The sequence below is a fragment of the Coregonus clupeaformis genome, chromosome 2 (assembly GCF_020615455.1).
Source record: "Coregonus clupeaformis isolate EN_2021a chromosome 2, ASM2061545v1, whole genome shotgun sequence".
NCBI lineage: Eukaryota > Metazoa > Chordata > Actinopteri > Salmoniformes > Salmonidae > Coregonus > Coregonus clupeaformis.
Window position 1 is genome coordinate 39,108,018 of NC_059193.1, and position 144,179 is coordinate 39,252,196.

Genomic DNA, 144,179 nt, shown 5'->3' on the forward strand with positions numbered 1-144,179 from the left:
CCCCTCGTCACTCTCAAAGTCACCTTCTGAGTTTCGTCAGCAACAGGTGACAACGGAGGGCCCTCCAAACAAGTTGGTAGGGGCGAGGGGCTGGTTTGGGATTCATCGCATTAGCTTTTGATCTGTGATCATTTTTGTGTAATAGAGTGGTTGCCAAAAAAAAGATGGAACGTGGGGTTGTTTTTCTTTCTCCTTGATTAGGACCAACATTTAATGCCCTGTGTCTCTACTATCCTTCTTTTAGTCGTGGCTGAGTTCTTTCTCTTGGTCGTGGTTGGTGGAGCTCCAGCTGAGATGTGACTGGAGAATGAAAGAAGAGATGTGGGATGGGAAGCGCCTGAAGTAAAGCCGGACCAACACCTCATTTGCATCCATTAGACTGAATGAGTTTGTTAATTAATAAGTAGAGAAGTGGAGAAGAAAGCACATTAGGCCTTTGATATTTATGGGACAGACACCTCCCCAAAACAATTTATGGTGCCACTGGTAGTCCACTGTTGACTGGCAGCAGCTTGGGCATTCAAGCCAGCTTGAATAGCTGATGCATTTCAATGGACTAAATGCCTCCATTGTCCAGAGCTTAAGACAAACATGAGGTCTACACCCATTTTTGTCTCTACAAAAGCCTATATACTGTATTCATGATCCCTAATTTAGTCCCTAATTCATGGGTCTGAACTGAGATCTGACGTTGCTTTAGTGGCAACTCAAGCCTTTGCTATTTGATGGTGCTGGACTCTGTGGGCAGACATTTTGGTAGCTGCCAAAATAATCCCCCTGTGAAAGTGTTGTGGGGTTCCATGGTCCCAGAGGTTACAGTGAATAGGAACAGGGGGCCACAATGAGGCCTGTCCCTCCTCTTCAGGAGAAGCAGCTGCAGTTCCTTTTGAAAGAATGAGGTCGATGCAGGAATGGAGATTGGTGGCCGTGATTGGGGAGGAGGGGAGGAGTAGGAAGGGGGAGGAGGGGGAGGCTAGCTCACTCAAAAGGACAGGCGACAAACTGTTTTGTATTGGAGACATTTTGGGCTGTCGACGTTGGTGCCCCCTCTTCAGTGCATGGCTGTGTCAGAATTAAATCATTTTAATTGTTCTCTGATTTCCCCTCTCGCAATTTCGCTAAATGATAATTGAAACATTAATAAGACGTTAATAGGACGTGTGTCCCAGTAACCTTTGATATAAATCTCTGCGCTGTAATGGGGGACAATTCACCCTGACCAACGGGAATCAGAAGTAATTAAATATGAAGAGACAAGTGCCATTTGGGGATGGCTTGAATTACAAATACGTCTAACGATTTGCAAATACAGCTAATAAACTCGGGGGACACGGTTGATAGAGAAGGGTACGGTTTTCACACAAGGCTGTGTGTGTGTGTGTCTGTGTGTGTGTCTGTGTGTGTGTGCTACTGTATTGTGCTACATACTGTAGCTGGTTTGTAATGGTAATGATATACACTGAGTGTACAAAACATTAGGAATACCTGCTCTTTCCATGACATAGCTTTCACCTGTATTCACCTGGTCAGTCTATGATCCCTTTTTGATGTCACCTGTTAAATCCACGTCAATCAGTGTAGATGAAGGGGAGGAGACACGTTAAAGAAGGATTTTTAAGCCTTGAGACAATTGAGACGGATTGTGTATGTGTGCCATTCAGAGGGTGAATGGGCAAGACAAAATATTTAAGTGCAAGTGGTATGGTAGTAGGTGCCAGACGCACTGGTTTGAGTGTGTCAAGAACTGCAACACTGCTGGGTTTTTCACACAGTTTCTCGTGTGTATCAAGAATGGTGCACCACCCAAAGGACATCCATCAGACTTGACAAACTGTGGGATGCATTGGAGTTAACATGGGCCAGCATTCCTGTGGAACACTTTCAACACCATGCCCCGATGAATTGAGGCTGTTCTGAGGTCAAAATGAGGTGCAACTGTTTTGTGCACTCAGTGTAGGTTTCTTTTGAAGTTCATTCTTTGACCTTAAAGACAATAGCTGCTAGCTCCAGGTTAAAGGGACTGTTATGGGATCCCAGGGTAGACCCTGTTATAATGTATTAGTGTATACAGTATGTTTGTGCTGGTTTGTAATGGCAATTATTATGATGATATGCGCTCTCTTTGAAGTGCAGACTTTGATTGTAGCTGTAACTTTGATTGTGGTCCTCTGTAGCTCAGCTGGTAGAGCACGGCGCTTGTAACGCCAAGGTAGTGGGTTCGATCCCCAGGACCACCCATACACAAAAAAAATAAAAATGTATGCACGCATGACTGTAAGTCGCTTTGGATAAAAGCGTCTGCTAAATGGCATATTATTATTATTATTATTATTATAGCTACAGCCCTTTCCTGCAGTCAAATGACCTAAGTGCCCTCTAGTGGCCTCAAGGGTGGAATGTTATTAAAATTCTTCATAATTTTCATAATTAATACACTTTTCTATGTCAAATGGTTTTGTTATATTTCAGTCTTCTGTGATGTATATAAAGTGTAATATTGGGATGCAAACTCAAAATTGAATACATTTCAACTCTATATCTGACATGGTAGAGGTGTCTTATTTTATTAAGCCCATAACCATGTGTGTGAGGTGTATTCTTTTGTTTCAAAGTAGATTTGTTTAAGACTACCAAGAAACACTCTGTTTGACCCTGATTTAGCCCACTACAGTAAAAGGTTATTAAAGAGCTCCAGGTTAAAGACGCACTCCAGTTATTTTTGAACTTTTCCTGTGACAAAACAATATGTACACACACTTAAGGGTACAAAAATATGTTTTGAGCAAAATAGTTGCAAACTTCATGGAGTAGGCCATTCAATCAGTTGGCCTGATGGTTCCCTCTGATGTCATCAGCCTCCCCCTTGCTTGAGGAACAATAGAGGAGCAATAGAGAACAAAGAAGAAAGCCCTTTGTCAGAGAACACCTAGACCAAAAATGTAGATGTGCCTTTTGTTAAGTAAATCAGGTGATAAATGAGCTGAAAAGGATACTGGAGTAGGACTGTAAAGGGACTGTAATGTGAAGAACCCGGGGGTCTAAACAGTATTAGAACGGCATGAGTCATCTATATGAATGGGGGCAGGGCTACTGCTAGAATGCTACTGCCTGTGACGAAGTTGAGGAAGTGTTAGCTGGAGGAAACCAGATCCTCCTAATAGATTAATGGGACTGTTAGCGAGTGCGTTTTAAACTACTTTCATGTTGGCTTGACCAGAGGGTAGAGAGGCAATGGCAAATTAATTAGAGAATATAAAAACAACCCCCCTATCCACGCTTATCTGCGAGGAAAGCTGTGTGGCATCAATTCTATCCCCATGCTTTGGGGGTTCTTCTTCTTTTTTTCCTCCTCCTCTTCCCCCCTCCTCCTCCTCCTCCTACTCCTGCCCATCCTCCTACTCCTCCTACTCCTCTAGCTGTAGTTCTAGAATGTCTCCTTGTCAACCTGCATTTTCTCATTTGGAGCATCAATCCATTATAACTCGCTCAAGGGAGTCATCTGCACCTATGGGGGAGGTGAAGAGTGGAAGCACCATTGAGTGAATATGTCAAGGATGGAGAAAGAGTAGGAGTGGTAGATGAGTGAGGTCCTGACATAGCTTTTCACTTATTTCATAGCTTCAGGCTCTTCAGTGCATCAAAGGCAACTAATCAATTAATAAGGTTCGTAAGGAGAAAATACTGTCAAAGGGATATTATGTTGCTGGGTATGAATGTGCATTACTCACTCACCTAATGCAAAAGGAATGGCAACGCAAGGCTTCACATGCCTCAATGTCTGTTTCGTGGCATCCAAAGAGGAGTTGGTGAATGTTAAATGCCTCTAAAATGGCATGTGTGACCCACTCCTGCAAAAGAAAAGGGCTCTGCCATTAGAAATGGACACTGTGTCTGGAGTATTCCCAAAAGACTGCTTTGCTTTGCCAGCTTGAGGTGTATCTATCGTCTGTCGCCCTATACAGGTGGGCCTTCTTCATTTATTTTCCTGAAATTAGTCAATCAGAAGATCTAATAATGATGTCACAGAGCACTTACAACAAGAGAGCAACACCTGTCTGGAATCCTAATTGCGACTTGTGAGTGAGCCCGAACACAAACGATTAATTTCCATGTTATCATGATAGATATAATAGGCATCACTCTATGCACTATCATGACATTTTCAAGGAAGGCTTCCAGACGATATTCAGATCACATTATAGATTTGAATGAATTATGGCAAGACAAAAGATAAATAATACATGGATAATTGCAATGTGCTGGGTTGTGGTCATGCTCATTAATTTACAACAATGCATATTCTCTTTTTCTCTATCCATCTCTCTCATATTGTTTCAACACACATATATTTCATTATGAGGTATTTGATTGTAATTTGAGGAGTGTTATCAAAGACGACTTTCTCTCTCATACTGTACATTCAGGAAAAACAAGGAAACAAAGTGGAGAACATTTAATAGTTTAATAATAAGCTGCTGTATACATTCAGTGATTATTTCCAATGTTCATGTTGCCAGAAGCCATGGGTGAGACCAGCAAAAACATTCAGCTACAAGATCTATTTCGTTGTATGCAAATGTGTCCATTTTTCATCTAAAATTGTCCATGTTGTACATAGTTTAACTGCAAAGCAACTGAAAACCACATTGCTGATTTGCAATACGGTTCTTCAAAGACCTTAATTTCCTTCAAACATACAATTCCACCAAATCTGTTTGGTCGTGATTGTAAGGTTTGACTTGGTGTTCTTAATTATATTTTCAAACTCAATTCAAATGAGATGGTACCTGATGACACAGCAGTTGAGCAAAGCTAGTCTGTATTCCTTCATCCTTACTTGCAGTGTCAACAGGGCCTATACTCTGGTTCATATCACTAAGGCCAGTTCTGAAGTGAGGAATTTACAGGGAACCTTAGTCCAAAAACAGACACACAGAAATAGGTGGAATCATCTCAATAGCTTAAAAAAACTAGCTTAAACCCTTCATCTTACTTAAATAAATTAAGCAGTCTTTAAGGTTTTGTTTGTGTCCTTTTTGGTTTATTTTGCTATCTCACTCTAAGCTCAACTGACACACTACTGTTGCTGCTGAAATAGCTTTTTTTTTGTTTGTCTTTTTACATTTTCTATTTGCCCACACAAAAACTTCATGGCACAAGAACTGACCAATAAGAAACTCTTTACAACAAGGTAGACTGCAAGTCAACAGTTGCCAGGGGTAACACAGTAAACAAAAGAATCCAAGTTATTTTTTAAAATAAAAAACTATAATAATTAATAAAAAAGCCAAAAAAAAAACTAAAAACAAAAGCCAGTTAATTTCAAGTAGAACTTACTGATAAAATAACTACACTGCATTAAATATTCTCATTATACATTTTTAAATTATTTATAAAATATATTTTGGCATATATGTTTTTTTCTTTTTGTGTTTGTGTAACAAACGCTACTGTAGCTTCAGTTGAACACCAATGTTTATTATTATTTTTTTACTCTTGAAACAAAACATTAAAGGGATTGTCACATAACAACGGTTTATTAAAAATGATAATAGTATACCCTATACAGAGTTTCACATAGCAAGACGTGAGTGACGATCCCTTCTATTCTAGCCCCATAGTCAAAACTCAGAAAAAGTACAAGACCAGAGCACAACGTTTCTAATTGTGCTCCACTGGCTACAATCAAGAATGAGCACAGGAGATTTCTAAAGCAATGTTTTTTTCCCCTCTTCCGTACAGCTCGGTCGTGACAGAAGGAATCTGTCTGTCCCACTTCCCAGTGCCTGGGCAGATAGCGAGTTCATTTAGCTCCATCAGTGATAAACCATAAATACTGTTCCCTCCCTTCCATTCCCTTCTCTGTCTTCACTACTGAGCACTGTTCAAGAAGCGCATGGAGGCAATAGTTCAGAGGAGAAGAATCCTGTGCATGTCTGTCTGTCTGTTTCCGTCTGTTGCACTGTGGTGAGCTCTCTCTACAAAGGAAACAACAAGTTGATTTGGCAGCCGAGCCAGACTGCAAACCAAAGAAGGCAATCTCAGTTAGTGATACAAAAAAGTTCAAAAGGCATAACTGTACTTTTATATTTGTCAGTGTAGGTGTCCAGTCCACATAAATCCGAACGGTGCCAGCCTCGGCTGGGAAAGAGGCCTAATCCGACCGAAGGGGCACGATTGGGCGCATCACACAGTCAACAGTAACCTGCATGTCCACTGGCTACAGATGGGGTGAGCAGAAAACGAACGGAAAAGCAAACAAGAAAAGTACTGCGACTACAACAAAGCCACATCCACGGCCTTCACTTTTCTCAAGGAACACAACACAAAGCTCAGCATATTCCAGTAACGTTCAACATCAGACCTGGTCGTTGGGTACTGTATACTACGCTCAAGATCTCTCTCTCTCTCTCTTCGGCTTGAGTTTCTCCTGTGTACACACAGCTATGGCGGAGTATATACGTGTTTGTTTATACTGTGTGTGTATGTATGTGTGTGTGTGTGTGTGTGTGTGTGTGTGTGTGTGTGTCGAATGTGTGTGTGTGTGTGAGTAGGCTGCCCCGAGGCCCGTTAGAGCACAATGTCCTTCAGGCGCTTGCTGCTGGGAGACTCCTTCTCAAGATGGCCGCTGTCATGGAGGAGCGTGTTGATCTCCCGGACGGCCGGCTCGCTGTCCTTTCCCTCAGGCTGTCGCAGCATACTGTGGTTGGCGATGCGCTCAGCATCGCAGCACTTGAGCGTGTTGTAGCCGGATGGCGCCTTGGCCAGCGGGCTTTTCAGGTGCACAGGGGAGGTGATGGGGCTGGCTGCCTCGCGCCCGTTGCCCGCCTCGCGCACGGTGCATCCGTTGGCCTTGGGGCTGCACACCTGCGACTCTATCATTGTCCGCTTGTTGCCCTTTAGCTCGCCCCGCTCTGGGTCCTCTGGGCCGTCCTTGCCGAAGGTGGCAAAAGTCCGTTTGATGGTGCCGGTGCCGCAATCCTCGTAGTGGGGCATATCCACAGTGGTGGCCTCGATGGACAGGGCAATTACATTATTACGTGGGTGGCCGTGCTCAGGCGACTTGCCACGGGCTGGGCCGGGCACACGGGGCATCCAGCAGCGGTCCGAATGGCCCAGGATGCGACACTCGTCCTGGCAGTGGAAGCCTTCGCTGGGGTCTGCAGAGAGGGGGAAGAAGGGGGAGGGAGGAAGAGAAGGGAATCATTAGGTTTGTCTGTTGAACTGACCTATTTTCCAGCGCTTTACCTCATTTACGCTTTGCTTTCATGGATTTCACCATGGTTTGTTTAGGGTCCATATTGCAAGACGTCAGAGATGTGAAAAAAATTAAGCAACGTTTGTGGCAACCCGAACAGCCCCAGTTTATATATTTTTTGTGGGTAATTTGCTTTCTCTTTCATGTATGGCGTTTCTGCCATCTACACAAGACTCCTGCTGCCTTGCCGTTACTTCCAGACGACTAGAGATCAGCAAGTTAGATGCACTTCTAATGCGGCAATTAAATGACGTATTATTAAATCAAAAGTCAATTTCCAGCTCATGCACAAATCAGGTTTTCTGTAGCAACACTTGATAAATGCCGGGGTTTAAACAGTGCAATCAGATATTCCCACTAAGAGAGACAGCAGCTGTGTTGCCGTATTGTTGCCTAGTTCATCTAGCTCAGTCTCTGTCATCTGGCACCGAGTTATAAATATGTAATGATGTTTTAATGCTGAATAAACTATTTGTCTGAGTCTGTATAACTACATATCCTTTGTGTCAGAGGGAAGGGCTTTCAAGACGATTTTTGTATCATTAGAAAAACAATAAGCTGTCGTCTTCTTTTACGTCTCGTTGTTATCTAAGTGAGAACTGTCTCTAATTTTGACATAAGCGTTCTGTTTTTAAAAAGTATTTTTTTTTTTTATCCATATGCCAGTCGAGTGAGTACTTGATGCTGAGGCGTTTTGAATCCATTCATTCATCATTGGCCGTCTGGACAGATAACCTAACAAGGGCACATTCAAGACGCCCTCGTGTTTACGAATACCATCAAAGAGTGTTAGCCTCTCACCAAATCACACAACCATCACAAAGCAGGCAAAGGGTGGCTTTATACTGACATATTGAACACAAGTGAAGAGCAAGTTCTGTCATGAGAATGAAAAGGATGTTTGTGGGATATGTAGCATCTCACTACAATCGCATTCGTGAAAAAAGACTGAATAACATCTACAGTATAGCTACCATGTTACAGCCCAAACAGACACAGTCATTTATCTTAACCATTCAGTATGCCAGTGCTGTGTCTCCGAGTTCTCTCTGTTGGCCTCGGCCTTGTAAAAGAAACTGACACGCAGATGTTCAGTGACACATTTCTAGGCCTCCCGATTGGTCCTCGTCTCCTAAGGGCAAGGGGCCCTCCTCCCACACGAGAGGCCCAAGGTGACAAGAAGGGATTGTGGGTAGGAAATGCTGCATGCCACGCATTTATATCTGGCACTCGCAGCTTGACAGATCACCTATTTAAAATCACAAATGATCTGTTTTCTTCCACTCTGCACTCTGATGAACACCTCTGCTTTGGACGATCAGATCGATATTTATAGATCACGTTCCAGGGGCAAGGCTGCCGGAGCTGTCTCCCTCTTAAACTGTGATCCGGTGAGATTGAAAGATGACTGAATGGCTGGCTGACTTGCTAACTGGCTGGCTGGGTTCTTGGGGCATTTAAACCATGCTATGGCTGATCTCAGTATAGGATTATGGGGGTTTGCTCATGGCCAGGGACACTGGCGCTCAAGAGGCCAAGCGGGCAGCCATGACCATGGGTGACCGACGTCAATTCCATCATGACTGTTTCATGGAAGGGCTGTGCTGAAGGATTACCTTGAGCTTTGCTGTGTATGTGTGTGTGTGTGTTTGTGTGTGTGTTTGTGGGTTCGTGTACCCTGACGCATATTGACTGTGTCTACGCAATCTGGCCACACACACACAGACGCACCCTCCCTCACTCGTCCATACCCACTCCCGCACACACACGCCGATGTGCACAGGGGAACATGGCCGAAATTAAAATGGAATAGGAAATAAAGGTCTGGATCGACTCTGGTGGCTCAAATTTAGTCTGTAATTACCAGGGCCTGTGAACACACACAAGTCCACATCTTGAAAGGGGCTGTTCATCACCAAAAGTCAATGTTATCACCATGGCAACGAAGGGTTGCGCTTTACCCTTATCCATACTGCTCTCTGTTGCAGAGCCTGGCTATAGCTGGCATAGTGCACAATCCCAATCTCCTCTTCAAAACGTCTGCTCTCCTATGAGGATCTTCCTCATTTTCAAGGGAAGCTAGATTTGACTGAAAGATTTCAGGACACAAAGAAGACATATATTTAAACCCTATGCTTTATACTGAGCCATCCATGCAACATGCAGTGAATATACCCTTTCTCACCCACTTCCTTTAGGGGATCTCCGGAGAGAGAGAGCAGTTCTGTTGCAAATGACATTGTTCTGAAAGCCTGAGCGCCATTAACGGAACATTCACATCCTGACTCCGCTTAGAGGCTCACAACACAAGCAGATGTCGTTCTCAAAGGTCCCCCAGAAGCCGACAGAACAACATCGAAAACAAAGAAAAAATAAGAAGAACGACGGGTCTTCGGTCGAATCTCTGGGTATGGGGGGATCTAAAGAAGCTAATCTAATGCTCACAAATGAAGCAATGAAATGCTCTTTATAGCCAGATCTGAAACGCCACAAGCTGAGATGAAGAGCAAGAAGGAGGCATCCTCCTGCTGTGAATGCATATTGAAAGTAATCAGGAAAATAAGCTTGCCAATCAGTTCCGTGAAAAAGACTTAAAGTACAGACAGAGCCATTCATTCTATATCATTTCCTATCTAGGATTTAATCCCTATTAATTACTGAGGGCACTCCGTCGGGAGTCGGAAGCTCGCCTGTATTTTTCAGTCATTCCAGATTTGATATAGAAATTGAGTTAAATGGAGAGGGGGGGGGGGGAGAATCACAAGGATCCATGTCCCTCAGCACTGCTGACAATTCGGAAATGTTGTGCCTTTAATTCCGAATTGGGGCTTCAAAAGAATACCAAAGGCTTTGGGGAGCACTTTAAATATGTATGCCCTTATGCACGCAACACACGGTGTAGGCAAAAAAGAAATATTGCCACTTCAAATAAAAAGCCGAAATCTCCTGGTAGACGTCGCCTGTGTTTTACCTATAATAACATCGGTTTACATCAGCATGAAGAATGGAGCCCACCTGTTCCCCCTCGTTCCAGCTTTCTCTGCCGTATTCATTCACTAGGAGCCCCGCATATTCAGCGACCTCACTTCCTGCCCCCTTCCTCATTCACAGGAAGGTGTCACAACCTTAGGTCACGGCAGATAGGACGTCAGCGGGTGGCTCTATGAGCCTGGCACAGTCATCCCTCAGTTTACTGTTGCTAGCAGACCTTTAACGATCCACCCTAGTCGCACACCTGGAGGTGCTATTTGTTTGTGGCTAATGTAGCAAAAGTGAGAGAATCGGCTAAATTAGCAAATGGCTAAAGATGAAATCTCCTAACAGTGAGCACAAAAGGGAAGTATTTTGCTCATATGGAAAAAAGACTCTACCCCCAAAACTCTGAGCTTTCGCCAGGAATTTGTTGTCTTGTTTGGCAGGGTAATGTGGTTTCACTTGGAAAACAAACACTGTTTTCTCTCCAAAAAGTACAACAAGAGAACCTTCAGGTTCAAAGCAGTGATGTAATCCTATCAAATGAGGGGGAAGAAGGCAGAGTAATGTCCTAACGAATGAGGAGGCTTTGACTAGAAAGCCAGGGGTGACTCGATGCAGGCCCAGATTCTGGAGACTACTCACACTGGTTTCTATTGGAGGGCTTAATTGCAGCCATAGGGCTGTGAGATCCTCTGTATGACATCATTCAGTCAGTTTGGGTTTGCTGGACTATGAGCCCTAAAAATAATTTAGAGCAGTAAGAGTCTATAAAAAGTAGTATTAGAAAAAGGTGGATGAGGATACAGTGGGGGAAAAAAGTATTTAGTCAGCCACCAATTGTGCAAGTTCTCCCACTTAAAAAGATGAGAGAGGCCTGTAATTTTCATCATAGGTACACGTCAACTATGACAGACAAATTGAGAGAAAAAAATCCAGAAAATCACATTGTAGGATTTTTAATGAATTTATTTGCAAATTATGGTTGAAAATAAGTATTTGGTCACCTACAAACAAGCAAGATTTCTGGCTCTCACAGACCTGTAACTTCTTCTTTAAGAGGCTCCTCTGTCCTCCACTCGTTACCTGTATTAATGGCACCTGTTTGAACTTGTTATCAGTATAAAAGACACCTGTCCACAACCTGAAACAGTCACACTCCAAACTCCACTATGGCCAAGACCAAAGAGCTGTCAAAGGACACCAGAAACAAAATTGTAGAACTGCACCAGGCTGGGAAGACTGAATCTGCAATAGGTAAGCAGCTTGGTTTGAAGAAATCAACTGTGGGAGCAATTATTAGGAAATGGAAGACATACAAGACCACTGATAATCTCCCTCGATCTGGGGCTCCACGCAAGATCTCACCCCGTGGGGTCAAAATGATCACAAGAACGGTGAGCAAAAATCCCAGAACCACACGGGGGGACCTAGTGAATGACCTGCAGAGAGCTGGGACCAAAGTAACAAAGCCTACCATCAGTAACACACTACGCCGCCAGGGACTCAAATCCTGCAGTGCCAGACGTGTCCCCCTGCTTAAGCCAGTACATGTCCAGGCCCGTCTGAAGTTTGCTAGAGTGCATTTGGATGATCCAGAAGAGGATTGGGAGAATGTCATATGGTCAGATGAAACCAAATATAACTTTTTGGTAAAAACTCAACTCGTCGTGTTTGGAGGACAAAGAATGCTGAGTTGCATCCAAAGAACACCATACCTACTGTGAAGCATGGGGGTGGAAACATCATGCTTTGGGGCTGTTTTTCTGCAAAGGGACCAGGACGACTGATCCGTGTAAAGGAAAGAATGAATGGGGCCATGTATTGTGAGATTTTGAGTGAAAACCTCCTTCCATCAGCAAGGGCATTGAAGATGAAACGTGGCTGGGTCTTTCAGCATGACAATGATCCCAAACACACCGCCCGGGCAACGAAGGAGTGGCTTCGTAAGAAGCATTTCAAGGTCCTGGAGTGGCCTAGCCAGTCTCCAGATCTCAACCCCATAGAAAATCTTTGGAGGGAGTTGAAAGTCCGTGTTGCCCAGCGACAGCCCCAAAACATCACTGCTCTAGAGGAGATCTGCATGGAGGAATGGGCCAAAATACCAGCAACAGTGTGTGAAAACCTTGTGAAGACTTACAGAAAACGTTTGACCTGTGTCATTGCCAACAAAGGGTATATAACAAAGTATTGAGAAACTTTTGTTATTGACCAAATACTTATTTTCCACCATAATTTGCAAATAAATTAATTACAAATCCTAAAATGTGATTTTGTCTGTCATAGTTGACGTGTACCTATGATGAAAATTACAGGCCTCTCTCATCTTTTTAAGTGGGAGAACTTGCACAATTGGTGGCTGACTAAATACTTTTTTCCCCCCACTGTATATGCTTAAAGATAATTGTATATAGTCATAAACTCCCCTATGGTTAGGACCGTGTACCACTTTATTTAGCAATTATTAGTGCTATTTATAATGATTATTATAGCCCAATAGTACGGTAGCAATACACTGTGCTGACCCAAAATATAGGAAATTGTCAGACGATACCATGTTGAGATCAATCATCAGACGCTACACTGGCAAACACATGATTTGGAAAGATTTTCAACTTTTCATTTATCTCGCCCTCAAAAAGCTTTACTTTTCTACTGTCACTCTGTTTGTTGTTTCACCCCCCCCGCCATCTTTGATATTGGTCTCTGTGTCCAATCGCTGAAACAATGCATTTAAAGCTTTTCCGTGTGAGAAGAAAAAATAAGACCTAACCGCCAAGGCTGATATTTTGTTTTGTCTCTTTCACTTTGCTGCATGAGTGGTGCTGGCTGTAGCTGACTGGTACGAACAGATCAGTTATCCAGCCACTGACCCCTTTAACCTTTTAATGCAGTGGGCTAAATCAGGGTCACACAGAGTGAATCTTTGTAGTCTTAAACAAATCTACTTTGAAACAAAGTATACACCTCACACACATGGTTATGGGCTTTAAAAAAAGAAGACACCTGCACCATTTATTTTTGTTTTATTTTACCAGGCAAGTCAGTTAACAACAAATTCTTATTTACAATGACGGCCCACACCGGCCAAACCCGGACGACGCTGGGCCAATTGTGCGCTGCCCTATGGGACTCCCAATCACGGCCGGTTGTGATACAGCCTGGAATTGAACCAGGGGGTCTGTAGTGACGCCTCAAAGCACTAAAATGCAGTGCCTTAGACCGCTGCACCACTCGGGAGCCCAGTTACGAAGTCAGATATATCGTTGAAATGTATTCAATTTTGAGTTTACATCCCAATATTACACATCACAGACGACTGAAATATAACAAAACTGCTTGACATAGAAACACCATATTTTGTCGTAAAGAATAAAAAACATTCCACTCATGAGGCCAAAGAGGGCGCTTTTGGTCATTGACTGCAAGAAAAAGCTACGGACAAGGCTGGTGGCAGGCCGCCTCTTCTCCTCCATGTCTGTCTGTCTGTCTGTCTGTCTGTCTGAGTGACATCACTCCTCATGCACCATAACAACGCCCCCGCGTTGCTGCACTTGAGGTGCCAGTCCCTATCTGTGACAGTGAAACTGCTGTTTTGTAAATGTTCTCCATATTAATTTTCCATTCTACCAGCCACAGACTAAATTACCAAGATTACATCTAAATTTTCGCTACAGTCTCTCAACGCTCAACTGCTGATGCAGAAGCTCCCTCAGCAGAAAAATCTAAGAGAGACATTTCAGAAATGGGGAACTATTAGAATTGAGTGTCTGTGTGGTTGGATGGTGCTAGAGCTAAGTTCTCAAGCAACCCTGGACTCTGCTGAAAACCTGGGTTGTGTTCATTAGGCACCAAATGGAAGAAAAGGGACTTAAACAGGGAGGCACTACCTTGGCTTGTCCAATAATATATGCACATTTTCATTTTCCATTTGCAAAATGTTTTAAAACCTGTGCCCCAATGAACACAACCCTGATTAACTTGGTATTGGCTTACCCAGACACAGTGGGTCAGGGGCTTTACAGTTGGTCATGCTTTAGCTAGCGCTAGGGCTAACGCTATTTGCCATCCACTATTACTGGGCTTGAGCGGGGCCTGCCAGTGAGGCAGCCTACTCCACTACTACCCACCAGGGAGAGTCCAAGCGCTGCTGTCATCCCAGCCAGCCAATTCAGTCGGCCGGTGCCATTAATCAGCCGTGAGACCTGGTTCCTGCGGGAGCTCAAGATGGAGTGTGATAGTCTTGTTTTTACAAACATTGGAGGGGCACCCTTACTGTGCCGCGCAAGCCCATCATTCTCCAAGCACCGCCACAGCAGCCAAGGCCTTTCCCTCCTCTCCCTCCACTGACTCCTACTCCCAACAGCATCTGTTTCACTCAACCCCCCTCCTCCTCCCATCCGTGAGTCCATCCCTCCTCCCCATCCACTGTTCCCTCTCCCTCCTCCTTCTCAACTTGTCTCTTGTCTTCTCTCTTGTCTTACATACAGGACATCGCTTTTATTAAATCTACCCTTCTTTCCAAAAATCTATTTTTTTGGTATCGTTATCCGACCCCTCCAGACTTCCTCCTTCTCTCTTCCTCTCATCCTCTTTACTGTCAGTCAGATTATTAATTATGGAGGAAATTAGAGTCGCTGGGAAGCTGTGTTAAGACTGTCGTACGGATGGGGAACTGAGAGAGCGGGGGGCCCTAAGCTGCCTGCATTTCGGAGCATTAGTACCAGTCAATTTATCAGGGAAGTGATTTGCTATCTAGTCCATCGAGTGGCCGGGTGAGTGTGTCTGACAGGCCAGTCTCTTCCGTGAAGGCCCCGGCTGTGTGATTCGTCGGCGGCTAACGCAAACTGACAGGTTAACTTATATCTCCGGTCAACACCACCAACCACTACCCTCGCCGCCTGTTTCTTTTACAAGTAGCGTTTTCATTAATTACTTTAAAAGCTAAGCAATAAATCATGCCAAATTCCAGAGAGCATTTTCCCTCCACTCTCCAACCACCCCCTCCTTCCTCCTTTCCCTCCTCCCTCCATTCTCCCCCTCGCTCTCCATTTTGCTGCCCCATCAACCCCTGGCGTGTGTGCATTCCATCGCAGGTTCCTCTTGATTTAAAGAATGAATCTCCAAACTGGTGTTGACAAACAATGCAATGGCTTCTAAATTGGTACAAACAGCATCTGTTTAACAGCTGTGTAACTGCGGCGAAGAGAAGAGAGAGAGACTGATTTTTTGTTGTTGCTGTTTTTATAAATCACTTTGTCATCGCTGCCTACTGCAGTGTTTTGTTCAAAGACAGAAGTGGCGAGCCAATGGACTGCTTTATATAGTGGTAACGAACGCGAGCTGTTTGCCATTATGCCCTGGCTGGCGACTAATTCTATTTTGCTGGGAGGCACCTTTCCGCACCCTATCAAAAAGTGGCTCTATATAGGAGATATAACCAGCAATGGCAACTAGAGGTCACAGAAGCCTGGTTAAAGGTTCTAAAAATGCCATCGTTGGCTCCAGGGGCTTAGCCTTTTCTGGGAACGTGGTGTAGGAAGATAGGGAACGCTCAGAGGGGCAGGATTCAAAGTGATCATGACTGATCTTGTGGGATCTAGTGGGATGTAGGATGTAGGCGACTTGGATCATGGCATTGTAATAATTCCTGCGATGGGGGGTGGGGGTGTGAGCGGCCAGAGGCTCTGATTCGACGACAGCCCATCTCGACTGGATCTTAACCAGGCGGACATGCATGGAGAGTTAAGCTAAGCTGAGCCAGGCTGAACCGGGCCAAACCGGGCTAAGAGGGTAGTGGAGGGCTCCCTGAAGAGGGTGCCACGTGGAGATGGCACCCGATTGCCTGGCATGGATGGCACTCCATGGGTCTGACACACACACTCCGCCAGGTCAGGCCAACATATCATACGACAACAACAATAGGATCTATGTACTGCATCCTAGGCGACCGGCACATTAGATGAAGAGGGACACAGGATGCCATTCTAGGGGTGCTGCTCACCCACTAAAGTGCCCTCCTATTGACAGACCCTCAAATTAACCTGGCTCATTGCAGGGCCACAACAACAGTGGCACGCACCCCCAGAACACTCAATCCCCATTGTCTCCACAGTCCCAATCCCTGACCTGCCATTGGTTCTCTCATTTCCTCTCTCCGTAATGGCATCGGCGGAGGAAGGAATGACATCTTTAAATACACTGTAACAAATGCCCCATTTCTGCTGTGTTTAAGCTTGACCGAGCTAGCGAGCTAATTTGCTTCGGCAAAAACCCTTGAGTCTGAGAAAGGGAGCGAGGGGGGGGACAAACGCAGACAGTAAATTACATCTGCGATGGGGGGACAGGGACGAGCTGGGCTTTTGGGGTTTAGGGATGGAGGGGGGTGGGGAGTAGGTAGAGGCAGGAAGACACAAACCCCTTCGCCGGGGTTATGGGACAGTTCTCAAGTCTATTTGTGGAATTTGTTAAACCAGAGTTGGTCTGAGAATTTTAGAAGAGTAGAGTGGGTAAAAAATGCGCTATCTCGCTTTAATAGCTGGGTGCTCTGCCATATATGACAATAACTTCAAATGAAATCCCAAGTTCAAGAAACATTGGGAAACTGCAGCACTCCAAAAAGTTTCTTTAAAAAAAGCCACCCCACTCTCACCCTAGTGCTACCATAAACCAATTTCCCTTACATTTTGTATTTTTATTTCCAATTGTGGTGTTTAATTCACTCAGGAAACCCAACACAATTGCTCAGTTCCCATCAGACCACGAACCCACCTGGACATCCGGCAGCCTGAGTTCAACAAATCAATGTGTCTTCCTCTAAACAGCTGGGCCCAGCACACTGAGACATTGAATATACTAACATCGCCAGACTCCATGGCATTCCCTATATAGTGTACTACTTTTGACCAGAGCTCTATGGCTCTGTCTATGAGCCCTGGTCAAACATAGTGCACTAAATAAGGAATAGGGTGCGATTTGGGACTCGGACCATCTCTGTCTCTTCCCAGCGAGACTCGGCACTGCTTGAACAGAGGCCCCTTACATAATTAATGTAATGTGCCTTCTCATTCAGTCGTGTTCACTCTGTGTCTACCGGGACTATGTGTTTTATATTCAGTTTTTATCTCTCAGCAGAAAGACGCCAGAGCATTCTCCTCTCTTGTTCTCTCTCTCCCCTCTTTCTTCCCTGTATCTCGCTCTCTCTCTCTCTCTCTCTTCCCTCTTTCTTCCTGTTATTATTTCTTACATAGTCCTTATTTTCCCTCCATTTCTTTCCACATCCCATTTTTTCATGCTCACTTGAACAATCTATGGAAGTAGGACAATGTGGGTGAGGTTGGTTGGGCTGTGCATGTAGAAACATAGTTAAGCAGGGGTGGCCCCCCTGGGGAGAGCATAGCGGTCCAGTAGAAAGGCTTGATAAGAGGCCTAACTGTCATAGCTCCGGCTTACTGGAGCAACCCCTAGCCAAAGTAAAGTGCAGGTGACACATAGAGGCTAATGTTGCACAGGGGCTTGTTGTGATTTTCTCCAGTCACAAAAAGCCACTTTTGTTTGGTGTCTGGAGGCCTGCTATTTCTCTCAGAGGGTCTCCATTATTCACACCTGAGATGGCCCTGACTGTGATGGCACTTAATAGCACTGAGTCCGAGCCCATCTACACACCACTCTCTTTCTCTAGCCATTGCCACTACGGCGGAGAGGGTATTGTCAGCAGTACAGCCATCCCGGAGAACAGACAGAGTGGGCGAAGAAAAGAAAACCAGTGAAGTAAGAAAGGAAGAGGGAACCAATAGTTGGGGAGGGATTATTGGATGTTTTAGGTGTCGTACATTGGGTACGGTTACATGCACACAATAATACTATTGTGAATACTCAGATTAATATACTAGTTTGGTTTACATGCTTTGCAAGAATAACAATTTCCCTAATAATCCAGTTTACATGGGCACATCTAAAATTGGCTACTTGATGGGACTTTGATAAATGCGACCATGTCATTTTTGGGAAGCCTAGTTTGATTCTGAGTTCAGACATATGAAGTTTGTATGTGAAAACAATTTCTAAGATGAATACTTTCAGTTTTCCGAACACACTTTACTCGCGCAAAAGAGGGAAGCTCCTTCGGGTTGTGCTAGCATGTGCAGATCAAATACACAGCTGGAACTCTGATGAAGGTGTTTACATGTCCTAATAATTTGAAAGACTGCTCAGAAATCCAGGTGTTTTAATCGGCGTATGCTTACTTCAATTATGACTTTACTTCCGATTAAGATAAGCAGAATAAGGTGTTTACATGACTAATGCCATACTCCTCCTACTGCCATAATCAGTTTAATATTGAATTATTAGTGTGCATGTAAACATACTCATTATGATTAAATGCCCTATATATGGCAAAGAAGCAAGCACTAAGCTTGGCACCCTGTCACCCCCTATGCCAGTTGGAATGCCCCATTTAGGGATGGGGCCAAACACACACACACACACACATAGCAAGGTTTGTAGCATGGGGGTGGGGGTAGGATAGGCCCATTCATGTCCTCAAGGAAACCCATGTCATAAGAAACTCATAATCTTGTGTGGTGGGATATTAAATTAGACGTCTACTGTGAGTGCTGAATGATATCAGTGTCATCTGAGACTTATTACGTTGTTTTAGATCTCTTTGTGATGCTAATGAGAGCCGAACTGGGAGAAGATGTGCGTCCCAAATGGCACTATATTCTCTACGTAGAGCTCTACCTTTGACCAGAGCCCTATGGGCCTTGGTCAAAAGTAGTGCTCTATATAGGCAATAGGGTGCCATTTGGGACGCATACAAAGAAACACAAGATTCCCATTATGGTCATGTGTGTTATTAAAATGGCCTGGAGAAGACTAAGGGGCTTAAGTCTCCTATATATGGCAGCTTTTGTGTGTTCATTTGTCTGGGGTATGGCGGTCAGTCTCTCTGCTGTCTATGTGCAGTCTGGCTCTGAGAGTTAATTGGGAATGCATGAGAACAGGACGGCGCATCATAAAAAAAAGCAATTTTGAGGGTTTCCTGTCTGCCATTAAACTTAACAGCCAACCTCTCCCATTACTTTTTATCCTCCTTTTTTAAAGGGGTGGAAGGGTGGAAGAGGAGTAAGGGCTGAAAAATCATAATTGGCTCACCAAGGAGAATGAAGTGATTGAATGGAATTTCTTCCTTTATGAGATAGATGGAGGGAGAGAAGAAAACCAACTCACATTCCAAGGGATAGCTATTTGATTGGCATACCCTGAATGTACTTGGGGTTCTTGTTTTCTTCGTTTTCTCGTGGAGGAATAGTGGTTGCGTAAATTCAGAGTAGACAAAGGGATCTTGGTTGGAGAGAGGGAGGCACGTGCAAATGATGGTCTGGGCTGTGTGTGTGTGGTGGAGTCGTCAGCATCAGCAGGCCACTAGTTTATCAGTAGTGGCCAGAGGCCTTCTGGCAAGGTTGGGGAGGTGAGGCGGGTTACAGGGGTCCACAGGCCCTTTTCTGATCCCCTCCCTCTGTCTGTCCCTTTAATCTTTTATCAATAGATGATAAACTGGACCCCGGCTGGCCAACAGGCATGCTATAGCTGCGTTCATTCTGTACCAAGGGAAAGTCCCTCCCTACTCCCTCTACCTACATTTTTTATCCTGTCCAAACTGGGTGAATTTAATTTCAATACCGGTCATAGGAGACAACCAAGGTGACGCAGACACTAATCAGTGAGGCTAAGAGAGAGAAAATAGGTTTCCTCAACCTGTGGCCCATACGAAGGAAATCAACAAAAACACCACCTGCCATTATGCATGTTTTATAGGTGGACTGGCTGGGCTGGTGTGCTAGTGTTTCTTCACGGAAAAAAGGGGTCTGCTTTCCAAATGATTGAACGTTTAAAGAATAAATAATTCGCCGCTGAATATACATGAAGCGGAGTGAGAGATATGGAAATGCCAGATGCCCAGGGTAGTAAACTTTTGTCACCACCTTAATTATCATAGATGGAGGAGGAAGTGGCTTTCACCACAAACTCCATATATGTTAAATACACTAAGTGTACAAAACATTAAGAACACCTTCCTAATATTTAGATGCACAGAAAAGCCTCAATTAATCGGGGCATGGACAAGTTGTCGAAAGCGTTCCACAGGGATGCTGGCCCATGTTGAGGCCAATGCTTCCCACAGTTGTGTCAAGTTCGCTGGATGTCCTTTGGGTGGTGAACCATTCTTGATACACACGGGAAGCACACAGGAAGCACAAGAGAAGGTGAGAGTGAGGGACATCTCACACAGTTAGAGGAGAAGAAAAGCTTTCTCCTATCCGTCAGGAAGTGTGAGACCCAGTTAAAAGCAGAGATGCACACATTGCAGGAGTGGAGAGATGTGCCTCTTTCTCGCTCACTCTCTCTCTCACCTCTTCTCCTCCCCTGATGCAGTGATAAATGTCTCTTTGTATTCTGGACAGAAAACTGCAATGTACTTGTCAGTAGACAGTTCATTTTCTCTCCCTTAAACAGAGCCCAGTATATGTATTTTGCCAAGGACTGGAATGCCCAGAAATTCTAACCCCATTCATTGCTTGCGTGTGGTGTGCGCTTGTCTATGTGTATGTTAGTGTGTATGTATGCGTGTGTAAGCATATCATGAGCGTGTGTATGTGTGCATGCATGTCTGTGAGAGAGAGTAGCATATTAAATCAGTGTTGCGACTGCATGGCTGTTCATATCGTTGTACCTCTATACCCTATTGACATTCTGACTATGGTACTGTAAAGTATTCCTACATGGGAGTCTGCAGTGTAGCAAATAGAGTTGATTAGAGCTGGCTCATTGCAGGCTAGCTGCCAGGCTGGGCCTGGTCTAGACGGAGCGCATACAGTCTGATACCCAGGGATCCCTGTAATACGAGGCCCAGCTTTGTTTTGGCAGCCACACACGCACGCTCATACGCAAGCACACACACACGTGCATTCACACGCACACACACAGCCTCTCCCAGCGCTATTTGTCCTGTCTGCTCAGTTATTGCCACACACAGAGGTCCCACTAGTATAGTTCCAAATCATCATCATCATCATCATCAATACAAAAATTAAGTTCCCTCAGGCAGTCATTCTAAGATTAGGATTATATGGTATTTCAATCAAGCCAATATACATTGAGTGCACTAAACATTAAGGATCTAACACACAAACACACAGATACAGACACATGCATGCACATAGAAACAGGCAAACTCTCCCTCCCTACATATTGCCCTCTCTCACACACTTCTTAATTTCTCCCCCTCTGTTCAGTACTGCCCTGATTTCCCCCTGTACCTCACGTTTTTTCCATCTGCCTCCTCCATTGGCTACTAGCTATGTGTTCGACAAACAATTGTGATTCTACTTGGTTTCTGATAAGATTATTAACACACCTAACCTAGCATGCCTAGTAGCTACAGCGGAGTCATGAATAAGCAATGGGAAGAAGTATCCAAGAGCTGTATTTTCTCTCTTTATCCCTCTCTCTCCCCCGCTCCCAATGAATCCAAGGGATTGTGTGGAAAATGAGCTGTCAGTGGAGGAGATGCATCAGGCTCATTGGCGGAGCCCTAGGAAATAATGAAGCGCTCCACCGTTTGTCCCTCATACGTTCAATATGCTCCTATCCTATCATCCCTCTCGAGCTGATTAAATACATTGGGTGTATTGAGGAGGGCTGGAATGTTAGGGTAATGTAAGCCGAAGGTTCAGGGGATGTTGATACAACGTTAGAGTGATGTCTTGTGAGTCACAGGATGGAGTGGAGGGGAGGTGGAGAGATATATTTTGTGTGTGCGTGGTATAGAGCGAGCAGCTATGTCAGGGGCGGAGAAAGAGTGGAGAGGGCCTCAAGCCCGAATGGAAGCCATTATTCTTCCCAACGGAATCTGTAAGTACCTTACATGGCACACTGACTGACTAAGGGGCCTGCTTGAGGCATATACTGATAATAACTCGAATGCTCCAGGGCCCGGTTTCCCAAAAGCATCTTAAGTCTAAGTTAATCATTAGAAACTTCGTAGCGGCATCTGTAAATATCCAAGCTGTTTCCCAAAACCATCGTTATTAACGTTGCACTTGAAAACGCTCGTAATCTAACGCCTGCTTCAGACCACTTGTAGAACAGCTACAGTGCCTTCAGAAAGTATTCACACCCCTTGACTTTTTCCACATTTTGTTGTGTTACAGCCTGAATTGTAAACGGATTAAATTGAGATTTTGTGTCACTGGCCTACACACAATACCCCATAATGCCAAAGTGGAATTATGTTTTTAGAAATTTTAACAAATTAATTTAAAATGAATAACTGAAATGTCAAGTCAATACATTATTCAACCCCTTTGTTAAGGCAAGACTGAATCAGTTCAGGAGTAAAATTTGCTTAACAAGTCACATAAGTTATGTGGACTCACTCTGTGTGCAATAATAGTTTTTAACATGATTTTTGAATGACTACCTCATCTCTGTACCCCACACATACAATTATCTGTAAGGTGCCTCAGTCGAGCAGTGAATTTGAAACACAGATTCAACCACAAAGACCAAGGAGGGGTAAAAGAAAGCCGACAATGAATATCCCTTTGAGCATGGTGAAGTTATTAATTACACTTTGGATGGTGTATCAATACACCCATTCACTACAAAGACACAGGCATCCTTCCTGAGATACAAGCGTCCAATGGTGACTTTAAAACAGTTACAGAGTTGATTGGCTGTGATAGGAGAAAACTGAGGATGGATAAACAACATTGTAGTTACTCCACAATACTAACCTAATTAACAGAGTGAAAAGAAGGAAACCTGTACAGAATAAAAATATTCCAAACCATACATCCTGTTTGCAACAAGGCTAATACAGCAAAAAATGTGGCAAAGCAATTACCTTTTTGTCCTGAATACAAAGTGTTATGTTTGGGGCAAATCCATTACAACACATTACTGAGTACCACTCTCCATATTTTCAAGCATAGTGGTGGTTACATCGTGTTATGGGTATGTTTGTAATCATTAAGGACTGGGGAGTTTTTCAGGATAAAAAAGAAACAGAATGGAGCTAAGCATTGGCAAAATCCTAGAGGAAAAACCTAGTTCAGTCTGCTTTCCACCAGACATTGGGAGATAAATGTACCTTTCAGCAGGACAATAACCTAAAACACCAGGCCAAATCTTGCTTGCCAAGACAACATCGAATGTTCCTGAGTGGCCTAGTTACAGTTTTGACTTAAATCGGCTTGAAAATCTATGGTAAGACTGTCTAGCAATGATCAACAACCAACTTGACAGAGCTTGATTTTTTTTTAAAGAATAATGTGCAAATATTGTACAATACAGGTGTGCGAAGCTCTTAGAGACGTACCCAGAAAGACTCACAGCTGTAATCGCTGCCAAAGGTGATTCTAACATGTATTGACTCCTGATGTGTAGGCTAACGTGTGCAATGATGTGCCAAATCTGTGATTTAGTGCATTTTTATTGGGTAAGCATTAGAATAAGCCACCTCAATATTTGCAGCTGTAGGTGATAATATCTCTCTATTAGCTGATCAGTTGTCAGTATTGTGAAATAATTATAATGTTAAGGAAATACTTGAATAGAGAAAGCTGATCTGAGAGCAGCGCTCCCTTTCTTTCGTTCCTTTCATTATCGATGCTCCAACGATGCACTTATCAACTGCTCTCTCTGCGTGGTGTTGTAGGAAAGATGCATTGTTAAAACACTCGTAAGCCTAAGTTCCATCGCTATCAGGAAAACGGGCCCTGGAAAATAACTTTAGAGGAGGCCAGGAAGCCTGCTCTTTTTTCTACAGTCTTCTTAAGGGAAAGGGGGAAAGGCTAATAGAATAGTCTAGCACTGCTTAGCTACACGTGCCCTGTGTATCTCAGTTGGTAGAGCATGGCGCTAGCAATGCCAGTGTTGTTGGTTCGATTCCCACGGGGGGCCAGTATGAAAAAAATAAAAAATGTATGCACGCTGGATAACAGCGTCTGCTAAATGACTAAAATGTAAATGTAAAAATGTAGTATAGTGTGATTCAGTCATGATACTGGCAGACCAAGATCCTTGTGAGTCATGCTACATTGAATTTAGATATGTAGCTATAGGAGAAAATGGAAAAAAGTTATGAGTGTAGTTCGACAAAGCAAGAAATGTAGATCTTACTACTACTACTACTTGAATATTCACTTGTATCTTCCACCATGCCAATTGTGCACTTTGGATGTTCTTCTGACTTTCTTTCCTCTGGCATTGATGGAATTGTAGTTTTTATATTAATTCAGTTGGCCTATTTTGCGGTCTACCAGTGTGCTTGTTGTCGGCCATTTTGTCTACAGTTGTTCAAATGGGTTCCACATTTGACTAGGAAAATCAAAATGGACTCTCCCACTATTCATGTCTCTATATGTTAATATAATAACAGAAGAAGACATGGACTGTTGGCGGGCATAAACAACTGCACGTGTTTGGAGTTTGATGTTTAATTCAATCAAATGTTAATATTTGTTTGAGCAGCCATCGGATCCTCTGACACACTCATGGGGGTATTTTGCCTGCTGAGTGAGAGTGAGAGTGAGATAATAATAATATGCCATTTAGCAGACGATTTTATCCAAAGCGACTTACAGTCATGCGTGCATACATTTTTGTGTATGGGTGGTCCCGGAGATCGAACCCACTACCCTGGCGTTACAAGCGCCGTGCTCTACCAGCTGAGCTACAGAGGACCACAGAGTGAGTGAGTGAGTGAGTGAGTGAGTGAGTGAGTGAGTGAGTGAGTGAGTGAGTGAGTGAGTGAGTGAGTGAGTGAGTGAGTGAGTGAGTGAGTGAGTGAGTGAGAGAGAGAGAGAGAGAGAGAGAGAGAGAGAGAAGAAAAATACTCCTACCTGTCAGAGAGATATTTCTTCTCTTCCCTTTTTATTTTCCCTCGTCGAGACTGCTTACTAGACTCTCAACTCCTCTCCCTCCCTCTCTCCCCTCTCTCAGGTTGTCAGCACAAACCCTGTTCCTGTTGCTGTCCTGATTCTGACACCTGTCAGCATTTTCATTAGTAGATCAGAGGAGTAGCAAACTCAAAATGTTCCCTGTGTTGAATTTAGGGCATGTTTTGCAGCATAAACATGCAACACTGCTTTACTCTTTCTTGAATTCAACAGGAGAAGGGAAGTGCTTGACTGGCAGGAAGTTGACTTGGGAGATGCGGGTTTTGTGTGTTGTGATATATGGAGAGAGAGAGAGATGGAGAGACTAGGAGAACAGGGAAATGAAGATGCGGGGGGGGTTGGCTCTTGAAATCAATTTGGAGCAGTGAGACCCTGGTGGATCTGTGCTCCACGGAATTCCTGGGCTTCTGCTTCGGGAACACACCCACGGGGCGTGGATGGGATTAATGAGTGGAAAAACCCCTCAGGGGTGAAGGATATGGAATATGTGAGGAATGAGAGAGACTAGTGCCCTGCGACTGCTAATTTAGCTGCCTTGAATCCCTCTGGTGCTAAAGCAAGGAAAAATAGCTTTTCTGACCAACACTTTGCCCTCTAGAGTCATAATCCGAAAACCAAAGACCCCTGGTAAACTAAAATGGCCACCTAATAAAAATACATAAAAAGGCATTGATAATTTTTGCACTTAACTAGAGAATCAGAGAATCTCGAGCCCTTAAAAAATCCATGGCTCATCCGTGTCTGCAAGCAATTAAGTAAGAGCTTCGATAATCAAAGGATATGGGGGTAAAGAAATTGCAGCTTCTGTGTGGCTGTTCGCCTGCTTCTCCCGTGAGACACTATTGGTCCTCTAGAGCCAAAGCTAGCACGTCGTACATTTTTTTGGACAAAATCCCCTTGACGTTCACAGCACGCCTATAAAGATAAAGGTTAATGTTATCAATTTTTCTCCAGCTCCTCTCCCTTCCCTCAACCGTTTATAGCTAGGAGATATCATCCATAGTCACTGCATTGAAAGATACTGTACAAGGGAAAGCATTAAAAGTTTAAGATAACCATTTGACGATATGGGGCCTATATATTTAATGTAATATGATTTTATGATATTTTATAATATTTCCCTAGTGTAATCCATTGGCGGAGTAGATTTCAGACCAAGGTATTCTTAGGAAGAACAGTCTCTTCTTACAATGTTTGGTCTTGTCTTAGTATCACAGCTAGACTCTGGTGATATGGAATAAAGACTTCTCCACTAAGTCAGACTATAGTATAGCTACTGCTGGATGCCAGAGACAAAATGCATAATCGAGTATCACAGCTCAAATCGAGGAGGATAAATAGAAACGCAGGAAATGGACAAACAAGTCGGTAATAGAATCAAAAAGTGCAAAAAGTACTGTACTCCATCTACCCCCCTCCATTCCTTCCTGTTTTCTTGTCTTCGGAAGCAAAACGTAAACACCACAATAAAATCACTTTTGTATCCAGAGCCTGTGTCCTTTGGGGCAATTGCAGTGTGTTATACTGGTTTTTTTTTCTTTTTCTGTAGTACCTGAAGGAGAGGCAAACTGCAGATCTAAGGTATTCCCACCAGAACACATCTAAATGTCGGGGTGTTTTGCGAACATGACTATTTGTTTTGTTCACACAGTTCCCTTTGCCAAATAGGGCTACTGCATGGTCAGTGCCCATTCACTGTCAATTTAGACGGATGTGTCTGAACAAACCATGTTTTCGCTTCTCTCGGAACCACTGTGGCTCTCACATCTATTATGCGTTGCTGCTGCAACTTAGCTATCCTGATCTGCTCCTACAGTGAGGGAAAAAAGTATTTGATCCCCTGCTGATTTTGTACATTTGCCCACTGACAAAGAAATGATCAGTCTATAATTTTTATGGTAGGTTTATTTGAACAGTGAGAGACAGAATAACATGTAAAAAATGTTATAAATTGATTTGCATTTGAATGAGGGAAACAAGTATTTGACTCCCTCTCAATCAGAAAGATTTCTGGCTCCCAGGTGTCTTTTATACAGGTAACGAGCTGAGATTAGGTGCACACTCTTAAAGGGAGTGCTCCTAATCTCAGCTTGTTACCTGTATAAAAGACACCTGTCCACAGAAGCAATCAATCAATCAGATTCCAAACTCTCCACCATGGCCAAGACCAAAGAGCTCTCCAAGGATGTCAGGGACAAGATTGTAGACCTGCACAAGGCTGGAATGGGCTACAAGACCATCGCTAAGCAGCTTGGTGAGAAGGTGACAACAGTTGGTGCGATTATTCGGAAATGGAAGAAACACAAAATAACTGTCAATCTCCCTCTGCCTGGGGCTCCATGCAATATCTCACCTCGTGGAGTTGCAATGATCATGAGAACGGTGAGGAATCAGCCCAGAACTACACGGGAGGATCTTGTCAATGATCTCAAGGCAGCTGGGACCATAGTCACCAAGAAAACAATTGGTAACACACTACGCCGTGAAGGACTGAAATCCTGCAGCGCCCACAAGGTCCCCCTGCTCAAGAAAGCACATATACAGGCCCGTCTGAAGTTTGCCAATGAAGATCTGAATGATTCAGAGGAGAACTGGGTGAAAGTGTTGTGGTCAGATGAGACCAAAATCGAGCTCTTTGCCATCAATCAACTCGCCGTGTTTGGAGGAGGAGGAATGCTGCCTATGACCCCAAGAACACCATCACCACCGTCAAACATGGAGGTGGAAACATTATGATTTGGGGGTGTTTTTCTGCTAAGGGGACAGGACAACTACACCGCATCAAAGGGACGATGGACGGGGCCATGTACGTCAAATGTTGGGTGAGAACCTCCTTCCCTCAGCCAGGGCATTGAAAATGGGTCGTGGATGGGTATTCCAGCATGACAATGACCCAAAACACACGGCCAAGGCAACAAAGGAGTGGTTCAAGAAGAAGCACATTAAGGTCCTGGAGTGGCCTAGCTAGTCTCCAGACCTTAATCCCATAGAAAATCTGTGGAGGGAGCTGAAGGTTTGAGTTGCCAAACGTCAGCCTCGAAACCTTAATGACTTGGAGAAGATCTGCAAAGAGGAGTGGGATAAAATCCCTCCTGATATGTGTGCAAACCTGGTGGTACATGAAAAGTCTGACCTCTGTGATTGCCAACAAGGGTTTTCCCACCAAGTACTAATTCATGTTTTGCAGAGGAGTCAAATACTTATCTCCCTCATTACAATGCAAATCAATTTATAACATTTTTGACATGCATTTTTCTGGATTTTTTTGTTTTTATTCTGTCTCTCACTGTTCAAATAAACCTACCATTAAAATTATAGACTGATCATGTCTTTGTCAGTGGGCATACGTACAAAATCAGCAGGGGATCAAATACTTTTTTCCCTCACTGTATAGGCTGCATCCAAAATGGCACCTTATTCCCCAGTGCACTACTTGGCCGGCAGGTAGCCTAGTGGTTAGAGCATTGGGACAGTAACTAAAATGTCGTTAGTTTGAATCCCCGAGCCGACAAGGAGAAAAAATGTGTTGATGTGCCCTTGGGGTTAAGCAAGGCACTCAAGCCTAATTGCTCCAGGGCCTCCATTGATAATGGCACTCTCCAAGGGCATCTGAGTAATGCAAGAAACACATTTCCATTGAAACAGAACAAATTTAATCATCCACCAAATTATTATTATATTACTTTTGACCAGGGCCCATGGGGACTCTGGTCAAAAGGAGTGCATTATATAGGGAATTGGATGCCATTTGGGACACAGGCATAGTTCAGTAAAAGTATCTTCTCTGCCTTTCGTATTTTTTTAGGGCTGTCACGTTACAAACCACAATTGTCTGACTTGTGCCTCCGTCCCTCAAGTCGATTAGCGTCAACAATTACATAACAGGGATTTCAGCTAGCTAGCTAAGTAAGGGATAATTATTATTTGTTAACGCTAGCGGAGTGGAACTAACCTTCCACAGAGTTGCATTGTTTTCCAGAGAACGCATAGAGCCACAAGTTCATTATCCCTTTCATACCATGGCTATAATTCAACACATTTGCCGCGAGAAATGTATTCAACATCCACTGAAGTAGCTAGCAAGTTTACTAGACAGCGACAGTAGTTGCCTTGGTAACCAAACAAACAGACTTGCTAGTTTAGCTAACCAAACCATCAGTCCTAGCTTTGCTATTATGAAAATATAATTCAACAATGCCAATAATGTTTTCAATTCGACTTTTGCTTTCAAAAGCAGCTCAAATGTAGAACATGTAAGAATTAACTATAGCCATGGAATTCTACCGTGCAAATATATCGTGTGTTATAAGGAAATAATGCACGCTCTAGAATGCCCTTCAAGCCAATCAGAAATGAGTATTCAGCAATAGCTAATATCCTCTTGAAAAAGGTAGGAGGATGCAACAAGGGCCTTGTCTGAGGGGTTGCGGAAGAAGTATAGTGTGGCTGTGCCAATTCTGTCGAGCTTAGCACTGGCCCCATCATACTCTTTAACTGTGTAATTAGAACGCTGAGATGGTAATGAAAGGACAATTCCATTTGGCTATGTTGTTACGTTCATGCATGTGTAAGGGTCTTTTGGTCAATTCATTTAATAATTATGAACAGGCCCTCAATACTGACGAGCCCTCATGCTGCTTTACTGCCACAGACTCCCTTTAAAGACAGGAGAGAAGACAGACATTGTCTGCATGTCAAATGGCACCCTACTTCCTACATAGTGCACTACTTTTGACCAGGGCCCATATGCCCACTATATAGGGGATAGAGTGCCATTTGGGATGCAATTTTAGCAATAAATGAAGCCATTTTGTCCAGTGCTTCTCACTGCTTCTTTTTCAACTGAGGGAGAAAATGGCCTGTAGCAAGACCATATTATAACTAGGTCTGGAGAAGGAGAGGAAGAGCGCAATAACAATAGCGACAAAGATCCAATTGCAAATCCAAATAGATATTTTGTCCTTATCTATCGCTGCTATGGTCAAAGCAAGCAGTGGACAGCTGCCGGCAGTTTTAAATAGCCTCTGTTGTTCTGTTTACCAGCATCATTTATTTGTGTATATACATTCCAGGAGTTAGCATCCATCTCGCTGAAGCAGATATAATTACGGCAAGTGTTAATGAAATAAATGCCTCTCTCTCTCTTTCTTTGTCTCCCTCTATCCCTCTCTGTCTATCCCATTTTCTCCACTAATATTCTTCATGTACATCTTTTCTAATTGTTTCAAATAATGAGTTCGCTAGACCGGTGGACCTGTCAGTATGCATCTTTTGGAGGTGCTGGCATTTTTCGGAGAGGTTTGTGAAATAATTACGGCCAGCTAACCAAATAGGCGGTGAACTCACTAATCATTGTTCATTACTGTCTGACACTGCCAGGGCAGCAGTCCAAGGCCTTTTCAGGCAGCGTTTCTAGGCAGACGCCTCACAGGTCCTCAACTGGCAGCTTAATGAAATAGTACCCGCAAAACACCAGTCTCAACGTCAACAGTGAAGAGGCGACTCCAGGATGCTGACCTTCTAGTCAGAGTTGCAAAGAAAAAGCCATATCTCAGACTGCCCATCTTAATCTTTTATTTTTATTGGCCAGTCTGAGATGTGGCTTTTTCTTTGCAACTCTGCCTAGAAGGTCAGCATCCCGGTGTCACCTCTTCACTGTTGACGTTGAGACTGGTGTTTTGCGGGTACTATTTCATTAAGCTGCCAGTTGAGGACCTGTGAGGCACTCTAATGTATTTTTTCCTCTTGCTCAGTTGTGAAACGGGACCCCCCACTCCTCTTTCTATTCTGGTTAGAGACAGTTTGTGCTGTTCTGTGAAGGGAGTAGTACACAGCGTTGTACGAGATCTTCAGTTTCTTGGCAATTTCTCGCATGGAATAGCCTTCATTTCTCAGAACAAGAATAGACTGACAAGTTTCAGAAGAAAGTTATTTGTTTCTGGCCATTTTGAGCCTGTAATCGAACCCACGATTGCTGATGCTCCAGATACTCAACTAGTCTCAAGAAGGCCAGTTTTATTGATTCTTTAATCAGCACAACAGTTTTCAGCTGTGCTAACATAACTGCAAAAGAGTTTTCTAATGATCAATTAGCCTTTTAAAATGATAAACTTGGATTAGCAAACACAACGTGCCATTGGAACACAGGACTGATGGTTGCTGATAATGGGCCTCTGTATGCCTATGTAGATATTCCATAAAAAATCTGCCGTTTCCAGCTACAATAGCCATTTACAACATTAACAATGTGTACACTGTATTTCTGATCAATTTTATGTTATTAAAAAATTGCTTTTCTTTCGAAAACAATGACATTTCTAAGTGACCCCAAACTTTTGAACGGTAGTGTAATTCAGCTGAGTTCTGTTCATTCTAGGCTTGCTAGCCAGTGAAGTTATTTGTGCATTCTGTTGATGAGCAAACTTGTTTGTTTTCTGCCTCACCCACAAAAAGGACCAAGCCTGGCCTGCTGAGGTGTGACGGACTCCATCCTAGCTGGAGGGGTGCTCTCATCTTCTCTACCAACATAGACAGGGCTCTAACTCCTCTAGCTCCACAATGAGACAGGATGCAGGCCAGGCAGCAGGCTTTTAGCCAGCCTGCCAGTTTAGTGGAGTCTGCCACTAGCACAGTCAGTGTAGTCAGCTCAGCTATCCCAATTGAGACCGTGTCTGTGCCTCGATCTAGGTTGAGCAAAACTAAACATGGTGGTGTTTGCCTTAGCAGTCATACCTATAAAAACAATAAACTAGCTCCCTGGTATACAGAAAATACCCGAGCCCTGAAGCAAGCCTCAATAAAATTGGAACGGAAATGGCGCTTGGAAAGAAAGTACAGAGCAATATCGAAGAGCCCTCACTGCTGCTCGATCATCCTATTTTTCCAACCTAATTGAGGAGAATAAGAACAATCCAAAATGTCTATTTCATACTGTCACAAAGCAAGCTAAAAAGCAGCATTCCCCAAGAGAGGATGCCTTTCACTTCAGCAGTGATGAATTCATGAACTTCTTCGACGAAAAGATAATGATCATTAGAAAGCAAATTACGGACTCCTCTTTGAATCTGCGTATTTCTCCAAAGCTCAGCTGTCCTGAGTCTGCACAAAACTGCCAGGAACTAGGATCAATGGAGACACTCAAGTCTTTTAATCCTATATCTCTTGACACATTCATGAAAATAGTAATGGCCTCTAAACCTTCAAGCTGCATACTGGACCCTATTCCAACTAAACTACTGAAAGAGCTACTTCCTGTGCTTGGCCCTCCTATGTTGAACATAATAAATGGCTCCCTATCCACTGGATGTGTACCAAACTCACTAAAAGTGGCAGTAATAAAGCCTCTCTTGAAAAAGCCAAACCTTGACCCAGAAAATGTAAAGAGTTTGAACACCTTAAATTGGTCTACACGGACAAGTTCTTGCCTGGCGTTACTCTGGACCCTGATCTCTCTTTTGACGACATATCAAGAACATTTCAAGGAAAGCTTTTTTCCATCTTCGTAACATTGTTACGAGTCAGAAACTTTTTGTCCAAAAATGATGCAGAAAAGCTAATCCATGCTTTTGTCACTTCTAGATTAGACTACTGCAATGCTCTACTCTCCGGCTACAAGGATAAAGCACTAAATAAACTTCAGTTAGTGCTAAACACGGCTGCTAGAATCTTGACTAGAACCAAAAAATTTGATCATATTACTCCAGTGCTAGCTTCCTGTTTAGGCTAGGGCTGATTTCAAGGTTTTACTGCTAACCTACAAAGCATTGCATGGGCTTGCTCCTACCTATCTCTCCGATTTGGTCATGCCATACATACCTACACGTACGCTACGGTCACAAGACACAGGCCTCCTTATTGTCCCTACAATTTCTAAGCAAACAACTGGAGGCAGGGCTTTCTCCTATAGAGCTCAATTTCTATGGAATGGTCTGCCTATCCATGTGAGAGACACAGACTCGGTCTCGACCTTTAAGTCTTTACTGAAGGCTCATCTCTTCAGTAGGTCCTATGATTGAGTGTAGTCTGGCCCAGGGGTACGAAGGTGAACGGATAGGCACTGGAGCGACAAACCGCCCTTGCTGTCTCTGCCTGGCCGGTTCCTGTCTCTCCATTGGGATTCTCTGCATCTGACTCTATTACGGGGGCTGAGTTACTGGCTTACTGGTTCTTTCCATGCCGTCCCTAGGAGGGGTGCATCACTTGAGTGTGTTGAGTCACTGACGTGATCTTCCTGTCCGGTTTGTTGCTCCCTCGGGCTTGTGCAGTGGAGGAGATCTTTGTGGGCTATACTCAGCCTTGTCTCAGGGTAGTAGGTTGGTGGTCTGTTGATATCCCTCTGGTGGTGTGGGGGCTGTGCTTTGCAAAGTGGGTGGGGTTATATCCTGCCTGGTTGGCCCTGTCTGGGGGTATCGTCGGACGGGGCCACAGTGTCTCCCGACCCACCCTGTCTCAGCCTCCAGTATCTATGCTGCAATAGTCTATGTGCCGGGAGGCTAGGGCCAGTGTATTATATCTGGTGTTATTCTCCTGTCTTATCCGGTGTCCTGTGTGAATTTAAGTATGCTCCCTCTAATTCTCTCTCTCTCCATCTCTCCCTCCCATCCTGGAGGACCTGAGCCCTAGGACCATGCCTCAGGACTATCTGGCCTGATGACTCCTTGCTGTCCCCAGTCCACCTGGTCGTGCTGCTGCTCCAGTTTCCACTATTCTGCCTGCGGTTATGGAACCCTGACCTGTTCACCGGACGTGCTACCTTGTCCCAGACCTGCTGTTTTCAACTCTCTCTCTCTACCGCACCTGCTATTTCAACCTCTAAATGCCCGGCAATGAAAAGCCAAGTGACATTTACTCCTGATGTACTGACCAGTTGCAACCTCTACAACCACTGTGATTATTATTTGAACCTGCTGGTCATCTATGAACGTTTGAACATCTTGGAGAAAAATCTGGCCTTAATGGCCATGTACTGTTATAATCTCCACCCGGCACAGCCAGAAGAGCCTGGTTCTTCTCTAGGTTTCTTCCTAGGTTTCTGCCTTTCTAGGGAGTTTTTCCTAGCCACCGTGCTTCTACATCTGCATTGCTTGCTGTTTGGGGTTTTAGGCTGGGTTTCTGTAAAGCACTTTGTGACATCTGCTGATGTAAAAAGGGCTTTATAAATACAATTTGATTGATTGATTGATTGATAGCAGTGTCTGTTTGCCTTACGTTAACGTTAGCTAACATTCTCTTGTTACTTTTTCTTCCCATATTGTGTTTGTGTTGCACGATTGGGTTTGGTGTTACTAGTTAAAATTAGAGGCTAAGTTACTCAACTCTTACTGTAAGTACAGTGAGGGAAAAAAGTATTTTATCCCCTGCTGATTTTGTACGTTTGCCCACTGACAAAGACATGATCAGTCTATAATTTTAATGGTAGGTTTATTTGCCAGTGGAGTCTGCATGTCAAAAATGTTATAAATTGATTTGCATTTTAATGAGGGAAATAAGTATTTGACCCCTCTGCAAAACATGACTTAGTACTTGCTGGCAAAACCAGCAAAACTAGACGTTTCTTGTAGTTGGCCACCAGGTTTGCACACATCTCAGGGGGGATTTTGTCCCACTCCTCTTTGCAAATCTTCTCCAAGTCATTAAGGTTTTGAGGCTGTCGTTTGGCAACTCAAACCTTCATCACCCTCCACAGATTTTCTATGGGATTAAGGTCTGGAGACTGGCTATGCCACTCCAGGACCTTAATGTGCTTCTTCTTGAGCCACTCCTTTGTTGCCTTGGCCGTGTGTTTTGGGTCATTGTCATGCTGGAATACCCATCCACGACCCATTTTCAATGCCCTGGCTGAGGGAAGGAGGTTCTCACTCAAGATTTGACGGTACATGGCCCCGTCCATCGTCCCTTTGATGCGGTAAAGTTGTCCTGTCCCCTTAGCAGAAAAACACCCCCAAAGCATCATGTTTCCACCTCCATGTTTGACGGTGGGGATGGTGTTCTTGGGGTCATAGGCAGCATTCCTCCTCCTCCAAACACGGCGAGTTGAGTTGATGCCAAAGAGCTCCATTTTTGTCTCATCTGACCACAACACTTTCACCCAGTTCTCCTCTGAATCATTCAGATGTTCATTGGCAAACTTCAGACGGGCCTGTATATGTGCTTTTTTGAGCAGGGGGACCTGGCGGGCGCTGCAGGATTTCAGGCATTCACGGCGTAGTGTGTTACCAATTGTTTTCTTGGTGACTATGGACCCAGCTGCCTTGAGATCATTGACAAGATCCTCCCGTGTAGTTCTGGGCTGATTCCTCACCGTTCTCATGATCATTGCAACTCCACGAGGTGTTGTCACCTTCTCACCAAGCTGCTTGGCGATGGTCTTGTAGCCCATTCCAGCCTTGTGTAGGTCTACAATCTTGTCCCTGACATCCTTGGAGAGCTCTTTGGTCTTGGCCATGGTGGAGAGTTTGGAATCTGATTGATTGATTGCTTCTGTGGACAGGTGTCTTTTATACAGGTAACAAGCTGAGATTAGAAGCACTCCCTTTAAGAGTGTGCTCCTAATCTCAGCTCGTTAGCTGTATAAAAGACACCTGGGAGCCAGAAATCTTTCTGATTGAGAGGGGGTCAAATACTTATTTCCCTCATTAAAATGCAAATCAATTTATAACATTTATGACATTTATATTTTTTGGTTGTTATTCTGTCTCTCACTGTTCAAATAAACCTACCATTAAAATTATAGACTGATCTTTTTTTTGTCAGTGGGCAAATGTACAAAATCAGCAGGGGATCAAATACTTTTTTCCCTCACTGTAACTGAACATGCCAAAAAAAAGCAAAACTGATAACAAAACTATTGCACATTAATAAAGGTGATTGTGGCTTCAGCGACTTGAACCAGCACTGAAATTTGAGCAGTGAGGTTAATTTCTCCCCGCTTGTCTCTGCTTGTTCCAGCTTGAGGACATGTCACCCTGACAACCTGTTGGGAACCTCCCAGCCACCAGGATAATCACCATATCCCAGGATTTTATTAAGAAGTGTGCATCACAATCTTAGATAGAACTAGATTCACCCATGTTATTGTTTATCATGCAGATTTGTCAAGACATTGTAACTTATGAAGCTCATTCTAAAATACAGATGTCATTTTCTGTCCCAGGGTACTGGGACAAGTCTCAATTTAGACCACAATTAGTTTAAATTAGGTGTTAGTAAAGGGTTGGAACAAAAACTTGTAAACTCCTGTCCTGTGTATAAAGAAACCTGTGGCGGTCATGACTAAATTTGCCCTCGTACTGAACAAGTTTACAGTATGAATGTTGGAGGTTAATCTCCTTGAGATAATATAATTATAATAATAATAATAATATGCCATTAAGCAGACGCTTTTATCCAAAGCGACTTACAGTCATGTGTGCATACATTTTTACGTATGGGTGGTCCCGGGGATCGAACCCACTGCCCTGGCGTTACAAGCGCCATGCTCTACCAATTGAGCTACAGAGGACCCTCATTTGGGAATTACTTGTTTTGTGCAATGGACTGTGTTTCAAGGACTCATGCACAGATACAGGAAAATCTATAAAAAATGTAACATTTATTCAAAATGACAAGTGTTGATGTCCCCACATGTTTCTGGTTTTGAGGCTGGTGCCTGTTTTTCAGCTGTCTAATCCCCTGCAAGGAGAGAGAAAGGCATCAATACTACCAATGCTGTATTCATTTAATTGAATATATAGTGGGGAGAACAAGTATTTGATACACTGCCGATTTTGCAGGTTTTCCTACTTACAAAGCATGTAGAGGTCTGTAATTTTTATCATAGGTACGCTTCAACTGTGAGAAACGGAATCTAAAACAAAAATCCAGAAAATCACATTGTATGATTTTTAAGTAATTCATTTGCATTTTATTGCATGACATAAGTATTTGATACATCAGAAAAGCAGAACTTAATATTTGGTACAGAAACCTTTGTTTGCAATTACAGAGATCATACGTTTCCTGTAGGTCTTGACCAGGTTTGCACACACTGCAGCAGGGATTTTGGCCCACTCCTCCATACAGACCTTTTTATTTTTTATTTTATTTCACCTTTATTTAACCAGGTAAGCCAGTTGAGAACAGGTTCTCATTTACAACTGCGACCTGGCCAAGATAAAGCAAAGCAGTGCAATAAAAACAACACAGAGTTACAAATGGGGTAAAAAACATAAAGTCAAAAATACAACAGAAAATATATATACAGTGTGTGCAAATGTAGCAAGTTATGGAGGTAAGGCAATAAATAGCCTTCTCCAGATCCTTCAGGTTTCGGGGCTGTCGCTGAGCAATACGGACTTTCAGCTCCCTCCAAAGATTTTCTATTGGGTTCAGGTCTGAAGACTGGCTAGGCCACTCCAGGACCTTGAGATGCTTCTTACGGAGCCACTCCTTAGTTGCCCTGGCTGTGTGTTTCGGGTCGTTGTCATGCTGGAAGACCCAGCCACGACCCATCTTCAATGCTCTTACTGAGGGAAGGAGGTTGTTGGCCAAGATCTCGCGATACATGGCCCCATCCATCCTCCCCCTCAATACGGTGCAGTCGTCCTGTCCCCTTTGCAGAAAAGCATCCCCAAAGAATGATGTGTCCACCTCCATGCTTCACGGTTGGGATGGTGTTCTTGGGGTTGTACTCATCCTTCTTCTTCCTCCAAACACGGCTAGTGGAGTTTAGACCAAAAATATATATTTTTGTCTCATCAGACCACATGACCTTCTCCCATTCCTCCTCTGGATCATCCAGATGGTCATTGGCAAACTTCAGACGGGCCTGGACATGCGCTGGCTTGAACAGGGGGACCTTGCGTGCGCTGCAGGATTTTAATCCATGACGGCGTAGTGTGTTACTAATGGTTTTCTTTGAGACTGTGGTCCCAGCTCTCTTCAGGTCATTGACCAGGTCCTGCTGTGTAGTTCTGGGCTGATCCCTCACCTTCCTCATAATCATTGATGCCCCACGAGGTGAGATCTTGCATGGATGATTGACCGTCATCTTGAACTTCTTCCATTTTCTAATAATTGCGCCAACAGTTGTTGCCTTCTCACCAAGCTGCTTGCCTATTGTCCTGTAGCCCATCCCAGCCTTGTACAGGTCTACAATTTTATCCCTGATGTCCTTACACAGCTCTCTGGTCTTGGCCATTGTGGAGAGGTTGGAGTCTGTTTGATTGAGTGTGTGGACAGGTGTCTTTTATACAGGTAACAAGTTCAAACAGGTGCAGTTAATACAGGTAATGAGTGGAGAACAGGAGGGCTTCTTAAAGAAAAACTAACAGGTCTGTGAGAGCCGGAATTCTTACTGGTTGGTAGGTGATCAAATACTTATGTCGTGCAATAAAATGCAAATTATTTACTTAAAAATCATACAATGTGATTTTCTGGATTTTTGTTTTAGATTCCGTCTCTCACAGTTGAAGTGTACCTATGATAAAAATTACAGACCTCTATATGCTTTGTAAGTAGGAAAACCTGCAAAATCGGCAGTGTATCAAATCCTTGTTCTCCCCACTGTATATTCCTGTTTGATATGCATTTCTATAATTATATTGGACATGTTATCCTTTATCACATGCCAGTATTTTTATCCAATGCATTTAGCTTACATTAGGATGAAGTAGCTTAGGCATTCTTATCTAGTCCGATTGCATCATATCACCTTTCAATATTAGTCATCAACAAATATCAAACCATGTTATCCTGAACATCAGTGTCATTTAATAATATTGAATAGTTGTATGAAATATCACAATCTAAGTCCACTCATTGCAAAAACAGCAGCTCTAATGCTATATTAGCTTCACAGTGAAACACCACTATTTTGGCTATTAATCATTCTTAAACAGTAAGTAAAAAAGCTTATTTAGCTATCTCGAAAAATAATGTATCCTGTATCATGCATGTAAGCTTACCTGTCATGTCCACAACGGAGCTGCAGACCAAGCAATATGTGAGAGGAGGATCCTATACTGTAGGATAATTATTCTAGTCGGTGTCAACTTCATTCATGAACAGGTACTGAGGAGATCGATTCTGTTACTTGTGTTATTCGTGTCGATATTTCCATTTTGGGATAGTTGTTCACTGAATTGCTAGCACTAGTTGCTCACACTGCTACAGTGGCTACAACGTAAACAAATGTCTTGGGCTCGGTGAAATGCGACTGCGTTGTCACGTGATGCTGCCTTCGAATCGCATCTCAAATGGCAGTTACCTACTGGAAAAGTGCTAACTTAAGGTAGGTGCCTTTGGAGGCAGGTAGGCAGCAGGCAGCTGCCTTTGGATTGGGACACAGCTAGCCTCCCCATGCAGCTAGCATGCAGATACACACATACACACGCATGCAAACATGAACTCACACACGCACACACTCCCTGCCCTGGCACATTCTGTTAACCCCCCCACCCCCAACCAACCAGTCATCACAACATCACAAGCCATATTCGATTTCAACACCAGCCACTGAGCCATATCCACTTCAATCCACATGACTTTACAGCAGTGTCCCCTCCCAGATGAAAAAGGAAGTAGAAGAGACTGAACTTGCCTATTCTCCTATCATGCTGTCTCTTTCCCCTACCCATAATGTCTTGGGGTAAAATGACTGGCTAATTAGCACAATTCAACATCCGTGCGTGAGTCCACGTGTTCCCGAGCTAACAACTTCCTAATTTGCTCCGCAGCTCATTCCCCACGATGGAGAATGTTCCCGTGGAAAAAAAGGAAGCGAGAAAAAAATCTAACTCCCTCATAAATAATATGGGTTAAATTGTGATTCTTCCTTTTTCCTCATATCTCAGTCCTTCATTCATTAGACTCTCTTTTTTGGAGCAAGGCTAAGAGGAGTGAGCAGGGAGCATTAAAATTGAAGACTCAGAAAATGTACACATTTAGCTAGAGAGGTTCACTAGGGGTGTTTTGAGAAAATGGAGGGAAAGATCACTGAGGGTTAGCATAAGGTGTGTGTGTTTGTTGGGGGTAAGGTTAGGGTTACGGCTAAGAATGTGCCTAACATTGGACACTACACAATTTTTCCTCTATAGCAGAAGCCAATGACCAAGGAGTAGGCTAATTCAAACCAAACAAAGACAGACTGTGAAGTGAAGCCTCCTGGGTAATATGCAGATGTAGTTTTCCTTATTGACCAATGGAGTTGTTTGATTGTTTCAAGTTGCTAAGATGAAAGGCCTAGTCATCGAGACTGAACAAGGCAAATCACTAGCTTCCTGTCTCTTCAGAAAATAAAATTATTTTAACTGGAGTAGGAGGCGAGCCAGTGAAATGGCTGCCGTTCATTTTGAGTTCACACACTGAATCCCCTGCTCTGTGCTCTCCCAAGTCTGAGCACCTGTGTGTGTTTCCTATGAGCTGGATAAACACCCCCAGGTGCATACAATGGTAGCACACAGGTCTGTGCCAGTTTCTATCCACCTAATTCTCTATCTCTCTCATTCTCGTTCTCTCACTCTCTCATTCTCCATAATTTTTGTGTTTTCTCTCTCTCTATCTCCGTCTACAGGCATATCTTTAATTCTCTTTCAATTCAATTCAATTTAATTCAATTTCTTCACAGGTCTGTGCCAGTTCTACCCACTAACCTTTTCTCAAACACACACCCTCTCTTTCTCTCTCCCCTCCCTCTCACACTCATTCCCTCTCCCTCCCTCACCCTCCCTTTCTTCTTCATATTAGCTCCCCCTCTCCACTACTCTAAAACCGTGGAACCAGGAAACACTAACTGGCTTGCAGTAGTGAAGAACGAACATGACCCCCTCCACTTCCCCTGCCAGGGAATCGGATGTCTTTTTAAACGTTGGAAGTCGGCAAAGAAACATCAACATTAATTCCTCCTCTAAATGATCCTGCTGAATAATGTATGAGAGCGGTTACAACGCGATATGTAGATTTCAACCCACCTTTGTCAGCCACTCAAGCGCATCAGAAGTTGGCCGCCACCGAATACTGCCAGACAGACATGGATAGGCCTACTATCAGTCAATAATGTTACCAGAGCCTCATATAAAAGGCAAGCCTTGGCTGGGAGGGATCCTTCTACATTAGCAGCCTTAGCAGAGTTAGCACCCGGACTTCAAAGGGAAAGTACTAAGGTGTTATTCACACTAAACAGATCTGAGGGGCCTTATCTGTGAGTGGTCATAATGCTACCGCTAAATGTGTTCTGCTTGGTGTAAACACATAGGAATGGAATTAATACACACACAGACACACACGCACACACACAGGTCTGAGGCCTTAAGTAGGAGTGGGTATAATGGACCGCTAAAGGTGCTCTGGTTGGAGGTGGAAACAGCAACACACAAGCTTCTTTTTACATACACAAGCTTTTACCAAGTATCTGATGGGGTAATTCAAATTCTAACACTAAGGGATGAATGATGAGTGTAACACACAGCTTTCCACACACCTTCTCTCCTACCTTGGTCAGGCAGCTGGCAGACGTTGGGGGGTATGGTCATATTGAGCACGTCGTTGACAGCCGTGTCTATGTAGTGGCCTCTCTGGACGTCGTGCTCACTGTCCGTCTGGTCGCTCTCCTCATGCCCGCTGTCCTTCAGACTATTGCCCTCCAGGTCCTTGAATGTTGATGTGCTAGAGAGGGAAATGGGATGAGAAGTGTATGTTGATTTACTGTCACATCGACTTCTATCAGATTCTCTCTCCTCTCTCCTTCATCACCTCTCTCCCTCGATCCATCTCTCTCTCCTGTATCTGTCTCTTTTTCCCTCTTTCTTTCTTAGTTATTTTTAGTCATTTAGCAGACGCTCATATCCAGAGCGACTTACAGGAGCAATTAGGGTTAAGTGCCTTGCTTAAGGGCACATCGACAGATTTTTCACCTAGTCGGCTCGGGGATTAGAACCAGCGACCTTTCGGTTACTGGCACAACGCTCTTACCCACTAAGCTACCTGCCGCCCATGACATCTATGTGTCTCTCTATATCCTTCTCTCTCACACATTTCTCACGGCCCTCAGAATCTTGAGACAAGGAGAGAGATGATGGGAATCTTCAGGAGGACTCTTCTTAACTCTGGCCTCAGCTGTCTAGAAGGACACTACTTCACAGCGTTCCACATTTTATTTCTGGAGGGAACAGAACCTTGCTACTTCTGCAGTAATCTGAGGGTTGTGGTGATGGTGGAGGCACAGATTAACTCTGTTGGGGCTTTTTGGGATTAAGAGGCCATTTTTTAACTCTGCTGAAAAAAGGGACAGTGTGGATGCCGATGCACTGACTTCAAGGGCATCACTAGTGGGAACCGTTGTGGCTTTAAAGACCCAGTCCGGATATTTACAGCCATTTTTTATAATTTAAATTGATATAATTATATACCACTGATTCATTAACAATATCACTTGTAAATGCCTCATGAGCCCAGTCCCTCAGCTTCATAGCAAACCAAGTGTCGGGCCTGCCGTTGTGTTGTTTTTCAAATAACGGAGTGGGGCTTAAAAACGGCATGCAATTACACTCTACTGTTCAACAATCAGACGATAATCAAGCATTCCAGGAAGGAAAGGGATATAGAAAATGCTATGAGCATGTACGTATGTGCACAGATTGGGGCTTAAAGTCTATACAGGCAGGCAATCAACAGCTTCATAGTGTATGCATGATTTCCGTTCATTTGATTGCCACCCCACTGGAACAAATTGTGCTATACAAACAAGACTGCTATTGAGGGAGGAGGCGAATGTATACATCAAGAACCTCACGTAGGAGAAAAGAGGAGAAGAGAAGAAATATAAGAGAAGGAAAGAGAAGGAAAGAGAAAAGACAAAAAGAAAAGAAACAGTAGCAGCAACAGTTCCCAGGTTTCCTTTGAGAGGCCTGCCTGGGAAAGGGAGAGAGAGAGGTACTGCAGTGACGGTAATGCTGGCTTTACCTCTCTCTGATGTTATCAGAGTAATTGCACCTGTCCCAGACCACAGGCCCACAGGCTCCTGGGGGATAGCTTTGTAGTGTTCTGCAGAGGCCCCTCACTTAAATGTGCTTTGTTTACATAAACATAGGGACTTTTTGGGGAGGAAAATTGCCATAATGGCTTTTCAAAAAGCCGGGGACGGCCTCAAACAAAGGGAGGTTCGAATGTTCCGTAGCTGCAGGTAAAAAGGGGGAAATTATAGCCCTGGCTGCAAAAAACTAACAAATCGCTGCAGGGCGTTATTAGGGTTGTCTACACTACCCCGCCGGAACCACGAACTCCCCTAATATCCTGCTTCGGGTGGACTCAGGAATGCCCCATTAGTCCCATACCTCACAAAGATAACCTTTGTGCTCTGCTCAATGTTCTCAAAATGGCCGACTCAAATTAACTAAATTATTGGTACTTTGGTAATAGCATTGAGCTGCGAACCTCTTGCAATATTGAAATCACGTTCCCAGCCAAAATTGTATTAGATTTTTTAAATCTTATGTATCATGATGTGTAAGTTGTTTTACGAGCAGTGTTTTAGCAGGAGTTTTTCATACTGCTCAATGTGCATGATTTCTATTATGGGAATGGATGGAATTATTGATGATAATGTTAAAATATGTGCTTTGAAGATACAGACTTGAAAAATGTACCTAATATACAGTGAGTATGTTTGCCCACTGACAAAGACATGATCAGTCTATAATTTTTATGGTAGGTTTATTTGAACAGTGAGAGACAGAATAACAACACAAAAATCCAGAAAAACGCATGTCAAAAATGTTATAAATTGATTTGCATTTTAATGAGGGAAATAAGTATTTGACCCCTCTGCAAAACATGACTTAGTACTTGGTGGCAAAACACTTGTTGGCAATCACAGAGGTCAGACGTTTCTTGTAGTTGGCCACCAGGTTTGCACACATCTCAGGAGGAATTTTGTCCCACTCCTCTTTGCAGATCTTCTCCAAGTCATTAAGGTTTCGAGGCTGACGTTTGGCAACTCAAACCTTCAGCTTCCTCCACAGATTTTCTAAGGGATTAAGGTCTGGAGACTGGCTAGGCCACTCCAGGACCTTAATGTGCTTCTTCTTGAGCCACTCCTTTGTTGCCTTGGCCGTGTGTTTTGGGTCATTGTCATGCTGGAATACCCATCCACGACCCATTTTCAATGCCCTGGCTGAGGGAAGGAGGTTCTCACCCAAGATTTGACGGTACATGGCCCCGTCCATCGTCACCTTTGATGCGGTGAAGTTGTCCTGTCCCCTTAGCAGAAAAACACCCCCAAAGCATAATGTTTCCACCTCCATGTTTCATAGGCAGCATTCCTCCTCCTCCAAACATGGCGAGTTGAGTTGATGCCAAAGACCTTGATTTTGGTCTCATCTGACCACAACACTTTCACCCAGTTCTCCTCTGAATCATTCAGATGTTCATTGGCAAACTTCAGATGGGCCTGTATATGTGCTTTCTTGAGCAGGGGGACCTTGCGGGCGCTGCAGGATTTCAGTCCTTCATGGCGTAGTGTATTACTAATTGTTTTCTTGGTGACTATGGTCCCAGCTGCCTTGAGATCATTGACAAGATCCTCCCGTGTAGTTCTGGGCTGATTCCTCACAGTTCTCATGATCATTGCAGGGAGATTGACAGTTATTTTGTGTTTCTTCCATTTGTGAATAATCGCACCAACTGTTGTCACCTTCTCACCAAGCTGCTTGGCGATGGTCTTGTAGCCCATTCCAGCCTTGTGTAGGTCTACAATCTTGTCCCTGACATCCTTGGAGAGCTCTTTGGTCTTGGCCATGGTGGAGAGTTTGGAATCTGATTGATTGATTACTTCTGTGGACAGGTGTCTTTTATACAGGTAACAAGCTGAGATTAGGAGCACTCCCTTTAAGAGTATGCTCCTAATCTCAGCTCGTTCCCTGTATAAAAGACACCTGGGAGCCAGAAATCTTTCTGATTGAGAGGGGGTCAAATACTTATTTCCCTCATTAAAATGCAAATCAATTTCTAACATTTGTGACCCATGGGGCGGCGCACAATTGGCCCAGCGTCGTCCAGGGTAGGGGAGGGAATGGCCGGCAGGGGATGTAGCTCAGTTGGTAGAGCATGGCGTTTGCAACGCCAGGGTTGTGGGTTCGATAAAATAATGTATGTGCTAACTGTAAGTCGCTCTGGATAAGAGCGTCTGCTAAATGACTAAAATGTAAATGTAAATGTGTCATGCGTTTTCCTGGATTTTTTTGTTGTTATTCTGTCTCTCACTGTTCAAGTAAACCTACCATAAAAATTATAGACTAATCATTTCTTTGTCAGTGGGCAAACGTACAAAATCAGCAGGGGATCAAATACTTTTTTCCCCTCACTGTAGTAGTGAGGGATCATTTTAGAGTCGAATTCCAAATTAGATTCTTGATTGTATGAATTTGTATCGAATACACAGAACAAACACTGACTTTCACAACATGCGCACACATGCATTTGCAGCCCATAGCATCAGACAATTACGGATCACAATGGGTGATAGCGGAAACAATCAAATTGCCTAATCAAGACATACCTTTTGATAAGGTGTGCTCGGCTGTTCACATAGCTGGAGTCGATATAATTATCCGTCTGTGACAGAAGATTGGGGGGGGAGGAAAGGAGAGAAAAAAAACAGAAGAGATGCATTTAATTTCGTAGGGAACCAGTTAATGTGACACCAGTAATTGCATTTCAATAGAAAGGTTATTTTACACAAAGTGAGCGAGCCTCAGCTTTCAAATGTGGTAGTCATTCTCTTTCATATCACCTACACGGAGAGAGAGAGAAAGAGAGAGAGGGCCGGCTAGGAGCTGAGAGAACTGAGGAGAGTGCTGCAGTGAGCAGAGACTCTCCTCCTCCATCCCTCCCTCCATCAGACCCCAGTCATCAAAATGGGATCATTAGGGACGACAGTGCATCATGCAGAGAGAAGGAAAAAAAGTTTCCCTTTTTCTCCTCTCCAAATCTCTCTCTTTTCTCCTCAACCTTTTGAGTAGATCGGAATCTATAAATATTAAATAAATACAAGTGAAGAAGGAGAAGAAGGAGAAGAAGAAATTAAGAGCGTACCAGGGGGAATCTTAATTTTTTGCAATTGCAGATGAAAAGCACAGAGGAATCTGCATACGATGGATCTCTGACCCACATAGTTCAAAGGCATTGTGCACCAATCTGGGAGAGGGGAGTTATGACAGGGGAGAGAGGGGACATTGAGACGTCCCCTTGTGTCTGGTGAGCATCTACTCAGTCAAAGGCATAATGTATTCAACGTAAAAAATAACATCCCCCAACATTTATAGAAAGACTGTTATAGTAAGTTAGAGAGGAGTGTGAGAGGGGAGAGAGGGGACATTGAACAGGTAGTCCCTTGTGCCTGGCCAACATCCACTCACGTCCAGATAACATGTCAAGAGGGTATAAAAGGCACTCTCAAAGGACTTCCCCTGCCTGCCCATGAAAAACTCTGTGATCCGACCCTTTCAACATACTTTGATGCAGGTGTTTTCCTGTGGGAAGAGGGAGAAAAGGACATCACTCCTCTTAAATTCCACTCTCATAAACTCATGATATGCTAGCCCGGATAAGGGATAGAGGGACGGTCAATGGCTCACATCCGGTGAGGAAGTGTTACCTCTCAAACTTCCTGACAAAAGAGTCACCCCTATGATAAGAGAGGTTAATGCAGGCGGCGGCACAAACTCACTGATTATCAAATGAGGGACAATTTTTTCAGTCCTGCTGTTCAGGGGAGTGGGGAGCCGTGTGCGACGGTGAGGCGTTTGGATAAAACATTTCACTCGTGCTACGCTTTCACCTTGTTAGCTGGTAATAGGGTTGGCTTTTCTGTTAAGTGAAACCTTTCCCGAATCCTCACCCTACTTAGTCCAACCTGTGTAGGTTGAGGCAGAAACCACAATGCAAAAGGGAGAGAGAGAGAGAGAGAGAGAGAGAGAGGGGGGGGGACATCCCCCCACCCCTTATTAAAAAGGCAAGAGAGTGTGAGAGAGAGAGGGGAAAGAGAGAAGGGGGAGTGAGAGAGAGGCAGAAGACAGGAATGTAGATGCAACACTAGCCCTGTGTTCTTGGATGTTGGATGTGGCCTTAAATGGCACTACACAACAGCAAGGCTGACAGCCTGGTCTCAGAACAAAATGCATTATATTTTACACAGATCCGTGCCAGTCAAATTAGCATGATATGTTACTTTACATTAAGTTACATTATTTGACCCGTTTAGTATGATATACAGTATTACATTTTACTGCTTTAGTATGATATGTTACATTTGGTATGTTTACATAACACAGTAGGTTACTTAGAGCAAAAATGAAAGGAGGGTGGTTGGTCGCGAACGTCTAGCAACCGAAAGGTTGTGTGTTTGAATCTCATCACAGACAACTTTAGCATTGTAGCTAATTAGCAACTTTCCAACAACTTACTACTTTTTAGCTACTTTGCAACTACTTAGCATGTTAGCTAACCTTTCCCCTAATCTTAATCCTTTGATATAACTCCTAACCTTAACCCCTGACCTACTAAAGCAGTCGAACGCAGCATTTCATACTAAAGTAGTCGTACGTAGCATATCATACTAAATGGGTGACCGGGCTACCTAAAGCAGTCAAAAGTAAAAGGGCTACTTATTACATCGGTAGGGCTATATAATGTAACCTAATGTAAAGTAACATATCATACTAAATGGAGTGGCATGGATTTTGGTAAAATATTATAAGTTCTGCGCTGAGATCAGGTTGATGTGGATCACAGCGGCCTTCCAGAGTCGTGTTTACCTCTGGCAAATAGCATCCGTGACTGCAAATAGCACCCTGTGGTCTTTGAAACAATGGAACAAATAAAATAACATTTTAAAACAGTGAAATGCTTACTTACGGGTACTTTTTCAACAATGCAGAGTTAAAGGCAGGTTTAAAGTGACTGGGCAACAGTATAGATAATAGACAGTAGCAGCAGAGGGTAGCCATTTGATTAGCTATTTAGCAGTCTTGTTTAGCTCTCTTATGGCTTTGGGGTAGAAGCTGTTCAGGGTCCTGTTGGTTCCAGAATTGGTGCACTGGTACCGCTTGCTGTGCAGTAGCAGAGAGAACAGTCAATGGCTTGGGTGGCTGGAGACTTTGATAATTTATTGGGCCTTCCTTGCCTGGTATAGAGTCCTGGATGACAAGGAACTCGGGCCCAGCGATGTACTGGGCCGTACTCACCACCCTCTGTAGCGCCTTGCGGTCGGGTGCCTTCCAGTTGCTGTACCAAGCGGTGATGCAGCCAGTCAAGGTTCTCAATGGTGTAGCTGTAGAACATTTTGAGGATCTGAGAGCCCATGCCAAATCTTTTCAGCCTCCTGAGGGAGAAGAGGCTCTGTCGTGCCCTCTTCACAACTGTGTGGGTGTGTGTGGACCATGTTGTTAATTCCTTGGTGATGTGGACACCAAGTAACTTGAAGCTCTCGACCTACTCCACTACAGCCCCATGGATGTGGATTGGGGCGTGCTCGCCACTCCGTTTCTTGTAGTCCATGATCAGCTCCTTTGTCTTGCTGACATTGAGGGAGATGTTGTTGTCCTGGCACCACACTGCCAGGTCTCTGACCTCCTCCCTATAGGCTGCCTCAACTTCGTCGGTGATCAGTCCTACCACTGTTGTGTCATCAAGCAAACTTGATGATGGTGTTGGAGTCTTGCACACACGCAGTCATGGGTGAACAGGGAGTACAGGAGGGGTCTAAGCACACACCCCTGAGGGGCCACTGCGTTGATGGACAGCGGATGTGTTGTTGCCTACGCTCACCGCCTGGAGGCGGCCCATCAGGAAGTCCAGGATTCAGGACTTCCTGATGGGTCCAGGCCTTCCTGATGGGCTGCCCCCAGGCGGTGAGAGTAGGCAACAACATATTCGCTATGCTGACCATCAACACGGGGGGCCCTCAGGGGTGTGTGCTTGCAGCTTATTAATGCTAGGGAAATGCATGTCTGTGTTTGTTTTATTCTTTAGTAGCCCTGCCAACGACAAACACAATGTGATAAAAAAATAATCATAATGGCATCGGCGCTAACATTGTTCTCGGAGGAACTCGCAAGCCGAAACGCACATGCTTTGGCAATGTACTGTACTGTAGATTACAGAAGTAGTAATTATTGTTGAAATGCAGTATCTCGTTTCCCCACCGCTGTAAGTCACATACGAAATTGTTGTTGAAATATCATGTTCCCCCCAAAAACCTACACACTAGCTATGCTACAATGGTTAAATGTACATTTTTTTGACATATCACAATGAGACCAATGTAAATCAGAGAGAGTGGTTGAAATATCTGTCTCTGTCCAGTAGACTAGGCCTGCCAAAATACCTCATTCACCGACCAAATAAGGCCATTGTTTGTCTTCTCACCTCCACACTGGCTAATTACATCCGCGACAAGATAATATTGTAATTAGCGACGACGGCGGGGCAGGCGGCCTCCTGATTGGAATTTGTGAGATGACGATGCAATCTGGACGCACTGAAGGTTAGCGGTTAGCAGTGGCGGGCCGCTTTTTCCCCCTCCGTCTAATTAAACCTTAACTCGTTGTTATCAAGGAGATCATTTGTAAAAAGCTATTGTAATTTACATTTTATTAGACACTCTTAACTCATTTGCAATTATTGTTGATAGTCATATTTGGTTGGATATGTATGCAATGTACGTAGACATGTAAATATACAGTTGATGTCGGAAGTTTACATACACCTTAGCCATATTCATTTAAACTCAGTTTTTCACAATTCCAGACATTTAATCCTAGTAACAATTACCTGTCATAGGTCAGTTAGGATCACCACTTTATTTTAAGAATGCTGAAATGAATGATTTATTTCAGCTTTTATTTATTTCATCACATTCCCAGTGGGTCAGAAGTTTACATACACTCAATTAGTATTTGGTAGCATTGCCTTTAAATTGATTCACTTGGGTCAAACGTTTCGGGTAGCCTTCACAAGCTTCCCACAATAAATGGGTGAATTTTGGCCCATTCCTCCTGACAGAGCTGGTGTAACTGAGTCAGGTTTGTAGGCCTCCTTGCTCGCACACGCTTTTTCAGTTCTGCCCACAAATGTTCTATAGGATTGAGGTCAGGGCTTTGTGATGGCCACTCTGACTTTGTTGTCCTTAAGCCATTTTGCCACAACTTTGGAAGTATGCTTGGGGTCAATGTCCATTTGGAAGACCCATTTACAACCAAGCTTTAACTTCCTGACTGATGTCTTGAGATGTTGCTTCAATATATCTACATAATATTCCTTCCTCATGATGCCATCTATTTTGTGAAGTGCACCAGTCCCTCCTGCAGCAAAGCACCCCCACAGCATGATGCTGCCACCCCCGTGCTTCACGGTTGGCATGGTGTTCTTCGGCTTGCAAGCATACCCCCTTTTTCTTCCAAACATAACGATGGTCATTATGGCCAAACAGTTCTATTTTTGTTTCATCAGACCAGAGGACATTTCTCCCAAAATTACGATCTTTGTGCAGTTGCAAACCATAGTCTGACTTTTTTATGGCGGTTTTGGAGCAGTGGCTTCGTCCTTGCTGAGCGGCCTTTCAGATTATGTCGATTTAGGACTCGTTTTAATGTGGATATAGATACTTTTGTACCTGTTTCCTCCAGTATCTTCACAAGGTCCTTTGCTGTTGTTCTGGGATTGATTTGCACTTTTCGCACCAAAGTACGTTCATCTCTAGGAGACAGAACGCGGCCCCTTCCTGAACGGTATGACGGCTGCGTGGTCCCATGGTGTTTATACTTGCATACTATTGTTTGTACAGATGAACGTGGTACCTTCAGGCGTTTGGAAATTGCTCCTAAGGATGAACCAGACTTATGCAGGTCTACACATTTTTTTCTGAGGTCTTGGCTGATTTCTTTTGATTTTCCCATGATGTCAAGCAAAGAGGCACTGAGTTTGAAGGTAGGCCTTGAAATACATCCACAGGTACACATCCAATTGACTCAAATTATGTAAATTAGCCTATCAGAAGCTTCTAAAGCCATTACATTATTTCCTGGAATTTTCCAAGCTGTTTAAAGGCACAGTCAAGTTAGTGTATGTAATCTTCTGACCCACTGGTATTGTGATACAGTGAATTATAAGTGAAATAATCTGTGTCATGCACATAATTAATTGTGTCATGCACAAAGTAGATGTCCTAACCGACTTGCCAAAACTATAGTTTGTTAACAAGACATTTGTGGAGTGGTTGAAAAACGAGTTTTAATGACTCCAACCTAAGTGTATGTAAACTTCCGACTTCAACTGTATATTATCTTTTTTTTGGTTGAGCGTGACACCTGTGATCCACTTTAGTCCCAGTGAGCACTCATTATAATGCCTGGATCAGAGAAATATAATTCATTATATTTCTATGGCCTGGATCTCTATCTTGCCCGGGCATTCAGTGAGAGGCTAATGAAAGTATATGGCGGGAGTAACAAGGGGAAAACTTAATACAAATTTCCTGATGAATCTCACTCTGGCTCGAGCCCTGTAATTGGTTTGGAATAGTAAGCTCAGCATTGAGTGTAGTCCCCCCCGAGAGTGGCGGTAGAGGGAAGGATGATGCTTAGGCTCTATAGGGGTTTAGCAGTCTACACACTTCTAACGTGTACGCTAAGGAGTTGGGAAGCAAGTACAGGGAGTGAATTTAATCATAAATTAAACAAAACAAGAAACACCAGTAGCGTACAGACATGAAACATAGGAGCAGAATCAATAACTCCTGGGGAAAGAACCAAAAGGAGTGACAGATATTGGGGAGGTAATCAGGGAGGTGATGGAGTCCAGGTGAGTCTCATGAAGCGCAGGTGCGCGTAACGATGGTGGCAGGTGTGCATAATGGTGAGTGAACTGGCGACAACGAGCGCCAGAGAGGAGGAGTGGGAGTAGACGTGACAGTACTTCCCTTCCTGACATACGACTCCAGCCGCAGGACGACGCAGCCGACCAGAGGGACGATCCCGAGGACCAGGAGCGGGCTGGTTGCTTCTGCTGAGGCGCGGGAACAGGTCGAGCCAGCTGAGGTATGGGAACCTGTCGAACCGGCTGAGGCATGGGAACCTGTCGAACCGGCTGAGGCATGGGAACCTGTCGAACCGGCTGAGGCATGGGAACCTGTCGAACCGGCTGAGGCATGAGAACCTGTCGAACCGGCTGAGGCATGGGAACCTGTCGAGCCGGCTGAGGCATGGGAGCCTGATGAGCCGGCTGAGTCATGGTAGCCTGACAAGCCGGTTGAGGCATGGAAGCCTGACGAGCCGGCTGAGGCATGGGAGCCTGACGAGCCGGCTGAGGCATGGGAGCCTGACGAGCCGGCTGAGGCATGGGAGCCTGACGAGCCGGCTGAGGCATGAGAACCTGTCGAGCCGGCTGAGGCATGGGAGCCTGACGAGCCGGCTGAGGCATGGGAGCCTGACGAGCCGGCTGAGGCATGGGAACCTGTCGAGCCGGCTGAGGCATGGGAGCCTGACGAGCCGGCTGAGGCATCCCTGGTTGCTCCGGTAGCGGCACCCAGACCCGACTTCACCAACAAAAACAAAAACTCCCTGATGCTTCCCTTTGGGGAGGCGTTATTCTGTAACATGTACACTAAGGAGTGGGGAAGCAAGTACAGGGAGTGAATTTAATAATAAATGAAACATGGAACAAAACAAGAAACACGAGTAGCGTACAGACATGAAACACAGGAACATAATCAATAACTCCTGGGGAAAGAACCAAAGGGAGTGACAGATATAGAGGAGGTATTCAGGGAGGTGATGGAGTCCAGGTGAGTCTCATGAAGTGCAGGTGCGTGTAGCGATGGTGGCAGGTGTGCATAATGGTGAGTGAACTGGCGACAACGAGCGCCAGAGAGGAGAAGAAGGAGTAGACGTGACAACACGGGGCTACGTCATCAGGACTGCATTTCCCAAAATGTACTGCTCCGTGTTCACCACAGGTCATACCATTCTAACCCCTTAAAGACACCCTAATGCCCCCCCCCCCCCCTTATGTTCTTCTAGGTTTGCTGTCCTTATAATGATTTGACCTACAGTAGAATAGCTTCAATGGACCTGTGCTCCGCCAAGGGACTCTAGTCATCAGTAAAATCAGAGCAGCGATAAAGCGAGCACATCTTCTCTATTATCACATAGTCAATGGCAATGAGCAAAAACAAAACAGAAAAGGGCACAAACTTGCCTAGTGCGTTCATGAGGAGGCACTCTGGAGAGGGCTGTTCTGAGAGAGAATACGGCCAGATAAATTAGCAGGTTGGCTTCCTGTAAAGAAATGCCCTCCGCCCCCTGCCCGCCTTTATCTATCTGACCAACTTTCAAAAAGCGGAGGAGGACATGTCGATATTTCTCGCTCTCAGATCGAGTTTCAGGCTGATAGAGGACAAGGAGAGGCTTTCTTAACTATCGCGAGGCCACCGCAAATGGCTACTTAATCAAGTTGGACAATGTGTTGTTGTGATCTGAGTGGCCCCAGTTTGACAGCCAGAGTCACTCTATCCCTGTAATTATTGTTCCGTTTCATCTGGAGAAGAGGAGGAGAGGAGGGTTAGAGCGTTTGGGGGAGAAAAAAGAAGGTGGGTCGAATGAAAATGGGGAATGAGGGAGGGTACGAGGGAGGAGGGAGATAGGTGAGTCTTCTCTTTCTCCTCGCCCCAAGGCCTCCCCTTTCCCCTTCTCTCTTCCTCCCTCGTTTCCTCCCATGAAAGGGGCACTAGTGGGATCCTCCTCGGTGACACTCTTACTGCCGCAGCAGAGAGAGGAAAAGCAATCTCCCTGCTTAGTCTCTGCCATGAGATTTGATTTGCCTTCCTACCCAGCGTGACAATTGGTATTCATTGTATATGGGAGTGGAGGGGGGCACCCAGTTTGTGCGTGTGTGCGCGCACGCGCGTGTGTGTGTGTGAAGGAGCGGACGGGTTGGGAGCAGACGCAAGCACCAGGCAAGTTCTGGAGTTCTCAGGAAAATATAATAAAAAAAGAGGAAAAAATCTTGTCACACTGCCACCGCCGCAATTTATTTTTTTATCTCCGCCAAGGCCCGATATATCAACCAATACAATTTAACTTGCATTTACAGAGGAGGGATGCAAAAAAAGTAATTGACTAATTGAAGCGGCACGCTTTCAACTGAAATTATAAATGATCGTGCCGTGTCCTTGTTTTCAGCGCCATAGATAAAACGCCTATTAGTTTGCCGTTTAAATCATTTCACATGAGTGGAACACTTCATTCAAATGACTAAAACCTTGCACAAATGTAGTTGGAACGGAAGAAGTGAGTGAGTGGTGGTAGATAAAAACGTGTTTGGAAAAATAAGCACTGGAAAAAATAAGGTCTGGAAAGAGGAACGCTCAATGCCTGTCCTGGATGCAGGCCTCTAATCATGTCAAGTTGTTCTGCAGAAACACTCAGCTGAGGCTGTATCAATTAAGTGAGCCACACAGCCTCTGGCTACACCATTCCTTCTGTACGCTACTACATCTATAAATATGAAAATAGTCCACAATATCATCACCGCAGAAAAAAACACAAAGTCCCACAATTAAAACTGAATTTTCACGCCTGATTTGATCCTTCACATTCTTGGTCTGCAGTCTTGAGTCATCTTATAGCGGGGCTTACTCATACGGTCCCTTGAGTCCTGGGAAGGAAATAATACCCATAATGAGCCATGTTGGAGGGCAGAAGGAAAGGTCAGTGTCTGAAGAAGCATCTGTTTACAGATGTATGTATTCCTCCTGTATGTGTGTGTGTGTATGTGTGTGTGTGTATGTAGCCTATCACCCCACACCCCGCTCTCGCACATTCCGATCGCGAAAAGAAACACTCACCCATAAGCCTTTCACACTCTCTCTGTCACACACATCTTTCTCTCTTCCCTTTTCCAAAACATGCTGCTCTGACAAACTCTGATTTGCACGCCAGTGCTGGTGCCCCCGCCACAACTGCTACTGTATAACCCACTTCTGTAACCAGCTCGGCTTCGCGCTGTGTGGCACTACCCATGACAAGAAAACACACCAGATCAGCACAGCACCTGCTAGGAGTGGGATTTATGCAGCATTTACAAACGGGAGAGGGTGGAAATGCTCATCTAGTCTGTATAGGGTTGACAATATCCCCCCCTTCACCACTCTCCTCTCCTCCTATTTACACACACACACACACACACACACACACACACACACACACACACCTATAGAATGTCCTATAGATACTCTACATCTGCTAGATTATAGATGTCCCTTTTCCCAGCCAGGAGGCTCAACCAGTAAATAGGGGTGAAAGAGCACCACATCCACAGAACTAGTGGATGAGATTACACATTCTGTTTCTGGAGCCCATTTGGGACGCAATCACAGAAACATTAATAACAGACAGAGTGAATCAAACACTATCACACGACTGCCCTTGACCACATGTGTTGGTGTCATCGGCATTGTTTGAACCCTACTATACTACCCGTCCGCCGAGGGAGGACACACAATGAAACAGATACGTCAACACAATACTCCTAGTTCCTGATTCCAGTCTTTCTCTCTTTCAGTCTCTTTCTCTCTGCCTTCCCGTGTGAAACGGAACAAATATTTCCCATTCTGTTCGTAAACAATCGCCAACTGCTTGTTTGAATAAACTGAGGAAAATAAAAGACAAGGGGTGTGGATACTTTTTGAGTACTTTTTTCCTGCCTTGGCATCTGTGGTTACAGAGAGAGAGAGGAGGAGGCTCTCATGCCCTTGAGTTTTGATCCAGCAACAGTGTAATAGCCCCAATAGCCAAGCCTATAACATCCCAGTCAGGCCCTTATAGGCTTCATCTCCTTCGGCTCCATTTGTGTGCGAGTGAGTGGAGATGTGATTAATTATACATACATTAATAGCAACAGCATTCATAATTCATGAGGTCGTCAAACGTCAAAGCTGCTTTCCCTCCTTTTCAGTGTGATTAAAATGTTTTAAATAATAGGCCCCCGTCGAGATGTCTGTTGCTGCATTCTGGAGGACGGGGCTGAGAGCATTGGTTTTAGCCTGGTCTTGTTGTTGTTGTCTTACTAGAGAGAAGCATTGTTCTAGCCCACCACACCCCTGTTGATAAGTCTCAGTCAGAGAGAGTCGGAGAGGAGCGGAATAGCACCTGTGTTGTGCTTTGTCCGTGTATCTGCCTTTGTGCTAAAATGCAAATGAGACGGAGACAATGTATCCACTGAGAGTAGCAGGCTATCAGTGTAACATCACGCTCAGTATATTCACACCATTGACATAGAGAGAAGGGAGTATGGGGAACTGTGGTTACATTTCACAACTGTGTGTCGTGTGTGTCATGACAATATGTGTGTGAATGTGTGTGTTTGTGGGTATGTGTGTGTGTTCGTGTCTCAGCGTGTGCGTTTTTTAAAGCTATCTGCCCGTCTGTCTTGAGCGAAATCCTGAAGGAATGCGTCGAGATTAAGATTTGGGGTTTTACATACTAAAAAGGGGAGGGAAAAACTCTTGGCTATCACATACTAGCTTTTTCAAAGGGATAAATCGGCTTACTTTTCTCTTAAGCCTGCGAAACCTAATCAAACTCAAATAGCAGGAACTTCCCCTGAGGCAGTCCCAGGGGATTTTCCTTAATTTGGATGTCAGGAGATAAAAGAAGAAGAAAATAAATAACTTTTCACACCCTCATCCCAAACTGGGAAAATCTGCTTGGATGTGACCTGGACAGGTGCATCGACATTTCCTGAACAGGCTCTGGAATTCCAGAATGATCAGTCTAAGGAAGTCGGTACGTCTAATCAGAATGTCTAATCCACACAGATTTCCTCCGTTTTCCGTTTTCCGGCGATAGGCGTGAAACCGGTGTGGTTACTAGCCATTTTAGCTTTCCAAGTTAATTAACATAGTGAGGATTTCAGAGGGCTTCGTCTCAATTGTGGCTTTTATCTGTTCACCAATGTAATAGGGGAAAGGGTACACTGTAATTTAATGTACATATAATTCCCACCGCTTTTGGTGAACGTTCCTTCCCTGTCACTAATCCCAAATCTCAAATAGGAGCCCCTTTGCAGTATCTCTCCCACATTCGTAGGTCTAATAATCCTACATACTTAAGAGTGGCGCTGGAAGTAGGCTGAGCTTTCATGATTAACACTCAGTCAGAAGACATTCAAACTGTGCTCCTTTACACTCTAATACAAATATACAGTATATATAAAAATACCTATTGTACGATACAGTATTACTAATACAGAATACTACCGTAAAACTTCAATTAAATGGCAAGTCTCAAATGGCATATATAATTATAAAAAAATATATAAAAATAGCCTCCTGTCCCTTTTATTAGCTGGGCAACGGCACACATTTCAGCAAATAAATGCCTGTTTCAAATAAACACTGGGACTAATTTCATTGTTTATTAGGTTGCCATGAATTACCATAAGTTATATATTAATTTTATTCTTTGATTTGTTAAATTAAATAATTCAGTAATGACAAAAAATATATATTTCAATCATCAGTTTTTATCGCCAGTAAGAAACTGCTAGCCATTGTCTGCTAACAGCTGAGAACTGCTAGCTAACTGGCAAGCATGAAAACAGCCAACAACTTCGGAATTACAGACCCCTATAAATCGTCAGATTGCCCTCTAGGAGTGGAAGTAAGAACTGCCACAAATGCACAGTCAAAGAGGATAATAATTATTCTGCCAAGGAAAACTTTCTTCCATTATTTTTGATAGAGGCATAATAAGACAAAATAAATGTGAGAGAGTGTGTAAATTAAATGAAGAAATTGATTAAAATGCTGGAAGTGAATGCTGGAATTAAAAAATTAAACAAATGAGCAAAAGCTGCGTGCATTAAGGAAATAGTTGCCTGGCTCAAATAGAAGCCTCTCTAATAAGCACCTGTTGTGTTCAGTGATTTAAGGAAATAAATGCCAGAGGCTATTAATTGAGGTTTTACGGTAAGTACAGTATAGTAATATGATTCACAGTAAAGCTGTGTGCAACAGATTGCAAATGACCCAAAGATTGAATGTGTACATTATTGAATTATTGGAGAAACACTTTCCAATGGCATAACGTTCGACGTCTCTGGGTCCTATCGGGCGTAGGGAGAGCTATCAATCCAGTACAGTGAACGTTGTTGTGATCGCTTGACACGACAAAGTGAAGTAATGATATGGTACCTCAGAGGGCTATATTTCCCCCCCGCAAATATCTATCAGGCAGGCGGCTGCCATGTTGGGTTGTCTTTTCAGGTTCCACCCCCCCTCTATCTCTCTCACTCTCTATCCCGTCCTCGTCAGAATGACAAGGTATCTTTCCAGTCATTTTTGTTGGATTAAAAGCCAATTTGTGCTTGATCCGAAAATGCAGATGCCAAATTGAGGTCCGTACCGCATCGTTGTGCGCGTCTCAAATGTTTTAACAATGCAGAGGAGGACTCCGTATTGACATGATTGGTTGACGTGGGAGGTTCTGTATAAACACAAACTCACTTCCTTGACAACTTCCTTCACAACAGCTCTGCGCTGCTCCGCGAAGCGCAAAAAGTATCCTTGCTCTGACTTCTGCAGAGGCCACATCGCAGTAAATGATGTGTGGCAGATGTCGGATTGACCATGCAGCGCCTTTAAGATTTGCTGCAGCTCATTACAGACTGAGGCTCGGCGAGCGGATGCACTCACTCTGAGATAGATTGAGTTGGTCTCGTTATTGACATGCCTTAATCTGACACTGGCTGAAGGATGAGTCACACACACACACTGGCTAAGGGAGTAACAGTCCTCATACACACACACTACACTCTCTCTTTCGCTCTGCCTCCAGAGGTTGCGGCTGATTGGGATACATGTGGAACTTCATCAGGGTTTATTAATCCTTCTAGCCCCGAATACTCACTTAAACAAACCATGTTTACACAAAGGGCTTGGGCTGGCCACTGTGACCAGAGGGGTGGTGGAGGTGGACGCTAGCTAAGGCATGTGTGCAGGTGCTAAGAGCCTCATACACACATACACACACACACATGCACACACGTCTACACCTACACACACAAATTCCCATTCACTCATTCCCATCCCATTCCAACGAACACACACACGCACAGTTCCTGCAAACAGTGCCGCACCACTACGGATGCTCTCTCGTGTCACAGAAATTAAAGCCACCTATATATGTGCTCAAAGCGCTGGGTGAATTGTGGATATAATAGGGGCGGCTCACTAACCAGTGAATCATAGAGAGGGGGGGGTTTAATAGACAGATGGGCATGTATCGGTGGCTTCTAACCACAGCAAGGTTGCTCCAATCACGGCTCCCATCCAGTAATGGAAGGCCCTAGTTAGCTTTGATCCCCCCTGTTGCCGATGGGGCACATCTGGTCCTAATTTTTCGGATTGGTCTTTCTAGGCAGCTTTCAGCTAGCGGCGGGATTGATAGGAGCCGCATTATCTCCTCAAGCACGTCACTCACACATCTGTACAGCCAGGAGTAGCAGCTTGGTAAACAGGGGCCATGACAGGCTGCCATCAGGCCATCATAGTCATAACAACAACATTTATTCTCTTACAACTCTAGGGTGAATGTAATTCACACTGTCATGTTGTTTTAGTTCAACCACCTTATTTCAATAAGCAAATGTAATTTTTTCACCGGGCAGCTAATGAATGTGATAGGATAGAGGAGTCTGCCAATGTTGCCTATTAACATGGCTATAGGAGTGCAAATATTGTAAATATATACATAGGAACATGCATGCACTTAGAGAGAAACACACACACACACACAAGCAAATGCATGCACTTACATAGAAACACACACATACACAACCAACCACCCACACACACACATCCCCACACACACACTCTCAGTGGTGGGGTGGGGGTTGAGCAGGGGCCTGCTGTCAACTCCAGTCAGGGAGCGAACGGGGAGCAGTGTAGCAGCTTGAGAGCATGGCCAGGGCCGAGAGGGGGCCAGATGCAGTGGGCTTGACCCGCTCGTTGTTGGGGGGATTTCAAACCGCTGATACACACAGGGATTAGCCTAGCCTACACTGACTTCATTTAATTTAATTTGTATTAGGCCTTGTCTTTGAGGGCAAACAGGTTTTTACAGAGAGAAAGAGGAAAGCCAGGGTCACTGAAAACAACAACAACAGAAGGCCCGTCTCTCCGAAGCTCCCAGACCCCTTGTCTCCATACTGCAGTCCTGGAGCCGCATGAATCTGCTCCATACTGCAGTCCTGGAGCCGCGTGGATCTGCTCCATACTGCAGTCCTGGAGCCGCGTGGATCTGCTCCATACTGCAGGGAGGCAGGAGTCACCAGGACACGGTGATAGCATCTTGTTTACGGCTTGAATATGTCTGCTGCCTGTGCTTTACCTCCTTGACATAATTAAATCGCTCGCCTGCCTTTAATACACACCTCGATTTCCTTGAAATAGAAAGCTGAAATCCTTTTGTTCTGCCATTGTAAACAACTTGTCGTAATTGTTGTTGCCTTATCAGCTGAGCTGTCTGTGTGTGAGAGTGAAATTGCGCATGTGTGTAATTGTGCGTGTGTGCGTGCACTTACATTGCACACAAACATTCTCAGTGGTTATCTGATGAAAACATATCTTGGGGGTTGATGTTTATCCATTCTGATGCAGATTGGGTGAAGTTAGTCTTTGTCTCAACGCGGCAGCCGAGGCAGGATAATGTAATTCATCTTATCCTTATTCATGGCTTCTGATTAACAGGCAACTTTATTCCCTGCAGGCTGATGTAGTTTGAAATCCTATTGCGGATAGAGGAATCATTTTGTTTACCCCGTAGATATCTAATGTGCTTTTACTTGTAATCTTGGGAATTAATTAAATGAAAAGGGGTAGAAATCTGCACACAATAGAATCATTTTACATTCCACTTTGTCGACAGAAGACGACTTACAATGTTAAGCAGAAGAGAGAGAAAAAAGGAAACTGCGGAGCTGAACTGCTGGCCTAGGAAAATGAAAAATGAAAACCGAGCAGCCGGAGACTAACAACAGTAAGTAGTCGGAGTATGTGGGCTATTCCAGTGAATAAATAGACCTCTTAGAACCTGGCCATCTACAATAGTGTGCCGTAAAAAATATGCCAATGCTCTGTAGCCATCAAGTCTGTTATAACCCTAAGGCTGTGATCATCTAAAAGCCTCCTTTATGTCTTCTCTCTCAGGTGACAGGCTCCATGAGAGCGAGCTAATGTACCGTGCACTGGGGAAAGTTGTTTTATTACAAGGCAGATCTAAACAACATTAAAAAGGAAAGAGAGAAAAACCTTGAGAGAGCAACAAATGCTTTTGGAGGGTCCTTCTGACAGAAAAAGAAAACACTGTCGGAGTTCCTTCTTTCGAGACTATCAAGCAGCACTCAGAAATTAGATACTTTTTTCTTCCTTCCCAGCTCCTATCAGAAGATATTACGGTGGGAAATGTCAAAGAAAGAAAAATAAAAAAGGAGAAGAGAAGTATTCTGGTTAAATTTTTTTGATCGCAAGTAGAATAATTGGGCCTCAGACTGTTTACATGAGTAGCACGCCAGCCAAAAGAGTACTCCGACTGTCCCCGTTCATTCATGTGGGACGCTTTGAAAATATTGCTTCCTGTACTAACCCGCTCGCCGTGAGATGCAACAGATCTGACACCTGCGGGTGGTGCTACTCTGACCCTACGTTGATGGGCAGTTTCGCAAATCTTTGAAAATGCTTCTTTCACACCATCCCATTGTTAAAACATCTATGGCGTGGTGGTGAGGTAGTAGAGATGAACAAGACAACGATCTGACTCGGTAATAAGGTAATTAGAATGAGCATTACACAACAACGTTTTCACATTCCCTCTCTGTGTCTCTCTGTCTCTCTCTCTCTCTCTCTCTCTCTCTCTCTCTCTCTCTCTCTCGTTATTTGGCAGTACATTTCCCCCTCATTTGCATCTAGTATTGTAATGCATGTACCCAGGCTAATTTGGGCCCTATTACTAATAGCTAATAGCATGATCCTTATTGTTGTTCTAACTACCCATGTTAATGATTGTAACTCTAATTACTATTGCTGTATTACCCAAATTAACCTATTTCGGGGTGTAGATCACCCGCATTGACGGCATTCGAAGGCTGCGTCCCAAAAGGCATCCTATTCCCTTTATAGTGCACTACTTAAGACCAGGGCCCATAGGGCTCTGTAGGGAATAGGGTGCCATTTGGGACGTAGACCATGACAGGGCCTGTGAGGAATGGCAGAATTGTCCCTTCAAACCAACCTAATTAGCAGTGTGGTTTACAGGGACACAGTGATGGCAATAATTAGTGCTACTATAGCAAAGGTCAGGCTAAACAATTTAGTGAGGTTGCACACTGCATGGGGAAAGGGTAAGCTAGAGAGAGTGTGGGAGAGGATTGAAAAAGAGGAAGGGAAAGAGAGTGGGGAAAGACAAGGAGGAGAGGAGAGAGGATGGGTAAGGAGAAAGAGGGGGAGAAGGGAGAGGGGGAGGGGTGGGAGGGTTTATCTTTCCTTCCTATGGGAATTGAATATCTATATAATAGGACCAAGTAGCTTCCGTTTTAGCTCTCAAATTTGGTCAATCAACCGAAATTGATTCTTAGCCTACCTTTGGGATGCAACCACACCTCTCGGATCACACTATGCTTTACGTTTATTAGTTCAAGTCTGATGTTTGTTTGCATCTTTTCAGCATTAATTAATACTGGAAAGGAGGGGGGAGAGAGAGAGTGGTAGAGAGAGAGAGTGGTAAAGAGAGAGTGGTAGAGAGAGAGAACTTGACTCAGGTGCAGCCAGGTGCTAATGAGCCGAGTCAGAAATGGTGTCACATCGTAAACAAGTCTCCACACACAGAGGAGCACCTTCTATTTCTATCCCGGCTCTTGCGCCCTCTTCGCCCTCTTCGCCCTCCCTCTATCCCAACCCTTTCCTCACCCAAGACCCCGAGGCTCTCAGGCTGTACCCACAAGGGATCCACTCCGGCACCTCCTCTCCCTCCCTCTCTTTCTCCCTAATGAGATGCACGATGGCTTCGCACTTTCAGAGCATCTAAAATAACACGTCAGGTGGCAAGTGCTAGATTGGTGCCAATTCCCTTGGTAACTGTGTGACAGCCAAGCAGCCAACCAAAAAACAACACTTCATTAGCAAGGTAGTGAGACAAACAGGCTTAAATTGGAAGAAGACCGCTATCACTCCTATTCCTCCTCCCTTTCCTCAAAACAACTCTTCTTTGTTCCTGGATAACACCCAGATCTGTGCGATAGCAACTTCACAGCAGTTGTAGTTCACTGAATGTGCGGTGCTTATTAGTGGAGGCTGTACATTTAGAGAAATAATAAGATAACCTTTCTGCAAATGTGCTAATTTCAGAATGACTTTTTGATCCTGTTTGCTTCTGACATTGAAGTATTTATGCGTTCCCATTTTGGCTTAAATCCATATTTTCCTTTTCATAAACACTCAGGCAGTCATGTCAAATTGAGTAACTAAGTGCATGTGTTGAAGGTGATTATAAAGGCGTAAACCGTACAGCTTAAACAGATCAGCTGGACACGCCATTCTGCTGCTAAATTTAGTCCGATTTTTCTTAATGCTGTGCTTATTAGTGGTGTAAAATAACACGTCACCACCTGGCACCAGCCTTTTTAAATAGGGGAGAACAATTAAAAAGAAAAAACTCAAGGCCATGAACAAAGAAGAAGATCATTAAGGACCTCAGTCACCCGAGCCACAGATGGTTCACATCGGCTACCGTCTGACAGACGGAGACAGTTCAGGTGCATCAGAGCTAAGACCGAGAGACTAAAAAACAGCTTCTATTACCAGGCCATCAAACTGTTGAACAGCCATCACTAGCCATCTACCAGGTGATGCACACACACACACACACAAACACACACACACTGTACACAGCCAATGCTGCTGTCCGATGTTAGAGAGACATTAAACCACTGGACACTTCCTGTTTCACGCTGTGTGTTTAAATAATGTATTCTCAACATAGCTCATTCCAATACTTCTACTACTGTACATTGCATTTTAGTTACACTGTTTATACAGACTGCATATTTACATATATACTGGATTATTGACATAGCTCACTCAGTACAGTTCACAAGTATACCTTGTGTAAATTCATCCGTGTACATACATTGCATTTGGATTACTGTTACAGTGCTATTTGGGTTGTTAACTAGATTCGTTCCGACATTTCTTGATATTTTTTTTTATTTGTGAACTTGATTGACATTTTACTGCATTGTTAGGAGCCAGTAACATAAGCGTTTCACTGCACCTGCTATAACATCTGCTAAACTGTGTATGCGACCAATAAACCTTGATTGATTGAAAAGTCATTTCTACAAGGAAAAAAAGTTAATTATCATATCTTTTATCCATATCAATAGATTTTCTGAAAGGAAAGCGAGTTGTTTACAAAAAAACAAACAGTGGGTGTACATGTAGTGAAACAATAAGAAACTTTCTGCAAATGTGCTAATTTCTGAATGCAGTTTTATCCTGTTTGCCTCTGACATTTAAGCATTTATGCGTTCCCATTTGGGCTTAAATCCATATTTTCCTTTTCATAAACGCTCAGGCAATCGTGTCAAATTGAGTTACTAAGTGCATACTTTGAAGGTGATTATAAAGAGGTGAACCATACAGCTTAAACAGAACAGCTGGACACGCCATTCTGCTGCTAAATTTAGACAGATTGTACTTACCGCGTTAGTTGTGTGTGTACGTACGTGTGTGTGTGTCGTGTCTGTGTGTGTGTGTGTGTGTGTGTGTGTGTGTGTGTGTGTGTGTACGTGCATTTGTGTTTACATGCTTGAGGTTATTTTAAAATGCATATGCCTTTTTAACTTTATAGGTAAAAAAAACTCAAAATTGTGATTATCACGATTATCATTCATATTACTTGTCAGATGGTATATTCACAATGACACAAGTAACACACAAATAAAACTGCCAACATTCTATGATGTAGCCATCTCTCACCATATTTGTAAAGTTGCTATTAGAAGATTGAGTCCCAAATGGCACCCTATTCCCGATATAGCGCATTACTTTTACCAGAGCCCTATAGGCCCTGGTAAAAGTAGTGCACTAAATAGGGTGTAATTTGGGAGGCCGCCAAAGTGTTGAGGGAGGCAGTGATAAGCAGCCCCTTATCCGTTTAAAGACACCACCCGGTAATCCAGCCGAGGGGAAGCTGTAGCTTTAAGAGACTTAGTCTGGATTAGGCCTAGTCCTTCCAAATTAAACCAAAAGTCAGCTTTCTAGCCGTTGCTCTTGCAAGCTGCTGCTTTGCCTTGTTGGCCTTTGGCCCACCAACCAACAACAACAAGGCAATCGGAAAAGGGTTAGGGCTATTATTAGAATATTAAGAATATTCAAATGATATTGCTCTGTTGTCTGACACTGGCCCCGGACACCCAGGTACTAGGAAGGTCCCATCTCAACCCTACCCCTCAGTATTGACCAGTATTGTCACAGGAAAATAATCCTGCAGCAACAGTATTTTAACGTTTTGTCCATAATGTTGCTTGATCGGTGGTTAGGCTATTAGCTGGCCAAAAGTAGGCTACATGAAAAGTGTTCTCAATATAACCGTGTGGTAGTGTGGGTTTTCAGTGAATTTATATAAATCACAAAGCTCATCTGCATTTCCTGTGGTGCAGGATAATTCTAAGGAACAAAGGAGTGATCAAATTAAGATCCTACATCTGTACATCAACCAGAGCTGTGCAGTAGGAAAACAGCAGAACGCAATGATTTGTAATTTATCTCTTCCCACTGCTGGAAAATAAAGTGAGAGCAATGTGCAAAATCATTACTCATGCAACTTGTAAAAACCCTAGAGAGCACAATGTCTTGACTCATGTCATGACACGCCCAACTACATTGTAGCTGTACGTGTGTATGTGTGTGTGCTCACTCGTGTGTGTGCGCATGTTGTGTGTGTGTGTGCTATTAACGGCCCTGTCAGGCTGCTTTAGGATAATGATCCCTCAGCGATAGTGGGTATGATCAGAGCATAGGGAATATTCCATCCCAGTCGTTATTACAGCAAGCGAAACAAGTCACAATCTCCACTGCCTCCACCAGGGAGGCGCCACTTCTAACCCCACTCCTTACCCCGTAAGGCAGGTCTGGCAACAGCTGCCGATCAGATGGGAGTAGGGGAGCTTAGGGCTCCTGCTGTAAGCACTGCACTCAGAACACCCTAGATCGGCCCAGCATATCAGAGCCCCGGTGCTTTCATTCATTAACTCGGTCACTTGTGCAGCGGGATGTCAAACTTTGGACGCGAGAGGAAACTAAAAGCTTTACTTTCTATTGTGTTTCCACCAACGCTGGCATCTGGACCCATGCACATTGTTTTCTGACTGGGTAATGGTGGTATAGTTATGAATTCACAATCATAGCTATTGTCATTATACATTTTTTTTTTTCTCCGTGCTCAGCCAAGGGTATATAGCCCAATTTAATATATATACAGTATATATATATACTGGCAGACGTTCTTGTCTTTCCAACTTGACTGCTATCAGTAAACCAAATAAATGGCTCCTCCGCCTCCCAGGAAACTAAACAAGATATGACAAGAAACAAGATGTCTGCCTCTTGCTCTCGCTCTCGCTCTCTCAGAAGCCTAATCCAAGCAAAACAAATCGGAGGGAAACAATCCCACCTGAATCAGGTAATCAAAATGCAAAACAGCCTTTTAAAAAAAAAGACAGAAAGAGCCGAAACGCTGAAGCTCTAGTGCAAATCCCTACATTTCTCTACAAATCCCTACACAACAACAGCATTTTTCCTCCTAAACTTTGTAGTCATCTGCTCTTTTTAATATAGTATTATAGTATAATGTAGTATCCCAGACCCTACCAGTTAATGTACTGCAGCTATTCTCTGAAGTCTCTTTATGGCCAGCAGAATTGAGGAATGCCTGATCTGGGCCTTCCAGACATCATGAATACAAAAGCGCTAGAGGCATTGTGACACGTTGACACACTAAGGGTCCCACCATCTCTTTGAACAGGAGGACAAAGGGAGGGGAGGAGAGAGAAAGGGGAAAGAAAATAAAGAGATGTGGGTAGGGGCAGGGGGAAGATGAGAAAGAGAGATAAAGCCCTGAGACCCAAAGACAGAGGCATTGGCGACATGGGATGGAGAGAAGACGGGAGAAAAGAGAGGGATGAGGGTAGGAAAAGGAAGAGGAGGAATGAAAAGAGAGGGTAGGGCAGGGGAAGATAAGAGACCCAGAGACAGAACGATAAAGAAGCATTGGTGATGTGGGGTAAAGAGATGCATGTGGGGTTAGCTCTGAAAGGTCTGTGAGTCCTATGGCTGGTCATAGCCCATTAGCCCGGCACGGGGAGAGAGTGCTACAGCTCATTACATGCTCTGACTCCTGTTCTGGGGATGAACAATGCACAATTACGCTGGCCTGCTGTTTCCACAGCCCTACCGCTGTCTGCCTCTGAGGCTACTGCTGCTGCTGTGGCTATAGCCTGCCAACAGGCTTTTGTGTTCATTAAACTACCCCTATAGCTACTAGCTATGCTAATGGTACGTTTATGCTAATGCTAAATCTATGAAGAGGTATAAATGGCTTACAATGAAACGAGGGGAAGTATGGTGTACCATTAAAATACATATGAAAGTACTACATCAAGGAATGTGTTGTGTTTTATCATGTGGTTTTTCATGTGATTTCATAAATTTTTCTGGGTCAGCTCGATATTTAAAGATGCACTTTGCAGAAATCGCTCCACCATTTCCTGGTTGCTAACATTCTAATAGTTTGCCTAATTTCAGTTTATGTGACAAAACAAGCAAGTATAGTGTAGAGAATCATTGTACCATCTAAACCGCTGTGAAATATATTTTCCAAAACCCAAAATATTGTATTTTCTGCTGTTTGAAGCTGGTGTACAAAACCGAAAGTAAAAGACAAATAAACTAAACTTAAGAACATGAAGCATAGAAATAGAGCACATAGAACATATCTACTGCTTCTTGAGAATGACATATCTATAACTCCCATTTCTATGTGAATTTGGTCAGGTCACCCAAAAAGTTACATATTTCAGCTTTAATAGATATCAAAGTCAGACATTAAAGTAAGACGACATGTGAGGAGGAAATGAAGAGCCTAATTCCTTTATTTTCAATTGATTTAGGGAATGGACAGCCAAACAACATCTATATCATATGAGATGCAGATTCAATGACATTAACATGGGACAAGTCATGCTTAAAGTGCATGACTATAATATAATGATGCACATAATTTATCACGTTATCCTCTGCAGTGCTATTTTCCCAGCACTGCCGAGAATAACAAGACAATACAATTTCACCAGCAAATTGGTTCATCTGTCTATATATATTTTTTCCCTCATTCTTTCTCTCCTGTACCATCCAACAATTACGCATGCAGAAGTTGACATTTAATCGGATGGTGGGGAAATGCTAACTAACTAGCATCCTCCCTACTTCCTCTTTGTTTCATGGCGGAAAAACAGGACACTTGGAAAGGTCATTCTCTACTAGTTGTCTGAGCTGGATGCCTGGAAAATTTTCATTTTTAATTACCCTCCTTCACAATGAGCATTGTTGTGTTCTCACCATGGCCCTCTCCATTACTCCATCACTCTAACCACCACAAAGTATCACCACTTCAAGCTGAGGTCATGAGAAACCTTGTCAGCCAGCGCAGTGGGAAGTCTGGTGGTGTAACTAACAATTCAGCTGAGAGTGTTGGACCCCGAAAGAAGAGCCACACGTAGCTACCCATCAATTTTAATTAATACCTTTCCCACCCCTGCATTTTGGACTGAATTAATTTTTGTGCACTCGAATAATAGCGGTCATTATATAAAGTTGTAATTAATTACATTTTTCCACGATGGGAATGGTTAGGTTTGGTTGTTCTTCACACGTTGGAAGAGAATTTACATAGATTTCCCCAAAGAGAACTCCGAGCCTGTAAGTTCCTTGTCAGTCTTATCACTAACAGGGACAAACATATTGGAGGGGTGGCTACTTCCCCAAATCCCAAGATCCTAAATCCCAAGGATCCATAAATTTCTCAGCCTATATTATGAGGGGCAAATTTAGCTAGCAAGATATCTTAGCTAGCTCCATTGCTACACTTTTCCTACCACATGTTTTCTACAATACATACACTATATATACACATGTGGAAACACCTTCAAGTTAGTGGATTTGGCTATTTCAGCCACACCCATTGTTGACAGGTTTATATAATCGAGCACACAGACATGCAATCTCCATTGACAAACACTGGCAGTAGAATGGCCTTACTGAAGAGCTCAATGACTTCCAATCTCCCACCGTCATAGGATGCCAACTTTCAAACAAGTCAGTTCGTCAAATTTCTGCCCTGCTAGAGCTGTCCCGGTTAACTGTAAGTGCTGTTATTGTGAAGTGGAAACGTCAAGGAGAACAACGGCTCAGACGCGAAGTGGTAGGCCACACAAGCTCACAGAATGGGAATGCCGAGTGCTGAAGCACGTAGCGTGTAAAAATCGTGCATCCTTGGTTGCAATACTCACTACCGAGTTCCAAACTGCCTCTGGAAGCAACGTCAGCACAAGGACTGTTCGTCGGGAGCTTCATGAAATGAGTTTCCATGGCCGAGCAGCCGCACACAAGCCTAATATCACCATGCACAATGCCAAGCGTCGGCTGGAGTGGTGTAAAGCTTGCCACCATTGGACTCTGGAGCAGTGGAAACGCGTTCTCTGGAGTGAAGAATCATGCTTCACCATCTGGCAGTCTGACGGACTAATCTGGGTTTGGCGGATGCCAGGAGAACGCTACTTGCCCCAATAAATAGTGCCAACTGTAAAGTTTGATGGAGGAGGAATAATTGTCTGGGGCTGTTTATCATGGTTCGGGCTAGGCCCCTTAGTTCCAGTGAAGGGAAATCTTAATGCTACAACATACAATGACATTCTAGACGATTCTGTGCTTCCAACTTTGTGGCAACAGTTTGGGGAAGGCCCTTCCCTGTTTCAGCATGACAATGCCCCCGTGCACAAAGCGAGGACCATGCAGAAATGGTTTGTCGAGATCGATGCGGAAGAACTTGACTGGCCTGCACAGAGCCCTGACCTCAACCCAATCAAATACCTTTGGGATGAATTGGAACGCTGACTGCGAGCCAGGCCTAATTGCCCAACATCCGTGCCCGACCTCACTAATGCTCGTGGCTGAATGGAAGCAAGTCCCCGCAGCAATGTTCCAACATCTAGTGGAAAGCCTTCCCAGAAGAGTGGAGGCTGTTATAGCAGTAAAGGGGGGACCAACTCCATATTAAGACCCATGATTTTGGAATGAGATGTTCGACGAGCAGGTGTCCACATACTTTTGGTCATGCAGTGTACCATGATTTCAAGGTGTAAGCTTCTATATGAAAGTCAATGGCCTTTCCTCCCCAACCCATGGCATTAACAAGTGGTTTAGCTTGTGTCGTAGAATGTAGGCTGACCTTTCCCATTCCATTAATTGAACTGCAGGCGTAAAATAAAGAAGCTGGCAGCCAAATCTGTGTTAATGAGAGATGAGGCTAGGATAGACAAAAATCATTTAATTAAGTTTTTTTTTTTCTTCCCTCTCTCCTGCAGCTTTCGACACCAAACACGTATTCCCTGAGACCAGTCATCTTTTATTAGGTGTTCTTCCACAGCCACCTTCATTTGAATCGTTTCCCACCGTAGACAGTTAGACAACTCACACATGAACTGTGTATGATATGAAGAAAGTGTGGTATGTTTCTTGCAACCCTCAGTGATGGTTGTCAAAGGCTTGTCTTAAAAATGAGAGGGGATGTGAAGCCGGCTCTATATTGGATTTCTATCACACCGACAGACAGCCACAGGAGATGCTACACTTAAAATCTCACCCAAGATTAGGATGAGAGTACCCCATTCCTGCAGTCAAATGACCTAGTGGCCTCATGGGTGGAATGTTATTAATATTTAATATAACGGTTTTGATATATTTCAGTCTTCTGTGATGTATATAAAGTGTAATATTGGGATGCAAACTCAAAATTGAATACATTTCAACTCCTGACATGGTACAGGTGTCTTCTTTTATTAAGGCCATAACCATGTGTGTGAGGTGTATACTTTTGTTTCAAAGTAGATTTGTTTAAGACAACTGATTTAGCCCACTGCAGTAAAAGGTTAAGATACATCCATGCTAATGGGAAGATAAATATGTCTATAGTATTTAAGACACTTAATGTATATGAATTTGAACAAAGCAGTCTTTTTTTTCTTCTAACCGTGGCAAACTGTTTTGGAATACTTAGCCTGGTCTCATGCAAGACATAAAAAAATAAATAAAAAAATTAAAAAATAGTGGGGTGTATCTTTGATTGCCCACTATTGATACAATACCTCAATGGCCTTCGGCATCAATGTACCTCAAACTGCCAACATTACCAACATTGGATGCAGTAGGCCTATATACGCAGAATAAATATGCTTAAAAATGGTATAGTTCCATAACAGACAGTAGAATAGAGTGAAAATGCTAGAGCTGGATCTACTAAATCAATGTACCTTAAAATGCTAACGTTACTGACAGTTGGTGTGGTAGTACAGATCCTGACTAAACATGCTCAAAGGTATAATTCCACAACATACAGTAGTAAAGTACAAATGCTGGCGGTGTAGGCCTATCCACTAGAGTCCAAGGGATTGCTGGGTGAACGCAAACCGAGTGTGGCATATTTGTGCCACTGGTTTTAATTTTAAAAATAAAAACAGTGGCTGCAGGAAAGTCATTTAAATGGGTAATTACGTCCGAGGCTCGGCATTGCTGGAAGGGATTAACAAGGTGCATAATGATGTCCCCCATTCCCCGGCGATAAACATCACCCCTCTCTCGCCCTTTCTCCCTCTCTCTCTCTCTCTCTGTCCATTTCACTCACTCCATTTATTTTTGGTGGTTTCGGTCTCGCCTTCTCTCATTTACCCCTCTACAACCTTCAGTCCAGACCCAAAGTCATTATCTCCTTATTGCCTTTCTGGGATCTATGGAAAAGCTTGGCTGGTTTATGTTGCTAATGTATGGCTTGTAATGCTCTGATACCATTGTGAAACTCATTTTGTTTGCGCACAAAATGTGTTTTGCCGTCAGTAATGGATCACGGGTTGGATCACAGTAAGTATAAGTCAAGCTATAATTGAGTAATAAGTGTAATATATTTCACATTGCTATGGATTTATAATTGAGGTTGTTGTTTTTGTTCTGCTAGTTATGACTGCTGGGTGGTGTATTGAAAAAGTGAGAAAGTGATTCAATAGGTGAATTGCATCTTGGGATGTGTGGTGGAATGTATCATTATATTAGTATCATATGATTGTGTTTTACAAGGGGGGTTTGGGTACAACAAGATTTATAAGATGATAGCATTTATATATTAGCATCATATGGCAAGGACACCACAAGTTTGTGTAGCATGCCTATTGTTAAATTACTGGGAATATAACCCACTAAGGGAATTCATGTGCTGTCCTTTCAACTTTATATTTTGACTCGGTTCAAAGCACATTAGTGCTTACCTTTTCGTACCATCTAATGTTTACTGTTTGGACTGCCATTGCTGCGAGGCAAATTGTGCACATGCAAAAAATAAAGCATTTTGGTGAATAACTACAGTATTTCCAAATGTTAATGTGCTATGCACAATTTCATTTAGGTGCTTGATATGGATATTTTGTTCAGCAGACATAGTGCATGCTGAACCAACACTAAGGGAGCCATTTTCTTTCCCTCCTGCTGTATAGTTCATATCGGTTATATTTTGAACAAAGGACGGGGCTTTCAGTATAATAACTGCATCTGTACTTCACAATAGAATTACATTTCAGGAGGAAGAAGAGAAAGAGAGTGTGTTGGAGTCAGACTAGTACAGGTTATGGAAAATCGTTCGGGGTCCTATAAATAGACTTACAGATAAAGCTGAGGTTCTCTCCCTTTCTCTCTTTCCCTCTCCCTCCCTCTTTGGAGATTGTGTTGCTCTCTTTCCCTCTCTTCCCCTCCTTCTCTCTTTCGCTCTCCCTCTCTCTCCATGTCACACTCTCTCTCCTTTCCTCCCTCCTCTCATCATAATTCCAGCTTTTCTCCTTGTCCACAGTTTCCCTGGCCCCGATGCACAGACAGAGCGCTGCTCAGCCATCACATGTGGTTACAGGCGGGCTTCAGTGACATGCATATGTCAGGCCCTCTCACTCATGTACTGTATGTTTTGTCACCTCAGCTGTTGCCTGCAAGCACCGATCCCAACAAGAGGGCAGTAGCCCTGGGCTTGAGGAGGCTACCATTGGCTGCTATTGTTACATATTTATTGTACATCCTCCACATACGAAGCAAGGAAAAATGTTTCAGGGCCAAGGCTATATATATACTGAACTGGCATTGGCTTGTCAATCACAATAACCTTTGCACACTATAGTGTTGACCTGAAGCGTACTGTGCTGGCATGGATATTTTATTTTCACATTGTCATTTGCAGCGAGTTGCCAGGAACTATGGTGGAAACGCAACCAGGCCAGCCCAGTACAGCTCAACTTGGCTAGACTATGTAGTATGAACAGGGTAGGCCTATATCTGTGAACTAAAGCATCCCATGGGTTAATGTTACTAATCCAGTGCAACCCATTTCAGGGTTATTCACAGCATAATTTCACCGAAAATGAAATGGCCCAACATGACTATTACCTGACATGTATACATGACTGTGCATAAATGTTGAAATATTTGTTTGTTTCACTAACTGACTGACTGTCAGACTGACTGATGGTTTTGCTAGAGCGTTCCCAAATCCATGGCTCACTCACAAATCAAACCTTTCTCGCTATAATTCCTGTGCTCATCTGCCAGTTACTCAATCAGGGGCTTCAGATAAGATGCTTCACTCTCTCGCATCCCACTGAAGAGGAGACATTAAAGCATGCAAGGTTCGCCCCCAACTCCTTCAACAGATAAAACACACACACACACTAGCATTTCAAGTTGAAGCAGCCAAGGATCCGTCAGTTGCCACTCTGTAAAATCTTTGTTTCACTTTTTCACCACCTGATTATTCTATTTTCTCCTTCCTGAGCTTCCAAAAGCTCCTTTTGAAATTGTTTAAATGGTACTCCCTCATCAGAGCTTTTTCCTGGAGCCTGACTGAGTTTTCTTCTCAGCACAAAGCCCCTCAACGAGACAGCATGCTTTGACCTTTACTTTATCGTACGGATTTAGCGATGATTAATTGGATTAGGCTGATGAAATTTAGAGAAATACAAAAGCCCTAGTCTGTTGCCTCGATGGGAGTCGTAGAAAATGCAAAATACTGTAATTCGTAACATATTAGCCCGCCATATGTGTTGTCACATGTATTAGTCAGTGGCTTAAAGAGGAAGGCAACCAGATTAGAGAAGACAGACATTCTACTCAGAAAAAGTAAAGTGAGATGGAGGGAGGGAAACGGGGGGCTTGGATCGTCAAATTACAATGGAAACATTACAAGATCAAAGACTAAACGTAGAGCAGCTTGAGTTTGTGTTGTGCCACTCAAACCAGACCCACCACTCTAGTAAGAGGCAATAGGTCAGGCGCAATCTGATTAGCAATAGCTCAAGATGATGATAAAGACTGCAAACTGAAATTAGCACATAGACTAAGTAGCTTATGATCCAGCATCCAAGCCTTAATGACCAGAGACACGGCAATGTGCTTGGAATTGCGTGCTTTTTCTTGATTCCTCTATTGTTCTCATCGGTAATGTAATTATCTTTTTTTTATGGCAAAGCTCTTTGTTTGTGTCCCAAATGGCACCCTAATTCCATTATAGTTCACTACTTCTGACCAGGGCACATAGGCCTCTGGTCGAAAGTAGTGCACTGTATAGGGAATAGGGTGCCATTTGGGACACAGCCTATATGTTTCAGGGAGGCATGATGACAACACATTAGAAGTGAGGAAGAGGGGGGAGATGGAAAATGGAAGGTGATTGGCAGGCACAGCAGATGTGTAGTATGTGTTGACAGCATGACATCTACTTTGCATGCGCAATATGGCACGTTTGAACGTGTTCTGTGCATATTGTCCTGATGTGAAGTGATTGCATGGGAGGCGGGATGATGTGGAGGCATGTGGAATATGGAACCCAGTACCGCTCCCCATCGCCTCTCTTGTAGCAATATTAAAATGTAGGCTATTCCAAACTAACTCAGAAAACAGTTAGTGATTATCATATTGCTGTAGCTAGCTACCTTGGTTTTGTTTACAGCATGGAGTTCTGTTGTTGACTGTAAGAGGAACACATTCAAGACACCGTAACAGAAATACCTTTTATTTTGCCAAAAGCTCCAAGTGCCTACTCTCGTCACACTGCAGAAAGCCTGAAATTGAACTGTACGACATGTTCCATATGCTTACAATAGCTTGTTATGTAGCCATCTTTCAGGTAACAGAATGGGAGCATCTGGAAGCGAATTTACCTAAATTAGCAGTCGATAGAAGTCGAGAATAAAGGTCTCCTTACAGTTTCTCCACGGAAAGTCTAACACTTTAACACCATGCCTCCCTTTTTTCTATTTCATTGAACACCATAATGAAACCCAATAAAATAAAAAATATGCAATCTCTTTCCCGCATAAGGATGAGCGTAAACTGAATCAATACCAGAGATAATTAATTTTTTTACTGCTATATTCATTATCTGGAATCACAAGTGGAGGTAAAATAAAGCCACAGTAGTACACATTACCCATTCAACAACATGTTATAGCCAAAGGCCATTCCTTTACTGTCTAATTGTCTACCCCACCAACTAATCTGGTATAATTAAGCCATGGAAGAAGCCATGGAAGAAGAAGAAATTAAGCCAGCGACATGTAGCCTTTTAATCTGCAACCACAACCATAGCCAGGTCAACCAAACATCTCTCAGCTGGTAATACATAGGTTATTCCTGTGTAACTACCATTTTACCATGTACTTTCTTAGTACTGGTAATTCTGTAGCTTGAAATAAAGTACTATTAAAAATCTCTCTCTCTGAAGTAGGATAATAAAACCCCTGTAGCAGACCTGATACATATACTGGGTGCGGATGAGACCCATATACACCAATAACACAAATCCTATAACAATAATGAATCTCCTAAAATCAAATCCTCATTATTATATATGAAGTCTTTCACAGTCCTGTTTTCAAATCTTCTTATTTTTTATTCTCTTATTCAAATCCTAATGCCATTATTCAACGAGGCTCGGCCTAGAGTTCATTCAATAAGTTGGAATTAAACAAATATGAATGCCCTATTGTAAAACTGTAAAACGGTGGTTGACACAGATGATTACAAGAGCGGGCCAGGGTGAAGACAAATGTTTTTGGGGATAAAGCAAAAACTCACTAATCACAAAAGTGCCCCTGTGTGCTAGCTAGACCTTGGGAAAATGTGGACTTGTGGAGTGAAGTGGGTTTGCTCACCGTGACAGAGCTATTATTGGTCATTTCACAGATGCACTGTTTGTTTGCGCTCTACATTAATGGCTATGTAATTGCACTTGACAACAATTTTTGTAATTTAACAGCAATATGTGGATACGGAGCTACTGTCTTTTCTAAATGTCAGAATGGAGAATAAATACTTGGTCCTAGCTGCAGCCTGCTTGAGGAGGAGAATGCAATCTCTCTCTCTCTCTCTCTCTCTCTCTCTCTCTTTCTTCCTTTCCCTCGCTCCCATCGACTAGCCATCAGCACCTCCTCTCTCCGTCGCTCAACAGGAAATATGCACAGGGCCGGTCAAAGGGATGTTTGTCAACGTCATGTGGAACGCAGAGCTGCGACAGAGCTTGCATGTTAAGCAGAGTCTCTGCCTTTATCAAGCCAATCACAAATGCTAAAACATATACAAACGCAGTGGAGCCCAGACACCTGGCATTAAGACACTCTCCCTCCCTCCTTTCCTCCATCCCCTAACTCATCCCTATCAGACACCTCCAAGGTTTGCATATTAGATAATCAGAATCTGAGACCCTATTTGTCTCCCGCTCTCCTCTTTTTCATTAAAAGAAACAAATAAAGGCCTCCTTAATCCCGCAGCAAATGTTTTTTTTTATTGTATGCTTAAGCCGCCAAGACAGACTACTGCGCCTGGGTTTTACAACCACACAGTCATTTCTTTGTGCCTGCCGGACTGAAGTTTCTTCCTGTGTTTTGCTCATGGAGAGGTCTGTGACCGGAATGCTACCTGCGGGTACATGGCGGAATGCACTCGTTCCCCCCTACCAACACTTGACTTTACAGGACCATGGGACAGATCTCCACCCTTTTTCTTTCTTTCTTTCTTTCTTTCTTTCTTTCTTTCTTTCTTTCTTTCTTTCTTTCTTTCTTTCTTTCTTTCTTTCTTTCTTTCTTTCTTTCTTTCTTTCTTTCTTTCTTTCTTTCTTTCTTTCTTTCTCGCCCTCTCACTCCTCTTCTTTCTGGCTCCATCAGTCCCAGACAGTCTGCAGTAAATCAGCGTGGCTGTAAGTGGGGCCTCATCGACCCCGCGGGATCCGATAGGAGCTCAGATCCTAACTGGATCAGCCAATCAATGGCTCAATAACTGTTCTAATGTTTCTGGTTTTGTTTTTAGGCTTTTCCACCCTTCTTCTTCTCGCTGAATGTCAAACAGGGATCGGAGTCATCAAATATGTGATGGGTGGGGGTTGCTTTATTTGGGACTGAACAGGATTGTGAAAACCCCCTACCCTGCTGATGGCCATAGAAGTAGGTCAAGCTAGAGAGGTTGTCCAAGGAATCCAATAGACTAGGTCATAGAGGCAAAAATCTATACTTTAAAGATCAGCTAGACGGTGTACACTCTTGTCAGCTTAAATAGCCCACTCGAGCGAGGCCTTTGCTGTCTTCAGCCATACATCGCTACGTCAATACAATCAACCCTATGCATGGTGAGTTGACTATAGCTCTATAATAGCTGGCTGCGTGGGGTGCAAAGCTGCAGCCTTGGCCTTGACCGCATGACTAACACTGGAGCCTATTGGGCCGTTCGCACTGTTTGCACATGGAGCATTTAAGCAATGATTATTCTTTCTGCTACCACATGGGGTGGAGCTGATTAGCCGGGTCAATGCATCTGGCAGGTGTTCAAACTCCTGTTCTTTTGCAATAGCTCAACTCACAAAAAACAAGGCAGGTAGGTGGAAGCCAAATAATTCATTTTGTCAGGCCTCCAAATTCACGCTTGGCACAGCTCGCTCTTATCCACAGGTCAGTCCATGTACCTGGGTAAACCTCTGAAATGCCTTGATTTATTTATCTCAAATGTAGCTACTAACACACAAGACCACACATGGCTGATCAGATTCTATTTCAAACGAGTAGGAAATGTATTGTTACACTGAGGGTAAAGAAGTATGATCTGGTACATTTCTAGAACATATGACCTTGTAACTGGCCCCGAGGGTGCGGTTCAATCTGTTGAGAGAACATACCTGGTCACGTGACCATTCATTCACGTACACCAGGTGAACCCACAGCGACTGTACTCCCTACAACTACTATGTTATACCCTAAAATGACTATACTCCCACTGGAAGCTGAAGCACAACGCAGTCATGACAATGAGTAGTGAGACTAAGTAAAAGTTGACTGGACTTAACCATCACTCTCCCCTGTCCCATACACCCAACCCCGTACACCCCCCCTCTTCCCTAGGGCATTGACACAGATTGGCACAGCAGCAACAAGCTGCAGGGACAGATCAGATCAGAGCGAACTAAGTGTGGTCTCACCTCTGGCAGCGGCATGCCGTTGATGATGAGGTCAGGCTGCTGGGGGCCCTGCCCGCTGGCGAAGGAGTGCTGCTGATAACTGCCATGGTTGGGCGCGGCATTGCGTGAGTTCTGGTTGTCCACGTTGATGAAGGTGCTCTCGGAGCGCCTGCAGCCCAGCGGCAGGCTCTGCTGGTGGTAGTCGAAGTAGTTGAGGGAGGAGGTGAGAGATGAGCAACTCACCACGTTCATCTTGTCCGTCTCCTCCACGTCGCGCGGCACGAGGCGGATGTCATTCTTGCTCAGCTTCTTCTTCTTGCTCGACTTCTTCTGGCTGCCGTACGAGTACTCCGCCACCCTGCGCAAGTAGAAGAAACTGAACAGACTCAATAAAGCAGTGCTCTGTCATACCCGCCCACAGGCACACGCCGTGTCCAGTGGTGGGGGCCAGCTCATTGGTTGGCATCCAGGGTAGAGAGAGAGGAGCCACGCTCAAGTGACCCCCTCCTCCGGACCCAAGCCTGACCGCCTTCCCCATGCCACCAATGGAGCCGTCATCCCTCATTTGTTTACTTTTGCATGCTCGGCACAGTCAACATGTCCCACAAACAACAAGCACACACAATGCAAACATGCCAAACCACAAAAGCACACAAACACGGCAACAACAAGACAACAGACAATACTGAAGATCACCAACCGGATTTTGCAATCATATTTAAAGCACAGCCCCACTGCTAACATTAATTCCCTTTTTTCTTTCATTACCAAGCGAGGCCCACTGGCAATATGGAGTGCAGGAGAACTGTCAATTCAAATTCATTTAGAACCTAGTGTCTGTGGCTGTTCCCTGACTTGAGCAGAGCATTTTGATTCTAATCAGCCTAAATGAGAAAGCCGGAGATTCTTTATCGAAAGGACGCTGCTGATGCTCGGGCTGGAGGAAGACAATTTCCATTCTCCATCCAACTTGCAAATTCTTACGAGGGGACGTTCTGTTTTAAGCAGAAACCCTTGAATTCCTCTGAGTTTTGAACATGTCGAACATTTGCATGGACTCCCACTCTCCAAGAGTCTATTTTTAGCCCTGGTTGGATGGAGTGTGTTATTTACTCATGATTCTACCCTGCATCTAATAAAACTTGAGGCCCTGGCTGCATATGTTGAAATGCCCATGTAGGACTCCCCCATCCTTAGTGTTTACTGGATGGGTTCTCCTTTTCATTTTTTTTTTTTTTTACTAGTCATTTAGCAGTCGCTCTTATCCAGAGCGACTTACAGTTAGTGAGTGCATTCATTTTTCATACTGGCCCCCCGTGGGAATCGAACCCACAACCCTGGCGTTGCAAGCGCCATGCTCTACCAACTCTACACGGGACTTTAAGATGCTCTCCGGGTCTGTTCCTCCCTGCCTTCATTCTGGAAAATAAAATGCCACTTGCAGCCTTGGACTCTATTTTTTTCAGGGCATCTCAAAACTGTTATTTCTCTCTCTCTCTCTTGCGTGCTCTCTCGTCTGAGTACGGGAGAGAAGAGACTGTGAGGGTCAAAAAAGAGAGGGCATCGTTCTGTCATTGTTCTCTCTAGTACTTCTGGGCCCAAAATCGAAAAATTGACAGGAGAAATCCTCCCGACTCAAAGAGAATGAGCAATAAATTGCAGATAAGCACTGCTTAGGTTTGAGGTGGTAGCTAGCTACTCAGGAGCACTGCACATCAATATAGATTAAAGTACCCGGCAGGAAGAGGATTTTTATGCCAAAAGACAGGATTTTTAAAGGGGAAGGTTAGGTGGTTAGGTAGTGTTGGGCAGATATTATTTGATTTAGCCTAGTTGTTTGTTTGATTGGTTGGTTGTTTTCTTGTGTATTTTATTAGAGAAATTGAGCATTGTGGGTCACATCCAAATGAAAGAGCATGCTGGTAAATGTAGTAGGCTTATGTTTATCAATGTGACAATGACAGACATCTTTGAAAAACAAATAATATAAAATGCCCTAAATTCCCTTAAAATTGGCTTGATAACATAATTTATGTCCAGAGTCCTTTGTCTCACTCTCTAAGAGCATTTGGTTTTCAGAAAACAAACAGATATTTTTATTCCTATGTCATTAATTACGGTCTGTGTGCTGTTTGTGATAACAACAATGTCACTTGGAAACTAGAAGCTATGTGACATAACAAGTGAGGCCCTAGAGGTGCTATTCATACTGTACAATATTGAACGTAAAACTGCTCTCCCACTATGTGAAAACCTCATCAAATCTACATCTCTAAAGAATAAGGATAGGGGAAACATGATGTGGATATCTCACCAACCATCACTTGATATTGCCAATCCATGACTGCTTTAGCTTTCAAATCAACAGTGACCAATATGAACCATTATCCATGATCATGTGTGCCTGAGAAAGTCCATACTTTGAAAAAGAAAGTTGTCGGCATACCTTATGTAGTTCTATGTGCACAGAGTAGAAGAAACTCAATATTTGAAAAGAAACTGCAACACAATGGCATTCTTGTAGGCTATGCTTCACAGCAGGGGTTCAACCTTTTTTCCCCAAGGGTCCCCTCAATAAGTATTGTTTATTGAGATAGCCTATATTAAATATAACACCCATTTGATTTTGTTTAATTTGAGGAACCAAGGAAAATGTTGTTTTGAAGCTCATTTCCTGCAATTCTACGTAGTTTAACATGACTCATTACATATTTTATGCACTAACTGTAAGTCGCTCTGGATAAGAGCGTCTGCTAAAATGACTAAAATGTAAAATGTAAAATATTTTAGGTAGGCTATTTAATGATAATAATAATAGATAAGGAAAAAATAAGTATAGACCCGATTTCCCCAAATGTTATTCTGATAACAGATATGTTTTATAATTATAAATTCTATGAACCCTCAACTTAATTTTACATATTCTCTTTGACAGAAAGTGAATTGATCAATTGATAGTGACAGAGTCACACATTGTATAAGATTACTTCCCAAGCAAAGTCCAATTTCTTTGACTCCTGGACTTTAGAAAGTCGTAGCTCAGCTTCTGAATGTCATAGAGACAAGCCAATAGTCCCATGTGCATCAGAGTCCCATCTTCCTCTGGCATTTTACAGCTTTTTTCTAGCCTAAAGCATTGCGGATTTATGCGTAGTTTTAGATCAAGGAAGGTCAAGGAAGGTCCCGAGCCCCCCATGAAACATTGGCGCCATGTATGGGAGGCACGCCCCCTGGGTTGGGAACCCCTGTTTCACAGTATGTTTAATGGATCTCAACCCAACGTTTTCATCAATAGACCTTCATCCACTAGAGCTTACTGAGAGATGTGCATTTGCCCTACTTTATGGAAGAACCATACAGGGTCAGCCAATTGCCACACGTTTGAATCGGCCTGACGTAGCAGCACAACTAAAATTATGTTCAGTGTAAAATATGAAATATGATAATAGCTTCAGGTTAAATTCACAAATGCAATTTATATGGACATTTTAAGTGGTAATGTACCACAGTGGTAGGTGGTAATCTAGCACAAGGAAATCAAAGGGGGAGCTGATGCTTTACAGATTGATGAAGAAAAGCATATTTTTATTATGATGGATCAAGATAATAATGTGCTAAATAATAATGCCTGTCCCCTTCTGACGCATTGTCATACATAGAGTAGAGGCATAGTGGGTTCAAAGATGTATGACTTATTCGTTTTAGTAGTATTAGTCCCTCTAGCATTAATTGTATTATTATTATTATTAGGCTATCATTTTTGCTTTCATCATTATGATTAGCAACAGTAGTAATATTATTTTGATAATTAACATAATAATTATCATTATCATCATTACTATGTCATAGTTCTCGCAGAATGGTAGGGTATGCTGTCTCCTTTAGAACATCCATTTGAACCTTTGGGAATAACATGCGCCATAAATTCAATAGCTGTAAAATTCAGCTAATTGTCCTCATCTAGCCAAGATTATTAGTCCTAGGTAATGGTGAGGGTTTGCAAAAATAAATAAGGCAAGGACACTCTAGGAGTCCATAAGCCATTTTTGCTTATCATTTCTGGGCACCTGCATTCCTTAGTAACGCCTAACATTCGGGGCCCTGAACATGCACTAGAAATACAGCTACGTGCACTCAAGACCAGCCTGAACAACTCTCTCTCTCTCTCACACACACACACACACACACACACACACACACACACACACACCACAATTATGCGCACCACTGAATGGGTACCAAAATGCATAGATGTAGGCCTATATGGAGGAATAAAAGAAATATTAGGCCTATAACCATGACTGACTGAAACACCAAACTAATGAGATGGTTATGAAGAGCTGTTTTCAGTACCTGCAGTTGTACGTTCGGATCTCCTTGTTATCCCTTTTGCACTTGACTGCCACAAAAATCATAGTGACAAACAGGATAGCAGCAATAGAGCCCAGGGCAATGATGAAGATCAACGACAGGTTTACGGGTCCAATAGACTCCTGGGCGTTCAGGTCTGGTGAGAGGTAGACAACAATATATGCCGAGGCAGACAACGACGGTTTCCCATGGTCGCGTGCCACCACGGTGATCTCGTAGGTCGACTTGACTTGCTCCCCGAACATCTTGGTGGACCGCACCTCTCCATTCACTTGGTCGATCTCAAAGAAAAGCCTGTCTCCCTCCGAGATGGTATAGGTCAGCCTTCCATTCTCCCCCTCGTCGTAGTCGTCGGCCTTGACTTGGGTCACCAGGTAACCCACTCCTGCGTTTCGTGGAATGGATACCTCCGCGGTGCCATTTACCAGGGGTGGAGTGGTCATAACAGGTGTATTGTCATTCACATCCAAAACGACAATGCGCACCGTCGCGTTACTGGATAAGGACGGATTCCCCTGGTCCCTGGCCAAAACTTTGAAGTCAAAAGTCCTAGTGTACTCGTGGTCGAATGATCTCATGGAATAAATACGCCCTGAAGGATTTATGCTGACATATGTGTTTACGTCCATGTGTTTAATCTCACTGGGCACGATGGTGTATGAAACTGTGCCATTCATGCCCAAATCGGGATCTACAGCTGACACAGCCAGCAAACATGAGCCTGGCAGGTTGTTTTCTAGGACCATTTCTTGGTAATGGGGTTTTAGGAAGTGGGGAGGGTTGTCATTTTCATCTGTGACTTTCACTACAAACGATTTAGTGGCGCGTAAAGGGGGGGTGCCACTGTCCTCTGCTTGGATAGTTAGATTGTAGGTGTCCCTCTGCTCTCTGTCTAGCCTACCATCAACAAGGATGGTTGAGAAGCTCTCATATTCCTGGAGTCTGAAAGGAACGTTGCCTTGTAGTCTACACTGCACCTTACCATTTGCGCCCGCGTCCTTATCTGAGACTCTCACTAATGCAATAACATATCCACGAAGCGCGTTCTCACTAACTTCAATCAGCTCTGTGTTCACAGACAATAAACTAATGACAGGTGGGTTATCATTCGCATCCATCACATTTACAGTGACTTTACAATGAGCCGGAATAGAATTGGGACCTAAATCTTTGGCTTGGACATCAATCTCGTAAATATGGGTTGTTTCATAATCCAAAGGGCCATTAACAGTGATAATACCGGTTCTAGGGTCAATTTTGAATACCTCTCTCGTTTTATCGGTGACGTAACTGTTAAACGAGTACACAACCTCACCATTAGTTCCCTCATCAGGATCCGTTGCATTCAAGTCAATTACAAGTGTATTAATGGGAGAATTCTCCATCACGTTCACTGTATACACAGGCTGGTCAAAAACTGGATTATTATCATTCGAATCTATTACTTTAATATTGAGCTGGACTGCGCCAATCTTTGGGGGGTCTCCACCGTCTTCTGCACTGATTTCGTATGAATAGTGAGACTGGGTCTCCCTATCTAAAGATTTTTGCACTACGAGCTCGGCAATCTTGGACCCGTCCCCCCTAGTCTTAATCTCCAGCCCGAAGAGCTCATTCGGGGTGATCGAATATGATTGCACACTGAAGATCCCCGAGTCCGGATCGCTTGCCCCCTCTAGGGGGAACCTGGTACCAGGGGAGGCATTCTCTGAGATTTCAATGTCAATGTGGTTTGTGGGGAATCTGGGCGCATTATCGTTCAAATCCACAATTTCTACTTTAATTACACATATCTCCATATAGTTTGACATCACCTCCAAAGAGACAGTGCACTTTGCCGTCTGTCGGCAAGCCACGTCCCGGTCTATTTTCTGATGTGTGAGGAGAAGTCCAGCCGGGCTGAGTTCCACCCATCGCGGCTCTGAATTCGAGATGACCCGCAAGTACGGCGCCCGCGGTGCAATGGCAAATCCTTGCGTTTGTGCGTCCTTTGTCACGTTTCCAATGATATACCCAGCCTTCTGCTCTTCGTTTATCGAGTATTTCAAATTAATAACAGAATCAGCCCCAGTCCAGCATAAAATGACTATCCAAATAATTTGTATAAAATCCATCTCCTTGGCATACATTGTACCTGTTGATTTTTCCTTATATTTAATTGGGACCTTGTATGATCACGCACACCTATGCATGTCAGAGATAATGGACAAAATCATCCAGTTATCTCATCTCATCTAAAAGTTATCCAGGGAATACGTTTTGATAAAAGAAAAGGCTTGTATATGATATAAATGTTACTTGATTATATCGATATTGTCTACTTCATTGTACTCTTCTGAGAAAAACCAAATTCTCCAATCTGCTGAAAGGTGTGAGATTTTGGGGAGGATAGAGCTTGGAAAACATTCTGAATGGTCTCAGAACACTGACTTACCCATGTAAATCTGAGCAGTTCATATCAAGCAACAACTATAGTGATTGACACGATAAACCAACCATTTCGATGCAGGGTGGAAAACCATGCAAAAATAATAATTTAAAAATCAAAAGAGAGGAAAATTCCGATTAACAGGTATACCAAAGGATAACGTTCAATGAAGATTAAATAACTGGCTAAACATTTTCCAGTTCAATTCTTCCCAGCATCATGATTCCGATACCAAAACCACAAGGCGCATTTTAGACAAACTGGATTTTACGCATATGTTCCATCCATTCATATGAACGATTTTTTCAAGTTGTAATGACTTTTCCTCTTCACTGGGCAATTATATCACACCACATATCCGATTGAAACGTAAAAAGGAATCCGTATTGAAAAAATCCCTGAATAGCCAAAGTCCAGTTATCGAATGTAGACCAATGATGCTGTTGCCGGAACTAGTCTTATAACGCTATCAGTGAAGACCACAGTTACCTTTTTATTTCCCGGCGAGCAGTTAGAGGTTTCACTCTCTCTCAAAGTCTTGTAGCTTATTTTACTAATTCATTTCCTCAGATCTCACACATGGATACACCGAACACATCCCGCGGCGAGATATGGTCCATATCAAATCCAGTGTAAAAAGATATAGAGATAAAAGGATGTTATACAGTCACAATAAGAAGCAGTTCGTTTCAAGCTTGCAGCAGAGGAAAATGCATGAAAATATCCAGCCTGAATGAGGCAAAAAGCACCACTCGTTGTCAGTAGGCTGCTAGTTCACTCCAATACGCGCTCCGGGCTCCGCTCGCATCAATAGTACACACTGCCCCAATGCACAGCTCAGCGCCGAGCGCTCAGTCTCAGGACCCGCAATCCCCTCAACCAATCAGAGGTTACACAGGAGGTTTGGATTTGCTGGTGGGTGGGGCAACTACAGCAAGGAAAACTCGGCCAACTACCTGCACACATGTACAGCTGTAGGTTGGAATGGGTTAAGTAGTGTGGCTATAAATAGGCTACATTTGTTTATTTATCCCTCGATGTTTATTATGTAGTTAAAGAGATTGAACAGGATCTAAGCTTACTACCGTAGTTCTAATTAAATAACATATGTATGTATATATATATATATTAGCCTAATGGTTAGACCTCTTGGCATGTTAACTCTATTTAATATTTCACGTTCTCTTTGTGTTTCTTGTCATTACAATGCAATCGGAGTCTTTACATGCTTTCTTTCGAAATATCGGTGGTATTCAGGCTTTGCCCAAAATGCAGCTGCATTTTCTATTGCGATCTGAGTCCAATCCTTCAATGATGCTATGGCTTTATGTATCTAAATAATACTTGATCCACACGTGATTGCTGATGACATCCCGATTATATACGTTTTATTTACAGAATGGACGTAGCCTATAGCTTATTGTAGGCTATTTTGTTACAGTGAGTAGATTTGATTATGAAACGCTGTAAAGCGGTTCCTTTTGGCGGCTTCAGACTGCTATAGATGCGCGAAATGTAACACCAACCTTTCTTGAGAAACAAGTATGTGTAGTTTGAAATGTAAAACGAGGACAATTTGTTACCAATATAATGAGGACAAGTGTTATGTTGCATGTTATTTGTGGCACATCGTGTCCGTATTGCCGGACAATGAAACAAATGTGCTTATAGTTGCAGGCTGAAAACTCTCCCTCTCTCACGCACTCATTCAGTCACGCGCGGCTCGCGCGCGCACACACACACATTGCATTCCTTAGTTGTGAAGAAAACGACATGGTCACTAAAATGTATAATTAGGCAATATGATTGCTTTGATGTAGCAACATGCCATGCTCTAATTTGCGATAATTGTTTATGATACTGCAGTCCTTTGGTCTGTTGAAAGGAACACTTTGTATGTTTAATGCCAGTTTATCTCTGATAAGGCTACTGTAAATTACCTGTAGACTAGGCTACTTCGATCTGCTTTTGGGTGCAAACAGCAAAATAACTTCCCACGTCATTCAGTGGAAATGAAGGCTAGCCTACTACCTGAGTGCAATATTTGATTGTTGTACTAAAGGTACAGAAAGCACACACATCTTTGTTGAATTTGCATCATGTCTATAAAAATTGCCCAGGTCTTATTCGTAAAATGACACTTTTTTTTTAGAATACCATAGACTGCGTGTTATCCGTTGACAAAAAGGTTGGCTATTTACTTGAATCGGTCATGCAGCCTATATATTTTTTGTGGGGCAACAAGTAGGCCTAGCATGTCTGTTGTAAGGCTTATTTATCCCTCGTGTGTTTTGCAGCCTTCTCACTCCCCAGCTCACTCCTCCCCCCTGGAAAACATGGTTGCAGATAACCCAGACCATATCGGGTGCAAACCGGTTTTAAAGTCACAAGGGTGACACCTAGCGTCCTTTTGCTGCTTGCCTCGGTTATTGACATTGACCCAACTACATTTATGTCAAACATTTTGCCTATTGTTAAATTGCAGCATAATTTTCTCATTGTGGCAGACGATCTTGCTCTGTGATATGCAGTTATTTTGCTTTTCAGTGTTTTATTCAGTTTGGAGGTAATTTGTTTCATTTCTTGTTTGTATTAGGCCTACAGGTAGTTATTGTTTTGTCATTATGTTTTTTCATTATCGACATATTTGTCCACAAGTTATGCTTGCATAGACATGTTTTGTATTCCTCATATCTTACCTGAGATGTTCTGAAAATTAAAAATAGCCATACATCAAAAAACTATTATACCATATAGCCATATTTCTGGAATACAACACACCGTAACAGTTGTGGCTATTTTCTATTTATTTGCATATTTATTATTCTCAAGCCTCAAACAGCCATCCAATTCCAGAGTGGGAGAACTGTTATATTCGAATTACAGGCTTTATATCCCAATGTGGAAGTTGCCAAAACACTGGTTGCCCGTGAAATACAGTATGCATCAAAGTACCTTTCACAGTCTTATGCCATGTGAAAAATAGAGGCTCCACTAACACAATAATCCCTATAGATCTGTAACATTATGTGGATATAGAATTTGCTTGAATGGATAGATCTTATTTTTGTTCTGAGTTATTTTACATAAAAACTGTAAACTGTAGGCTACTCTCTGCTCTTTTAGTATTGATAAGCAAAACAAGCTTTCAGAAAAAGTTCCTTCCGAAAGTATTCACACCCCTTGACTTATTCCACATTGTGTTGTGTTACAGCCTGAATTCAAAATTGATTAAATATATCGTTTTTCTCACCCATCTAGACACAATACCTCACAATGACAAAGTGAAAACATATTTTTAGAAATGTTAGCAAATTTATTAAAAATTAAATACATAAATATCTAATTTAAACAAGTATTCACACCCTTGAGTCAATACATGTTAGAATCACCTTTGGCAGTGATTACAGCTGTGAGTCTTTCTGGGTAAGTCTCTAAGTGCTTTGCACACCTGGATTGTACAATATTTGAACATTACTATTTTAAAAATTATTTAACCTCTGTCAAGTTGGTTGTTGATCCTTGCTAGACAGCCATTTTCAAATCTTGCCATAGATTTTCAAGCCGATTTATATTAAACAGTAGCTAGGCCACTCAGGAACATTCCATGTCGTCTTGGTAAGCAACTCCAGTGTATATCTGGCTATTTGTCTCCCAGTGTCTGTAGGAAAGCAGACTGAACAAGGTTTTCGTCTAGGATTTTGCCTGTGCTTTGCTCTTTTCCGTTTCTTTTTATCCTAAAAATCTCCCTAGTCCTTGCCAATGACAAGCATACCCATAACATGATGCAGCAACCCCAATGCTTGAAAATATGAAGAGTGGTACTCAGTGATGTGTTGTGTTGGATTTGCCCCAAACGTCACACTTTGTATTCAGGACATAAAGTTAATTTCTTTGCCACATTTTTAGCAGTTTTACTTTAGTGCCTTATTGCAAACAGGATGCATGTTTTGGAATATTTGTATTCTGTACAGGCTTCCTTCTTTTCACTCTGCCAATTAGGTTAGTATTGTAGAGTAACTACAATGTTGTTGATACATCCTCAGTTTTCTGCTATCACAGCCATTTAACTCTTTAACTGTTTTAAAGTCACCATTGGCCTCATGGTGAAATCCCTGAGTGGTTTCTTCCTCTCTGGCAACTGAGTTAGGAAGGATGCCTGTATCGTTGTAGTGACTGGGTGTATTGATGCACCATCCAAAGTGTAACTAATAACTTCACCATGCTCAAAGGGATATTCAATATCTGCTTTTTTTATATTTTTAGTAATCTACCAAAAGGTGCCCTTCTTTGCAAGGCATTGGAAAACCTCCCTGGTCTTTGTGGTTGAATCTGAATTTGAAAGTCACTGCTCGACTGAGGGACCTTACAGATAATTGTATGTGTGGGGTACAGAGATGAGGTAGTCATTAAAAAATCACGTTAAACACTATTATTGCACACAGAGTGAGTCCATGCAACTTACTATGTGAGTTTGTAGCCCTTTTCTGCAGTCAATGACCAAAGTGCCATCTTTGGCCTCATGGGTGGAATGTTATAATATTTTTGAGAATTTCATAATTAATAAAGATTATTTACAAAAAAAACTACTAAAATCCGGTGTTTCTATGTCAAACAATTGTGTTATATTTCAGTCTTCTTTGATGCATATAAAGTGTAATTTTGGGATCCAAACTCAAAATTGAATACATTTCAACTATATATCTGACATGTTACAGGTGTCTTGTTTTTTTAAGCACATAACCATGTGTGTGAGGTGTATACTTTTGTTTCAAAGTAGATTTGTTTAAGACTACCAAGAATCACTCTTGTGACCCTGATGGAACCCACTGCAGTAAAAGGTTATTAAGCAAATGTTTTACTCCTGAACTTAGCCATAACAAAGGGGTTGAATACTTAATCACTCAAGACATTTCAGCTTTTCAAATTTTAATAATTTCTAACAATTTCTAAAAACATAATTCTACTTTAACATTATGGGGTATTGTGTGTAGGCCAGTGATACACAATATTAATTTGATCCATTTTAAATTCAGGCTGTAACACAACAAAATGTGGAAAAAGTAAAGGGGTGTGAATACTTTCTGAAGGCACTGTATCTCTGCCTAGACTATAATTAAGCAATAATGCACGAGGGGGTGTGGTATATGGCCAATATACCACGGCTAAGGGCTGTTCTTATGCACGACTCAAAGCAGAGTGCCTGGATACAGCCCTTAGCCATGGTATATTGGCCATATACCACAAACCCCCGACGTGCCTTATTGCTATTATAAACTGGTTACCAACGTAATTTGAGCAGTAAAAATACATTTTTCGTCATACCCGTGGTATACGGTCTGAAATACCACAGCTGTCAGCCAATCAGAATTCAGGGCTCGAACCACCCAATTTAAAATAGGGTACATTGCTGGTGCTTTTACAAGACATAAGACACTGGGTGGATTCTGAGGCTAGATACAATACATTTTTAATGGACAGGGAATTAAAACAACCATAGGTGGTGGTGGGGCTTTTTACTCAAGGCTTTTATTTAAAACATATTGCATGGTAAAGGCCTGCAAATCAGCCAGAGGATTTTATACTGTATTATATTCCATTTGAAATTTTGCACAGGTTGATAAACAAAGTTGCTATGTCATAGGAGAGTGGAAGGGAAACAAATCAATAATTTCAGTAGGCTAGCCACTCTGTCTCCATGAAAGTGGTGGCATATAACATAGGTGATGAGTAATAGAGGGGAGGAGACTAATGGACAAATTACATTAGTTGGTTTGTCCTTTTGATTTTAATGATTGGAGGGCTTTTTTTAGTGGTTGTAAACATAATTGGCTAGGCTAAGTATCGGTGTCGTTTTATCTGTATAATTTGGTCAAAGCGATATATTGATTTCAGACACTAATCTACTAATCTACTGTATATCCTTCTCTATCATCTAAGAGGAAACGATTGGTGATTGACTAAGCTACTTCTCCCTTTATTATTAGTATGACTTTTTATTGTTTCAAAGTCCAATTACCCAGAAACATCCAGCTCTCATGAACAAAGTGGCCATGAAAACGTGTTTCTCCACAGCTACAGATATTGGACCACATGTGGAGCACAGTCAGTACACCCCTACAGTGCATGTGTGTGGGTGGGTGTGGGGGGGTTACTTGTTTGCAGTTAAAGGAACCATACCTGATGGTCTTGGGTTCTGTTTACCAATGAGTCATGACGCACACCTAGATTTAATTAATTTGTTCTAATAATAGATTGTGATATATACCTTGAGTCCCATTCAGGCTTTCATAGAGATAGATATAGGTCTTTGTCTCTCTCTGTTGTACTTAAAAACACATTTAGAAATGTATCATATTTAAAAACGTGCTCTACCTTTGACAGACAGACTGCAAGGGTTTTGTTGATCTCGCGATATGGAGTGATGCATACGAATGGGGTTTTAATCCATCTTGGCTCCATTCTTTTTAATGGAACAGAAATGACCATCAAAGGGAGCGATGTGCACTTGCTGTTGTGCGGAGACTGAGACAGTCTGAGATGGGTTCTGCTGCATCGATAGACTGAAGTGGGGAGATGAGATGGCTCTCTGTCAGAAAATGCAGAGACTTGACTGCACCTAGATGCTTTGAAGTCAGGGAGAAAAAAAGTTGCTAATCAGAGATGACAAAGGCTGTTACGGTCCTTTTCAAATGGTTGGAACTGCTTTAGGCAGCTCAGAATTTTTTCTTTGTACTTTTATAGTGTACCAACATGGCTGACATTTGTTTGTTGCTCTCTGCACTGTTATCACCTCTTTGTAACCCTATGTGAAGTAAAGCATTGCGGAGGAGCATGATGACGGACAGATGGTAGCAAAAGCTAGGCTTGTTAGGGTGAAGGGGAGTTTCACACTCTAAGTCTGCTTTTGAGCATATTTATACTTTTTTGCCCGGAAGACTTGAACCTCCACAGTTCAAAGTACACATAGAATGATTGATTTAGTCTCTCTCAATTTTTTTCTCTCCACCAAGGCTTGTCTGCATGGCATACACTTCTGTAGTCTCTGACTCCTCTGTTTCCTTGCTGCTTGGTTCGAAAGGAATAGCTGAGTCCCTCTGACGCTGCGTTGGCACTACCCTCACCCCTCACTGCCCAGCCCACCCCACCTGTCCATGCCTGTCTGCCTGCTGAAACTTGGCCTGCACTCAGACACCCGCTTTACAGGTAGCTAGCGACCGACAGTGGAGCGTTGATTCGGAACGGGCAGGATGGTTGTGCTTGTTTTGGCTGTGAGAACGACCTTATCATGTCTTCATCCACAAGGCATAGCGAGAAATGTATTGCCCCTCACTGCCCTGGCCAGAGGTTGAAGGTAAAGGAAGTGACAGGTTTAATCTGTCTATGGGCCCTGTCTATCAATGATGTTACGCCCTCCACTCCACGCTATGGCCACGGTGATGATACATCCATTAATATCTCCTCTACTCTTTCTATCAGAGGGCACAGTCCTAAAAGCACTGGTATAAGTTGGATACAAATATGCTTTTTCTTATGCTAATATAACCAAGCATGTTGTTGGTTTGCCACAGTCCTAGAAGCACTGCTAGGTGAATTCCAGTTGGACTCCATATACACTGAGTATACGAAACATTAAGAACACCGTGACATAGACTGACCAGGTGAATCCAGGTGAAAGCTATGATCCCTTATTGATGTCACTTGTTAAATCCACTTCAATCAGTGTGGATGAAGGGGAGGAGACAGGTTAAAGAAGTATTTTTAAACCTTGAGACAATTGAGACATGGATTGTGAATGTGTGCCATTCAGAGGGTGAATGGGCAAGACAAAATATTTAAGTGCCTTTGAAAGGGGTATGGTAGTAGGGGCCAGGCGCACCGATTTGTGTCAAGAACTGCAATGCTGCTGGGTTTTTCACGCTCAACAGTTTCCCGTGTGTATCAAGAATGGTCAACCACCGAAAGGACATCCAGCCAATTTGACACAACTGTGGGAGGCATTGGAGTTAACATGGGCCAGCATCCCTGTGGAAAGTTTTCAACACCTTGTAGAGTCCATGCCCCGACAAATTGAGGCTGTTCTGAGGGCAAAAGGGGGGTGGGTGTTCCTAATGTTTGGTATACTCAGTGTATGTCAACATAACAGGGATGTTGTTTTGCCACATACTCCAGTTAGATAACAAAATACATTTTTTTATCTCAATATGTCACTATAACTGGGATGTTGTCCTTTGTCAATTTTATGATGTTTTGTTTTGTATTATGAGCTTGACAATAAGCCATGGTCTGGATGGAAGCTCGTTGATGATGAAAGGTACAGGGAGTTCATCCTCACTTGGTGTCCCTCATCCAATGTTAATACCACCCTTCTCTCACTTCTCTGTGTGGCGCTCTGGGTGGGAATGAAGTGGATATATTTGTGTTTGATGGCATGTTACATTGAGTAGTATTTGTAGTGGAAGCCATTTCTGGTCTGTGCACCCTATTCCCTATTATCCAGTGGTTTGTTAGCATCCCATCCCACTTTGCAAAAACTGGTTGCATCAACGTTGTTTCCATGTAATAAAAAATAAAAAATCAATCTGATGACTTTGAATAAACATGGAAAACTTATTGGATTAGCAAATAGTTATCAACGTAAGAGAATTGTGTCTTCTTTTTTTTTACCCAACTTTTAACCTAAATCCAATGACATGGTGATATTTTTTGTTGATTTTACTTTGAATTCATGTTAGTTGACATCTCAACCAAATGTACATCAAAACTAGACGTTGAAATGACGTCTATGCCCAGTGGGATGGCTGGTGTTGACACACAATGTGGCGTTCTCTACCCGTCATTGGCACGGCAACCAGCAGCCAGTACATTTGCATTTCAGTTTCCACTCAGTTTGATTTGGATGTTTCTCTTGTCAAATATCTCATGGATTTCTGGAACCGTGCTCTCGCAGGTTTAATGATCCAAATGTTATCCTCTCTATCCCCTATTGTTTTGGCACCAGATGGGAATTATGTGCAGATTGTATTTGTATGGGAATGGCGCTATGGCTCTTTAGATGGGAATGAGATGCATGAATAAAGGAATATTGTTGAGTCTGTGCGTTTGAAGTGTCCAGGAGGGTTGGTAGGGTTCCTGGTCATCAAACGCTGCCATGATTAAATGCTGTATGGGGTTTGTCGATATTTAAGCAGTTAATAATTAGTCACTGAATAATCCATTTGCTTCTGAAATGAAACATGTTTAAGAGAAACATGTTCTATTTGTGCATGATTAATCAGAAAATGTATGCCATTAGATGACAATTAACATAACTATGTAGTTCTTCCAATGGTTATGGCTTAATGTGCTCCTACAACTGCTCAACTTAGAAGATATTGGACAAATTAACCACTATTATATCTAACCCCCTCCCCCAAATTGTTGAATTAGCTCTTTCTTGCAGTCTGGCCTTGAAAGTTTACCATATGAAAATATTGGATGTCATAACTTATTCATCTGACAAAACACAGGTTAGAGTAAAATGAATTATGGGTTCTGGGGTTATCGATTAATTTTCCACATTAATTATGAGAACGATTACTTTCTAATAAAATAAACTATTTTCATTGAAGACATTTCGTTTTCTCATTTTGATTTCTTTTTCCTCTAACCGTTTCAGCTAGGCCCTTATTTTAGTACACATTGCAAAAAGTGAATTCTAAGCTAGCCTAAATATCTTATCTCAAGATATTTTACCCTAATAAGACGATTAAGGAAAAATATCTTGAAATAAGATAGTTACTTGTATTTAGCCTTTTTAGGTTAAAATAAGCAAAATGATCTGCTGCTGACGTTAGATAATTTAGCTTGGAACGAAAAAAAACAAGATATAATTCACTTAAAATGTGTGTTTTATCTCAATATAAGATACTTAGCAATAATGCCAGCAATCAGGTCCCAACTCTGAATGAGTTTGCCCTATTGATGTCTGCTAGCCCTGAATAGACCCCATGTTATTGCTTTGCCTGTCTGTTTGAACCCTGATATTTTACATTCCTCCCACTGGTTCCCTAGCATTTAGTACAATAGGCCCAATCACGCACACAATGCAGTGCCATAGATTTTGATTTTGATCAGATTACCCCTATGTGCATAATCAGTAGCCTTTGTTGTGAAGCAACGAGGCACCTGAAAAGAAAGCCACACAAACACAACGTCCTGAATGCACAACGACCCGGTTCTATAGTCATATAGGGTGCGTTGTTCACCTGGTGCATGCTCAATTCAATTAGCTTTGTACTCTGTGTGTTTATTCAGTGTCAGCCTCCCTGATTAATTGGGTAACGTGGAGGATGGTAACACCTAAAACAGAATCAGGCCTGGGTGGGGCATGCCTCTCTGTCTGATAGCATCTCCACGACCCACCACAGGAGCGCTTATCTTTGTATCCCCTCGGGTGTGTTTACAGCTGTTTTCTAGTCAAGACAAATTAGCGCTCCGCTATCAATTGTGTTCCCCTTAGATGCAGGAAGGCGGATGTTAGTAGCATATAGATACAGTGGGGAAAAAAAGTATTTAGTCAGCCACCAATTGTGCAAGATCTCCCACTTAAAAAGATGAGAGAGGCTTGTAATTTTCATCATAGGTACACGTCAACTATGATGGACAAAATGAGAAAAAAAAATCCAGAAAATCACATTGTGGGATTTTTAATGAATTTATTTGCAAATTATGGTGGAAAATAAGTATTTGGTCAATAACAAAAGTTTCTCAATACTTTGTTATATACCCTTTGTTGGCAATGACACAGGTCAAACGTTTTCTGTAAGTCTTCACAAGGTTTTCACACACTGTTGCTGGTATTTTGGTCCATTCCTCCATGCATATCTCCTCTAGAGCAGTGATGTTTTGGGGCTGTCGCTGGGCAACATGGACTTTCAACTCCCTCCAAAGATTTTCTATGGGGTTGAGATCTGGAGACTGGCTAGGCCACTCCAGGACCTTGAAATGCTTGTTACGAAGCCACTCCTTCGTTGCCCGGGCGGTGTGTTTGGGATCATTGTCATGCTGAAAGACCCAGCCACATTTCATCTTCAATGCCCTTGCTGATGGAAGGAGGTTTTCACTCAAAATCTCACGATACATGGCCCCATTCATTCTTTCCTTTACACAGATCAGTCGTCCTGGTCCCTTTGCAGAAAAACAGCCCCAAAGCATGATGTTTCCACCCCCATGCTTCACAGTAGGTATGGTGTTCTTTGGATGCAACTCAGCATTCTTTGTCCTCCAAACACGATGAGTTGGTTTGGTTTCATCTGACCATATGACATTCTCCCAATCCTCTTTTGGATCATCCAAATGCACTCTAGCAAACTTCAGACGGGCCTGGACATGTACTGGCTTAAGCAGGGGGACACGTCTGGCACTGCAGGATTTGAGTCCCTGGCAGCTTAGTGTGTTACTGATGGTAGGCTTTGTTACTTTGGTCCCAGCTCTCTGCAGGTCATTCACTAGGTCCCCCTGTGTGGTTCTGGGATTTTTGCTCACCGTTCTTGTGATCATTTTGACCCCACGGGGTGAGATTTTGCGTGGAGCCCCAGATCGAGGGAGATTATCAGTGGTCTTGTATGTCTTCCATTTCCTAATAATTGCTCCCACAGTTGATTTCTTCAATCCAAGCTGCTTACCTATTGCAGATTCAGTCTTCCCAGCCTGGTGCAGGTCTACAATTTTGTTTCTGGTGTCCTTTGACAGCTCTTTGGTCTTGGCCATAGTGGAGTTTGGAGTGTGACTGTTTGAGGTTGTGGACAGGTGTCTTTTATACTGATAACAAGTTCAAACAGGTGCCATTAATACAGGTAACTAGTGGAGGACAGAGGAGCCTCTTAAAGAAGAAGTTACAGGTCTGTGAGAGCCAGAAATCTTGCTTGTTTGTGGGTGACCAAATACTTATTTTCCACCATAATTTGCAAATATATTCATTAAAAATCCTACAATGTGATTTTCTGGAGAAAAAAATCTCAATTTGTCTGTCATAGTTGATGTGTACCTATGATGAAAATTACAGGCCTCTCTCATCTTTTTAAGTGGGATAACTTGCACAATTGGTGGCTGACTAAATACTTTTTTTCCCCACTGTACATTTCATAATATTGCATTATTTTTAAATCTATGGAAGGTATATACTATTATAGTCTCTATGTATCTGTACTGATTCATGTCAAACCATGAGCTGATGCTTAAGTTAAAGGCCACAGACAGGAAACAAAGGATAAAGAGGTCATTGACATCAGCCTACTACGGTACAAGAGTAAAGTATACTGACTAGTGGCTATATCCAGCAGCATGTGTAAGTGTGTTTGTGAGTTGATATGTATTTACGGCACCGGGGACTGAAGTCTGAGAAACATATTGCCTGTGTTTATTTTCCTCCCCAAATCTGTCTCTATCTAATATCTAAATATATAGTTTAGTAGCTGCTGTGGCTGATTTAGATCCCCAGTAATACTCTAAATCCCTCCCTAGTCTCAGTTGGCTATTGTGTGGCTTATCAGGAGGAAAAGAGGTTATAGTGACAGGGGATCTCTCTCTCTCTCTCTCTCTCTCTCTCTCTCTCTCTCTCTCTCTCTCTCTCTCTCTCTCTCTCTCTCTCTCTCTCTCTCTCTCTCTCTCTCTCTCTCTCTCTCTCTCTCTCTCTCTCTCTCTCTCTCTCTCTCTCTCTCTCTCTCTCTCTCTCTCTCTCTCTCTCTCTCTCTCTCTCTCTCTCTCTCTCTCTCTCTCTCTCTCTCTCTCTCTCTCTCTCTCTCTCTCTCTCTCTCTCTCTCTCTCTCTCTCTCTCTCTCTCTCTCTCTCTCTCTCTCTCTCTCTCTCTCTCTCTCTCTCTGATGAATGATGACATCATTAGAATTTGACACTTTCACCTTTTCACTGTCCACAGCACTGTGGTTAACACAAGTGGGGGGAGCCCCCCCCCTCCCCCCGCCCTCCGCTTTTGGGCCACCCATATGTTGCCACTATTGATAAATGCGGTCGCGAGGAGGCCCTCGTGTTTATTGCTTTCCGTAATCTGCCACCGGGCTTGGCGGTAATGGGGACTTTGCCCTATGATTGTGCCAGCTTTAAATGTTACACTTCATCACCTTCACCGTCGGACTCCAGCAGGGCTCAAATGTACACTTCTGGCAGGCTCCATAAGGCAGGTGTAATCGGAACCCCTGTTTATTTATGTAGCACCTTATCAACCAACCACTCATCTTCACTTCTCTGCTAAGAGCCTATTGGTGCTCTAAGCAATGTAGATCTCCCACACTGTGGCAATCATGGATGTTTCATGTTTGTATGTGCGTGTGTTATGCATCCATGTGTGTGACCACACCGAGAAAATAATGTAATGTTATTTTATCCCCATAAAACCTGACAAACCACCCCAGAGACTGATCTGGCTTACCATTCAGTGGTGGTGGTGGGGATTGTTTGTGTGCTATGATTGGCACAGGTCTGCAAACTTGGCCTCGTAACAGTAGTCACAGCGTTAGCCCCAGCAGCACTGCAGTCCTTTGGGAGGGCTGGACAGTCCCATTTTCTCTTCCCTGAAGGAGGGTTATTAATTGTCCCTATGTCGTATGTGGTCTGCCTGCAGAGATGCCACATGCGTTTCCCTGACATTCTGAATTCCGAGCGTGTATCCCAGAATGCAATTAGTCTTCCGCCATTGGATGGAGAGGCACAAGTCTGCTAGCCTGGCACCCGGCGCTGGAATTAAGGCGAGTGAGGAGAGAAGAAAGAAGGTAGTATGGAAATTTGCCCCCTTAAATGCAGCTGGCGATTAAAGGTGGTTTAGGGAGCAAGCCGAGAATGTGGCAGTTCCCTTTGCAGATATCTGAGGTGTAGAAAACGGGAGTTTACGGGAGATTGCTTTCCTTGGGAGACCCATTTTTTCTCCCTTGAAGTGCTGGGGGATTAAGGAAATAGCATATGAAAGGCATGGCACGCTGTTTAGTGTAAACTAATTGCACATGCAGTATATTGAAAAAGTCTGGGATGGCCAGATTGTATTTTACATCATTGTTTTTTTAGATGAGTCGGGGCTCAACTTAGCTCTAACATACGTATGCTTTGGTCTGAACTCTGATCTGCACTGCAATTGCATCCTTGACCTAATTGCTGTTTGCTACTGTTTACATAGGGATGTACATGGCCAGGCCAGATGAGGTAAAGCAGATACACTGACTGTATCTGATATGTTAAAGAGACAAACATCCCATTTTTGTATGCATGGGTCAACAATAGGTCAGAATGCCACAAAGTCAACCCTGCTCTCCTAGATTGTTCTACCTCTATCCCATTTTCTCTCCCAGTCGCATTTTAGTTCGTCCACGGTGTGATGCTCTGCATCCGATACATTTTTTAAACGGTTAAACTCACTTATACCCATCTACCTGGTTTTGGGCCCTCTGGAAATTGCTGGGTCCATTCCTACTGGCTTCATTATCTGAGGAAAACACAGTAACACTGACGCTCTCGTTCTCTGTGGCCGACGTGAGTAAGACATTTAAGCGTGTTAACCCTCGCAAGGCTGAATGCCCAGACAGCATCCCTAGCCACGTCCTCAGAGCATGTGCAGACCAGCTGGCTGGAGTGTTTACGGACATATTCAATCTCTCCCTATCCCTTTGATCGCTTTGAGAGGCTAGTTAAGGGATAGGGCAGTCACCATCGTACTGCACGCTGCCCTATCCCATCTGGACAAGAGGAACACCTATGTAAAAATGCTGTTCATCGACTACAGCTCAGCCATCAGTACCATAGTGGCCTCTAAGCTCATCACTAAGCTCGGGGCCCTGGGTCTCAGAGGTGAATAAAGTATCAAATTGTCATACTTGAGTCATTTTCTATTAAGGTATCTTTACTTTTACTCAAGTAAAAGGGAAAATTACCCAGTAAAATATTACTTGAGTAAAAGACAAAGTATTTGGATTTAAACAAACTTAAGTGTCACGCCCTGGCTCTGGGGACTCTTAGGGTGTATTTCTATGTTGGCCGGGGTGGTTCCCAATCAGAGGCAGCTGTGGCTTGTTGTCTCTGATTGGGAACCATACTTAGGCAGCCTGTTTTGCACTTGTTATTTGTGGGATCTTGTTCCGGAGAGGTTTGTGTTTGTTAACCTTAGGACTTCACGTATCGGTTTGTTGTTTTGTTATTGTTATGAAAAGTACTCATTAAAAGATGTACGCATATCACGCTGCGCCTTGGTCCGGTTCTTACGACGATCGTGACATTAAGTATCAAAAGTAAAAGTATAAATCATTTCAAATTCCTTATGTTAAGCAAACCAGACGGCACAATCTTCTTGATTTTTTAATTAACGGGTGTACAGGGGCACACTCCAACATCATTTACAAACAAAGCATGTGTGTTTAGTGAGTCCGCCAGATCAGTCAGTAGGGATGACCGGGATGTTCTCGTGATAAGTGTGTGAATTGGACCATTTTCCTGTCCTGCTAAGAATTCAAAATGTGTGTTAGGGAAAATATATGGAGTAAAAGGTACATTATCTTCTTTAGTAATGTAGTGAAGTAAAAGTAAATATTTTCGAAAAATATAAATTGTAAAGTACAGATACCCCCAAAAACGACTTAACCAGTACTTAAGTATTTTTACTTAAGTACTTTACACCACTGCTGGGTCTGAACCCTGCCCTGTGCAACTGGGCCCTGGACTTCCTGAAGGGCCGTCCCCACGTTGTGAAGGTAGGCAACAACACCTACGCTACGCTGATCCTCAACATACGAGCCCCACAAGTGTGCATGCTCAGCCCTCTCATGTACGCCCTGTTCACCCATGACTGCGTGGCCATGCATGTCTCCAACTCAATCATCAAGTTTGCAGATGACATAACAGTGGTAGGCCTGACTACCAACTATGATGAGACAGCCTACAGGGAGGAGGTGAGGGCCCTGGTGGAGTGAAGCAGGGAAAATAACCTCTCCATCAACATCAACAAAATGAAGGAGCTGATCATGGACTTCAGGAAACAGCAGAGGGAGCACGCCCCCATCCACATTGACGGGGCCACAGCGGAGAGGGTGAAAAGCTTCAAGTTCCTCGGCATGCACTAACAACGTGAAATGATCCATCCACACAGACAGTGTGCTGAAGAAGGCGCACAAGCCCCTCTTCATCCTCAGGAGGCTGAAGAAATGTGGCTTGACCCCTAAGACCCTAACAAACTTCTACAGATGCACCATTGAGAGCATCCTGTCGGGATGTATCGCCGCCTGGTACAGCAACTGCACCGTCCACAACCGCAAGGCTCTCCACAGGGTGGTGCGTACAGCCCAACGCATCACCGGGGGCAAACTGCCTGCCCTCCAGGACATCTACAGCACCCAGTGTCACAGAAAGGCCAAGAAGATCATGAAGGACCTCAGCCATCCGAGCCACGGGCTGTTAACCCCGCTACCATCTAGAAGGCGGAGACAGTACATGTGCATCAAAGCTGGGACCGAGAGACTAAAAAACAGCTTCCATCTCCAGGCCATCAGACTGTTAAACAGTCACCACTAGCCGGACTCCACCCAGTACCCTTCCCTGAACTTGAGTCACTGTTACTAGCTGTCACGCATTCCTTGCTCGGGCAGGCTTCGGCGTTCGTCGTCACCGGAGTACTAGCTGCTACCGATCTATGTTTCTGTGTTCTACTTGTTTTGTCTTCATTGTACACACCTGGTTCCCATTATGTCTATGATTTGTTCCCTATTTAACCCTCTGGCTCCCACTGTGTTGTGTGCGTGTTTGTTCTATGTTTGGTGTTATCGACTGGTGAGCGGGATTGTCCTCCCTGCGTGGAGTTTATGTTCATTTGTTATTTACGAGTAAAGTACGTTGTCTACTAGCTCTGTGTCCTGCGCCTGACTCCGTCCTACCGCTACACACTGACGTCTGACACTAGCTGGCTAACATATGTTACTCAACCCTGCACCTTAGAGACTGTTGCCCTATGTACATAGTCATTGAACACTGGTCACTTTACTAATGTTTACATACTGTTTTACCCACTTCATATGTATATACTGTATTCTAGTCAAGGCCTATCCTATAAAACTACTGCTGTACACACCTTTTCTATTCATATACAGCCCATAATGCCTATACACACCATCATAAACTCATATATTTATAATCCGGACTGACTTTGCTCGTTTTAATATTTCTGACTTCCTTTCTGTACATTTTTGGGATTTGCATGTATTGTTGTGTAGTCAGGTATTACTGCACTGTTGGAGATAGGAACATAAGCATTTCGTACACCTGTGATAACATCTGCTAAATATATGTACGCGACCAATACAATTCAATTTGAAGAGTTTAATTCCAAACACTATGCATCATTTTTCAGAAATGTTGGTAAATTAGCTTTTTTTTGTTTAAAGAACATCAAAGAGATTGGTGTGTTTTTTCACTATCTAATCATGGCATGTGGTTGTTCAATGACAGACATGTAATTGTTTGAAATTACTTGGTTTCATTTCAGAGACAACTAATATATATATATTTTTTAACGCTATATATCCACCTCAATCAGAAATAAGTAGTACTGCTAGGTTTTACAGTCAAATGTAACAAATAACTACATTTCTAAAGAACTGTACAAATTATACATTTGTGACAAGATCTTTTTTTAAAGTTAAAAAGTAAAACAAATGAACCAATACAGTAATACGAGATCTGTATGTAAACCATTTACATTTGACATTGAGCAGATGCGCTTATCCCGCGCGACTTACAGTTAGTGCATTAAAATAGCTAGGTGAGACAACCGCATATCACAATCAAATATACCATTCCCAAGTTTAAGGACTAGACATTGAGTTTAGAATATTACTTTTTTACTTAACACTTTTTTCCCCCCTTTTCTTAAAACTGCATTGTTGGTTAAGGGCTTGTAAGTAAGCATTTCACTGTAAGGTCTGCACCTGTTGTATTCAACGCATGTGGCAAATAAAATTTGATTTGATTGAGGAAATGGATTGGATGTGAGAATGAGGATGGACTTGATGAAGCTGACCGATGACAGATGAAGGATCCAGGGGGTGGACTCTGTAGAGTTTGGCTTGGAATCTCAGGGAGGCATCATTGTCAGGCTGTGGTAGTTAGGCTGCTGTGGTGATGGCAATCTCCGCAGGAGATCATTGGAAGAACCAAAAAGACACTAGATAAAAGAAGGGATGCAAACCTTGATCAGGCTAGTTGCACACAGTGCCATGGAATATGACATGCTTAGCAGAACAAAGAGGAGGAATGTTAGTTTGGCCAGGTTTAAGTAGGGCGGCAGTGGTGATTAGGAGAGTGAGGACAGGTGTGGAGGCTTATAAGCAACAATGCAGCTGATGTTGTTGTGGTGTTGCAAACAGGCGTGGAGGCTGATTGGCAATTAGTAGCAGCTGGTACTAGTTAAAGTGTTGCATTCAAGTCTGGTCCTCTCTCCTGATTTTTTTTTTTTTTTTCACAATTACTCAAACATTCCATTCCAGCTAAACAATGGATATATAGTGTTTTGCTAACATTTTAATACAAATCTAAATTCTATTAATAAAAAATCTGAGAACAGTAATATTTTACACATACATGAACGTACCCATAAGGAATGATTTCTAGTGAAATTGGTGGATATACCGTTTTGGAAATAAACTCTTCATCAAGCCTTGCCAGGTACTGGGCAGCAGCGCTGCTTATTGAGCCGGGAGGAAAGCTATCCCCGGCAGTGGAGGCTGCTGAGGGGAGGCCGGTTCATAATAATGGCTAGAACGGAGCGAATGGAATGGCATCAAACCATGTGTTTGATGTATTTGATACCATTCAACTCCAGCCAATACCACGAGCCCGTCCTCCCCAATGAAGGTGCCGCCAACCTCCTGTGATCGCCGGGGCTATGAGGATTCCTTGCCCCCATGTGTCAGCTAATGTTTACTAAGCCCTGAGGGACCGGGGACAGTGGGAAGTCTCACAGCATTTCACAATCCAGCGGCCCTGTGCGTGGAGGCAGGGAAGAAGATTTCTCCTTGTGTCAACAGTTGTTTCGTTCATGGGTAATTTCCCCTCACTGCTAGCCACATAACCTAGGCTCGAGTAATACTCTGGAGACTGGAGAGGGACCCACACTACAATGCTCTCACCTTTCTCTCTCTGTCGCTCTCTCTGTCTCTCTCTCTCTCTCTCTCTGGAATGGATGCTTTACGATTCGGCTTAAACCCTTATCGGGATTTCACCTGCATTCTCCCCCAAGGTCACTTAACCATGCATTTGAAATTCCAGTCATTTATGAGAACTATATAAGTCAGGCTGTGTTTATATAGCCACAGTAAGCATTTCTTTAAGCAGAAGGCACCATTCGAATCTTTGACTCACTGTTTTTGTTTCACAGTTATTTGGCCTTGGCACAGTTCCAAAATATACAGGTTAGGCTGGCTGTCTGCATATAACGGAACTGTAGCAGGCAGGGCTGGGAGGTAAGCAAGGGAAGTGTTGACTCTGCTGCTCTGCTTCATGCCAATTTAATATGAAGTGAATTGTTTACATCTCAGTGGATCACAAGGGCCTGTTAATGTTTTCCACCCAAAATGATAAGCAATATCCCCCCACAAACTACAATTGGGTTTGCATACAATAATATTTAGCAAACACTAAGAAATTGTGTATTCCCGTGGACATTCAAACAAGACAAACACACTATAGAAAAGCTATTTCATTGTTGCAGTGAATGGGCTTTATCACATACTGTACAAACAGGGTTGCGTGCGCCTGCAAGACCACCCATGAGTTACAACTCCACTGCCCACCATCCACTTCTACCACTAGCCACCTCATTAAGTTTGGCCAATGGGCAATTTAACCCGAATGGATACAACTGTTCCCCTATGGCCTCTCCCTTGCAGCCACTCAATTCACATTTATGCCGCAGTCAGGATACTAAGCTGAATGGGCCCGGCTGCTCTGTATAGTATCAGGGAACGCTTGTAAAGGTGGGGACCGGTGCAACTAGCAACCACCAACCCACTCCTAAGCTACAGACGTGACGCGTGAGTGACCTCGGTCGTAGATCCTGCGAATACTCATTTGCTTTTCTCCTCTCCTCTGCCTTAGCCCTGATATCTTCCCTTCACATAAGACAGGACTCAGGAGCAAGGCACATCTTAAGCTGGATTTCAAGGGGGACTTCCTTTATCGTAACCCTGTGGATTTACCAGATTTGAAGTACATTGTATTCCTGGTGTGTAAACCCAGCGGATGCATTCATTGTTTTGTGTAATGTGTATTTGCATATGTATTTTTCTCACAGAGGACATGGAAATGTACAAGAATGTTTTGTCAATGGACTCTGAAGCAGGTGCAGAGACATTGTGCAGTAGCCCACATGAAGTCGTGTGAGATAAATAATGATTGTGAAATATTGGTGTAGGAGTAAAAAGGAGTACACTCGAGTATAGCGATCCCGGCGCAATGTACACGATGCAGTACACAGTAGAGAGACAGAGAGACTCTTTCTGTGTTACCATGGCCTTTGAGAATCTGCCGTGGGGCAAAAGCATTGATTAGACACCCTATGTCATCTTATTTGTCATTAGTAAAATATTGTTGGTTATGACAAGTCAGTCTTGTTTTGCCTTGGCTAGCTAATACAGTGGGGGAAAAAGTATTTAGTCAGCCACCAATTGTGCAAGTTCTCCCACTTAAAAAGATGAGAGAGGCCTGTAAATTTCATCATAGGTACACGTCAACTATGACAGACAAATTGAGAAAACAATTGTAGGATTTTAAATGAATGTATTTGCAAATTATGGTGGAAAATAAGTATTTGGTCAATAACAAAAGTTTCTCAATACTTTGTTATATACCCTTTGTTGGCAATGACACAGGTCAAACGTTTTCTGTAAGTCTTCACAAGGTTTTCACACACTGTTGCTGGTATTTTGGCCCATTCCTCCATGCAGATCTCCTCTAGAGCAGTGATGTTTTGGGGCTGTCGCTGGGCAACACGGACTTTCAACTCCCTCCAAAGATTTTCTATGGGGTTGAGAACTGGAGACTGGCTAGGCCACTCCAGGACCTTCAAATGCTTCTTACGAAGCCACTCCTTTGTTGCCCGGGCGGTGTGTTTGGGATCATTGTCATGCTGAAAGACCCAGCCACGTTTCATCTTCAATGCCCTTGCTGATGGAAGGAGGTTTTCACTCAAAATCTCACGATACATGGCCCCATTCATTCTTTCCTTTACACGGATCAGTCGTCCTGGTCCCTTTGCATAAAAACAGTCCCAAAGCATGATGTTTCCACCCCCATGCTTCACAGTAGGTATGGTGTTCTTTGGATGCAACTCAGCATTCTTTGTCCTCCAAACACGACGAGTTGAGTTTTTACCAAAAAGTTCTATTTTGGTTTCATCTGACCATATGACATTCTCCCAATCCTCTTCTGGATCATCCAAATGCACTCTAGCAAACTTCAGACGGGCCTGGACATATACTGGCTTAAGCAGGGGTACACGTCTGGCACTGCAGGATTTGAGTCCCTGGCGGCGTAGTGTGTTACTGATGGTAGGCTTTGTTACTTTGGTCCCAGCTCTCTGCAGGTCATTCACTAGGTCCCCCCGTGTGGTTCTGGGATTTTTGTTCACCGTTCTTGTGATCATTTTGACCCCACGGGGTGAGATCTTGCGTGGAGCCCCAGATCGTGTATTGGTTGAGAAATATAACTCCATCGGAGCGGGAGAAGCTGTCCGCCCTCGTCTCCTGCCTCTCGGGGAAAGCCCTGGAGTGGGCCAATGCGGTCTGGAGTGAAGGAGGAGCCTTACTGGACTAACACATGGTGTGTCCATGTTCATTGTCACTCATTCAGTTTAGGAGTTTACACACATTAATGAATATTGTATCACAAATCATCATATCATACGCCCTCCGCTCAAGATACTACCTTTCCAAAGCCTGTGGAAGACCATCACCCAAGAACTGCCAGATCCCTATATTTGCTTTGTGAAATTAATTTTTGTTTGTTTTGTTTTTAAAGGACTGAGATTCTACTTGTAATGAAAAACACTATATGTGTGTGTACTGTTTGTGTTTGTGCATGCATGTTTGTGCTTAGGCCTACATGCACGGATAATAGTGTGTGTGTGTACGCTTTCGAGCATATGTCTATCTGTGTGTATATGGTCAATGTGTAATGCAGAGATTCCGTATGCAGGCATCCCTCCCTGTGTCAGATATGGTAAAAACGTATCCCGCCAACAGGGTTGATGGTGTCCTGTGACAGTGGATGATGGTGCTGGTAGGTCAAAGTTTAATTCATGGAATAAGATATACAGGTAACTGCCAAAATAAAGGACACACCAACATAAAGTGTCTTAATAGTGCGTTGGGCCACCATGAGCCAGAACAGCTTCAATGCACCTTGGCATAGATTATACAAGTGTCTGGAACTCTATTGGAGGTATGTGACACCATTCTTCCACGAGAAATTCCATCATTTGGTGTTTTGTTGATGGTGGTGGAAAACGCTGTCTCAGGTGCTGCACCAAAATCTCCCATAAGTGTTCAATTGGGTTGAGATCTGGTGACTGAGACTGCCATGGTTTACATAATTTTCATGCTCATCAAACCATTCAGTGACCACTCATGCCCTGTGAATGTCATCCTATGGGGGCATAGCCATGATAGCCAAAATAATGGCCTGCCCAGCATTTTTATACATGACCCTAAGCATGGGACGTTAATTGCTTGATTAACTCAGGAACCACACCTGTGTGAAAGCACCTGCTTTCAATATACTTTGTATCCTTCTCACTCAAGTGTTTCTATTATTTTGGCAGTTATCTGTAGATCTCTCTGATCAATATCACTTACCCTTCCATTTCTTGACAAGTTGTCTGGGACAGGGATGTTGTTTCGATGTGCCAATTCATAGGCAAGTTCTCTGCATTTGAGGCTACTAAGCTCAAAGTCAATGTCATCAGATAAGACCTTGTGTGCATCTGCTACTCTATCATAGCCACTCTTTTGCATAGGTACATGTTCGTTTTCTTTTTTGTCAATGTACCTCTTCTATGTCATTCAGTTTATTTGAATGGACTTCTTCCCTTCTCTCACTTCATTGGCTGCTCTCTCAAGAACCTTTGGGGGGGAGGGGGGGTATTGTTACTGGGCATGATGATGTCTGCTCTGTAACAATACAAATGAGTTCATATGCATGACACATTGCATAAATACTATGCATATTATGTATAAAAAGGACAAAATGCAATCATACTTACCCCAAGGCAGACATCTTGACTATATTAGACCACACAGATACAAGGATGTACTTTCATGCTAGGTTTAGGACCGCATATTGTAGCTTATAGAGACCCCAACTGATGTACAAAACAATCTTTAAACTATCTACAGTACTTTGGTTTAGATACAAGCATCGTGAAACCTATAACACTTATTTTGTTGACTTTCTGATAATCCATTTTTTGGACCTAACTTGCTTACCACGTTTTACATGTGGTTTCTTCCTTCACAGATGCCTTGAAATCATGACCTCTTCCTAAATATTTGGTAACATGAGAAATTATTTTGTGTATGGTTTCCTAGAAACAAGGGGTGGCTCAACTAACCCTTTGGCTCAACTTATCCCACTCTCCCCTATCATTGTGAAAACAAAGGTGTCATAAATTTGCAAAAATCCTTCTGAATTTAAAAGTAATCCAAGAAGTATCTGTAATCTTAATACTTTTGCTGGTAACATAACTGATTACAGTTACAGTTGTTTTTGGTAATCAGTTACTCTCCAACCCTGCCTGCCATGTATTCAGGGGGATGGCTAATTGGCTAGCATAGCATGGTGGGCTCCCTGATTGGCCTTACCTTGAACGCTTCTACCGCAGAGCGCATTGGAAAACTACAATCTATGCACACAAATGGAGAGCGATTCATTCCAAACTGCCAACTCACTGGTGGGAAGGGAATTATTTCTGTCAACAGCATTGTAAACAAGGTATGCGTGGAAGCATAATCCACCCGCTGCCCGCAAATCATAGGACGTAAAAAAATATATATATATTTTAGAGATTAACTGTAATTTTCAATATTCCAAACAAATGACCAACTGCCAAGCCCTTGCCAATGTTGATGCTTGTGCCCATCCGATGCAATTCAACCCCCCTACTCAGTCAGTCCCTCACTGTTAGATAAGAATGTAATATGATATACTCAAAGCCAGGACATTAATCTGATATTTCACCTCGGCAAGAGAGATAGGAAAGATATAAAAACGTATTAGGAGTGGGCACAAAGAAGATTAGCGTATGGGAACGGATGTGTGCCTGCGTTTTCAATTCACTCACGCTTAACCCTTTTCAAGTTTCCCAACCTGCCACCATGCAAAATCATTATTCTTTAGCCTTGTTCACACGGCATGCATTAATACTCAAATCAGTTTAGTTTTTCAAATCCTTTTTCGACTACCGACTATCCAAACAGCAAGTTACAAGTTACCAAATCGGATGTGTGTGTTCAGACAGCAGTAATTTACTGACAAGGCAATGTTAGTTGTCGTAGTAATGACGGGTGTGTGCAGTGGTGTAGGCTGATTGGTGGTGGTGCTCATGCTTCCTAGTTATGTAGCAAGCTAAGGTGACAACAATGCCTGCCATGGACGTTTCCCAATTTCTTTTCATGTTCAAAATCATAGGGTAAGAACACTTTTAAAACCTCAAATCGAGTCCTAGCTAGGTAGATGTTTCGCTTTCTAGCACATTCACTAATTTGTTTGTAAACAATTAACAGAGCTAGTTAGCTACCACATGTTCTTGTCAAACTGTCAACAGAGTAGCTAACAAGCAACAAAATATGCCAAATAACAGTCTAAAAACTGCTTGAGGGCAAATAAATCAAAGGTGGGACCAAGTCAATATTATTCTGACCTCTGTGACCTCAAAGCGAACACACAGGAGTCCAGGTGACCCAACAGAAGGTCACCGCCAGCCGTCAGTAAGGAGCCACTCATGTTGTGGTTGTGAGGCAGTTGTCAAGGCAATAACAGGTGTCAATTTTCATTACCTGCGATCCGACGGCTCGCTGACTTCCAAATGATTCACCAATTAAGAAGAAAATGTAAGCGAGGGCGCTCCTTGAATTTGACATCCTAATTAATTAGGCCCTCCCCGATGAAGAATTGACTCACGTTTCATGTCACCTTGGAACTCTCTTATGTGTTTTGTATTACATAATTAGTCCAGAGAGCCTCCCATAGAAAATAATTATCTCCCAAGATAATAGCTAGTATAGAGTACTTTTGAAAGAGTAAGTCCCCATTCAATAAATTGCGGATTTAGGCTAAGCCTACTGCAAGTTCACTCAGAATGTTTATTTTACTCTGTATTGTAAGGGCAGGTGGTTTTGCATCAGTATCCAATGACAATGTGCGCTAGAGGAACAGCTTGTGGGGATGTTCAAACATGGTTAACATCCAATATAGCATAAACATTCTGAGAGAACATGCAGTACGGTTTCATTTATCCATAATTAATTGAATTGGGGCCTATCTTTGAAAATAGGCCTTGGTTGTGAATACAGAGTTTTCGCCACCACCTCTCTGGAAACCACTTTCTCAAAGCTACATATCCGGATCACGTTTTGTGCATGTGTTATTTTACACACACATTTTTTTTCTACGTAGCTGCTGCCCTCACTCCTGAACCATGATGATGTATTCTAGGTCTCTGCCTCATATTTTTGGACAGCTGAAATAAAAACCCAGCTGCGATTTGAACAAACATTCAAGGCCATTATGAAGGCTAAAACCTTCTCTGTCGTAACGGATATTGCAGTTGCACAAGCAGGACACAGTCCCTTCACATTGCATTGGAGCAAAAACAATCTGCATTTTGTGTGATGATGTAGGCTAATCTTTGTTGTTGCTGCCATATCGTAGCCACTACCCAGAGTTGCTGAAAAAGAGCAGTACTACTTTGTTTGCCTGTCTGCCTCCTGATTAGCTAATTTTGCAATGATTATGAAAAAATAACATTAAAATCGCGATTTAGACTTGTCTGTGTCTTGCTTGTCTTTGATATGCTGCCTAGATAGCTGCATGTAACTCCCCACTTGAGTTTTGCATTGGGACAAAAAACTATCTGCGCGTTTGTACCAACATGTTGATCATGTCTTTTGTGCACAACATGTAAATAGCTGCATGTAACCTAACTCCCTCCTGAAAAAATTACATGAAATCACACTTATGCATAGCCTACAGTGGTGTGTATTCATGGATGCCAAGGAAAGCCAGGCTCCCCCAAAAAAAAAAAAAAAAAAAGTAGATAAAATAATAATAATTGATCTTTCGTCTTTCTGTGTTTCATAATTTTCCTTCAATTCGCAAGAGGCTGAATGTATCTCACCGGAGAAAGCATCCAAGCGAGTCCTAAGGATGACTCCGGTACACAGCAGGAGGGAGGCGGGGGCAACACCATGTGCTAGTACTACTAGCTAGCTAGCTAACTAGCATGCTAGCTAGCACACGGTGTCGCCACCCTCCTCCTGCCTGCTGTGTACCGGAGTAGCTAGCAATAGGTGGGGGCGACACCGGTAGACAGTGTCCTTCGCCCCCGCCTCTCGGGCACAGTTTTCTCCAGTACACAGTAGGCGGGGGTGACACCGTGTGCTAGCTAACTAGCAAGCTAGCACATGGTCGCTAACTAACAAGCTAGCTAGTTAGCACACGGTGTCGCCCTAGCCTCCCGCCTGCTGTATTAGCGGGATGCGGTGGTGATCGGTAGACAGTGTCCTTGGCCCCCACCTGTTGGGCACGGTTTTCTCGGGTACACAGCAGGTGGGAGGCAGGGACGACACCGTGTTTTAGCTAACTAGCAAGCTAGAACATGGTATCACTAACTAGCAAGCTAGCTAGTTAGTACATGGTGTCTCTCCAGCCTCCCACCTGCTGTATTAGCAGGAGGTGGGGGCAACCGGTAGACAGTGTCCTTTGCCCCCGCCTGTTGGGCACTGTTTTCCCGCAGTTCTGTTTATGATGGTGAGGGCAGGTGTTCGGCAGGCGGGAGTGAAGGGCACTGTCTACCACTAGCTAGTAAAGAGGACTCCGGTACACAGCAGGCGGTGGCGGAAAAACTCAGATAATACTTTATTTCCCCTTTGACCCACATTCAAAAGTGTCACACAAGAATGAAGATGTCATGCTCAAGGGGGTGGGGGGGCGTTCAAGGGTAGGGGGTATTCATGAAGGAACCAGTGGGATACTTGAAGGGGGAGTTCCTGTGATGCAGGAATGCCCACATACAGGAATGCCCCGAGGCGAGCTGTAGTTGAACGCTATTGAATGCAAGGGAAGCATGCAAGCATTTGGCTTCCCTTGATAAAACATTGTAATAATAATCGTAGCAAATCAGCTTTGAACTAAACTGAGTACGCTCAGCTGTGAATTGTCCTGGCACACCAAAAAAAAGTGTCAAGGGAATCCAGTTTGGATTTCGCATCACACCAATCACATCACAGCAAAAGCCAAATGTCATTGACAGAAAGAAAAATCTAATTGTTGCATCTAGTTGTGTTGTTGTCCTCCGGTGGCTAGCTAGCAAAAACTGTCCCTTTCCTAAATTAACCATGGATGGAGATAGGGATTTGGACTTGTGGTTTTACATAATTCTCCATACTGGCCAATGATTATAACAGCTATTCTGATCCATCTATAAATTCATACATTGTGCCCCAGGTCTGAGAGGAAAGAAGTTCAATATGTAGCTCGATGTAGTAGGCTAATATTAACTAGCTGGTTCATCGAAATGAAGTTAGGCTAGCGAGCAAGCATTTTATCCAGGTAGCCTAGGACAACTAAAACTAAAATCATGTACTGTATGACAGAGTGATAGACCGTTTCAGCAACAGGAAAGGCATTGCCGTTTCTCTACAAGTAGGGTGAGTCAACATTTATTCGGGCAACAGCCAACAGCTCCCGATCACCTACATCGTAGTTCTGCTCCGCCGTGCTGAGCTTCTTAGAGAAGAAGGCACAGGGGCGGAGCTTGGGTGGCGTGCCCGAGCGTTGAGATAGGACAGTGCCTATCCCTATCTCGGACGCATCCACCTCCACTATGAACAGTAGTGATGGATTGGGGTGGACAAGTACCAGGGCTGAGGTTAACAGACCCCTCAGTTTCCTGAAGGCCAGGTCAGCCTCAGCAGACCAGCGGAGCCGATACGGCCCACCCTTCAACAGAAAAGTAATTGGAGCTGTGACCTTGCCAAAGCCCCGGATAAACCTCCAATATTAGTTGGCAAAGCCCAGAAAGCGCTGCACCTCCTTAACCGTGGTGGGAGTCGGCCAATTACGCACAGCTGAAATGGGATCACCCTCCATCTCCACCCCTGAGGTGGTAATGCAGTATCCGAGGAAGGAGACGGACTGCTGGAAAAACATACACTTATCTGCCTTGGCATAAAGGTCATTTTCCAACAGTCGGGCCAGCACTTTGCGAACCAGGGACACATGCTCGACGCACGTAGTGGAATACACCCGAATGTCATCGATGTAGATCACTTCACCACGACCAAGCATGTCCCGAAACACCTCATTCACAAAGGACTGGAAGACGGATGGAGCATTCATCAAACCGTAGGGCATTACCAGGTATTCATAATGCCCCGTGGTTGTGCTGAATCCTGTCTTCCACTCATCCCCCTCCCAGACACGCACCAGGTTGTACGCACTCCGGAGATCTAATTTGGTGAAGAAGCGTGCCCCATGCATTGACTCGATCACTGACGGTATGAGGGGGAGAGGATAACTAAACCTGATCGTCTCCTTGTTCAGTGGTCGGTTATCAATGCAAGGGCGCAGACCGCCGTCTTTCTTCTTCACAAAGAAGAAACTCGAGGAGGAGGGTGAAGTGGAGGGACGTATATACCCCTGGCGCAGGGACTCGGTGACGTATGTTTTCATAGCTGCCATTTCAGCCTGCGACAGGGGGTACACATGACTCCTGGGAGGTACAGCGTCTACCCGGAGGTTTATCGCGCAATCCCCGGCCCGATGAGGTGGTAACTTGGTAGCTTGCGTCTTTGAAAACGCGTGCGCCAAATTGAGGTATTCAGGGGGAATGCGCACGGTGGAGGTACTGTCTGGAAACACCTAGACACCTACCATGACACTCTCGCGACCACCCCGTGAGAACCCTCTGCGGCCATGAGAAGGTGGGGTTGTAGAGTGCTAACGAAGGGATACCTAATACCACAGGGAAAGCAGGGGATTCAATAAAAAAAAGTGTTCTGCTCACAATGAGTCTCCTGGGTAATCATGGTGACTGGTGCAGTAACTTCCTGAACAAACCTGGACCCTAATGGTCGACTATCAAGTGCTCTGATGTGGAGTGGAATGGATAGGGGAACCAATGAAATGCCTAGACGGCGTGAGAATGCCCTGTCCATAAAGTTCCCAGCTGCGCCTGAATCGACTAGCGCCTTACACTGGGGAACTACCATGTGATCGGGAAAGTAGATGGGTAGGGTACAATGCACAGCAGAAGGCTCTGAACGAGTGTCGGCGTTCGATACCTGGGGTGACTTGAGAGTGCCCTGCCTGCCGCCTGCAGACCCAAAAGAGCGTTGACGACTCCGTGTGCTGTACTGTCGCTATCGTCCTCCGCCCTCTCGGATGGCGGCTCCACCCAGCTCCATCAGCTCGGGATCCGAGTCGGCCGTGGTGGGAACGAGCAGACCCCTTCCAGGACGTCCTCTGGCTGCCAGCAGGTTGTCCAACCGGATGGCCATGTCCACCAGTTGCGTGAAAGACAACATGGTGTCCAGGCAAGCTAGCTCCCGTCGGACATCCTCCCGCAGATGGCACCGGAAATGGTTGATAAGGGCCCGCTCGTTCCACCCGGACCCCGCTGCCAGAGTCCGAAACTCCAAAGCGAAGTCCTGCGCGGTCCTCGTCCCCTGCCTCAGGTGGACCAGCCGCTCACCCGTCTCTCGATCCTCGGGCGGGTGATTGAAGACCGCCCAAAAGAGGCGAGCGAACTCCCCGTAGTTCTCCAATGCGGCTCCTCCTTCGTTCCACACCGCGTTGGCCCGCTCCAGGGTTTTCCCCGAGAGGGCGGACACCTTCTCCCGCTCCGATGGGGCCGGCCTGATGCTGGAGAAATAGAGCTCCAGTTGGAGGAGGAATCCTTGGCAGAGCGCCGCCGTCCCGTCGAACTCCCGTGGTCGGGATATCTTGATCCCCCCGGGTGCTGTGGTGTGGGTGGCTGGATCCGGTTGGCCAGCTGGTCTCGACAGATCGGGTCCTCTCCTCTCCAGGCGTTGGACGACCTGAAGAACCCGATCCATCGCTTCCCTCAAGCTGGCCAGCATTGTGGAATGCTCCTGGACCCATGCCACGACTCCAGGCATGCACTCCTCTCCCGCTGACTCCATAGTGTGGGTGGGTGATTCTGTGAGAATGTGATTTGAAGGAGTCAGGCGCAGGAGGGTAAATCACCGAATACAGAGTTTATTCCGTAGGACACAGTTCCGCTGGATAGCGTCAACAAAATACAGGCACACGGGGAACAATATCCCCGGAAATACAAGGTACGGGTAGCTCAACCGAGCTACACTCAACTCACAAATAACAATCACCCACAAGGACAAGGGGGGCAGAGGGAACACTTATACATGTACTAATGAGGGGGTATGAACCAGGTGTGTGTAATCGACAAGACAAATGGAATGATGAGATATGGAGTGGCAGTGGCTAGTAGGCCGGTGACGACGAACACCGGAGCCTGCCCGAACAAGGAGGGGAGGCAGCTTCGGAGGAAGTCGTGACAAGTACTGTGAAATCTTAATGGGAGTTTCATTATTCAAATCAGTTGTGGCGAATTATAAGTGGTCTTTGATCCATTCCTATCTTTTGAATATTCAGCAGTTCCCACTCACCTATTTCTCAGCCAAGCGCTGAGAGGCAATATCATTTATTACAATCAATTACAGGTTAATTGGGAATGATTCACTGTGAGAGAGAAAATGGAGAGAGAAAATATGAAATTATGATTTTCACTCCACTGGGAAATTGTGCCAATATGAGCAGTTATTTTGCTGAAAGAGATACAAATACGTGTGTGTATGTGTGTGTGTGTGTGTGTGTGTATGAGAGCACACACACACACACACTATTTTTATTATCCGTCATCTCATGTCAGTGTAAGTGAGTGCATCGCACTGTAACTGATTTGTTATGAATCAAATATTCATAGAATGACTATGCAGATGACTTGATAAATGACATACTTTATTAAAATGTTTCTAAGCTGACAAGGAAAGGAGAACATTTTGCATCGGACAGGGATAGACTGGTTTGCACAGTTTCTCCCTCCCTATCATGTGCATCAGCTGCTGTGAGTAATGCCTGTGGTATATATGTGTCGGTCTGGCTTGTAGCAAAGGGGGACACACACACACACTTATCGTTTTTCCACTTGGCAGAGTGATTAATGTGTGTGATGTGTTAAATCTGGGTTACCCAGAAAGCAACAGACAGCGCTAGATGGAGCCAAGCTTGAGTCGGTCCCCGTTTCATGCCCTCCTGTCTTCCCAGGCGTATACTGCTTCCATCTTGTTTTGATCATTATGCCATGTGTTATTAAATGGATGCCTCTCAAGGTCACCTGATGCCGATCCGTACTCTATTGTCCCCTAGGGTTTCAAACCTTGGCCAGGTTCATTGTATTCTGGAGACCTATACACATTACACACAACACAGCTCTTTGTGTGTGTGTGCACTTGCATGTGTGCACATGTGAGTGTAAGCATGCCTGTCTTTCTATAAACAGAAATAAATGGACGTTGGCAAGCATCTCCAGCTGTTTGTGCATGGAATGATTGTCAGTAGAACTCCCTGTTCAGTGAATTGAGGTTGAGCTACAAATTGCTTAGCAAATTGTCAGGCAAACCTACAAAGAGAATTATGGGCCCTGAGGGCAAGGTACTGGGGAAGCTTCACCACTGGCAGTTTTCTCCGGCAGAGCTGCGGGTTCTAGACAACGCTCCACTTAAGTGTGATGATAGCCTGAGGGGAATATGCCCAGGCAGGCCCTAGTCTGTGTCCCAAATAGCACCCTATTACCTTTATAGTGCACTACTTTTGACCAAGGCCCCTATGGCTCTGGTCAAAACTAATGCACTATACAGGGAATAGGGTGCCATTTGTTACGCATCCGTAGTCTACAAGTATTAGAAACCCAGGAGCTCAAGCGACAACTCAAGGCTTCAACAGGCAAAGACAATCACCCCACAGGGCAAAGGTAGGCATGTGCACAGATAGGGCTGGACCTGTGCAGAGCACATGCCCCTTTGACCTTCCACTCTCCAAAGTGTGCTTTTCGGTGGTGGTATGATTTCCTCCCATTTTTTGGGGGCCATTGTTGTTCTGAACCCACTGCCTGAAAGTCGTCGTTAAATTCTTATTTATGTTTCAGAACGAAAAAGCTGCGCGTCTTGATTGTTGACCAATGACCATACATCAGCATTGGCCCGTTCGCATATACAGTTTAGTGACCAGGAAGAACTTATTTCATTTCCTCCAGTTTTGCCTGGCAAAAACAGAGTAGGCCTATGTTTATCATCCATATTAAATACAGTTTAGCAATCTACTACTGACTCATCTTTGCCGGAACAATAAGCTACCTGGCGATTTGTTAAGCAGCTATAAAGTTAAGCAGCTAGAACATTGCACTTGCTTCGATATTATGGGATGAAGATTTAACATGGGTTCGATCCCCGGGACCACCCATACACAAAAAAAAAATTTATGCACGCATGACTGTAGGTCGCTTTGGATAAAAGCGTCTGCTAAATGGCATATTATTATTATTATTATTATATACTGGCAAATTTATTACGATATTTGTGAGGAAGAACAGGGCTAACCGGCTGGAAAAGAGCACTCTGCAGGCAGGCTACCCTCCAAAGTGATGGTGCAGTGTAGACAGAACATGCTTTCCATCCGATTCTGCAACCTCCGCTACAAGTACCCAGTATGATTTTGCTTGCTCTGGACTCCAGAGAAGTGACATTACACAGTATATCCCAAGTTGATATTGGCTGCTAAAATGAATGACTTTCAACTCCAAATGCAGGTGTAAAAGGTACTGTATTTCTGTAGCATATCTTGTGTTTGAAAACCACTGGGAAACATAATAGTGGAAACAAATAGAGTTGGGTTGGATATACACTGAACAAAAATATAAACGCAACATGTAAAGTGTTGGTCCCATGTTTCAAGAGCTGAAATAAAAAAATCCTGAATTTATTTATGCGCACAAAAAGCTTATTTCTCTCAAATTTTGGGCACAAATTAGTTTACATCCCTGTTAGTGAGCATTTTTCCTTTGTCAAGATAATCCATCCATCTGACAGGTGTGGCATACTGATTAAACAGCATAATAATTACACAGGTGCACCTTGTGCTAGAGACAATAAAAGGCCACTTTAAAATGTGCAGTTTTGTCACACAACACAATGACACAGATGTCTCAAGTTTTGAGGGAGCATGCAATTGGCATGCTGACTGCAGCAATGTCCACCAGAGCTGTTGTCAGAGAATTTAATGTTCATTTTCTACCATAAACTGCCTCCAACATCATTTTAGAGAATTTGGCAGTACGTCCAATCAGCCCAGGATCTCCACATCTGGCTTCTTCACCTTTCTGTCTGAAATAGAGCCCTTTTGTGGAGAAAAACTCATTCTGATTGGCTGGGCATGGCTCCCCAGTAAGTGGGCCTGGCTGCCAAGTGGGTGGGCCTATACCCTCCCAGGCCCACCCATGGCTGCACCCCTGCCCAGTCATGTGAAATCCATAGATTAGGGCCTAATTTATTTATTTCAATTGACTTATTTTCTTCTATGAGCTGTTACTCAGTAAAACTTTGAAATAGTTGTGTCTATATTTTTGTTAAATATAATTAGCATAATGCAAAATTCCCCATCAAAATCTGTCAATTCAAGCTAGAGATACAGTGCATTCGGAAAGTATTCAGACCCCTTGACGTTTTCCAAATTTTGTTACGTTACAGCCTTATTCTGAAATGGATTAAACTGTTTTTTCCACTCGGCAATCTACACACAATACCGCATAATGACAAAGCAAAAACAGGTTTTTAGAATTTTTTGCAAATGTATCAAAAATAAAAAAAACAGAAATATTACATTTACATAAGTATTCAGACCCTTTACTCAGTACTTTGTTGAAGCACCTTTGGCAGTGATTACAGCCTCTTGGGTATGACACTACAAGCTTTGCATACGTGTATTTGTGGAGTTTCTCCCATTCTTCTCAGCAGATCCTCTCAAGCTCTGTCAGGTTGGATGGGGAGCGTTGCTGCACAGCTATTTTCAGGTCTCTCCAGAGATGTTCGATCGGGTTCATGTCCGGGCTCTGACTGGGCCACTCAAGGGCATTCAGAGACTTGTCCCGAAGCCACTCTTGGCTGTGTGGTTAGGGTCATAATCCTGTTGGAAGGTGAACCTTCGCCCCATTCTGAGGTACTGAGCGCTCTGGAGCAGGTTTTCCTCAAGGATCTCTCTGTACTTTGCTCTATTCGTCTATCCCTTGATCCTGACTAGTCTCCCAGTCCCTGCCACTGAAAAACATCCCCACAGCATGATGCTGCCACCACCATGCTTCACCTTAGGGATGGTGCCAGGTTTCCTCCAGACGTGACACTTGGCATTCAGGCCAAAGAGTTTGATCTTGGTTTCATTAGACCAGATAATCTCTCATGGTCTGAGAGTCCTTTAGGCAAACTGCTAGCTGTCATGTGCCTTTTACTGAGGAGTGGCTTCCGTCTGGCCACTACCATAAAGACATGATTGGTGGAGTGCTGAAGAGATGGTTGTCCTTCTGGAAGGTTCTCCCATCTCCACAGAGGAACTCTGGAGCTCTGTCAGAGTGACCATCGGGTTCTTGGTCACCTCCCTGACCAAGGCCCTTCTCCCCCGATTGTTCAGTTTGGCCTGGCGGCCAGCTCTAGGAAGAGTCCTTGGGGACCTTCAATGCTGCAGAAATGTTTTAGTACCCTTCCCAAGATGTGTGCCTTGACACAATCCTGTCTCAGATCTCAACAGACAATTCATTCGACCTCATGGCTTGGTATTTGCTCTGATATGCACTGTCAACTGTGGGACCTTAAAGAGACAGGTGTGTGCCTTTCCAAATAATGTCCAATCAATTGAATTTACCACAGGTGGACTCCAAGTTGTAGAAACATCTCAAGGATGATCAATGGAAACAGGATGTACCTGAGCTCAATTTCGAGTCTCATAGCAAAGGGTCTGAATATTTATGTAAATAAGGTATTTCTGTTTCAAATAACCTGTTTTTCGCTTTGTCATTATTGGGTTTTGTGTTTAAAGTGATAATTTAATCCATTTTAGAATAAAGCTGTAACGTAACAAAATGTGGAAAAAGTCAAGGGGTCTGAATACTTTCCGAAACCACTGTATGGAAATCACATGAGGTTGGTGGCACCTTAATTGGGGAGAACGGGCTCGTGGTAATGACTGGAGCGGAATCAAACACCATCAAACACATGGTTTCCAGGTGTTTGATGCCATTCCATTTGCTCCGTTTCGGCCATTATTATGAGCCTTCACTGATGGAGATAGTTTTATGAAACAAATAAGGGGTTAAATACATGTAAAAAATAATATTTATATAAATAGCATCCTGATCTTTCTTATATCTCTCAAATATATCACAGACACAGATTTTTTGGGGGACTATCTGTAATTCAATGTGTTTGTATGTGCTAATAGCAGTAAGGCCAAATTAAATGTTTAATCAAATAATTCAAGGGGTCTTAAAATTCTAAATCAAATACCTAAATGATCCTTGGTATGACCTTCTTAAAACAATTCCATATGTTAGCCTAGTATGTTCCATATGTTAACCTTCATTCTCAAAGGCTACCAACCCAGAGCCACAAAGGAAAACAGAAAAAAGACAGAGCAGGGCAATGCTATCTCCCATCCGCAAGACCTAACATTGTTGTTAAATTAGCTCTTGCAAGTGGGAGATAGCATGTGACCAATTGACCAGAGTTTTGGGCTTGGCCCCACACAGTCTGACAGTGGATCTTTCCAGCTGTGCAATGTCCAAGTACATAAGCAACCAAAATCTGCAAAGGGCAATACCCGGTTCAAACCAACTTCTTAGAATAGTTTTTTTTTGCCTGCTAAGCGCCGTATATGGTCAGGAGAATCTGGTCACAAATGTTAATTAGCTCGCCCGGATCGGCTGTATTTTTTATGCTGTTTACATAACTTGATAAAATCCCATTTTGATTAAAAACTCTTCTTACACTCACCCCACAGTATCCTCCCTCCCAGTTAGAATATGTATGCTGTACAGATAGGCTAGGTTAATGAGGCTATACCGTATGGCAACGGTATTAGTTGGTAGGGTAGCTTATCAGCCAAATAAGTGAACCTTATTTCAATACAGAGAGAGAGAGAGAGTGTGTTTCTGTGTGTGTGTATGCATGGATGTGTGTGCTAAATGAGAAGCGTGTATACTGGAGCCTCACACGCCAACCGGACCCTTTCACTGGGAGATTAATATTTAATGAGCAGGGAAGGAAGCAGTAACCATTCAGAGACATTTTTCTGATGAACGATCACTTGGCTCCACTGGGTTCATATTTGCATAGGAGATGAAAACGTTGGAAATGATTCAAGGCGCAGGGTATAGTGGGGACTGGGTACTGTAGCATGTGTGACTGCTGAGCAAACAATATTCTAATGTTCTAATCTACTACTTTGGTTTGTCATGGTAGACCACACACACACACACACAAGGGGCAAGAGGCGGGCTGAAGGAGGGGGAAGGGGGATCTTATATGTAAAATGTATTTCAATGGAAATGTATTTACCTCCTATATTATTGGCTTCATTGTCTGGTTCAGTGACATTGTCTGATGTATTTTCTCAATTTACCCCACTCCGAACAGCTGTTGGGTTAATATCCACATTCATTACAAAGTGACAGCTATTAACAGAGCAACTAAGCTCTGAAACAGAAGTGGGGAGATTTTAGCGAACCCTACTCACATAATGTTCTACTCGAATAATGAGATTAGAGCTACTGATTACTGGCGCTGTATGTTTCTTACCAGAGTGAACAGTAATGTTGACTCTTGTCTTCAATGCCAATAGAAGAAATAAAATCACAGGCAATTTCTGTGTAATGGAAATGTCAGTAAACTATTTACAAACAGGTAACATGTTATGATAAAGACACACCCATATTGAATATTGTTTTGCACAAAGAAGCCTCATAGTCTCAAAAGGCATCATCATTAGCTTCTTGCTTTTGCTTGATTTTGATTTTCTAAGCCTGTCACTGAATTCACAGCAACCACTTTACTGAGTGGCAGTGGTGTAAAATACTTAAGTAAAACTACTGTAAAGTAGTACTTAAATAGTTTTTTGGGCTATCTTTACTTTACTATTTACTTTTACTCCACTACATTCCTAAAGAAAATAATATACTTTTTACTCCTTACATTTTCCTTGACACCCAAAAGTACTCATTACATTTCGAATGCTTTGCAATACAGGAAAATTGTCCAAGTCACACACTAATCAAGAAACATCCCGGTCATCCCTACTGCCCCTGATCTGGCGGACTCCCTAAACACAAATGCTTCGTTTGTAAATTGATGTCTGAGTGTTGGAGTGTGCCCCTGGCTATCCGTAAATTCAAAAAACAAGAAAATCATGCTGTCTGGTTTGCTTAATATAAGGAATGTGAAATGATTTAGACTTGTACTTTTACTTTTGATACATAAGTGTATTTAAAACCAAATACTTTTAGACTTTTACTCAAGTAGTATTTTCTATTAAGGTATCTTTACTTTTATTCAAGTATGACAATTGGGTACTTTTTCCACCGCTGCTGATTGGCAATATAAACCTGCACTGAGGTGAGGCCGATAAGAATTTCATGGTCACAAGGTGGTCGTGGCTCTGGTGTGGTGGGAGGGTTTTAACCGGTAACTGACCCTGTCTGGCACTAGAAGAGTGAGATGAGCTGCCCTCCTTCCTCGTCAATGTCAGAGCTGCTGTTTAGGCCTCTAGAGCCAGCAGCGAGCCACCACCCAGTCCTGCTACGCCTGCAGAATTTCCCTCGGTTAGATCAGCTTTCAGTCGGCTTAATCTTGTCAGCTGCTGACAATGAGGCCTGATCTCCTCTGTTCTTCTCCTGTAACTGGAATCGGCCTACAGCTCTGCCTATTCAAACAACCCCAGATTCCTCTCCGGAATCCATAATCATTTCTGTTAAGAATATTTCTGAATCTATCAAACATTCTCGAGTAACGGCACTGATCTGCATTTATCCCTAACATAAGCCGTCCCGAGTGAATACAAAACGGCCTTACTAAATTCCATCCTCGATTTTAACCGCCTAAGATATGCATGAAGGATAGAATAACAGAGAGACCGAGAGAGAGAAAGAAGTCATTCCTCCTTTGAAAGTGACTGGAGACAAATGTCTTTCTAGAGCTTTCAGGGAATGTCAGAGCTGAGAAGGAGACAAAAGCAGGCAGGATCCTAGCATTACCACAAGGCCACTTAAATCCTCCACAGAGGGCACTTAATGGAGTGATTTGTAATAGAGTATTCCTTTCGCTATAATGGCAGTGTAAAAAAATAATGTAGAGTACTGAGTACCCATGTAGAGTACTGAGAGTGGGTGTTCGGCCTCCCAGAGTATCAACGTCAACCAGAGAGAAAACAAGCTGTAATTCATTGTCAAGTAATCTATTCTCTGCTGCATGTGATGAGAATTATTTGAATTAACCTCGATGCCAAGGGCAGAGTCATGTACAGTGGGGAGAACAAGTATTTGATACACTGCCGATTTTGCAGGTTTTCCTACTTACAAAGCATGTAGAGGTCTGTAATTTTTATCATAGGTACACATAAAATGCAAATTAATTACTTTAAAATCATACAATGTGATTTTCTGGATTTTTGTTTTAGATTCCATCTCTCACAGTTGAAGTGTACTTATGATAAAAATTACAGATTTTTTACCTAAGACCGACGCATTAGCCAACATTTCTTTGCGTTACACACTGGCAAATTTACAGCATCAATTTACGATTTCTTCCAAAGTTATTATTTTAGTGGAGTGGCAAAACTTCATTCAGAGTTGCTGTTATGATAATTATTTAACTAACTATTTCAGTGTCTCTGTGCGTCTCCCAAAAGGTTGTAATGCTTTTGGATAAAAAAAATGGACAGAGTCCCAGTCTGCATAGTCAGGTCTTTATTAATTGAGAATTCTGCCACAAAATGATCGTACAATATTTTTATACGCACATGTCATACAAAAATCCCACCTCTCTTTAGGCGGGTTTTAGTTTTCCACTTGAAAACTGCTCTCCTGACCATCAGGTCACACACACACACATACACATACACACACATACATAAACACACACGCACATGTTCTTATCATAGTCTACTCCCTGCATTCCTCAGTTATCACCGTTCTCACAATGTTATGACTGCCTCATTGTACTTCTAACTAAGCTACACATATTATCCGTTTATAGTCTTATGATTCTAACATTTTTCACACAGTTTCGGAGTGTAATAATTAGTCACTACTAAGAAAGTACTAATCATACTTAAAACAAGAACATTTCACAACTATATTTAAGGGTGGAACATTTAGTCATTACTTTTAACCTGTATATATTTTAATTTCTATATCAATCCACCCTTTGACTAAATTATCCACACTTTAATACACATAAAATCATTACAATTACTTTTAAACTAGAGATGTATAGTTCTAGGAAAACATCCAGTCACAGTTCTTCGTTAGATTTTCACTGCAACCTTCACACATTAGAACTAAGAAAAGTTTCATCCAGTCTCAAATTATCTGAATCGTTGGGCCGTATCTCACCATCTGTTGGGAAACTGCATTCTCCAACGCCTTGCTCACCAACCCTCGGACACAGGGAATAAGACAACATCCACAAAGAACAACATACCCATAGAAGGTATAGCTGCACCCAGAATAGTTGCAACAATAGCTTTCCATTTTCCAAACACCAACCAGTCATTGATGTATTCACCCCCCAGTTCTCAGCCCATTCTTTACTCAATGCAGTGAGACCTGCCAGTGCTCTAGTTACTGTACCATCTGGGGCTGTATTGTTGGGGATAAACATACAACAATGACCTCCCACCATCTTGTAAATCCACCCTTCTCTGCTAAAAGCATATCGAGAGCCAAACTATTCTGTCAGGTCATGAGTGAGGTGGCGGATAGTTGGTCTGAGATTCTCTTCACTGCATCCCTTGTCTAATTAACGAATCTTTGTAGATGTAAAAATCCAGTCAACATTTTTATCAATTGTAACCCACCAGAAAAACGTTGTTGTAAACCCCTTCTCCAATTTGATCTGTGATTTGCATTACTTTGGTGTCTATAACATTGATAATCTCCGGGAGTCATGGTGAATTGGGGTGCCTTAGTATGATCCTTTTTAAGAGTGGTTATTTTAATATCAGAACAATTAGGTGAGGTTTGGTTTGATCCCAAATCTATCACACAAGAGAACATGGTCTGAGGCATAGGTGCAGTTATGGGTTGGCCTACCTGTTGAACAGGCATAACAATTAGTTTGACCCAATGCCCTAGCTGTGTAGTTCATCCACCTTACCCAGAAGTTCTCATTTGAAATTCCTTCTACTTCTCCTTGGTTCATTTCCTGCAAGATGAAATATTCTACCCTTGGTGGTTTAGTGCTATTTAGGATTCCTTCTGAGGGCCTTCCAAGGGTTATTAGACAATTTTTTGATACCTCTGGTGATAACATTAGATCTACCTGCAGTTCTGTCTCGGGGGTGGAAGATTCATTTCTCTCCTGAAAAATGAACCTCAAACATATATCTGCCCCGAAATCATCAACACAGGCCCAATAGTTCCTTGTTATGTCATCTTGCATAATTGACTTTACCGTTATCACCAGTTCCGTTTTACCTTTATCATGGGTTTGTTTAATTCCCCATCGGTGTGCTGCGTCCATTCCATTCTCATAGTACAGTGGGGGGAAAAAGTATTTAGTCAGCCACCAATTGTGCAAGTTCTCCCACTTAAAAAGATGAGAGAGGCCTGTAATTTTCATCATAGGTACACGTCAACTATGACAGACAAATTGAGAAAAAAAAATCTGGAAAATCACATTGTAGGATTTTTAATGAATTTATTTGCAAATTATGGTGGAAAATAAGTATTTGGTCACCTACAAACAAGCAAGATTTCTGGCTCTCACAGACCTGTAACTTCTTCTTTAAGAGGCTCCTCTGTCCTCCACTCGTTACCTGTATTAATGGCACCTGTTTGAACTTGTTATCAGTATAAAAGACACCTGTCCACAACCTCAAACAGTCACACTCCAAACTCTACTATGGCCAAGACCAAAGAGCTGTCAAAGGACACCAGAAACAAAATTGTAGACCTGCACCAGGATGGGAAGACTGAATCTGCAATAGGTAAGCAGCTTGGTTTGAAGAAATCAACTGTGGGAGCAATTATTAGGAAATGGAAGACATACAAGACCACTGATAATCTCCCTCGATCTGGGGCTCCACGCAAGATCTCACCCTGTGGGGTCAAAATGATCACAAGAACGGTGAGCAAAAATCCCAGAACCACACGGGGGGACCTAGTGAATGACCTGCAGAGAGCTTGGACCAAAGTAACAAAGCCTACCATCAGTAACACACTACGCCGCCAGGGACTCAAATCCTGCAGTGCCAGACGTGTCCCCCTGCTTAAGCCAGTACATGTCCAGGCCCGTCTGAAGTTTGCTAGAGTGCATTTGGATGATCCAGAAGAGGATTGGGAGAATGTCATATGGTCAGATGAAACCAAAATAGAACTTTTTGGTAAAAACTCAACTCGTCGTGTTTGGAGGACAAAGAATGCTGAGTTGCATCCAAAGAACACCCTACCTACTGTGAAGCATGGGGGTGGAAACATCATGCTTTGGGGCTGTTTTTCTGCAAAAGGACCAGGACGACTGATCCGTGTAAAGGAAAGAATGAATGGGGCCATGTATCGTGAGAGTTTGAGTGAAAACCTCCTTCCATCAGCAAGGGCATTGAAGATGAAACGTGGCTGGGTCTTTCAGCATGACAATGATCCCAAACACACTGCCCAGGCAACGAAGGAGTGGCTGACTTAATACTTTTTTCCCCCACTGTATATTACTTATTGTTAATGCTGACTTTGGTGTGCTTTGGTGTGCTTATCAATGCACAACCAAAAGCACTTTTTTCCCACTCCTATCGATAAATAATTGTATTAAGTCATACAAAAGTGTTTCTGTGCATGAAGTTTAAAATGCATTATGACATTACTAAATGTGTTATTGTGATATTTTAACAAACATTACTATTACTATTACTAAACATTACTATTTATTAACAAACAAAAAACATTGGATTAATAAAATATTGAATCAGTCGTCTTCCTCAAATGAAAAGGATGATGATGCAATCTTTGCAAGAGGGAGGGAATCTGATTTCATTGGTCCTCAACTCATGGCTCAGTCATTTCATTCAGGGTAAGTGGAGTTAGCTGTGAGTTAGCTTGCCCCAGAGCAGGTTAGCTCTGAAGGATTCATTGCCATAGAAATGTACCTGACTAAAAGGTGAGCCACTTTCGTATGACCGGTTATCCCGAGTTGAACTCAGAGTTGACCAAAGTTAACTCCTCAAACCTGCTTCATAGGATACCCCTCTGGTACACTGTGTAGAAGGGGTGGAGAGGAGGTGAAAAGAAGAGGGGAAGGGAAGGGGTACTGGACACAGGAGCTAACTTGAGCCCAGGGGTGTGTCAACAGAAAGCCTTTATCTATCCCCCTGGTCCCTGGTTCTGTTCTGAGGCAGGCTGTTGAGAAACGCAATCAGTGGTGAGCTGGAAAGGTTGAACACAGGGCCAGATCTTGGAAGCGGCTGCTTTCTCTCTTGGCTCTGCAACGTGGTCTCAGAGCATTTCATATTACTATGTAAGTAAATCCGAGACACTCCCGTTAGTATGATATGTTACATTTCATATGGTACTGTATGTATTAATTTGTGAATGTGTATCATTCATTTTCTATATTATGTTATGAATTACAATTTGTACAATATGTTACGAATTGCAATTCGTACAATAGGTTACGCATTTGCAAAACGTACAATATGTTACGAATTTTCAAAACATATGATATGTTACAAATTCCAATTTGTTGTGGCTAACGTTGGCTAGGTGGCTAACACTAATATTAGCTAGCTGGCTAACGTTTGCTGGGCTAGGGGTTAGGGTTAGGGGTTAAGGTTAAGGTTAGGGTTAGGAGTTAGGTTAAATGGTTACATTTAAGGTTAGGGGAAGGTTAGGGTTAGGGTAAGTAGTTGCAAAGTAGCTAAAAAGTAGTAAGTAGTTGCAAAGTTGCTAATTAGCTAAAATGCAAAAGTTGTCTGTGATGAAATTCGAACATGCAAACTTCGCGTTATACAACTACCCATCCACCTCGTCTTATGTAACCATACAAAATGCAACATATCATACTAATGTGAGTGTTTTATGTTATGTCTAGTCCAGGGGTTCCCAAACTTTTTTGGTCCACAACCCCATTTTGATATCTGAAAATCTTTGTGACCCCAACCATGTGAAAAAAAATAAAAATAAATAACAGCCAATGTTACATTTTTTAAATTGGGGATATTTTAGTCAATTGCAAATGAGTTTGACATAATTTTTCTTATCTCTCTTAACTCACCACCATCCTTGATGCATGTCCCGTCGGAGCATCTCAAAGTCAGTGGGCGTGGTCGACAGTGCGCACCTCATCTCTCCTGTTACATCCAACCTGGAACCATATTTGTTTTTAATGCAGGCGAGAGCACTGAATCGGCATACCATGAGTTTTAATGCTCGGAGGGAGACGGCACAGTATTCCCTTTAAGTCAGGAACGAAAACTCCTCCATAGTGACCTGTGAATGCGTTATCTACAGCATTCGGTCACATGACAACTACATCAGCTGTTCGATTTCAGGATCACAGTCAAATGGATTTAGCTGATTTGGTCACTCATCTGTAGATTTTTTGGGAATTTCCCTTGCATGCTTGCATTCAGTGCGTTCAGTTTCCCAATTATGTCTGTTACATAGGCAAGGAGGCATGACAGTTTGCAAACAGGCGTGCGCGATGTAGTTTACAATCAAAGTTACCTGCTGCATACAGTATCTCTGAGTGGGTATATCATACAATGCATCCATATGGCAGAGGGAGACACATTCATAACTAGAGTGCGGAGGCCTGCCCGCAATCCCGTTATAGATGGCGCCCCATCTGTGCAAAAGCCCACCATTTGATCCCATGGAATCTGTTTTTCGTCAATACAGCCACGCTGCACACTGAACATCCCCTGTGCCGTTTCATGCTCGGGAATCGTGAGACAGAACAATATATCCTCGAGAATAGCATTCCCCAACGTGTAGCAAACAAAAGTCAATGCATGGGCATCACGGCCCTCACAGCTAACGTCCATTTGGAGAGCATGAGGTGGGGAGTTTTTGAGTAATTCAGTCAGTTTCCTCTTGATTGCTAGCTACAGCATCAATTCTTAGTTTCACAGTGTTGTCTGACAAAGGTATTGATGTGAGTTTCTGTGCCTCTGCCTCCTCACACATTGTTTTCACCATATAAATTGCGGCCGGTAATATCAATGTCTCTGCAATAGTGTGTGGTTTCATAGCGTAGCGGGCATAGCAATTCACTGTGGGGATGATTCAAGTGCAACGGTGAAGTCCAGCCTTTTCCCATGACCTAAGTGCACTCTCTGGTTTAATTTTTTAACTTTTAGATTTGAATAATTTTAATTTAGATTTTTAAGGTCAACCACATTACAATGATTTAGAGACAAAGAATATATTATTAGCGTTATTATTATTTTTTTTTTACCAGGATTTTGGAAATTATACCACGACCCCATTTTCATATCAGGTGACCCCACATGGGTTTGCGAACCCTAGTTTGGAAACCGCTGGTTAGGTCTATGAGACCAGTCTGGGCTCAGAGGCCCAGGTCTGCGTGGAGTGTGCTCAGCAAAGAAATTGGCCGCGAGTTGAAAGGGACTCATGAGAGTGTGGAGCTGGAGTTGAGGCCTCCTCTCTCCTTTGCTCTTGCTCTCTCGCCCCTCTCTCTAATGATGACTTTATCTCCCCTGTAAGCTTCAGTGCTGGAGCACCACTGTCCTCAGGCCCCTTTGTATCACTAGGTATCAGAACTGCATCTCACGCACACTCCTCCTCGCCACGCTTTTAATCTCCCAGCCCAATCCCAACTAATTTGCTGTTTATCCTTAACTATGCAGCACAAGTAGAATAATTTAGGGATGTCCCGGTTTAACACCCGGTGCCTGGAATGTTCTGTCAAATTTTCACCCCTAATTATCCTCAAAAAGAAGGGCAAAGATTTTAACAGTGTGCTGCTTTTAAAAACTGTTAAAGGGATGTATCCGTGTAGGAAGACACATTTCACGACGTAAATCAGAGTCTAAACATGGTGAATTATGAAGACCGAACACATCCAGATGTCTATACTGTCAGCTACCACAGTTTGCCCACTTTTGTAATGCTTGGGGCCTGGAGTTCTCCCTGGTTGCTGTATGCCAAGTGGTCAGGAAAAGATCCTGTCCCTATAGTTGAAAAATATATAACAGAACTCATTATAATTTTAGTTACCATGATAGGGAGGAAAGGTGTAGCAATGCAAATAAAAATGTCACGACCTGTACTGTATTATGCACCTCATACTGCTTTTACATATCATTGTACTATTATTTAATTTCCTCTCATATCAATGGTCAATGGAGTCATATGGACCTTGTTTTATGGTAATCTAAATATGCACTGCAGACAGTTGATTCAGGATTTTGATTTAAAATGACTCACGACGATGACTGAGCTGCATAGTGTGGTTGAGGAAATGAGGAAATGGTTATGAGTGGTTCAAACTTTGATTGGACTCATTCAAATTCTTAGAAAAGTTTCAATGTTCCTTAAACTAATAATTAATGTTATACCACAAATAAAAACTACTGTTGATGTAATGTAGATGATCTGATATTTCTAACAGCGTTATTTTCAGTGGCAATCAAACATGGCCGCCATATTCATTTCTGTAGGTGTAGCCTACCTGTTGCTGAGTTTTTAGATGTTGTAAAGCCCTTAGCAGACTTAAAAGATCCTTAAGACAAATAAAAGTAGCAACAATCAGCAAGGAACTAATTACTGTGTCAATTTGAGAATGCCAAAAAAGAACAGACAAGAAATATGAATTTAGCAAAATAACCATATTGTCTAAAATTGGCGTTTCAATCAACCAATTTACTTTCTTTCAATTAAAGTCCCATAAAGTTATAATCCAGTGGCGTGTACTGCTTGCTGCTGCAGCTGTTTTGGCAGTGCAGCAATGTGTCAGGGATTACTTCTGTCTGTCTGCAGCCAAAGCCCTCTCCAAACAGACAGCTGCTGCTACACAGGCTCCATGCTGCGCCGTGACATGACATGGCCACATCTGCAGCCACAGAGGCTTCTGGGAGTTGGTGTTCTGAGAGCCCTGGAGAAATCAACTAGGAAGGCTGAGTGTAATTTCAATTAAGACCAAATAATTAGATAACAATAGGGATATTAGACTGTATATACACATACAGTATGTATTTGCAGATTTACATATCAATCCTCTGTGTTAATAAAGTTTCATCGAAACTTTGAATTGTTTGAAAAACAACCTGGCTCTAAGTGGGTTCCTGCTATCTGGAATCCTTGGGAAGTCCCTACCCCATTGGAGTTTACATTTAAAATGGTTAAGGTAAGGGTTAAGGTTAGGGTTAGGTAAGGGTTATGATTTAGGTTAGGGTTAGGCAGGGGCACAACTTTGGTTTTAGAAGTGGGGGTGGGGGGGGGGGGGACATAACTTGGCGGGGGGTCTGGGGGTCCTCCCATTTTTTGGGGGCATCTAAAGCTCATTTCCTGAATTTCTACACAATCTAATATGACCCATGGCCCTTCTAGTCATCTTTATTTAGAACAACAAAAAGTAAGCAAAAATGTCCACAGTTATCAAGCTAGGTAAGAGACCATTATTAAATATGTTTAAGTGATCGATAAGACTGAAGTAGATCAATGATAATTCAATAATCAATAATGTGTTTACATTGACATTCTAGTCATTTAGCAGACGCTCTTATCCAGAGCGACTTACAGTTAGTGAGTGCATACGTTTTCATACTGGCCCCCCGTGGGAAACCAACCCACAATCCTGGCATTGCAAGCGCCATGCTCTACCAACTGAGCTACAGGGAACACGTGTTGCACCTTTAACCAATAGCCTAACAAATGATCAACTCTTACAAATAAAGTACAAAGACTTAACTTTTGATTGTCTTTATTAACACATCCTCTATATAACATTCTAGACAGCCAGCCCAGCCAGCCTGAGCCGCCTGCACGCCCGACCCCCACCAGTCTAGTCAACAACTCAACGCTCTCCCCAACAGAACTTCCTTCCCAACTTTTGTTTTTATGTCTCAAGGGAAAGGTTTGGAAATCAAAAGTTTAATGAAAACACACACACAGCTCCTACACATTAACACACAGGAACACTACATCCTCCATATAATTCATATCATAGGCCTATTAGAACTGTAGAGCTCTTTTTACTTGCACACAATATAGCTGGGTCACCCCGTCCTACACCTAGGGGTCCACGACCCTGCAGCGCCCCAACCCAACACACCCCACTCAGCTTTAGGATCTTAGTGAAACATTCATTATTGGTTTCAGGTGTGTTAGGCCAAGGCCAGAGTTACAACCAACAGTACGGCAGACCCCCAGGGCCAGGACTGACCAGCCCAGCAGCTAGGGATTGCCTAAAAAGGTATTTCTCCTGATGTGCGCATGTTTTCAATACAGACTCCTTTTGTTGTACATTATTCCATATATGGAATCCAGACCTTATGAAAGTTGCACAGTAAACCCTTAATCTTGTAATAAATCAAATCTAGTGATACATAACTTGACATTTCTGCTATCCTTTGTGACATTGTGGGAGGATAACAAGCCAGTGGGTTTGGCGACGAATATGTAGTGAGGGCCAGCCAACAAGAGCGTACAGGTCACAGTGGTGGGTAGTATATGCGGCTTTGGTGACAAAACGGATGGCACTGTGATAGACTACATCCAATTTGCTGAGTAGAGTGTTGGAGGCTATTTTGTAAATGACATCGCCGAAGTCAAGGATCAGTAGGATTGTCAGTTTTACGAGGGCATGTTTGGCAGCATGAGTGAAGGAGGCTTTGTTGCGAAATAGGAAGCCGATTCTAGATCTAACTTTTGATTGGAGATGCTTAATGTGAGTCTGGAAGGAGAGTTTACAGTCTAACCAGACACCTAGGTATTTGTAGTTGTCCACATACTCTAGGTCAGACCCGCCGAGAGTAGTGATTCTAGTCGTGTGGGCGGGTGCAAGCGGCGTTCGGTTGAAGAGCATACATTTAGTTTTACTAGCGTTTAAGAGCAGTTGGAGGCTACGGAAGGAGTGTTGTATGGCATTGAAGCTCGTTTGGAGGTGTGTTAACACAGTGTCAAATGAAGGGCCAGATGTATACAAAATGGTGTCGTCCGCATAGAGGTGGATCCGAGCGTCACCAGCAGCAAGAGCAACATCATTGATATACACAGAGAATAGAGTCGGCCCGAGAATTGAACCCTGTGGCACCCCCATAGAGACTGCCAGAGGTCCAGACAACAGGCCCTCCGATTTGACACATCGAACTCTATCTGAGAAGTAGTTGGTGAACCAGACGAGGCAGTCATTTGAGAAACCAAGGCTATTTAGTTTTCCAATAAGAATGCGGTGGTTGACAGAGTCGAAAGCCTTGTCCAGGTCGATGAAGATGGCTGCGCAGTACTGTCTTTTATCGATCGCGGTTATAATATTGTTTAGGACCTTGAGCGTGGCTGAGGTGCACCCATAACCAGCTCGGAAATCGGATTGCATAGCGGAGAAGGTACAGTGGGATTCGATATGGTCGGTGATCTGTTTGTTAACTTGACTTTCAAAAACGTTCGAAAGGCGGGGCAGGATGGATATAGGTCTGTAACAGTTTGGATCTAGAGTGTCACCCCCTTTGAAGATGGGGTTGACCGCGGCAGCTTTCCAATCTCTGGGGATCTCAGACGTTACGAAAGAGAGGTTGAACAGGCTAGTAATCGGGGTTGCGACAATTTCGGCGGCAAATTTTTAGAAAGAAAGGGTCCAGATTGTCTAGCCCAGATGATTTGTAGGGTCCAGATTTTTCAGCTCTTTCAGAACAATTTGTGTAAAGGAGAAGCGGGGGGAATGGGCAAGTTGCAGCGGAGGGTGCAGAGCTGGTGGCCGGGCTAGTGGTAGCCAGGTGGAAAGCATGGCCAGCCGTAGCAAAATGCTTGTTGAAATTCTCAATTATTATAGATTTATCGGTGGTGACAGTGTTTTCCTAGCAGTTGGGATGAGGTGCTCTTATTCTCCATGGACTTTACAGTGTCCCAAAACTTTTTGGAGTTAGTGCTACAGGATGCAAATTTCTGTTTGAAAAAGCTAGCCTTTGCTTTCCTAACTGATTGTATATTGGTTTCTGACTTCCCTGAAAAGTTGCATATCGCGGGGGCTGTTCGATGTTAATGCAGTACGCCACAGGATGTTTTTGTGCTGGTCAAGGGCAGTCAAGTCTGAGGAGAAACAGGGGCTATATCTGTTCTTAGTTCTGAATTTTTTGAATGGGGCATGCTTATTTAAGATTGAGAGGAAAGCAATTTTAAAGAACAACCAGGCATCCTCTACTGACGGAATGAGGTCAATATCCATCCAGGATACCCGGGCCAGGTCAATTAGAAAGGCCTGCTTGCTAAAGTGTTTTAGAGAGCATTTGACAGTGATGAGGGGTGGTCGTTTGACCGCGGACCCATTACGGACGCAGGCAATAAGGCAGTGATCGTTGAGATCCTGGGTAAAGACAGCGGAGGTTGCAGCTAGGCTGGTTTCAGCTTAAGGTTCTTGATAAAAGTAATAAATAAATAATAGAAACCTTTCCACGTTGGGTGAGGCGGGTTGCAGGAAAGCATATTTAGTTAAAGAATGAAAAGTAAAATTGGGATGCACACATCTCAGGAGGGATTTTGTCCCACACCACTTTGCAGATCTTCTCCAAGTCATTAAGGTTTCGAGGCTGACGTTTGGCAACTCGAACCTTCATCTCCCTCCGCAGATTTTCTATGGGATTAAGGTCTGGAGACTGGCTAGGCCACTCCAGGAACTTAATGTGCTTCTTCTTGAGCCACTCCTTTGTTGCCTTGGCCATGTGTTTTGGATCATTGTCAGGCTGAAATAACCATCCACGACCCATTTTCAATGCCCTGGCTGAGGGAAGGAGGTTCTCACCCAAGATTTGACGGTATACGGCCCCGTCCATTGTCCCTTTGATGCGGTGAAGTTGTCCTGTCCCCTTAGCAGAAAAACACCCCCAAAGCATAATGTTTCCACCTCCATGTTTGACGGTGGGGATGGTGTTCTTGGGGTCATAGGCAGCATTCCTCCTCCTCCAAACACGGCAAGTTGAGTTGATGCCAAAGAGCTCCATTTTGGTCTCATCTGACCAGAACACTTTCACCCAGTTATCCTCTGAATCATTCAGACGTTCATTGGCAAACTTCTGACGGCCTGTATATGTCCTTTCTTGAGCAGGGGGACCTTGCGGGGACTGCAGGATTTCAGTCCTTCACGGCATAGTGTGTTACTATTTGTTTTCTTGGTGACTATGTTCCCAGCTGCCTTGAGATCATTGACAAGATCCTCCCGTGTAATTCTGGGCTGATTCCTCACCGTTCTCATGATCATTACAACTCCACGAGGTGAGATCTTGCATGGAGCCCCAGGCCGAGGGAGATTGACAGTTATTTTGTGTTTCTTCCGTTTGCGAAAAATCACACCAACTGTTGTCACCTTCTCACCAAGCTGCTTGGCGATGGTCTTGTAGCCCATTCCAGCCTTGTGTAGGTCTACAATCTTGTCCCTGACATCCTTGGAGAGCTCTTTGGTCTTGGCCATGGTGGAGAGTTTGGAATCTGATTGATTGATTGCTTCTGTGGACTGGTGTCTTTTATACAGGTAACAGGCTGAGATTAGGAGCACTCCCTTTAAGAGTGTGCTCCTAATCTCAGTTTGTTACCTGTATAAAAGACACCTGGGAGCCAGAAATCTTTCTGATTGAGAGGGGGTCAAATACTTATTTCCCTCATTAAAATGCAAATCAATTTATAACATTTTCTACATGCGTTTTTCTGGATTTTTTATTTTTTATTCTGTCTCTCACTGTTCAAATAAACCTACCATTAAAATTATAGACTGATCATTTGTTTGGCATTGGGCAAACGTACAAAATCATCAGGGGATCAAATATTTTTTTCCCTCTCACTGTATGTTATATGGATGGTCTTAAACCGCAGTAATTTATGTCTGAGATTATATGAACATGACTGGGCATTCTAACATATCTGTATCCATTCGTCATGATCGATAGCATCTCCCAGGTCTTCCTCACATTTTTGTTTTACATGTTTTGTGTCATCGGGAAAAGCCACTATCAACCCTTGACACAGTTTGAAAATTGTTGGGGAATACACGTATTTGCCTGACTTGTTTATTTTTATTAGTTAACAATTAATATGCTTAACAATAGTAGAGACATTTCTTAACTACCAATGCTGTGCTTTTCATAAGGAGGGTCTCCTCTAGCTCCATGCAGCTGGTCTGGGTGTGTAGTCAAGGACATGGGATAGAAATAAACTTTAGGAAGAGATAGACCTGTACAGACCTGTATTGTTTCTTGTTGCTTCTGAGTGACCTGGTCACACGGTCAGGACAAAGAGCCTCAGAATGACCACGGGTTTTTCAGTTCATCCTGTCTTTTACTATCTTCCAAGGGTGCAGCTGTGTGGAAATATTGGCAGTATCAGAGCTAACATTATCACTTGTTTGTGCGCTATGACCCGATACACATAGCCACAAAAAGAAAACAAGGTGGCTCCTGATCTGCCAAGGGAGGGCGTACTTGTACAAAAAGCAGAGATTGTTTTAGACACTTTTATAGAACTTATGAGGAGCTATCCAAATCCTGTGTGACTCTGTATTAACTTCTGCCTGCAATTCCATAACTAAATATATTTTATATATACTCAGAAGTCATTATCTGTGTCATTTTTTAAAGCTTAAGGTTTGTTTAAGAATAAGAGAATATCAGCACTGTGCAAAGAATCCTCTACAAAATCAACTTTAGAGGTTTGTCAGACTGCCTTAAAATAGATTCAATATTTGAAGCATCTTGCTTGTCCAGTGTTTGCTGCACAGAAATAATAAAGTGTTGTATCTGCAAAAGTTCACCTCTGTGCCATCACAGACTGGTCTTCCCTGGCTGCCTGACCCTTTCACCATCTGATCCTGCTCAGATGAGGCATGACAAAGAATTACCTTGGTGTACATTTATGCATTATATTATCCTATAATAGAATCAATGGTTCAATAGTTGAAATGACCATTATTCCCAGATCCCAGACTGTAGCCAACCTATCAACTCAAGATGGAACTTTGTATCCATTCACTGATTGTTATAATATTCAGTGCATTCGGAAAGTATTCACACCCCTTGACTTTTTCGGTTTACAAACGCAGCCTTATTCTAAAATGGATTTGGAAAATAAATCCTACACACAATACCCCATAATGACAAAGCGAAAACAGTTTTTTAGAAATAGTTGAAAATGTATTAAAATTAAAGAAACATAAATACTTTATTTACATAAGTATTCAGACCCTTTGCTATGAGACTCAAAATTGAGCTCAGGTGCATCCTGTTTCCATTGAACATCTTTGTGTAACACCAGCCTTCGCTTTGGCTCCCCCTCCTGTCCAGCTCAGGAGTTCGGCATCACCGGCCTTCTAGCTGCTGCCGAACCTGCTGCTGGCAAACGCCCTTCACTCATCAACCCCGGACTTGTCTCGTCATCATTACACACACCTGGTTCCAATCCCCACTCTATGACTGTATATATGCTCCCTCTGTCATTTGTCTTTGTCGGTCATTGCATATGTTGTTTGTTTTCCTGAGAGGAATCTGTCCTACTATTTCCAGAGTACTTTATATTTTGTACTGCGGGTTTCGTCCCACTGTAAGCTATGGTGCTTTAATAAATTCAGTAGTTCTAAACCTGCGGCTGCCTCCTGCCTACGCCTCTCTACACTTGTGACAGAATGACCGACCCAAGAAAACAGGAGGCAGCAGAACATCCCGACCTCTCCGCTGTAGGAGTGAAGCACAACTGGAGCACCTCGGGACTGCCATGAACGAGGTGATCCGGACCGTACGCCAACTGCAGGCTACACCTCCACCTTCCCAGCTCCTCACGGTCGTTCCAGCCACCCACCACTATCTACATCACCCTGTCCAATCAGCAACGTCCACCTGCCCCTCCCGGAGCGGTTTGATGGCACCCCAGCTCACTGTAGAGGGTTTCTCCTGCAGTGTGACCTCCACCTTGCACATCATGCCGGGACGGCCCCCAAGAGGGACAAGGGGGCCTTGGTGATGTCAGTGCTGACAGGCCGGGCTCTGGAGTGGGCGCACACCGTCTGGATGAGGGACGGTCCAGAAGTACAGTCCTATGAGCGCTTCACCCAACTCTTCCGTCCCATTTTTGACCACCCAACAGAGGGCTGAGAGGGAGGTGAGTGTCTCCTCCGTCTGCGCCAGGGGTCCAGGACAGTGTCTGAGTACGCTCTGGAATTCCGGACGGTGGCTGCGTCCACTGGCTGGAACGACCAGGCCCTGTTGACGGTTTTCCGCAAGGGGCTACAGGCAGACGTCTAGACCGAGCTGGCCTGTCGCGATGAGGACCTCACGCTGGACCAGCTCATCGAATTGGCCAACCGCCTGGATAATCTCCTCCGTGCCCGTCGTCGCCCATCCCAGGGGTTTGGGTCTCTCCCAGGAACCTCCAGCGAGACTGAGCCCATGGAGGTGGGAACCTTCCCCCCGAGGAACGTCAACGCCTAGTGCGGGGAATCGGCCCACCCCTGGAACACCTGTCCCAGAAGGAGAACCAGGCGAGGAAGCGACAGGCCGAGGAGCACTCCTGCACCTTCCCAGGTAGGCGTGGTCATGCCTTGCTCCTCTCTGTCCACGTCCACCCAGCCTGTCCTCCTCCCTGTCACCTTCCCGGACTGTCCTGGTCCCCCACTGAGTCCTGCCCTAGTGGACTCAGGTGCTGCAGGCAATTTCCTAGACCGGTCAGTGGCCTTATCATTATGCATTCCTCTAGTCCCTTTACACCCCCCTATCCCAGTCCATGCCCTAGACAACCGTCCCCTATGAACAGAACTGGTGAGCCAGAACACGATTGCCATTTCCCTCACAGTTGATCACAACCACCATGAACGCATCACGTTCCTCATCTTAGACTCTCCTGCACACCCCATAGTTTTACGTCTCCCCTGGTCACAGTTGCATAACCCCAGCATATCGTGGACAGAGAAGAGGTTGTTGGGTTGGTCGCAGGAGTGTCAGGGGAGGTGTCTCTCGGTGTCTAACTGTGCCACCTCCGTGGAAGGTCTGGACCAGGCCACCCACGTCCCTATCCCGGAGGAATACCGGGACCTACAGGTGGCTTTTTCGAAGACACGTGCCATCGTGCCTGCCCCCTCATTTCCCATGGGACTGCACTATCGACCTACTGCCAGGTTCTACCCTCTCGCGGAGGCACATCTACCTTCTCTCGCATGCAGTTACCGAAGCCATGGAGGTCTACATCCAGGAGGCGCTGGCCCAAGGATTCCTCTGTCCATCCACCTCTCCGGCCTCTTCCAGCTTCTTTTTCGTGAAGAAGGATGGAGGTCTCTGCCCCTGTATCGATTACCGAACACTGAATAAGGCTACGGTTAAATTCAGTTATCCCCTGCCTCTCATACCCACTGTGATCTAACAGATGCACGGTGCAAAGAACTTTACCAAATTGGATTTACGCAGTGCCTACAACTTGGTGCGCATCAGAGAGGGGGATGAATGGAAGACTACCTTCAGCACCAGCACCGGGCACTATGAATACAGGGTAATGCCCTACGGCCTGACAAATGCACCCTCAGTGTTCCAATCCTTCATTAACAAAGTGTTTAGAGACATGTTGGATTGCTCTGTAGTGGTGTACATAGACGACATCTTGGTGTACTTCACTACACGCGAGCAACATGTCTCTCATGTCAGGTCCATTTTGGAGAGGCTGATAGGGCATCCACCTATACGCCAAAGCGGAGAAGTGCCTTTTCTTCCAGCAGGCGGTCTCCTTCCTGGGCTATCGGATACCCACCGAGGGAATGGAGATGGAAGAACAGAGTCGTGGCCTGTTCCCTTCAACATCAAGGCGGTGCAGCGCTTCCTAGGTTTTGCCAACTATTTAATGTGCTTCCTTAGGGGTTTCAGCACAGTGGTGGCCCCTCTCACCTCCCTCCTGAAGGGAGGACCTCGACAGCTGCGCTGAACTGGGGAGGCCAACAAAGCCTTTTGTGCGCTCATTGAACGGTTTACAAACGCACCGGTTCTGGCTCACCCTGACCCGTCTCTTCCCTTCATCATGGAGGTGGACGCCTCCGAGGTTGGAGTAGGGGCTGTTCTCTCCCAATGTATTAGATCGCCGCCTAAACTCCATCCATGCGCCTTCTACTCATGGAAGCTTTCTCCCGCTGAGCGGAATTTCAACGTGGGGGATTGTGAGTTGTTGGCCGTCAAGAAGGCGCTGAAGGCATGGCAGCACTGGCTGGAGAGTGCTCAACACCCATTCCTTGTCTGGATGGACCACTGGAACCTAGAGTACATTCGATCAGCAAAGAGGCTGAACCAGTGTCAGGCCAGGTGGGCCCTATTCTTCACCAGGTTTGACTCTACCCTCTCCTACCGGCTGGGATCTAAGAACGTTAAGGCCGATGTGTTGTCCCGGGTGCATGACACAGATGATCGGAGGGAGGAAGTGACACCCATTATTCACCAGTCCCGCATTGTGGCTCCTGTCGTGTGGAATGTGGACGCGGACATCCGTTGAGCCCTGCGACAGGAGCCCTCACCTGCCCACTGTCCCGAGGGGCGTATCTACGTGCCCTCTGATGTGCGGGACCGTCTCTTCGCCTGGTCACACACAGCACCTGTGTCGGGGCACCCGGGTATAGCCCGTAATATCTACTGTCTCTCCACTAAGTACTGGTGGCCCACCTTGGCCCGGGACATCCGGGTTTGCGTCTCTTTCTTCTCCACCTGCGTACAGAGCAAGACACCAAGACACCTCCCCTATGGCAAACTCCACCCTCTGCCGGTTCCACAATGACCCTGGTGTCATCTCTCCGTGGACTTTGTCACAGACCTTACCCCCTCGGAGGGGCACGTCACTGTCCTGGTCGTTGTGGACTGGTTTTCCAAAGCCTGTCGTTTGATTCCTCTGCCTGGTCTCCCTACGGCCATGCAGACCGCGGAGGCACTATGGGATCCCGGAGGACATCGTGTCTGACCGTGGTCCTCAGCTCATCTCCCGTGTCTGGAAGGCCTTCATGGAACGACTGGGGGTCATGGTCAGCCTCACCTCCGGGTACCATCCCCAATCAAATAGGCAGGTGGAAAGGGTAAATCAGGAACTGGGTAGGTACCTTCGTAGTTACTGTCAAGACCGGCCAGGGGAGTGGGCTGCGTTTCTGCTTTGGGCAGAATACGCACAAAACTCCCTCCGTCACTCCTACACTAACCTCACACACTTTCAGTGTGTTCTAGGCTATCTGCCGTCCCTGGCACCCGGGCACAAGTGTCTGATCGAAGCTGCTGCGGTGGACGATTGGTTCCGGTGTGCCGAGGAGGTGTGGAACTCAGCGCACACCCATCTCCAGCGCGTCGTCCTCCGGCAGAAGGCCCAGGCCCATCGTCACCACAGTGTGGCCCCGGTCTTTCATCCCGGTGACAGGATCTGGCTTTCTACGAAGGACCTGCCCCTCCGCCTGCCCTGCCGGAAGCTGAGCCCACGGTTTGTGGGGCCGTTCAAAGTCCTGAGGAGAATCAATGAGGTGACGTACAGATTACAGCTCCCTGTCAATTACCATATCTCACCCTCATTTCATGTATCTTTCCTCAGGCCGGTGGCAGCTGGTCCCTTGGCTAATACTGGACCCCACAATGCACCTCCCCCTCCCTTGGTGGTCGAGGGAGCCCCGGCATACTCCGTCCACAGCCTTTTGGACTCAAGGTGTCATGGGGGATCTCTCCAGTACCTGGTCGACTGGGAGGGGTATGGTCCCAAAGAGCGGTGCTGTGTTCCAGTGCGGGATGTCCTGGACCGTTCTCTCATTCGGGATTTCCACAGGTGTCGTCCTGACTGACCCGCACCATGTCTCCAGGGTCATCCCCAAGGTCGACGGTGCCCCGCTGCGGGAGCAGCGCCTCAGGTGGGGTACTGTCACCCAGCCTTCACTTTGGCTCCCCCTCCTGTCCAGCTCAGGCGTTCAGCGTCACCGTCCTTCTAGCTGCTGCTGAACCTGCTGCTGGCAAACGTCCTTCACTCATCAACCTCGGACTTGTCTCGTCATCATTACACACACCTGGTTCCAATCCCCACTCTATCACTGTATATATACTCCCTCTGTCATTTGTCTTTGTCAGTCATTGCATATGTTGCTTGTTTTCCTGAGAGGACTCTCTCCTACTATTTCCTGAGTACTTTATATTTTGCACTGTGGGTTTCGTCCCGCTTTAAGCTATGGTGCTTTAATAAATTCAGTAGTTCTAAACCTGCGACTGCCTACTCCTCTCTACACTTGTGACACTTTGAGATGTTTCTACATCTTGATTGGAGTCCACCTGTGGTAAATTCAATTCATTGGACGTAATTTTGAAAAGCACACACCTGTCTATAGAACGTCCCACAGTTGACTGTGCATGTCAGAGCAAAAACCAAGCCATGAGGTCGAAAGAATTGTCCGTAGATCTCCGAGACAGGATTGTGTCGAGGCACAGATCAGGTGAAGGGTACCAAAAAAATTCTGCAGCATTGAAGGTCCCCAAGAACACAGTGGCATCTATCATTCTTAAATGGA

At 43.7% G+C, this 144,179-nt stretch overlaps 1 protein-coding gene and 1 long non-coding RNA gene across 7 annotated transcripts; one reads left to right on the plus strand and one right to left on the minus strand.

The window, feature by feature from the left end:
• Positions 1–4,448: 4,448 nt before the first annotated feature.
• Positions 4,449–86,695, minus strand: LOC121534990 (protocadherin-19). Of its 6 annotated transcripts, none has more exons than XM_041841679.2 (5): positions 83,439–86,695; positions 79,329–79,443; positions 45,731–45,786; positions 41,669–41,841; positions 4,449–7,160 (listed from the first exon to the last, which is right to left on the minus strand). In XM_041841679.2, the coding sequence occupies exons 1-5, from the start codon at positions 85,583–85,585 to the stop codon at positions 6,571–6,573; spliced, it is 3,081 nt and encodes a 1,026-aa protein (XP_041697613.1). In that variant the 5' UTR covers positions 85,586–86,695; the 3' UTR covers positions 4,449–6,570. The 6 variants fall into 6 exon arrangements, with proteins under 6 accessions (XP_041697613.1, XP_041697597.1, XP_041697588.1 ...); XM_041841663.2 differs by having other exon boundaries at positions 79,107–79,443; XM_041841654.2 differs by having other exon boundaries at positions 41,657–41,841; positions 79,107–79,443.
• LOC121535022 lies at positions 60,206–61,539 on the plus strand. Its single transcript, XR_005994710.1, has 3 exons — positions 60,206–60,570; positions 61,158–61,268; positions 61,439–61,539. It is a non-coding gene; the product is annotated as an uncharacterized LOC121535022 (long non-coding RNA).
• Positions 86,696–144,179: the final 57,484 nt, after the last annotated feature.

Excerpts from the sequence above, each read along its gene's own strand:
- LOC121534990 (XM_041841641.2), bottom strand. The coding sequence starts at position 85,585 with ATGTATGCCAAGGAGATGGATTTTATACAAATTATTTGGATAGTCATT. Across the intron at positions 41,842-45,730 it reads CGAGCACACCTTATCAAAAG|CACATCAACATTCAAGGACC; the intron begins GTATGTCTTGAT and ends TTCCCTCTCTAG. Across the intron at positions 7,161-41,656 it reads TGACCAAGGTAGGAGAGAAG|ACCCCAGCGAAGGCTTCCAC; the intron begins GTGTGTGGAAAG and ends CCCTCTCTGCAG.